This window comes from Epinephelus fuscoguttatus, linkage group LG18 (genome assembly GCF_011397635.1).
Source record: "Epinephelus fuscoguttatus linkage group LG18, E.fuscoguttatus.final_Chr_v1".
Taxonomy (NCBI): domain Eukaryota; kingdom Metazoa; phylum Chordata; class Actinopteri; order Perciformes; family Serranidae; genus Epinephelus; species Epinephelus fuscoguttatus.
This window is the reverse complement of record NC_064769.1, coordinates 12,270,135-12,412,206: the sequence shown is the minus strand read 5'-3', so window position 1 is coordinate 12,412,206 and position 142,072 is coordinate 12,270,135. Positions and strand designations below refer to the sequence as shown.

Here is a 142,072-nt window from a genome sequence, read left to right as displayed (position 1 = left end):
CAAAGAGAAATATTGCTTTAAGTCATGATATGACAGAGCCTATTAAAACTGTGAGCGGCTCAGTTTGACAAGTTAAGGAAAGATATCTATATACAGTAAGTATCCCCCCCTCTCACAAGACTACTGGACTGTGCATCCTGCTCAGAGCGAGGCAGGGGAATTGCAAACCAGAGACGATATCAAGCGTGCTGAAGAAGATGCAGAAACAGTCATTCATATTTCATAAGCGGAGCCCTATGCATACCCCCCCCCCAAATCCCCCCTCCCTCCTACCTTTAACGTTTGCTTATTAAATTCGCAGCTGTCAAAGCGTACCTCAAAGCCTTGGCGCACACACACAAGCGTACACACAAACACATGCAATTATTCTCAAAATCCTGGGTGTGCAGTAACACGCTCACACAAGGTGCAAGAAACACACACACACACACACACACACACACACACATTCTGTTTCTATTCCCACAGCTGAGACAGGTACCCCGACTTTAAACTCATTACTTTAGACAAGGTTTTTAATGGAGGCTAGGGCCAGGCACACCAAGGTACAGAAATGAATGAGATGGAGACAGAGAGAGGTGAGAGTAAACTCTTATTTTTAAGTCACACCACACCCTCACCCAACCTGACCATAGACTTGATTGTTGTGGTGAGGTAAAGCAAGCAGGCTGAAGAGAGCCGGAAGGCCACGATTGAACATGCAGCTTAACTCCATGGGCGGATTATGAGACGATGGGCCCCTGGGCACCGATATGAAGGACCCCAACACTTTTTTCCTACACAGGAGCAAGACAAACAGACTTTTTTAGCAGTTTTTGTGGTTGTTATGCATCTTTTTGTGGTGCTGTGTGTCTTTATGGTCATTTTGTGTCTCCTTGTGGTCGTTTTGTGTCTTTTTGAGGTAATTTGTTGTCTTTTTTGTCGTTATGTGTCTCTGTCTAGTCATTTTGTGGTTATTTTTCCTGTTTTTGTATTCGTTTTTGTGTGTCTGCAGTTCTTTCTCATCTCTGTGTAGTCATTTTGTATCTCTTTGTTGTTATTTTGTGTCTGTTGTTATTTTGTGGTTATTTTTCCTGTTTTGGTATTTATTTTTGTGTCTCCTTGTGGTTGTTTTGTCTCTTTGAGATCTTTTATTGTCTTTTTTGTCATTTTGTGTCTCTTTGTGGTTGTTTTGTGTATCTTTAAGGTCCTTTTGGTCTTTTTTATTGTTTTATGTCTCTTTGTGTTTGTGTCATTTTGTTGTAATTTGTGTCTCTTTGTTGTTATTTTGTGTATTTCTGCAGTCATTTTGTGGTTATTTTGCCTGTTTTTGTATTCATTTTTGTGTCTTTGTGGTTGTTTTGTGTAATTCTATTGTCTTTTAGGTCTCTCTTGTCATGTTATCTCTCTCTCTGCGGCTCTTTCATGTCTCTTTGAGGCATATATTTACTGTCTCTTTTTGTTGTTTTCTGTCTCTTTGTGGTTGTTTTGTATCTCTTTGTAGTCATTTTGTGGTTGTTTTGACAATTTTTGTAGTTATTTTGTGTCTCTTTGCAATTCCTTTGCATGTCTTTGTGGTCTTTTTGTGTCTCTTTGTGGTTATTTCTAGTTCTTTCCTGGACCCATGTGTTAATTTATACATTTGACATTTTGCAGGTGAAGACACTTTGGGCCCAGAGGCCTGTGTGTGATAGGCCCTTTCAGTAATCCATTCAGGCCTTACTCAGATACATTCTCTCCAGTTCTGTTTTCCTCTCTCCTCCCATGAAAATCAAACTTTGTCTGACCTACCGTTGCCTCTGTAACGCAGCAGACATTTGCCACCAGGGAGTCATTGAGCAACACCGACGCCTGGGGTGTCATAACGACAATATTGCACCAGCAAAGTGCTAAATGACAGTGAGCTCACAGACACAGTGGAAGAAGAGTGGCGGAGATGCACTGATCAATGAGCAATCAATACGACCCTGCCAGGTAATCACAAAGCGCGGTGATTAACAGCAAACAATCAATTGCCATTAACCCCTGCATGTACCAGTTAAGCGGACAATCAGCGTCGATGTTTGTGATGAACGCCAGAAATTATCAGAGGCTCTTGAACATCCGTCTGTCTCTGTAAATGTCAGCAAGCAGAAAGATTAGATCTGTGAGTCACTGTGTTTAACCCTACTCCCATGTCTGGCCTGACCAATAGCGCATAATGACACACACAAAACTTGGGCGCACTGGGTAAAACTCTCTCAAGTGTTTAAAAAAAGTCTCTCCTTGTTGAGCATGTTTTGCGTACATTTCACAATGACATTTCTGTCAGTCTGATTAAACAAAAAGAGACTGAAGAGAGGAGAGTTTCACAGAGAGATGAATATAAAGAAAGGAGTCAATTTGAAAGAAGACATAAAGAAACTGAATTTGAGATACTGCAGTTTCCACTGTTTCTTCCTTCACACCATCACACTCCCATACAGGCATGCAAGCACACACCCACACATGAACACACGCAGTCGCTGGATCATTCTCACACTCGTGGGTGTGACACAGCTACATGCAACACACCAACTCCATGTTTGCACGTATAGTTCAGCAGAATCGAGGCGCCGAGGATGAAATAAACCTTTACTTTTTCTTGACGGAGAAACTTTAGATCTTTGCCACAGATAAGAGACATTTGTGAACTGCTTCCTGCAATCACAGCCATCAGTCTGTTTTGGTGTTAAAATCCGAAATTCGCTCTGACAGCTGTTGTTAACAGGCAAAATGATGCATGAGCGTGTTCAGATGCAAGTAATTTGTAAAAAGCTCACTTTCATTGCAGCTAATGAGGAATGAAAACACTTAATAGAGATGGTGTTCTGGGTGTATTGCTTATTTTGTGCCAGAAGAGGGAGCTGCTACTGGGGCCAAGCAGCATCCAAACTCTTTAAAATAGGTCAGAGAAGTCTTTCTCTCCCTCGCACCTGGCTGTACCCTGCACTCACTTCCTCTTCACTTCCTTTAAAATCCAGTAACACAATAGCACCCTGTTCTTTCTCTTCTCCCTCTTTACCCCCCGCCACACCATCACACTGACTTTACCGAGCACTTTGGACGTGCTCCACCCCTCCCTCCCGCCCTCCCTCTCTTGCTCACACACCATTTTCCCCTTCCTCCACCTTCTTCTCTTCTTGTCTCTCCCGCCTGTTATTGCACGGCTCAGCACAACTCCCAAACTTCAGCCATCACAGAACTCTGACAAATATTCCACACCACGAAGGACTCCAACTCGCTGCTTACTTTGCTACTACGCTAACCTTGAGCTTGTGAAGGATGCACGAGGCAGGATGGATGTGTCTCCCCGTGTGTAAGTGTGCGTTTCATCAAATGCAGATCAATATCACTGCAAGGTCACTTTAAAATTCAATTAATAAGAAAGCGAACATCCCACGAGCCCTCGCCACCCCTGGGGGGCGAAACCCAACATGACCCAATCCCAGGGCACACAAGTGGAGAAATAGAGGAGAAGAGAGATAAATTCATATCTGTATTATTAAGCACAAAGCCTTGTTTGGAGATGGGTTTGTCTGGAATGAATGTCTCACCAACTCCATGTTTTATTAACGGTCGTGAAGCAAGCCAGCAAAAGCATATTGTGTCTTGCGCCACCATCTGTGTGTATTTTTCTTTGCATGTGTTTGTGTGCGGCCAAATGTGTCTTTTTGCGTGTGAGTGCCTATTCTGTCATGCGCGGTGCGATTGGCTCATTAAGGTCAGGTAAGTGCGTGCAATCCGACTGGTTCAGATCATGATAATTAAGTTGAAGTTTTGCTGTGTCGAATAACCAGTAATGTGCCACTTCATGCATCCACACAAGGGCAGCATTAAAATATGCATGTTGAGCCACCACTCACTCTTAATATTTAAACCAGCCTGGAGGTGAGGCCCACTATAACACAGCCTGACAGACCGTGTGTACAAAACACTGGCTGCCTCCCATATAAACTCGCTCAGCGCGTGCACACACATGCAGCCGAGCAGTGCTGAAGCAGCGACAAACAGACAAACACATACACAAGAAAATAAACACAAGCTGGTTTAGACAGAGCCATAGATAAATCCATAAAATGTGCGTCCCATATGGAGGGAATGCTTTTATTATCTAAGTCTGAGCCACAGGGGCTGCTGGGAGGTCTGCGGAGCTCGACCACAGGGATGCGACCGGCGCTCATTTGTAGCAAGGTGTGGATGAGGAGTGGCGGAGAGAGAGAATGTGACCCACAGAGGCCCAGGTGATCCAAGCGTTAATTACCGTCTGCTAATTACGAGAGAGACGCATCATTAAGCAGAGTGAGCCACCGGAGGGCTTGAGGACTCCCTGTCTCTCCTCCACTCCTCTTCCCTTCTCCTTCTTTCTTCCTGACCCCGATCTTCTGTCCCAATTAGCACTGCCCTGCTCCCCCCCCGCACCACCCTCCTCTTCTCCCTCCCCTGTGTGTTTCCATCAACACTGCTGCAGCCGCTGTCTAAACACAGGCAGCATTGGCGGGACGCACCATAGGCTGCAGGCACCGCACCTCCTCAAACACGCACACACAGCCATTAGAGGAGACAGCGCTAAAGAGGCAGTGTAGACACCTCTGTCTTCTTGCACAATGACTAATGTGGCGTCACAAGCTGTCATCCATGCCTCGCTGAGTCTTCCTTTCCATTCTCCCTCCCTCATTGTCTTGAATTTCTATCTGTAATATGATCTGTCTGCTTTTTCTTCTCTCAACTCCCTCCCTCTACTATTCAAGGGTTGTTTTTTTTTATTCGTTACACAGCACTTGAGTGATAGCAAAGTGTGTGTGCGCTTTTGCTTCAAACAACTCTGGAGTGCAGGCACTTTCAAAGAAAGAGCCTCAGATTGTTTGAGGATGAGATGCAGTAAATGACAGGTTCGGCTGTTACGCAATTTTCCCTCAGCCCCCGGTCCCTCTCCTGTCCTCTGCCTCTCATCTTGGTTGAGAATCGTGTTCCCTCCTGGACCCCCTGGGGGTTGGGGTAGGACAGGATCAGCTGCTGAGGGGTCAGTTCTGAACCTTCTGCCAGCCAGACCATCTGGAACCCCACGACCACAAGGTCTGGGGCCGCGGCTCCACCACCAGGAAGGCGGTGAGGAAATGAAGGTAGGGAGGAAAAGATGCAGATGAGTGAGAGAAGCAGAGAGGAGGGAGGGGGATAATGAAGATGAGGCAGTGAGGAAAGTGAGAGAGAAAGATGGTAATAGATGAGAAACGATGGAGATGAAGGGAAATAAGGGAGGAACAACTTTCTGTAACGAGGCTGAGCGTAGACTTTGTTGTGACATGAAGAGGATGGTCTTTGTCTAAATGCCACCAAACTCATACAGCTCAGCACTGATTACAAGTGCTGCACAAAGATGGAAAATTCAGAGGTCCACCATAGTGACAATACCTTGTTCTTGCAGTCGAGAGCAAAACAAAAACCAAACAACTGTTGACCCTAAATCAATGAAAGGAGCTGTATGCAACAGTCAGAGCATACTTGTGATTCACAGTCTGAGTCTGGATTGCATGCACTGAGCTCTTAACATGGAGGTGGCTGAGCCTGTGGCTAGCAGTGAACGGGGCTAACAGTGCTTAAAGTGCTAACAGTGCTAACAACAGCAACAGTGCTGACAGAGCTAACAGTGTTCATTTGAGGGCGGGGGTGTTAGACTCCTGAAACGACACCATTCCTCCACCGTTGGTCAAGTGCAGTGAAACAATCTCACATTGCTAACATGCCCCCCCTCCAACTTTTTTTATGGATGTCTATTTTTGAGCCACGGCAAAGGCCAAGTTGGGGCCTGCAGCACACAGGTAAGGCTCTCTGTTTTTAGTCAAGCTGATTTTTGGAAAACTTGTAGCCCCTGTCAGCCGGTTAAAAGGAGGGAAGAGTCAGCAGCCAGTGAGGGTATAAAACAGTCAATAAAAAATGTTTTTCAATTGTGAATCACTGAAACCACAAGACATTCTTGAGCATACAGTCATACATATGCGCACACAATATTAGGCTGATTGGTCCAGTAGTATTCAAGATAAGCTGCAGATGGATACACACATTCACACACAGACACACCACCAAACGCATGATCCCCTCCAGACTTATGCCTGGTGGAGAAAATGAATAATGAATAAAGAAACAGCCCTGTTTCTGAGGGAGGTGACAGACGGAGCATCTTTCAGCTTATTGTTTTGGTTTTTCAGGCCACAACTTTACAGTTTTGTTTGACTCTCACCACCTTCACCAGTATTGTTTATAGTAGCAGCTAAAGAGCTTGACAAACCACTGTACGTAAGGAGACTGACACAGTTAGCAGCTAGCTGGTGAACACAGTGCAGCATTTAGTAGCTAAAGAGTCAGGTAGCAAATTGGACTTACAGTTATCAGTTAGCCACAAACACGACTCCAAATGAGTGCTAATACTGTGACTGCTGCTGGATGTGTAAACAAAAATGACACATCAATGATGAGTTTAGAGCTTGTTTCCACTGACCCCCATTGCAAAAACAAAAACATAAACAGTTGATGTGTTTTTTAGTATGCAGTTTCCTCTCTAAAAAAAAAAATCTATGGACCAGAATTTGTCAGCAATTTAGACTTCCAGTAATGTCACTTTTTATTGGTTCCACCATGTGTCTCAGAAACATAAACATCCACTGTCACACAGAATGTACTAATTAGTCCACTGTGTCCCATGTAATGTGTTTATCTTGGCAACCCACCAAGGTACTGCCTGCCTCGTCTAGGTGAATGGATGTCATGTTTACAATGGCGAGACATGCAAATTATTTATGTGGGACTGGTTTGGTCAAACGACCAGGAACATGTCCACTCTCCTCTACACCTTTACTGGAGCGCTTTGTGGTAAGTTGTCATACTATCTGCAGTTTCAGACATTCAAAACACCTTCAAGCAGCTAAACTCTAATTTAATCAAACATTACTCGTTTTTTGTTTGTTTTTTTTTTAAAAATATACTCGTTTGACAGGTTGTTATTTACTGGCGCTTAGTTAAACCTTTTAGTTTTCTCCTCTGTGTACAAGAAGAAAAAACATCAAATCACCATGAGAATTGAAAAGCTTCCCAGAGAGACATTACAGCATTTTGCATGTGTGTGCAAGCTGCCAAAAATAAGATGAAGAACAAACTGGTCACCACTATGAAAAGCTAAAATGACTTACTGCCACACAAAAATTACTGTATAAAATATACTGTGTAAATTAATCATTGAAAAATTACTCATGGATTTGTGTGGTGTCCATTTGTCACACTAAGGAGAGAAAGACTGAAACTGAGGGAGGAACAGAGACAGAAATAGAAGTGACCGGTGTCCCTATCACAGCTGTGACTGCTGTCTTAAATAAGCCAGAGAACTGTTGGCTACACATATTCCCACTGATACAGAATCTGTTGGAGATGTAAAGAGCTTAACTCATACAATAAAGACTTTTGTTATGATACATTATCAGATACTTAATTTGGTGCTCAAAATGAAGAAGGTAATACCTCTGAATGACACCTGTGCACACTTCCTTCAGTGTGCAGACTCACTATGCTGCTGAATCTAATAGCCTAACGCACGTTTTTCTCTCTATTCTGGCCTTTTGTTCACACCATGATTGCAATTTTCACACCAAAAAATGTTAAAAACGTTCTCTAGTGTGGATAAATGCAAGAAAACGCCCACTCATTTCAATCCCTACGAGAAAATCTAAGCTTTTGGAAATATATGACCCACTCGCTCTTTGTTGGATGTTGCCACAATTTGTCACGTTTGCTGGCCAAATGAAGAGAAAAAAAAAAACTGAGATTTTGCTTTTTCCCTCTCATTTTTGTATTTGGACAAGGATGGAGATTTATACAGAATTATCTGAAACCTAATGTAACCTAATGTTTTAACACATAACCAGCGTTTTCAGAGTGGGCCATCTTAGTGTGGCCCTGACACACCGAGCCAAAGTTGGGCCGTCTGTGAGTGTCTGTCGCCCTAGTTTTGGCGGTGTGTCCCACACTGTTGGCACTAGTTTGCCCTTGTCTGTTTTTTTTTTTTGTTTGTTTTTTTGGCCAACTCAACATGTTAAACCAGCTTTGGAGACAGCAAAACCTGTTAGTGAGCTAAATCACTCTGATTGGCAGCCGAGAGGGCGTGAGATCAAAACAAACTTTGTTATTTTGGTTAAGATTATTATTTTTTTTAGCCATTGAACTCTTTAGCAAAAATGCTTTGTCATCGTTTGTGTTATTGTTTGCTAGCCCACAGTCAATTCAACATCTGGTTGTGTTGTTTATGTGCTAACTGGCTCAGTCTTCTGGTTTCCCTTTATCATGACGAATACAGACTATCACCACCTGCTGCTATGGAGCATTATTTCCTCTAACGCAGGTGCATAACGTAGGTCGCAGTTGGCTGTTGGCTGTAGTTTTTGCGGCGCCAGTGTTATATCCTGCCTTCCTATCCTGTTTTCACTTACAGATTTGTCACAAAACTTAAGCTAGATATTCTAAAATTCAATTTAATCTTGACTTTACGGTTGTCTCGCAAAAGGTGTTGACAGAAATCTTTAAGATTGACAGGAATACCATAAAACTTCAGTTAGAAGCCCGGGCTTTTATTTGCTTAAAACCACTGAACTCAACTGGCTTATATTTTGGACAGGCCTTTAATTCCTTTTGAACAAAAGTGTTTCTCAGCAAAGATGGGAAATACAACCAAATTCTTTATTTTAGCCAGTATTAATATTACTTGTATAAAAATTAGGCTTCAAATAATATATCAGTTAAATTAATTAAAATGATATAGCGCTGACAGTGCATCAGAGAGAGACCTTTATGACACTTGTTTTACAGCATCCGTCACACCGACACAACACCACTTTATCCTGTTTAAACAATATTCACAACTTGGGTAAATTTTTATGAAAAACCCTTTCCATTGTTTTGATTGGCGGATCCGTACAGACTAAAGGAATATGAATAACTTTCGTCATGCCCTTAAAGCTGAATGAATTACAGTCTTCTCTGGTGCTTATGGTTTCAGTAAAATAAACTGACTGATTGAATTGTGGAGAATCTAACCGAGCTAACAATATGTAGCATCTCCATATCAACCCAAATTTTAAACATTTAGATTGTACGCATGATTTAAACAGCTAAATGTTAGCTCAAGTAGGGAGCCACCAACCTGGTTTTATACATCCAAATAACTTCTATAAAAATGAACTGCTTGGCAACCAGACCAGGCCTCTATTTGAGACAGGCCTTTATTTGTCAAAATTTGTAGCCACACTAGGCTAGTCGTTTATTAAAAAGGACTGAGCTTTTAACTGGGACTTGGCTTTTAATTAAAGTTTTACAGTAATTTTGGAGAATACACTAGTTTGCTCCATTGATGAGAATTTTATGAGAAAACTGATATTGCGTCTGTGTCTGTATGGTAAATATGAAAGCACTACCCAGTTAGCTTAGCTTAGCACAAATACTGGAAATTGGGGTGGGGGGTGGGGGGGGGGGGGCTAGCCTGGCTCTGTCAAAAGACAATTAAGTCTTCCAACCAGCAACTCTAAATCACCAATTAAGTTATATCTTGATGGCTGAATCAGAACTAAAAAACCTCCTGGTCATTCAATATCAGTAGCATCAGTGCAGGGAATTCCTCTGAGAGATAATGACTGCTTTTCCTGCTTCAGTTATTCTACACTGTTGCCAGAGTTGTTTGTTTGATTCCGATTTATGTTTGCAATTTGTGCTTTTGTTGCACTTTCACAGTGGTGAACTTCAATAAATTTTTAAGAAAAGTTACCACGTGTTTATTGAAGGATTTGACATTAATAGGTAACTCTGTAGCTTTGGGATCATTTTGTGTAATTACAATCAAATTGAGCCAAACCTCAAACTTGATTAACATGGAGGTGAAAAGAAAATGAACTGTTCCTTAAATATTTATTGGCTGACTCACACAAGTAGTATTTCAATGTAGCACAAACTGATAAGTAAAATTTGCACACAGTAAAGGTGGATTTTACGAACCCAGGGGGGTGAGATATTTATTTTATTGATTCGTGTGGATGATGCCAAACTTTCAATGACAGGCGACTTTTAGTAGAGGACAGAGCAAACTCAGAGTTGTTTGTTTATCAGGGAACGAGTGAAGGGATTGGAGTGGCAGTGGGGGGGCAGGAGTAGCTGACCTGCTTGTCTCTGACTACCCATATTTTTATTTTTAAATGCATCAGCATCATATTATATTTGCAAAACTTTTTTTTTTTTATCTCTGTTCTAAGTAACAGGCAGGATGATGCAGATTTGTTCTCATACAAAATCATTTTTCCCGAGATGTATAGCACTGTGTTGACAGATGCTAATGGTTGTTCTGTACATCGCATGCTGATGCATAAATTAGACTACAGCTCGTGTGGATCAGGCTGAATCTGGGCTACACGAGAGCGAGGCGAGGACTTGGTCTGTTCATACTGCAGAGGCTCCCCGTCAGTACAGGTCAGTCAAGGATGGCTCGATAGCGGGCTTAATATTGCAACAGAGAACATGAATAAAACAAACCTGATACCGACAGTACCACTCCCTCCATCCATTACTTACAACGGCAGGATTTCAGAGCAGTCCTCTGTCTTTGGGAAACCAGACACCCTTACAGTTTGAGGCACTCGTTAGTCCCTGGAAGTTAGGATGCATGTCGTGTAAACACAATGACTTAATGCAGATCTAACTTAAACGGAGCTGTCAATCAGTGGCAGTCCTTGACCCCGCTTGGCTGATGAGGGTTCTCTTGAGGCCCGGGCTACCATAGTTGTTGGACAGTTGGCTGTCAGAGTTACGCTCATCAACAATGCAGCTCCATTACAATCACAGAACAGCTGGAACATCAGGAGAATGACATTGACAGATTAATGTGCGGAGGAGAACATTTATAAGTCGCCGCAATTACATCCAGATCAACTGTCAAAACAGTCAGAAGAGAGTCAGAAGAGATGACGAGAGGGCTCAAGTTCTTGCAAAGCCTGATCAGTGATTTTACAGTTATCATATACTCTATCTGTGTGTCGTGTGTGTGGGTAGACGGGTGGGAGCTCATGCACAAGGCCTGATGATATTTAAATGTTGACAGCATGCCTAGCACCGGTGTCCTCCGTCACTCTGTCTTCATTTCATTTCACTCCTCCGAACACGCTGCATGAAATCAATGTGCATCAAGCCTACTCATGCTAAATGACATAACTGTGCACCAGCAATACAATTTGTGTAATTACATTCTTCGAAAGATGCTCTCATTTGTGTAATTACAGTGTTCATCAGTACTCTATAATCACATTTTACTGGGATGGGAAGAAGTGGATAAATAACGGATCTGTGATGTGAATGGGGAGCTGCTTTTAAAAAACAGTCATGCCGACAGTTTCAGCTCCATTACAACCAAAATCACTAACCAGAACGCTATTATTAAACCATTATATCACAGCCTATCCCCCTTCTTGTCCTCTCACATGACTCACTTCCTTTCAATATGCAACTCCCCTTGTCACCAATGTCCTTGTTCGTGTGTGTGAGTGAGGTGTCAGCATTTTATCAGGAATCGTTCAGCTGATGGCCTGTCACCCCACCTTAAGGACGCGGTGAGGAGAGGCGAGGCTCACCTTTGCCACGGCTGACATTTTAATTTGTCACCGTTGGCCGTCCTGTTTCCGTCAATAGTACATCAATGCATCAGAACAAACGCCACGGCACACAAGGGGATTTCTGCATTCGATATTATTGATACGCACGTCTGATTAAGGCTTCACTGCTGCAGCTGCAGAGGTAGCCACTATAGGTGTGTCAGGAGAAGAGCGGAGAGAAGAATGGGAAGAGTGAGATGACAACAGATCACACCAGAGGAGATAACAGAAAGGTCAAATCTTCAAACATATAAATCTCCATTAAAGTACAGGAATGTAAGGTCATTAAGAGACCAGCGAGAGAATTACAACAGTTTCCCAAAGCAATGCTTCATTCTAGTGGAACATTTTTATATTTCAGCGTGCTCTACTCGTATAAATTCATGTACAGCCAATGCTGCATATCTTCACTGCAGTGACTCACCTGCAACCGTTTAACACGCTGTTCAAAAAGGCAGAGTTCAAATAATTTACTCTGATGACATGACTGAATATTTCTGTCTTCTGCGATTCAGTTTCCAGAATTATACTTGCTGTTACAAGAATAACTAAAACAATTGCCTGTACAGTAGGAGCAAGTTTCGATCGTTGGGCACCTCGGCCAAGAATTCAATTTCAAGTACCTATTTTAGATTTTGTGACTGTTCAACAAGACAAAGTGTCTACAGCCATGCTAGCAGTTCTGTGAGGCACAACGGTGCTTTGAGCTAAATGCTAACATCAGCACTTTTACATGCTCACAACAACAACATTGACATGCTGATGTTTTGCAGGTTTACCATGTTCACCATCTTCTGTATTGGTGCTAAACACAAAGTACAGTTCAGACTGATGAGAAGGAGATTCATTTACACATATTTGATCATAAACCAAATCATTTGACTAAAAGTTCAGATCAAATGTGAAGTGAATTTATACCAAGAGCCAACCTCTGGGGCTTAAAAATAAAGTCACTGCAATGGGCCAAACACTGCAGGTCACTGAATGTCCACTTGAGGCAAATCAATCCCCACAGAACCCTTACATCAAAAAATGCCAAACTTTACAGCAGAAAAAAAACATGTTTACAGCCTGGTTTAGGGCAGGGCTGCTTGAGTGACAGGCTGTCTGCGAGGTGTCACCACAGTCCATGAGTCAGATCCACTCCTCGCTCCTCCATCCTCTCCTCCAAATATGGTCACTTCTGGCTCCCAAAAACTAAGATGACGACAGCCGAAATGCCGACGTCACGGTGGCTACATCCATTTTTTACAGTCTATGGCAAATACGTGTCTGTGCTAGTTGGAATGTTTCAACTTGAGCAAAAAAATTGTGTGGTGTGAAAAAACCTATCAGAGTTGAGATTCTTTGATGTCACCAAGATTCAGGAATGGAGGATGAACTTTTTTTCATTGTTTGGGGACACCTGGAGCTCTAGGACCCAACCTTAACACTAGAGGTTGCCCAATTGTGGATTTTGAATGCAGATATATTAGCAATAGTTTGGAACAGGAAAAGCTTATAGCCGATTAATGTACATCCGTCCTGACCCCAACTGTGTTTTTTATGCATCACATTTGCATGGGATAAGCAGAGTTTACTTAAATGTGATTCATTTATAACTCCACTCCATCCAAACAAACAACCGATTCTGACACCCACTGTCAGACGTCATCCATCTCATCATCTTTTAAGGTTTTGCTCCTCTGATGGATTTGAGCTCACTCTTTTGCAAATGGGTCTCCAGGAGTCTACTGCATCCAAAGTGCTGTTAAAATTTTTAAGATTTTCATTTATAATTGCCAACACGACCACCATAATTCTTGACTGGAAAAGAGGCAAAAAAAAAGAGGTGCAGAGAAAACAGAAAACCTAAATACAACCCCAAATCACCAAGATGCCAGTTCATATGGGACTAATATTATCACTGGACATATGTGTTTAATGAAATATGGTAGGTAATATGTGGTGGAATTTTTATATAACAAATTACGGACATGGCAGATTTGCACTTGAGTAAGACCACAGATGACCTCCGCAATTATCACAAATTACTAGAGGTCCCCTGGTATCACCAGTCCTGTGCGAGCAGGGCTTTAGTCAAAGTAATATTAATAAAAATTGATTAGTTTAAGTCCAAGAATCAGCTGACTTGTACAGTGTATTTTCTAAATGTGGTATCATGCAGGTATCTATATTTGCTGGACAAAGTGTTGTTTCTAAAAAGTCCTAAATCACTTCTCTAACTCTCTTAACATGCACCACTCTACCTCACACACACACACACACACACACACACACATTTATACACCTTTTCCCTGGCTGGGACGGTCATTAAGCCCTCATAGTGGCGTCCGTCAGTGCGGCCGAGACACCTCTCCCAGACGTCAATACAGGTTTGGCACACCTTGGCCCATGGTGCCCTCTGAGACCCCACCAGTGTCCTGCACGTGTCAGCAGAAACAGAAGCCACTGTGTCAGGCTGCTGTTGCCTCCATCCCTCCCTTCCTCTAAAGCCCTCCATCCATCCCTCGCTCCGTCCAGTCCCAGGGGCAGCAGGTCAATCCTAATTGTATGCTAATCAGGGCATTGCGCGCGTCTCTCTAACTGCTGACAATCGATGGGTGACATCAAGGTATTGTAGCCAATGCAAAAGAGAGCCTCCGGAGTAAACAAGGAGGACAGGATGTGGATGCAGAAGAAGTGCCTGTCAGTCTGCCTTCACTGAATGGCCTTCTCTATATATACACACTATATCACCTCTTCTTTACTCCCATTTTATGGATATTTGCAAGAAGATATTAAAGACAAACTAAAGCAGGATTTTCTTGACGTATAGATTCATACAGAGGTGATCCCTCTCAATTGTCATTTATGACTCACTTGAAGTGTAATGCAGTGTATTTATCTACAAAGACCCTGCACTCTGCCTGTATTTTCTGATTATGCCTCCACACTGGCAACTGTCGTGGTCGGAGGCATTATGTTTTTGGGTTGTCTGTCCGTCTGTCCCACTCTCTTAACACCTCATGGGAATTTCCTTAAATTTGACATAAAAGTCCACCTGGACTTAAGCAATGAACTGATTAGATTTTGGTGGCCAAAGGTCAAGGTCACTGTGACCTTGCATCTGTCTCACTCTCATGAACACTTTGGGGAAATTTCTTCAAATTTGGCACAAACGTCCACCTGGACTCAAGAATGAGCTGGTTAGAATTTAATGGTCAAAGGTCAAGTTTGCTGTGCCCTCACAAAACATATTTTTCTCCATAACTCAGTATTTCATATGCTAATTATGGCAACATTTCAAACTAGTGTCTAATAAGAAAAAATCTAGTTCCGAGTGAAGCAGTTTGCGATCAAGACATGGTAAATGCTGGTATTATTATGGTTTTAGGCGCATTTTTTGAACATGTACACAATGCATTTGGAAAATCTGAGCTTTCTACCACAGTTTGTGACACACAGCCTCTTGCCTGTTTACATGAGCTCTGTGCGTTGTTATGGATGCACTGTACACAAACCAACTAGCCAAGAGATGCACCCCAAAAAGAGAAGCCCACATTTCTGGTCAGAAGGAGAAATACACCTGCCTTTAAACATTTGGAAAAACTTGGCTATCAACCAAGTGGCAACCTCTGGAGCCGAAAAATAGTGCCAACATGGAAGTGCCAACAAGTGAACTTCTTTGAACCCCCCCTTGAGGCTGGCTCCAGAAGCCAGTCGATCTCCATAGACCCCCATATTAAAATGCCGAACATTACAACAGAAATAAACATGTTTACTGCCAAGTACAACAAAACGGTTCTGGTCTCTGTAGCTAACAGTACAGGAGGTGAATTTTAAATAATTCACCTGTTATATCTCAAGAACACCTTGAGGGAATTTCCTCAAATTTGCCACAAACGCCTACTTGGACTCAAGGATGAACTGATTAGAATTTGGTGATAAAAGGTCACTGTGATCTCACAAAATAGCTTTGGGCCATAACTCAAAACAACATGCTAGTTATTACAAAATTTCAAACAAATGGCCACCTGGATATAATGATGCAGTGATGACATTTTATATCCAAAAGGTCAAAGTTCAACTTCACTGTGTCATAATGTTCTGCAAAAACTGTTTTGCTGGCCATTATTCAAGGCCATAAATCTGGAGCAAAAGGGGAGACATTTGATCAGATACTGAATTGGTGAGTTTCCACCCTGAAACTTTGCTGATTGTATAGATCCTCTGTGCTGTGCCAGGTTTAGGATGGTTTAGGTGTAGCCCGTTAACGTCGCCACCACCAACAGGGCTATAAAGCCGTGTTTGGCTTGATGACACTGTTTAGTCTCATTTAGCCACTTGTTAGCAACCCTCTTTTTTAAGACACGTAAGGTCTTCAAAATTTACAAGTGGGGTATCTACTGACGTATTTTATGTTGTAGAGTAAAACATGAAAGTCTCTGAAGCTTGTGTTAACCATAGACCTTATTTCAGACATTGAACCAAAAACGCACTGACTTTGAGACAAGCGGACTGGAAGTGCTAAAATGCTAACGTATTTCCAGGTTTTAGGACTTATTTCTGGAGCACTCTATAGTAGCTTGCAGTGTACATAAAAGCATTTTAGGGAGGAGGGACAAAGTTTGAATATTATGTTTAAAAGCAGTAACTGATGATTCCTGCATTGTGTACCTTTAACTTGCTCGGATGAAATATTTTGTCAGAGTATGAGTTTGACCTACAATAACAATCCACTGCACAAAACAAAATCATCAGATAGTTTTATGAATAGACTCTTACTCATTGTGAACACAGTGATTGTGGCATGATGCAGCAATTGTGAATAAATTATACTGCTGACTCAAGGTCTCCATCCACTGCCACAGTAGTGTCTCTCCATTTGCCTCTCACTTTCTCCCTCTCTCCATCCAAACACATTATAATGACTCTCCTCCATAGCTCCGATAAATCTGTTCCGACTCCCAGTTAAACCAAAACTGGCAGATCTAAATGAATGAAACATGGATAAGTAGCAATGACACAGAATGTGATGAATAAATCCCTCAATATGGGATGTGGGTTTGTAATAAGCCACTCTGTATGGGCGTATGTGTTTGTGTGTGTGTGTGCATGTAAGTGTCTGTGTATGTGTTATTGCTTACGCGAGAACGTGAAAGTGTGAATGCTTTTTTCCATGTGTGGTGACAAGAGCATGCACAAGTTCACCAGCTGCAGTGCAACTTCTAATTTGAACTGTATTAATGGCTTCTATCGTGTTCAGAACTTGGCAAAGTATTGTTATGGTACACCCTGTAAATTATGGAAAAACATTAACATGTTAATAAATAATTCAAACTAAAAGGATATATCTGGTTTATAACCTTGTTAGTGTCTTGTTTTTGTAGTTTTTGCTATCATATCTATTAGTTATCATAACACTGTACACAACAAAGCAACTGACCCTCTGTTTCGGCTCACCCTGTAGTTACTACAACTATGAATTTCTAATCACAGCACAAATGCAGTTTACAAGGATAATGGTGGCAGATTTGCACAGAAACAGACAAAAGCAGGATTCATAGTTTTTGTCAGTGGACTTCAGTTTTGAAAGCCGAAATGACATCTGTCTCAAGCTGATTTTATCTGCAGTGGCTAGTTGGCTAATCAATGTTGCCAGATGGTCAATAATTATAGTATCTTTGCAATAATTTTTCCCTCTGTACAATCACTAATATCAACCATAGCTGAATTTTTCATTTTATTTTGTTTTCTTTTATTTGCACACACACAAAACTGCATAAAATCATAAAAGGCTTGTACAAATGGACATCCCCTCAACTCAGGGGGAAAAACAACTAAGAGAGAAGAAAAGTAAAAAAGGACAAACAAACATTGTACAACAAAAAAAACCCATAAAAGATGAATGACAACAAGAAGCACACAGAGCAAAAAAGTAACCAATAAGTGAACAATAATCCAATTAAAGCCAATAAATAAATAGAACACAATGCACACACACACACAGACACAGACACACACACACATATAAATATAAGTCAAGAAATAGTCACCCATCATGAATTGAATTGAAATTAAATTAAATGATAATTTCCTTTAAAATGTTCTGAGGATAACGAGCTCTTGGTAACATGTATTCCATATTTGTACACAACAATATCTGAGGGAGTACTGGCCATGTTTTGTTTTGTTAAAAGAAAGGTGAAGCTGATCCACCTGTCTAGTATTACATTAATGGATTAAATTTAAAGAATAGATATTTGACAAATATTTCTGTCATATACTAAAAGAATGTTCAGTTTCCTCAACAGTGGCACAGAGGCCTTTGTTAGAGTTTGATAAAGTTGGCAATCTTGCAAATTGTTTTTGCAGCAAATAACGTTTATGAAGGTTGGCAAAATATGAATCTTACATCTGTGTAAGATCCATATTTTAGTTATGCTGTTTTGATGTACCAGTAAGTCCAGTTATTTATGTAATTAGCTCATCTTATGGCCTTAGCCTTAATGTTTCAATGCAGAATATGAACAGGCTTCTAATTGTGCTGTTCTGTGATTTAATTTTATAATTTTTTAAAAGTAGGCTATTACAAACAACATGGGTACATTTGTAGGCATGTCAGAAAGTAATTCAAATACATGTTTTGTAAATTATACGTTTATGCATTTGTTCTCATGGTTATGACTCAATCATTTTCCACAAAATACTGTAACTTTAAACTTCTGGTACCATAATTTAGCATTTCACACCTGGTAATGCTGTATCTAATTAAGCTGATGTTAACTATGTGTTGGTTGCAAGGGGTTAAGCCAATGCAGAAGTGTCTGGAACCTGCATTGTTTATAATGGGAGTGACTCCACTGGCTGCAAGAAGAATCTGTGAGAAAATGACCCTACTTCTTACTTGATTTATTACCTCAGTAAATGTTGTCCTAATGAGTTTATGGTTTCAACCGCAAGCTTCAAGTCTTGTTCAACACAGCATGATGGTTATTTTGTACATTATGGTCCCATTTAGAGTAAAATAGGGCGTGGCTGCCTTGTGACTGACAGGTAGTCAAAATGTCAGTGTGCTTGGTCTTAGTCAGATGTCATGTTCTGTCCTGAGCAAACAAAAAATATTCTCACCAGCTGACAAACCATGTTTATGATAAACATGTTTGCAGCTTTAATTATTATTTTTTTTTTTTTTTACATCTTTTGGTAGCAAAAATAAGCACACCTGTAATGTTGCCAATAACCCCTCAAGTCTGGGTCTTCCAAATAAGTTTGGCTAACATCAGGGTTGATCCATAACCTGAATGATCATCTGACTGCTCTTTTTTTTTTTTGCCCTGTTTAACGATTTTTTAGTGATGTTAATTTGGAGAATGTAATCCCACGAATTGGCAGGATGGCCATCAAAATAAGACCCAAGTTTTAATACACCTTCTTAAACCTTCTGTGCATGCTACACCTCTCAAAGAACACTTTTTGTCCTTTAATCTACCTCCGTTTCCCTTCTCATGCCTCCACCCGGTGAAATCTTTTACTCCGTTACCCCACCATCTTTTCTATTCCTCACACATCTCTGATCCCACACAATTATCTCTCAAATCCCTTCCCAACTCCCCCTCTCCTCTCCTCTTCCCTTCCATCTCTGCCTCTCGTCATTTATCCACCCTCATCTACCCCGACAGGTCCCATGGTTCTCTCCCTCCTCCACCTCCCTTTACTGCACCTCTTTCTCCCTCATCTCGTCCCAGAGGCCTCCTGATATCGGGGTCAGTGTAATCCCGCCATACGTAATCTCCAGTTTAATCCTCTCAATCTCCCACGATTAAACACAAAAAGATGTCCGAACAAGAGCTGGAAAAATTACGGCCCGTTGCGCAACAGGCTCCATGGTTGCACTGGGAGGAGAGTGAAGGGGTGAGGAAGAGGGGAGAGAGGTAATAAAACAGAACAAGGTTTTATTCACCCTGTGTGTAAAAACCTTCTCTGCTGCTTTCCCCCATTATTGGAGACTATATGAGTCTGCGTATTATTGGGGCAACAGAAGGTCATCTGAGGTAACAGGACTGAGTGGGAAGCAGCATGTCTGTATTCCAGCAGAGGAGAACAGGGTGCCTTGAGGTTAACAATGCAGAGATCTTCACCATCACTCACTAGTCTTTCATCTCTCTATCCCTTTAACCCCCCCTCCTTGCTTAAGGAGGCAGCGCAAAAATCAGTTCATCATGACACTCTGTGTTCAACATCTTTATCATTCTTTGTATAAAAGACCTCTGTGTTTTAAAAACAACAACCCTTGGTGCACAGATAGAATGGAAATCTTGTCCAAACTCAAATACTGCCCTTGAAGAATAAAGGGGGTAAACTTTTTGTCGCAAGTTGTGACAGAAAAGCTCCCCAATGTGAGGGCCTTCTGTCATCCCACAGGTAAAAAACAAGGTCATAAACTTCCGCTGCACAAATACACACACTGTCACACATAGTCAGACTCAGCTTCTGTGGTCATGTGTGTGCTGTGTTGGCAGTGTTCCAGACCACATGTGTTCTGGAGCTGGGGTGGATCTGGACCCCGAAGGGGAGCCGGGGCCATGTGACGTGCTCCTGTTAGGAACGCCTGGATTCCCTGCTGACAGGGGCACAGCAGAACCGACCCGACAATGCCACTCTGGATCGATCCCACAAGGACAAAGCAGCTGCTTTGAGAGAGAGATGAAAATGGCCCCGGTGATTGGCCCACTGGTGACTTCTCACCACACTACTGGGGAGAGAGGTGACCTTTTTGGCTCTGGATTTCAGCAGCTGCTGCTCTGATCTGAAATTTCTGCCTCCAACCCAACACAACGAAGGTGAATGGCATTTTGTTTGCTCACAGCCTTAAAAATATAACTAAAGGATAAGACTTTGATATTCTATATTTTTCTTATTGTCGCTAAATTATCCTGCTACCACGTATTGCTTACAAAGACCGTCATTATTGTTCAAAAACTATTAAAAACACATATGAGTGACACTACATGCACTATGTGACATGTTACTTTATCATCATAAACATGGGCACTGTAGTTTACTTTGCGACAATCCCATACACAACTAGCTTAATCACCATACCGAATCACAAATGCGCATTAGTCTGGAACCTCAGTTCATTTTCGATTTCCAAGGGGTGTCAAAATGACCTCTTGACACAACTAGATAGACCTAATACCAATCAGAGCAACAAAATGTGATGTTGCACAGAACATTGGACCAATGTAAACAGACTACTGCTGTGATGGTGCTGTGAACGAGTGTTGCCATTTTTGCTATCTAAATTCAAAGACAGTACAACATCAGTTGCAGCCATCTTGGTTTTTTGAAAATGCCTCAGTGGCGCTCTTCACTAAGCGAGGTTCATGCTCACCGTGGTGTGTGCAAGCCACAAATAAAATCATCACCTATTTTACGTGAAGCACAAAGGCTCCGCAATTTGTTATTGTCCAAAACTCGCCCCATCTTGGATAAACAATTGTGACTGGTCCAAAGTGGGCCAGGTTGATTGAAAATCTACCTGAACAAGAGGGGAACCAGAAGTATCTACCATTGCAGGTAAAAAATGACCTCCAAGATTCATCTGGTTCAGGCTATCATACACCATCCTGCTGCCTTAAATACTCTACTGCACTAAAAGTGTCTTAATCCCCAAGTTAAAATAGTCCCGAACAAACACACAATATACTCCTGTTTTCGACTGTTTTGCTCAGAGCTACAGTGCCCAGCTGTTTGTACCCACCAATGTTTACCACAGTGAAGCTGAATTAAGTATGTCATCACAACCACTGGTTTCTCCCTTATCCATGGTATCCACCCTCTCTCTTCTGATATCTGCCAATATATTCCTGTTTTTCTACTTAGTTGTAATCTCTGCTGTCTAAACGGGACAGTCCCTTTCAGCCCTCCAAGCAGACTCAGATCATTGACTCAGCATTTTTTTGCGCATATGTGAACACTCTAACAGAACTCAGACCCCTCTTAAATGAACTGTATTCAGACCTCATCAGGAGGAGGTCTGAGTGTGGTTTGCTTAATTTCTGCGTTGTGATTAGCTTAACCTGTGCACTGTGAACACAAAGTGCTCTAGGTTCGCTTTGCTCTATGCCATTGTATTTAGCTCTGTAGATCAGGTTACTGCACTGGGATGCCTGAACAAACAGACAAAACCATGTTGGCCTGTTACATTAGCAACGCAGGAAGAAGAGTAGTGTGGTCCATGGAAGATGTCTCTAGATATGGAATACAGACTACATCAAACAGCAACAGTCTGCAGCACACAGAAGTGCTAAGGTTTTTCTCCAATTTTAAGTTCTTCTGAAAGCAAAGGGCTTTATCACCGCACTGCAGTGCAAAATCAAAGTAAAACAAAACTATGTTAATATATATTAGGCAATGGTGTGAACAGAGAGAGGACTGAGACCCCGTCAGAGCTGAAGTTGACCAAGTCGTCTTTCAAATGAACTGACAATGTGAACACAAAATGAACTGAGTCCTTTTTCTGTTGGTCCACTTTCTGGTGCACTTTAAGAGGACTGAGTTTGGTTTGCTTTAAAAGGTATAAACGTGAAAACACCCTAAGAGTCTGCAGCCATGCTAACTGCTCTGTAAAGCTGTACATAGGCAAACCAATTCCTTGAGCTAAATGGTAGCTTCAGCATGCTAACATGCTCACACTGACAATGCTAACATGCACATGTTTAGCAGGTAAACCAAAGTGAGGGATAACTGACATGCTATGGGAAAAGTCAGTTCAACCTGAGGGGCACATGAATGTGTGTAACAAATTTTACAACGACCATCCAGTGGTCGTTGAGTTGTTCTGGACCAATGTGGTGGACCAACTAACGGACATTGTGATCCATTGTGCAACCCTGCTGTTGCTACAGCCATGTCTGGACAGACCATAGCCACTCAACTGCCTTCTTCCATTAAGCTGGTGACATTTAACCCTCAGAGATCCTGTGCTTCAGCTACATAAAATAAATAAAGCTGAACTGACAACACATCCTTACCCCCAACTCGTCAAATGTGGCAGCTTATTCAGTTGCCCTATGCTTCAAAATATGATGCTTTAGGTACCCCTCGAGCATCAGTTTTGGATGCATCGATAAAAGTGTCAATGTTCACTTGTTACATGCTATAGTGTCTTTCAAAGTAAATGTTTCCACCTTCACAGGAAATGTACGGTTTTGCAAAACCATTCATTGTTCAGCTAATCACCTAAAGAACCTTGCGTTTAGGCAACAAATCTCCTTTATTGGGTTTAGGAAAACGATCATGGTTTAGGTTTAGGTTAACTACATATCTTATAGTAAAAACTAGTGTGTCACTTGACAACTATGTATGTATGTTGACTTTTGGTTTCATACAAGAAACAACCGATCTCGTGGGTGAAAGTCTGGTGTGTGTTTGACCTGTCCACCACCACTCCGTCCTGCCCTACTCAGACTTCCTCCCTCTTTCTGCTATCTTATTGCCACGGACGGGATTACATTCAAGTTAGTTGTAGTAATAGTCAAAAAGCTACCATCCCTGTCAAAACAAATTGAGTTAACTGCAAATATGCGTTTGATAAATGCTATGTTTACAAGGCTGAAATTTTAGTGCTATGCATTATTACAAATGTTTATGTGATCCTGACTGAGGTTCTTTGTGGAAATTCCAGTTTCACTCCAGCTCTCTAATGAGTGATGTACAAACACATTGCTGGTTTTGGTCTTCTCATGGGATTTAGAAATATAGAACATTGAATAATGCCAAGCCTTCAAAAAAATTCAGCAGCAACATGTCTTTGTGTCCCTGTTATACTAGAAAATCCACACAACTGAGTGTGAACAGTTTTCTCAGTCACAATTGTTCACAGTGTAAATGTCCTTGTTACTCTGGTAACAGGGACATTGTTTCTGGAAGAAGATTTTTCTGTTGGATTTTTAAACATGTATTTCTTCAATGCTGTGACGGGTTAATCAACCCTTTAACACACACACACACACACACACACACACACATACACACACACACGCACATATAGAAACATGTACTGTAGCTGTTAAATAAGGTGTAAAAATCTAATTTCTCTCACCTTCTCTGTCGCCACACTGACACAAATACACACCACCTTCTTCACAAACAAACAAACATTGCACAATATGATGGTCGCTGATTCACCCTGGACATTTGTCACAGGCCTCTTTAATGGGGAAACTTGAGCCGCAGGGGGCCGATGACAAAGTGTAAGACTTCCGCTTCTCTTCTTTCACACACTTATGAGAATCTGATACGACTGGAGCAGCACTGGCCCTCTTCCCTTCCTCTGCTCAGCACTCCATCCATGTGGATAAGTGAGGAGAAATACAGAGATGGTGTGAGAGAGAAAGAGAGAGAGAAGAAAAGTACTGTGTGTGTGTGCAACTTCAAGACCAATATAAAGAGATGGAAAAAGGGTTAGTGAGTGCAGCAGAGAGCAGAAAAAGGAGAAGCGTGGGGAGCCCGGGGGGCAGCATGCAGGAGCAAAGAGGGAGACTTACAGTTTTTTGGGAGACATGATTTAAAGCAAAAAAGATAGAAGTGTTTGAGATGAGAAGATGAGTTTAAAAAGAGTGAAAGAGAGAGTGGGGGAAAGTCAGAGGAGAAAAAGAAAACAGCTGGCTTAGAGGAATGCGGCGAAGAAGGAGAAAAACCCCCCACATGTGAAGACGAACCTGCATAATTCATGTTCTGCTCCTTTTAGAAACAGCAGCTTCATCAGGACAGGGCCGCTTGACTGTAGCAATGCAGCGTGTGTGTGTGTGTGAGTAGGTGTGTGTGTGTGTGTGTGTGTCTGTGTCTGTGTGTTTGTGTGTGTGTGTCTCTGTGTGTGTGTGTGTGAGAGAGAGAGAGAGAGAGAGAGAGAGAGAGAGAGAGAGAAAGTGTGTGTTGGACTGAATTCTGCTTGTAGTGGCATGTTTGTTAGTTGTGCGCTTTCTCTGTGGTTGTACTTTTCACTGTGCTGGTGTAGATTGCGCCTAAGCACACAGATGTTCACGTGCGTGTGTGCGTGTGTGTGTGTGCATGTGTGTGTGTGTGTGTTTAACTGGAAGTGAAGCTGTGCGCCTTCACCTTGCTCTGCTCTTCACCCTCACTCTCCCTGACTGCACTCTACAAGGCCATTAGAGCTCCCAGAGGCCCGCGGAGGCTGCTCGTCTCTGTGTCTGCTTTCATGTGTCAGTGAGTGGGCTCAAATGTGTGTGTGTGTGTGTGTGCGTGCGTGTGTGTGTGTGTGTGTGTGTGTGTGTGTGTGTGTGTGTCAATCCACAAAGTGCATGGTAAAGTTGAATGGTAGTATGTTTTTCAAGCTACTATGAATGCATGCATGTGGGTGTGCAGGCCATGTGTACCTTCATGCTTCTGCTTTCATTATCAGAATGTGGACAAAGACATTTTTTTCTGTTTCTGCGTGAGAAATGTTAATGCACAGGTGTGTGTGTGTGTGTGTGTGTGTGTGTGTGTGTGTGTGTGTGTGAGAGCATACAGTATGAACCCCTGCTACTCCAACAGCGGCCACCCTGTGCATACAGTGTGTGCAGCTGCAAACAAGCTTCGGTAGGGTTGTGAAGGGAACTCAGCAGGCAGCGCTGGTCTGATCAAAAGATCCCCGGGTCTCTGAAATACACAACTCGGGCTTTACCACTGTTGACTGCTAGATTAGCATGCCGAGAACAAACATCACCATACAAATAGACGGATGAAAAAAAACATTCTTAAGAAGAGTCGGCGCTCCCACCCACTCTCCTCACAACCAATATGTTAAAATGTGACAAATGTTGTTACAGCTCTGCACAGAGAGACAAAAGGAGAGAAACAGAGGGAGAGAGAAAAAGAGACATCTTTTCTGCTGGAAAGAGCAATGTATTAGTCACAGTAGTTATCTCAGATACACAACAAATATCATCAGAGAGAATATTGGGCAAATGTTTCCAGTTTTATAAACTGATTACAGCAGCATCTCCTCCGCTGATCTGCGCAAGACCCCATAATACACACACAGTGAAATGTGTTTGCACTGCATAAACTGTAAATGAAACACACATGAAATTATAAAGCAGTGAAAAGTTCTTCAGTACTTTACCCTCGGAGGAAGCAAGTAAGAGACCTATTAACATTAATTTACTCACTTAATAATAAGCCATCAAGCCTGCAGTTGTGAATGTTAGTGAGCTGTTAATAAATTGATTTTGGCCCATAAAGCTCTGCAGCTCTTTGCCGTCTTGGTAAGATGTTGAACTGATGAATTGGAGGAAGATAATAGTCTCTTTCCTACTTCCTACCCCTCTGCCTCTGGAGCCCTTGCTCACACCACACCCATCTTGACCTTCATTTTGATCTTAACATGTCTACAGTTTCGTGACTACATCTTGCACTGTCATGACGTAATTGTGGTGTCCACAGACAGACATACCTGGAAGTGTGGTAGTTTCTGCTACAATAAGTGTCTCCAGGACCACATTTTGCCATGATGACACACACAAGACAAGCCCCGTTTCCCCCAAACACTTTAGGCATGGTACCTTTGGAACCAAAAGTACCCCTTCAGACATGGTACCTGGACTCTAGTGTTCTCCATGGGATGTTTAAAAATAGCAGGTTTGTGCATTTAGTCCTTTTAAGGCAAGCTCAGGGGTTTAGTGTTGCCGGAGGCTATAGGAACAACCCTCCCCGATGCGTTTTTTTTTTTTTCTCAGAGTAAGGATTGGGATATATGCAGTTCACATAACCAAGCCAAAATTGAAATATATAAACGCTTGAAGATTCTCTCATTACTAAAAGTGCCTATCACATAAAATCTAAAGTAATGGTCAAAGTTGTTAAAGTGAAACTTAAGGTGTGTTGATTGATTCATGTCGTCAACTCATGCATTGAGTAACATTACATGTTAACATTCCACCTTAAAAGTCGCCGGCAGTCGGCCCAGTAAATTAAGTCATTTTTACTCTGTCTACAGCCGCTGTGAGAGGCAGCAAAACATCCTTTCATTTTATAGTTACAGTCTACTAATAAAATACTCCATGGTTTTAACAGTTGTTACATGAGCTTCAAAACCAGCCACAACTCAGCCCTGAGTGACCCTCCGCTATTGATCAATCAATTGACTGCAGTGTTCACAGCTTCACCTTTTAGTACCAGATCTGTGTGCTAGGTACCCCAACAGAGGGGTACCAAAAATGGGAACAGTACACAACGGTTCCATTGGTACCATCCACAACTTTTCAGTGGAAATGGAAAAAAAAGCATCCCAAACTCAACTGTACCATACCGTACTGTTTGGTGGAAACGAGGATAGACATACAGACTGACAAAGTGAAAACAATACCAGCTGCCACTACAATGTTGTGGTCAATAAATACCAATATCATTTAAGTTAGCTCAAAAAGGGTTTGGAGAGCTTAAGCATGAAGACGGAAAAATATGCTATCTTTTTTATTACAATGATTGTCCACTGTTTATGTACATTGAAAGAATGATTGGTTGGTGTAATCATTCCTCCATGATTTCATGATGATGAGCCTGTAATGGTTTGTGTATTCGGGCAGTACGGGGGTCACACACAGCATGTGCACACAGCTGCATGCAGAATACAAAGTATGCAGACTGATGCACAAAAAGCTCAAGTTCACAAGAACTATTTCTGCCCCGAATCTTTTAGCTGTACTTTGTTAGCAACAGGTACTGCAGTTAGCACAACAGGCGGATTGTTGCATGAGCCAGTTTGCACGCGCAAATGGAATGGCAAAGCTGAAAGACCCACCTGCGGGTTCCTGATCAGCTAAAATAGCAAGGAGGAGAGAGTTGTGTATAGTCAAGGACGGCAAGTCTGCCCTGCTCCACCATTGTTGGGTATGTGAATGGAAACACATCCAACATGCCAACGCACGTTTGACGGAATCACCCAGGTGTGCTGATCACCAGGATGAGGAAAAACAAACCAGAGCCCAATTCCTTATCCCTGCTGCTTTCAAGCAGCCTCTGGGTTTCTATACATTTATTAATTTGTTGCCGCCCACCACATATCAATTTTGTACTTTTGGAGCTGGACTGTTAATTTAGAGTGCTGTTAGAATATATATACCATTCAGTTATTCTCTATACTCCCGCAGCACAGAGCTCCCCCCCTCATGTCGCCAGCTACCACCACAGATACACTGAGACGCAAAAGCAGAACAGGACAAAACAATACCTGAAGCAACTGGCATTTACACTGGCATATAGCCAAGGTGTAACTACTGTAAAACTGAAATTAATAGCCTGGGATATTATTTGCTTTAATCACTGAACTCAACAGGCTTATATTTGGGATAGGCCTTTAATTCCTTTTACACAAAACTGTTGTTTAGCGAAGTGTTTATTTGAACTAGTAGGGATAATAATTCCTTAGAAATTAGGCTTCCAATAACATATTAATGTATCATTCATTTGATCTGACGAGGCACCAGAGAGAGTCTTATGACACTCGTTTTACGGCACTCGGGGATTACAGCACCTAGCATGCCGACACAACACCACTTAATCCTGTTCTTAATCCTCATGAAAAATAATAATAATAATAATAACAATAATAATAATAATAATAATAATAATAATAATAATAACAATAATAATAATAATACATTTTATTTATAAAGCGCTTTCCAAAGTTCTCAAAGTCACTTTACAGGTTAAAAACACATCAAAAGCACAATGTTATGATTCTTTTGATCAGTGGACCCTTACGGACTAAAGAAATATTAGTAACTAATAATCGAGGAATAGACACAAATTCTGACTTTATGACTGCTTCAGAAGACTTCCTTCTTGTTTACCATGCTGGTAAATCCAAATGAATTACTCTGTGGTGCTCATGGTTTCAGAAAAGTGAACTGAATGATTTAATTGTGGAAAATCTAACGGAGCTAACGGTGTGTATCATGTCTTTACTGACAAAAGTTTAAACAATCATATTTGTATGTACGATCCATACGGCTAACTTTAGTTCAAGTGGGTAGCCAACAACATGGTTTTATACATCCAAAGAACTTCTATAAAAATGAACTGCTAAGCAACCAGACCAGGCGTCTAATTGAGACAGGCCTTTATTTGTCAAACTGTGTAGCAACACCAGGCTAACAAAAGGGACTAGGTGTTTAATTGGGACTACAGTAACTGAAACACTCCTCCTAGTGCATGTTTTATAGCACTGTTTGAATGTTTAGGAAGGAGGTGTGTTTGGATGGATATGGTGACACAGATGTGTCATGGGAATTTCAAAATAAAGGTGTATCTTGAAGCGTATGTATCGACGTTTTCATTTTGCATCAGTGACATTGGATTGCTAATCACTGAATCAATACATCAATGGATCGTTACACCCCTGGTAAAAAAACAAATTAATAACGTGTCCTTTAAGTTTGATTCCTACAGTTTGATCAACACCCTGCAACTATCCTGCTGCTTGCCGAAAAACTCCAATTTATATATCAGTGTGGTTAAATTTTCTTTCAGAATGCTGCCTGTGGGCATAGCCATGTGCTAAAGCTTACCTTAGGGTTTTAAATATGTAATTTGAAGGTTGTTTAGGTTTTAATGTTATTCAACAGAGTGACTTGATGAGCCAAGTGTTTGTCGGATCCCTTCCTATTACTTTGGATTATAGCTCGTCCAAACGCTTTCATTAGTGTGGACCTTTGAGTTTTGATCTGAACATGGATTATAGGATATTTACCTCGGTGCCCTCTAACCTATGTAACAGCCCTCACCTGCTTTCATGCTGGAATGATTGCAATGGAGGTCATGGGAGAACACAGGGAGGCCCTCTTCTCAGCGAGGATGCAACGCCCATAAAAATCAACTTAAGTCCGCCACTAAACAAGCAGCTTTTTGATTCTCACTAATTATGAAATGGTTAAACATTCTATGCGTGTTTCCCTCATGCGCTTGAGTTGACACACCCTACAGCCGCAGTCTTCCACCGGCCCTCAGATGCGGCTCGTCAATTAGAGCACAGGCCGAAGCGCGGCATGTTAATTCGCAGTAAAATATTCCTCCTCCAGCGCTAATTAGGTGCTAGCTGTGGTCGAGGAGCGCCGTTCGCCAAGCGAGAGCAGTCTGTGCTGCATAGCAGTCCCCCGGTATCGTTTGGCTGACCAAAGCAGCCACGATAACAGGGAATTATTTTAATTAACCGGTGCCGCCTTCTGCAGCTAATGAGCCTAGTTAAAATGAACCCAACATCTTGCTGCAGCATGCATGTTCTCGGCTCCAGATCCGCGGATCATATACTCAAAAAACAAAATGTGCGGATAAATAAATTACAAGGTGAATAAATAAGAAGAGGGCATACATAGATAAACAAGTGCTTTGAATACCGAGCGCACATCGGTCACACCGGCACTGATGCGTACAAGTCATCAGGGGAATGTCAAACAGTGTAAGTGCAAGTGTGAGTAAGCAAATGGTGAGATTTAGGGATGATGACCATGACATGCATGGAGTGACACCATACTGAGCAATGACAATAGTCTTTCGCTCCTGGGATCTTTTAGTCCGCATTCAGAAAACAGAATGATGAATTTCCTGTGTGAATGTGGGAGAAGGACAGTTTTTTTCCTTCTTTTCTCTCCTTCCGACTGAGTCAGAGTGAGAAAAGAGGAGGCTTTGAAACTCTGCCCAGTCTCCTGCACAGAGCAGCAGAGGAGGGAAAAAAAACGAGTTGGCCCTCATCGTGGTTATTACTCTTCAGTTGTGTAACAGCGACATTTGCCCCAGTCTGAAGCACATTCATCTCTACCTCCGAACCACCTGCATTCTCAGAACTGCTGGCTACGGATATCGCATCTTCACCTACAAAAATATCTCAGTCACACGCAGGTGACACTCGTTTTATTAGCGAGATGTACTGCATATGGATAGGGGAGTTAGTGTAGTACAGTAGGCAAAGATGTTAACAAAGCTGCCGAGCTGGCAGGAGCAAAGGCCTGCAGAATCGCACTGTGACAGCATGTTTTAGCATCTATGTATGTATCCAATGAGGTGACAGCACAAGTGCAAAGCAGCGTCTTTTTCTAATTCCATGTCTGGGGATGAGGCCTCTGCATCCTGGGAGCTGACACAGGAGACCAAATAGTGTCATGCTGACAAGGTAATCACCATCAGGGCCCGAGCGCGGTGAACTACACCGTTAACTAAGAGCTCTGAGACAACCTGCGTCACCCCTGTGTCCTCTCACGCACACTGCAGATGTCTAACCTCAAATCAGCGGCCCTGGACTGTGGCGTAAGGCTGCTCTAAGTGTGCAGCTGCTCTCATTACCTTTATGTGGAAGCCGAACTTTAAATTAGTCAGCGTGGCACATTCATTAGCCTGCCTGGATTTACCTCTTCAAACCCGCTAATGTGCAATACCATACTTCATCTGCACATCACACATCTTACTATCATACTTAGCCTCTCATCTAAAACCAAGCGATGCCGGCGGCGGCAGCAGCAGTCAAGGTCATTTGATGAGAGCTGGAGGTGTATGTGATGTGAATTCACTCACCGGATTGATTCCTCCTGTACGTCCTAATGATCAAGCCCTGGCGGATTTAGAGGATAGTCAGGCCCCTTCATGAGAGTGTGGAGGATACTGATGCACAGGGAAATGAGATACTGTAGGTACACACTGTTACAGTAGAGAGGGCCAAATGAGAGGCTGTTTCATGGTTTGAACTGCAGATCATGTTCGCAGCGAGAGAGGAATAACCCGGCTCGTCTTATTAATATGAATTTGACAAGCTTGCAGTAGAATGTCTACAGTATCGTACAGCTTTCTGTTTTTTAAGGCGTGTTGCATAAGCACTTTGCAAGGAATTCCTCGATATCTAAAACTGCGTGATGAGAAAAAAAGGGTGGAAAACAAATAAATAATACATTAAAATAAAATCTAGGGAGGAAGGTTCACCAGGTTCACCCACATTACAGCATATTTTCTCACTTTTGGTTTTATTTCTCAGGTTGATTGCTGTCTTTAATATTTTTACTGCCACTCCAATACAATTGAGGCAAATGTAATTTCATTTGTGGTGCTCAAAGCGCTAAAAAAATCAGCAGCAACATCTTGTTCCAGACAAAGTGTCCTGGTTACACTGGATAATGTACATGTCTCACTATGAACAGTTTTCATTACTTGTACTTTCTACCGGAGACAAAGTCCCTCGATAGAAAGCTGCAGGGAACCAGCCATATAAACGATTTTTTCATCAAGATCTTATTTATATTTTTCGTTCTCCTGCTTTATTCACCATGAAGTAAATGTTTTCTGTTTTATTGTTCTAAAGGTGCAGTAAAATGGTGGTAATAGCTTGGGAGGTAAGAGAGCAACTGAAAAGTAGCAGAAGATGAGAGACAGTAATCTGTAAAGGAGTTTTAGAAATAACAGAGAAAGAGTGGGGAACAGTGAGTCAGAAAAATAAGAGGAAGGTCACTGTAATAGGGTAAAAAAAAAAAAAACAATCTCTAAACATAAAGAATGGGGGTGATGAGACGGAGGTCTGTGGTATTTCCTGGGTCACACCTCCCATAAATCAGACTTTGTAGCCAGAAACTCATTTTGGATTTAAACACGTCTTTGCTGCCTATGATTGAGCAAGTGGACGCGTATGTGTGACAGTACAACACGGCACTAATGAGATCCCAAACCAGCACCAAGCGACGCCGGAATTAGTGCCTTTCACACCACCGCCCCCTCCTCCCCCGCATCCCCCCCCACCCACACCCAACAACCGCCTAATTCTCCCAACCCTTCGACTGGCTTTATTAAAACCTGGACATGAGGCAGAGTTGAAAAATGAGCTGAACTCAATCTCGGCTTTAGATGGGTATTGCTCTGAAGGAACGGAGGGAAATGACCTATGAAATACAGCCTTGTCTCTAAATACAACGCAGCCCTTGTTACACACATGTAGAGTTACAGTGTGGGCTGCACACACACACACACACACACACACATACACACTTGCGCTCATGCAATCCTACGCACACGCATGCACATGCCAAGCATCGGAGCAATTACATGAACAGTGTTTCATGTAAGAGATGGAAGTAGATGGAGCACTGCTTAAGAACTCATTCTTCGATCGAGACAAAGCCTGAGCAGCTCTGAATGCTCCGATTTACCAGATTACATCTAAACAGTAAACAGTTAGCCACGCATAAAATCACTGAGGTATGAAAATTATACATTTTGAGTAAGGTAAATCAACACAATCTCTCGGTGTGTGCAGCCAACTCACACAGTGGGCCTACCAGATGCCAGCGCTTAGAGAAGTAAAGCAAACACTGTGCTGCTTCTTATCAAAGGGCTCCTGCTGCCTCTGACTGGTTTTAATGAGGAATTAGCAGTAAAAGATAAACAAATTCTGATTTTACGATTCACTCTCGTCTTGCAAAGCTCCACCGTGATCCTCGCCCCCCTCCTCCTCCTGCCCATCAAAGACCCGAACAGATCTGAGTGATGGCAGATTTCTTCACTCAACGCCAGAGCTGTGAAATCTTATTGGCTCGTTGCAGCTCATGCTTCTTCTGTGTTCTTGTTGATTTCTTTTTTGTTTTTTAAAAGGGTTACAATACTTTCTGTGTCTGACTGACCAAACTTATTAGTTGTGGCTCACAGAACAGCAGGGAGTATGTGTTCCTTGTCATTAAGGTGCTTTGCTGGGTCATTAGCAGTGGAGCAGGACTGCAGCAAGGGGGAGCATTGCATAAAGACACACACACACACACACACACACACACACACACACATTGAATAAGCGTGGGTGGGTCACCACTGACTTCTGCCCATGGCCTCGCTCTACAGATGATTAAAGCCAGTGGTGACAGAGAGAAACATGCGAGCGTGTGTGTGTGTTTGTGTGTCCAAATGCAGAGACAAACATACAAGTGAGCACCAACGCACACACAAAGATGAAGATGAAATCTGCACAGTGCTGCCGCAACACACCCCGGCGAATAAACAGCTTTTGATCAGCTTTCAGGAGAAAGCTGGTCCACAAAAAAAAAAAAAAAAAAAAAAAGCAGCGACAGTGGCAGAACATGTTGTGCTGCTCAGTAATACAGAAAGATCATTGGTACTCTGCCACAAACTGTACAACACGGAGTTCAACTTTAGACGACAGATTAACATTTTAAATCGAAATGTGAAGCTAATCTGCTGGCTGCTTTTTTCCCTTGCCCTCTCCCTGTTTTACTCTCTCTCATTAGTCAGGCACATTAGCTCTCCTGCAACTCTTAGAGCCAAAGAAAGAAAAAGAGAGCCTGCGGCAAAGTGACCTTCTGGGGATGGAGGGAGGCCAGGGGAATTCTCTGACACCACTGATCTCCACCAAGTTCAGTCTCGGCTCAGACAAAACTCTGATCTGATGCAGCCATCACTGATTGACAAGGGAGATGGAGTGAATTTTAAGCACCGTTTCTGTGCAAGGGGGATCATTTGACTACAGACTGACACATCTGGTGATGGCTGTCGGCAAATTAACCCTTGAAGAAATGTCATGAGGAGAGATCTGAGGTGAAGAGAGATCTTAGGTTTGATTAAAGCAAGAGGATGCACACGGGAGAGGGCTGATCAAAAACTCCGCTCCCAGTTCCTCGTAGAATTAACCTGATAAATGAACTCCTGAAAGTCTTGTGTACAAAATGATGAGATTAACTGACCTCGAGACTTGGCTCTCTGAGAAGTAGTCGGGGCAGCATAATTAAAGGTTGCTGTTTGTGTTTTTCTTCGTTCCCACCACTGCAGCTATATCAAATTATGTGGCCATAGCTCTAGGCGACACTTGAGAGACCTCCAGTGCCCGAGTATCACCGCTAGACCCTGTCACTGTCAGCGCTTCTGCACAGAGCTCTGCTCAGCATGACACATAACCTGCAGTTCACCAATTTTGTTTGTGCAGTCTCACACATCTGCGCACCAAAAATAAACAGAGATGGATAAATAGATAGAAGTCTAAAAAAAAAGATAAGGCGATACATTTCACTTTGAGGAAAGGTTAAAAAAGTCTTTATTTATTATAATTGATATGATACGGCCAATATTATCACCTGCTCATATATTACAGTCATTTTGGGCACTCACTGGGAGTATAAAACCTTGGTTATAGCACCTTTAACACTATAAAGTAAAATGAAAGTCTTCCCAGAACAGAGCCTTGTAGTAGTAGAGCTAATGTACTATTTATGCTCTTTAGAGTACAAATGTGGCAATGGTATTAAAGGTTCAGTGTGTAGGATTAAAGCGTATATATTGGCAGATATTTAATTAAAAAAATAATTATGTTTTCACCTGAAAATAAGAGTCATCTTGATTTTGTCACCTTAGAATGACACGTTTTTATCTACACAGGGAACAGGTCCTCGTCCAAGGAGCCCGCCATGTTGAACTGCCATGTTTCTACTGTAGCCCTGAACGGACAAAGCAAACACTGGCTCTAGAGAGGACCATTTGCGCTTTCCCGTCAGACATCTTTAGCAGCCCCTCCGCAATAAGCCAAACAGCATTAGAAAAACACAGATTTCTAACATGACACTGGTTTATTCAGTGTTACTACCTGTTTAAATAGTTGGATCTGTTTATTTTGGAGAGGAAGAGACCTCTGTGGATAATTCGTCTCAGGGTGATAAACTCCTGAATGTCTGGATCTTCAGTAATCACGGAAAAAAGGTGAGCACTGATTAGCAGGTGCTGGGCCATAAGTGATGAACTGAACAGCGTAGGAGTAACACTGATTTGTAAAAGTGTAAGTGTTTTTTTTTTAACCATTTTTAATCACAGAGTCTGTTTTTCAGGGACGGTTTTTGCTATTGGCAATGTGGGCGCCAAGGGATGGTTCGCCCAGGGCGTAAAACTAGCCACAACAATGAACACTGAATGAATCCTAACCAGGAGTTCATGCTTGGGGCATAGCTGGTCCTCACTGCTTGATGCCACTAACTCCTACACAGAGCTACTTCCAACTTTCTCATCCGACTCTCAGCATAAAAAAGAATAAGTATATTTTCCAAAATGTTGAACTATTCCTTTAAGCGCCCTCAATAACATTATGAGCCCAGGTTCTTGCAGCAAATAGGATATTCAAGTACTGTTGATATCATTCATCATTCATTCCTATCAAATGTATGAAAGTTTCTTGTTTGTTCTCTGAGTGAGGTTATCTGTTAAAACATATACTGCAATCATACTATACACAATGACTGATTTATGTTTCAAATAGGTTGTCTGCCTGTGGTGCGACAGTCTTAAATTGCATGCAGGTAAAGCTACAAGCCTCCACAATCCATTTAGAGTATTTGCTGCAGCCCAGGCACCAGATGTTACCACAGCCTCACTGGCCTTGTGAGACAATAAGGCCACAACTGAGGGTCGGAGGGCTTCTGAAGGCGGCTTGGCAGATGATAAGCTGACTGAAAGGGAGGAGGACACCATTTATAAGTGAATAAAAGTCTTGTGGTTCAAACCATGACAACATGAAGGTATTCAATCTAAGAAAAGATAAAAAATAATCAATGCAAAGTAAAAAAGTAACTGCAGTACAGGTGTATGAGCAAATGTCTAAAATCAAATACACTGTGTTACAAGTGTGCATAATAGGTGTGACTATCAAAATAAAGTAAAACCATATTTAACAAATAGCATTCAGGCAGCCTGCAGATGAAAAACTAAATTAAATGACTGCTACACTACAAAGCTTGTCTACTGGGTGAGTGGTGAGTGCAGTGTGCAGACCCTACAGTCATCTGTGTATAAGAATTTGCATTACACAGGGATCTGGCCCCAAGGAGCAGAGTCCAGTGAATCACAATCGGACCAATCAGATCAGTCTATCTGACAGAGGCGGGCTCTGGGCGGGCGTGACATGATGAGGACAACGCTGCGCTATAGGAGTCGAAAAGCCAAGACGGCAGCTGCCAAAGGACCACATCCATTCAATTTAGCTTTGGAAGAAATGCTAAGCCAACTACACTTATCTTACTATATAATGCAAAAAACTCTGTCTGTGGGTGTATCTGTTCCACGTTTTTCTCCTCACTGACTTGGTCAATCCATGTGAAATTTGGCACAGTGGTAGAGGGTCATGGGAGGATGCGAATGAAGCAATATTATATCAATTGGCCAAAGGGGGGCACTATAGCAACCGATTGAAATTCATGCCCCATATGTCGTAGAGACATGAAACTTTGCACAGAGATGCCTCTCCTCATGAGGAACAAATTTGCCTCAAGAACTTCCGGTTATATAGATTTTCCGCCATTTTGAATTTTATGAAAAACACTTAAAATCGGTCACTTCCTAGGAAGTTTGACCGATCTGCATGAAACTCGGTGAACATAATCTAGGGACCAATATCTAAAGTTCCCTCTTGGCAAAAGTTGGAAAACTTACTAAAACTGAGCTTCTATAAGGCAATGAATATTGCGGAGAGCGTGGCTCATCACATAAAGGTGTATAACATCTCAAGGGTTTCACCGATCACCACGCAACTTTGTAGGCATATGACCACACGTAATCTGAGGGGACCCCTCCATTATTGACCCCATCAAACAAATGGGGGCCCTAGAAAGCTAATTACTTATCTAGGCCTAACTGCCATAATGATTTTTACTAAACTTGGTAGATATGTAGAACAGGACGCCTCAAGGTGACTGCAGAAATTTAACTCTAATTGGCAACTGGGTGGCGCTGTAACAAACAGAAAAATGCTTAAAAATGTCTAAAATGCGACCGATCGCTGTGGCTCCCCCTGCGGCCAAATGTTGTTGTTTTTTTCTAATTTTTGGTATGACTAAGTCATGGTATAGTATGCTGTACATAATCACGGAAACTGTCACTGTGTCATTCTGTCTGTCCCACATTTATCTACTCACTGACGTGGTCAATCTATGTTTAACTGCACATAGGTATTGAGGACTGGCATAGGTAGAAGGTGACAAAGCTACCAATGGGTATGGACTAGTCTTTTTCCTTAAGAGAGGAACAGAAGACTGCCCTAGAAGCCTTCGTTTCCAGGAAGGACGTTTTTGCCATTTTGCAGACGGGATACGGCAAAAGCATAATATATCAGTTAGCCCCACTGGTCAGCAAACAAATGGGGCTTAGTGCAATGAATACACCACCTTGTTTTTTGCTCTGATTGGCTATCGTGCTATCCAATTGTGTGTGACGGCATTAATATACCTCAGTTAGTGCTGCCCCTTGGGTAGGAAGGGTGTATGGGTGAGGACAAGACTCAAAATTTGAGTCTGGATTTCCAGGCTAATAATCTTGTACACCAGTCTAAACTTGTCACAGTCCAGACAAATCAAATTTTGATGTAAACTGGATACTCTTGATGACACATCAATAACAGTTATAGTCCAGATCCCTCATTGCCGTTCTAGAAACTACCTTGGCAATGTCAGTGATTAGGAAGATGTCATCTGCAAAATTAAAAGTGGCAATGGCAATAATTGCAATTATGGGTGTAAATCATGGTTTCATCACGATACGATATATCAATTCTTTGGACAATATTTTTCAAAATTACAAAGTCTGCCATGATACAATTTTGATACAGTGAGATTTAGGGGCCTGCAATCAATATGAGATGACATCATCTGCCCATTTTACACAATCGATTACAGAATAGGCTGCCATCCATTTTGTCTGTGCTTTTGGCCATAAAACATAAAAACAACACAATAATAATGAAAATAACTGTAACCAGTTAAGTGCAGTAAAATTTACTTTATACTGACTCCTATAACACACATTGCACAGCACATGGAATAAGAAGGCCTTCAGGGCTTTCTGACAGAAAGTCCTTTCTGGAAGAAATGTTTTCATTTTAACCCAAACCATCATCTTTTTCATAAAACTTCCAGGAATATCTGGCTTATAACCCTGAAGGCAAACAGCCAGAAAACATGAACTAACAACAACATTATAATAGTGTTATCCTCATCATCTTTCTCTTGGCTGCTTGCCGTCTGCCTGCCACTGTTTGACGGTGACACAGACTTTCAAAATAAAAGCATTGCCTGAAGATGATGAAAAAGGTCAATGTTTTCATTTTGTATCAATGATTATGGATCGTTGATTACTGAATTGATATAACAATCCAGACTGATGGATTGTTACACTTCTAACTGCAATGTGATTTTCTTTTTTTCTTTTTTTTTTATTTCACGCATCCCTGGGCGAAGTGGAGGAAGTAAACTCCAAAAAATAAAAAATAGAAAGCATCACTATGGAGAAACCTCAGCTTAAAGGTAGGTTAGAACTGTGTCAGTATTCCCCTTTACTACGGGTTTTACTAGTCCATAAACAACAGATGTATTTGGTCTTTAAGGAAACTCGTCAAAAAGAGATGCACATATAACTCCAGCAATGGTTTTAACACCTTGTAGCTACTGTGGTGAGCGATGTCAAGCATTCAGACAGAACACCTCAGAAGGTTTAGGCTTGGATGACATATCTCTCTTGTATTGACTTTTTGTCTAGTGGCCCCCTTCGCCTCAACTTAAAACTTTTACTTGACCTAAACTTTTACCCATATTCCCCATTTTCAGAGAAGTCTCCTGGTCAGATTAAAGGGAAAAATAAAAACAAGCTGCCAGTCAGTAGCAATATCGGCACTGAATAACACGCTCCTGCACCCCACTCCCCCACAGCTTCCCCTCTCTCTTACTCCACCTCTTTCTTTTGAGTCGGTATGAGGCATCCCTACTGGATTTCTGTGTTTTCTTCTCAGCTTGTTTTGTTTGATTCAAACTCTCATTCCTTAAAACACACTGCCAGACTCTACATGACAAGCCAAAGGATTCAGGCACTGTGAAGTCTGCTGGCTGGGTCCAAGGACAAGTGTCAGGCAGAGCCGGAACAGAGTCGACCATAGATCTGAATAATGGCGCATTTAAGGTGGTAGAAAAGTTCCGTTCCAGCAAAACTCAGCCAGCAGTGGAGGTCATGTTTTGGAAAGATGGTGCAGACACAGGTCCAATATGGTGCTCTGGGTTGGCAGAGACTCAGCTTGAATACAGCTCATACATAAACCTCGGTGTGTGTGTATATTTGTGTGTGTATATATGTGAGTGTGTGAAGGAGAAGGGGGAGAGGCGGAAGAGGGGGGTGCAGGGGTGCGCTTGATGTCTTTATTCTGTCGTCTCACTGGGGGGGAATAAAGCAGGTGCTTACACGGCTCAGCACTTCCCTATGACTGTGCCAGCGCCGGGAGCAACCACACATCCAGTGTTAATCACTGTGTTCCCTGCCATTCCACTCACAAGCATGCCTGTGCGCATACGCACACAGATACACACACAGTGAAAAATACAGACACACTTGGGGCACCCCAAACGCCTGGAGGGAAATAGGGGGCTAATCCGACAGTGATCTAGTGACTCTGGAGAGAAACCCCATGCACAGAAGAATGTCACTGGCTTAGTGAAGGGGGAGTGTGTGTGTGCGCTTTTTTCTGTCTAAGACTGCAACTGGGGACAAATTTTGGACTGGAAACCAGTTGACTGGGGGAGGCCTTCCCCTCCGTGAATAAAACTGGTGTCCCAAATGTTCCAAAACTGCAGTTAAAATGGATTCTTACTGGGGTTATGTTTTGGTATGGTTAGGGGTATGTTTGGTGGATAAAATAACAAAAAATTAATCAAAAAGGTTTATTAATAACAAGACTAAGACTCCATGGCCAGTGTTGGACCGTGTGTTACAGTAATAATATTACTTTTTCCAGTAAAGAGTAGTGTAACTAATTTCAATAATAACATTACAGTTACCCCAAAATCAAACAACTTGTTACAACTTTACTTTTGTTATCACAACACTAGAGACTTGAAATAAAACAGCACTGTGCACGCATGTTACAATGCAGCAAGCTACTTTTTAAAATGGAAACTTTTACCTTAGTGACTGGAAATATTGTCATTACTTTGATTTTGTCAGGTGGAAAGATGACAGGAACACTGTTTCTGCAGGTAGTTGGACTAAAACTCTTTCCACAGTGAAAAACACGTCCTCAAACCTCCGGTCAGAAACACCTTCTACGACCGACAACACAGCAACGTGAAAAGGAAATACACCCCACCAAAGGTGAGCCCTCCTTGGCTGTGGGCATCGGCTGTAGCCCTACACTGGCTAAACATCCAAACTTGGATTTTAATTGTGGACAGCTACAGGCTACAAAGATGCAATGAAGCTTGTGGGTGGATACGATATGGATTAAATGTTGCTTCACCAGTGACTAATTGGGAAAATCCAGCCTTAGCTACACTTACTGACAATTACCCTGACATTGTCACAGAGGCACACATCTGAATTTTGAGAAGATACGCAATTACAAATTTTAAAGGAATTGGCCACTTTAGAATGAAAATACTTCTAGACGTAATTTACTCCACTTTTATAGCATAATTTCTCACCATGGTCAGTTAGCCTGCAGGCGTACTGTGTGGCAACTAGCTGATGGCTAGTGCTAGTGCTAGTTCTCGAGTCTCGCACGAGTTCCCATGTAAACACAGCACTCCTGCAGGGCAGGCTAACTGACCACAGGGAGAAATTATACTATAAAAGTGGAGTAAATTACGTCTTTTCAAGTCAATTTTGCATACCACAGCTTCAGGGCACTTGGATTATGACGGACGAGCTGTTCTGATGTTTTTGAAATGCATTAGAGTTTTATTACATTTTCAAAATGTGGGTTCCATGCATTTGAAGTGTAGCTTTGTGGATTTAAAAACTACACTGGACTTCTTGTTGGCATGAGGGTCAGCAAGTACTGTCTGTATTTTCATTCTAAAGTGGCCATTTTCTTTAAGGGGTGTAACAGAAAAGTCCTATAACAAGTAGTGTAATGTATTACTGTTGGCAGGAAGTTTTTGTAATGAAATGAATAGGTATCATGCAGATGACTCCTTATTTCAACTTCATGAATGATCCATACCTTGCCCATTGCGGCACACTTTTAAAGAGAGCAACAGCAATAAATAGAAACAAGGCATCCAACAAAACTTCAGCTGAAAAGGGCACACAATGTCACTCAGGACCAGTTAGGACAACTCTTTCATCAGCCATCAGCCTTTGGTTTACTTAACTCTGCCATGCCTCTTCTCCTCAGCCTGAAAACACATGAACTTTCTAGTAAACAAACACAACGTGCTCCACTCATCCTCTGCTCACCTCTACTGAAGTTTGATCTCCTTCATGTTGCTGGTGCTCAGCTTGGCAGTGAATTGCGGATAACATGTGCTGCTTATTACAAGTGCAATACAAATTGGAATTTAAAATTGTGATGCTGTCAGCACAGGTTGGTGATGTAGGCAACTTTTTAATTTTTAAATTCAAATGGCTCATTCAGATCCAGTTGGTCAAAAACGGGTAAAAATTCAGCCATGACTACTCCAAACAGAGTAATTCCTGGCGTAACTGGGAGTAACTTCCTGCAACAACTCAAATCTTGTGAGACGTGAGATTTCAGAGCCAGACTTTCACTCTCTCAGTGAGTGTTTTGAACTTGCCACAACAAACATGTCCAAATTTTTACCCAATTTTGACCAACTGGATCTGGATGAGCCATTTGAATTTGATGACCGCCCGTATTTAGGAGAGACAGGGAGCAGCAACAGGCAGAGGAACATGTCCGAATCCAGCTAAAGGTAAACACAGACGTTCATTTTTCCTTTCCGTTATGTTGTCGGATAATTATACTGACAATCCAAGCCTATCTGTGTTAAAAAAATGCACTTTTAGTGGATGTATTTTGACGCTGTTTGACATTGTCTGAGTGCCCTATTATTTAATATAGCGTGCGCTCACGGGCTGCAGGCAGGTCAGCCCGAGCTTCGTACTGGAGAAATGTCAAATATTGAACATCCTATCACTCATTTAGACAAAAGTAGATCGGAAAATAGGGCCCAGGTTGAAAAAAACATTAGTTCCCCTTTAATGCAAATATCTGATTTGGGACACAGCAAATGTTGACATGTTGATGTTTAGCAGGTAACAATGACGTCTGGGAAACATGAATATCTGTAAAAATGTGCCAATCCAGTAGATGTCAAGCTATTTAGGAATAAGAGAAAACTTTGACCTGTAGGTGGCACTAAAGTAAAAGTCAGGAGATCAGCAAAGACATTAGGGTTTATTATCTGAGGACCATGAATGTATGAAACAAATTTCATGGCAATCCATCCAGTAGCTTTTAAGATATTTCAGCCTGTACCAAAGTGGCGGATGGACCAACCAACCAACCAACCAACCAACATTATCATCCTTAAAGACTGCTGGCATGGCTGAATATTATTCCAGATTTCAGCTTTTCCAGCTTCATACAAGTTACTTTGAAAAGCAGGCTTACAATAACACATATTGTAACACTCCTAATAACATGAGATGTAAGGAGAGTCAAGAAAAGAAGGGAAAAAAGGCAAAATCAAACAAAATAAAAATGGACAAAGATTATAAAAATCTACTAGATACAGAAGACTAAGATGGTTGGCAAGAGAGACAAAAGGATGGCACGATGAAGCAGGATGAAGCAGATAAATGGAGAGAGTTGAAGCAAGCAAACAGTTTGGACTCTCCTGGGAAGGATCTGTTCATCCCACACATATCGAGGGATGAAGGAGAACAAATGTTCCCGGGCCCACAAGTCACATAACAAAGATCGGACCGTGCCACAGCTCCATCAGATTCCTCTGAGCTTCTATTGTTAGAGCACAATCCCCACAAGACGCCATGAGAGCGAGCGTGGATAAGCAGCTCAACCTTTAGAAAAATATGTCTCCTTTTTTCTCAGACTAATGATCAGAGGTTGTGGTGGGACGCTGGGACACTGTGTGCACACTGAGGGTGAGATCTGACCGGAGTCCAGAGCTAAAATTTACAGGAAGGAGACATTTTGACTTATTTGTTACAGTAAGCCATGCCAGTGAGCCAGCATGGACAATACAAGGGCATTGACACTGTCCAAACTAAATGGGAGAGAGTCCTTAAATTTAGTTTTTAATAAAGCTATTAATTACACTGTCAGTGTGCTGTTAAAAACAACTTACTTAGGAATCCATCACAGGAAACTTTAAATTTAAAATTATGGCTGTGACAACACAAAAATACATTCACACTGTATGCAGCAAAGCCAAGCAGAGATTGTTTCTACAGGAATTTAGTGCACACAGCAGTCAACCGATTTACATGATATTGCTTTTGTCACTGTCTGCAGACAAGTGGCAGGAAGACAACAGGTAGCACACGTCAGGAAACAGATTTCAGGCAGGATGGAGGCAACAGGAGCACTAATTGGAGATGAGGAGCAGCTGGGAAGGCAGGCAGCAGATCACCCCTGATTAGGGATGAGTCACAGGTGTGAAGGACAGGGGAGCACACCGAGGGCATCTGGTGGACAGGTGAGGAATGGCCCAGGCAGAAAAAAACAGAGACAGCAGGAAAGAAGACAGAAAGGACAGACCAGTTGTGCCTTAACAACCACACATAGGAAACACATTCAGTCCACAGTACTGACAACCATTTGACAAAATTACACATAGAAGGGATTTAATTCTTTTAAGAAAGTCATTATTAAAAGGCAAAAAAACCCCTCTTTCCTATGCGCCTGCCACCATACAACCACAGGCATATGTAGATACTTTATAAAGTAACCCAGTGTTTTCCAAACTTTGATTTACTTAATCGCATGTTGCAGTTGCATGCAGCACATTCACCCAGACCTTTGTTGCCCCACTTTTTCTCTGTTTATCAGACCACAAATGTGACAAGAATTAGCTAGCAAGCCAATTCCCTCTGCCTCGCCCTCCGACGCTGAGGACTGCTTTGTAGGGAGGAGAGCAGGCAGCAGCTCGGGAGACAAACCCTCAGTTGGCAGCTGTAGCAGCTCAAATTCATCCAGCGCCAACCCCCCAGTGGGTGTCAAAGTGGGCTGGTGGCCAGCAGCAGCGCCAGGTCTAACATGTGCAATGGCAGCAACAGAAAGTTTGCTGATGTGGCAGAGAGTCGGGGCTGTTGATTTCCTGGAACTGGGGTTTGTGCTGGCTGGATTCAGGTTGCTGCAACAGCTGAGTGGTGGCCTGTCTTCAGAGCGGCAAGAAGTGAGGCAGAGGACACAATGTGATTCATGGCTCTGGCTAACATTAGCTACATACATGTGAACATGAAGCCACAGCTGTTAGCTATTGGTTCTGGTCAGCCAAAGGCTAAACGAAATGCAACATTTTTTCTACTTCTCACTTTGCTGATACTGACATGTTTTATTTTGTTCATTGACAGACTCTCTTTTAGACTCTCTTTTTAATAAGTCCGTCTTCCTTTATTGGGTTGCTTTGCAGTGTCGGCAGTTGCCAATACTGAAACAGCAACTTACTCTGTAGGACTTTCTGCCATTGAACCAGGGTTTCATCAAAATGCACATGCATTTACGTGTATAGAACAGCCAAGAGCAATGCCCTCTCTCTGAACTGATCTCTGATTGGCCAAAATCTCTCATCATGGGCTAGACTTTCTAAAGACTGGAAGCAAAGCCAAAAGGGTGCAGAGGTCTAGTTTTCTCACACATGTTAAGTTTATAATTGTATTTTTGCCCAGTAATGCCAAAATGGAACTGCCTACCCCTGATTTAAGATGTCGAGTTCTTGCTGTGGAGCAAACAATAGCTGCACCCAACCAATGTACTTTTCAAAATAAATAAATAAAAAATAACTGTCCTCAAAAGCTCGCAGAGGTCACCAAAAACAGAAAAGATGAAACATTGTCAGAAAATGTGTCAGCTTTTATTATTATTATTTTGAGAACAGACAGAATATTAATACTCACATACAGAAACTGGCGCACTGGATGAATAATAACCAACCTAACCTTGTTGAGAATTATATGCTCCTAACCTTCAAAAGCAGATTTTTCTCTGGGTAAAAAGCCTGTGAACTTAAGCACAGAGCCACAGAAGTGACACAACAATGGCACACTTATCAAATATGAATTATGGTCTCCCTTGACAACCAAAAACCATGCCATTTAAAAAATCTTTCTGGGTGAGAGGTGATCAGAAATACATGTGGAATAGAAGAGTGCAGCAGCTGTCCTTTTCTGTCGAGGGGTGGCTGTTAGCTCAGACATGTCAGACATGACGGAGACGGACTGAATGGTGTGGACATTTTTAGACAGCAGAGATTACTGACCTAAAAAGTTGGGAAAAAACGCTTTTAGAGAGTGAAACTACATTGACAATGACATAAGTACTTGTGCTGCCACACTGATCAATCTTCTCGGGGGCTGTCGTTTTTTCTGTGCTCACAAAACTGTTTAACTTGGATTCACAAAAGTTTCAATTCCTTTTAGGAAGTGCTGCACTGGATGCCAGTCAGTGGTTCCCAACTGGTGGGTCGTGGTCCAAAAGTGGCTTGCGGGTCCACCCTGAATGGACGGCAAGTGACTCACGAACATGTCAAGTTTGTAAAAAACACACTTCATTTTTCAGTACAGTAGACTTCTGGCACAGAGTTTTTATTTTGTAATGCTGTGTCCAGCTGTAGAGTGAGTGACTAATGGACAGCTATTTGACAGAGACAGCAAACCAGCTGGACGACACGGACAAACACAAGTGTGATGCTGAATGTATTAAACTGTGAAGACCTTGACCTAATGACTAAGGAGAAATCTGGACCCCATGTCAGGACCAGATGGGAACCACTGCACTAGGTCATGAATTCAGCTCTCTATAGCTAACTTAGCTTATCCTAACTCTAGCAAGCATATGCTTATGAATGATATAATATTCCCTGCATTAGAGGTCAAACAAATAAGATATTTGAGGACTAATTCCTGTTGATATTGATGTCACAGATTTAGAGGGTTTTTGTTTCAAATTTAATACAGTTGAAGTTCTTCAAACTAGAGTTCCTACCCTGTGGTTGTTTGCTTCAGTGAACCAGTCAAGTTGCAGACACAGCTTAAATTTATGTCCATCCAGACTCATATGTAGCCATGACCTCTGACAATGCTTCAAATATTAATGTTGTGGCAAACAAGCTACAAATGCTAAAACATGGATGCTTCTCACACATCTTCATCTCAGCAGCAAAGAAGATCTATACAATCAGCACAGTTTCAAGTTGGACACCCAAGATTAGTGTAGTCAAATGTCTCCCCTTCTGGTGTTAATGGCCAGAAAAGTCTTTTTGCAGAACATTAGGATGTCACAATGAAACTGAACTTTGAACTTATAGATATAAATTGTCATTACTTCACTATTTTATTCTATTAGACATTTCTGTGAAATGATGTCATAATTTGTGTATGAATTCTTGAGTTATGACCAAAACATGCTTTGTGAGGTCACAGTGACCTAGACCTTTGACCACCAAATTCTAATCAGTTCATCGTTGAGTCTAAGTAAACCTTTGTGCCAAATTTCAGGAAATTCCTTCAAGGTGTTCTTGAGATATCAGGTTAACGTGAATAAGACGGACACAAAGTCACAGTGCTTTGACCTTTAACCACGAAATTCGAATCAGTTCATCCCTGAGTCCAAGTGGATGTTTGCGCCAAATTTAAAGAAATTATCTCAAGACATTATTGAGATATCTTTTTTATGAAGATGGAATGGATGGACAGACAACCCAAACAAATAATGCCTCGAGCCATGGCTATCATCAGCATGGAAGCATAAAAAGCATTGCGCATCGATTGGGAGAAAGTGGACTTCATGTACTTCTGCATTGCTTCAAAACTCAGCTGTATTGGTTGCTGCTCGGGAGCCAGGCGATGCACTTAAATGTGTTTAAATGGAATAATTTAGACACCCAGAGTATACAATATGGTACAGTAAGTACCTTCAAAAGGAAAAGGACATGGAGATGTGATTCCCACCTCACGGTTCAGCGGTTTCATTCTCTGCTTTTAGTTGTGCAGGTCTCACAACAAACATATTGATCGTGTTTACATTAATGGGTACGTGAGGAGCTGCAGAGGAGAGGCCCGCCCTGCCTTTGCTGCAGTCCTGGGATCACTCAGACAGAGGCGGGCTAATCTCTTGGCCAGACCTCCACCCACTACCTGCTTCATTCCCACCCTAAATGGACAGAGGAGGTACTCCTACTAACACCCACCACCTCTGCCCCATCATTCTAAGTCTGCATGCTGTGGGAAAATACTCAAACACTGGTTAGCCTGCGACTGATCAAAGCACACGTACATATACACAGACTGAACCTATATAATAAGCACAAAAAGTGAAAAACACAGAAAAGTACAGAGCTATATGTATAGGGAGGTGTACATGCTGTATAAAGGAAGGAAACAAACAACACACACACCCTTTGAGGAGCCACGACCCCAGCAGACAGACTTAAAAGCATGAAGGAAATCATCCAGTTGTGGTGGGGCAGAAAAAATAATTGCACGAGGATCAATGTTCTTTGTCTGTGTCTAATAAGGGAGATATCAGAGAGTGGCAAAAGAAATGCTTTTAAATCTTGCAACCTTTGGTCTGCACTGAAGTCATACATTGAACCCCGGCAGTGTGCAGCTACTGTAGGGTGCTGGGTCTCATGGTAATTAGCAGAGGTTCCATCTCAGACTGTCACTGGTGGCACTGGGTCCTGATGAGCTGCTGTTGATGTATGTTCACAGGCATGTTTAAAGGCTTTTGATGCAAGGGGAGAAAGAAAAGGCAAAAGGCCACAAAACACTGCACGGTCAGGACTGATGTTTGGCAGCGACCACAGAAACAATTTGTGTATGAAATCAAATGGAAAGTCAAACTGAGCATTGCCTTTAGATGTATGATACTTGTTTTCAGAGCACAAATACTATGTTCTAACCTAAATGAATAATTTTTAAAATACATGTGTTACCATAATTAGGAAGCACCAATTAGGACCTCAATGTGTTTAATAGGCTTGCATTATCAAACTGTGGCATTAACTTAAATGTATTGTGACAATTAATTTAGAAAAGCAAAAAATAAATGAAAAAATAAATAATAAAATATTAAATAAAACTTCTTACTGTATATTCAACTTCATCTATAGTTTTTTAAATTAGCCTGAAACGTAGAATAGTACAGAAAATTTACTCACAAAACTACAATTAGATTTATTTGCTGATGTGTTAATTAATTTGTCATTTTGAGTTTTGTTGGTTTGTATTCCAACATTTCATTGTGTTCGTTTTGTTATTTTGTTTTATGAGTGTCATTTGGTGCAGTCATTATGATAATGATGGGCATGGATACTATTACAGAACATAGTGCAAACACACACACACACACACACTCACCCAGAAACATAATATAATATAAATAGATTCCTCCAATCTCATATCCATTTCCCCCGTATCCCCTGAAGTTGACCCATGACCTGTTGGATGTAGAGCTTCCAAAGACACAAGCCTCATTACCCAGGCTCCTCTCTGGCAGAGCGGGGTCTTATTTACCCCCGAGGAAGGACAGAAATAAACAAAGACCACCGCTGATCGAGTGATGGAAACAAAACACCGCTGCAGTTAAAGGTCAGAGTGGCCGTCTTCCTGTTTAGAGCCCACTGGCTTTCAATCATAACAAAAAAACCTCAGAGCGACGCTCATCTGTGACATTGTCTTGGTAATGAAAGAAATGTCACAGCATTTACATGTCAGTTATATCACATTGAATGCTTTCAGTCTGAAACTGGCATTACTGACATGTTACAGACAGTCTGCTGTCAACAGTAAAACTCACATTTTACACAATATAAAAAGTTCTGGTTAAGAATACGTGTTGTACTACATCATTAGAGAGTAACAGATTACACAGTAAACATTTCAAAAGTCTCAAATTCACAGGATATACAACAGGATTTCTGAGACTGCTGGCCCAAGAAAAAAACACAGCACTCATTTTAACAAAAGCATGAAAACAATGAAAGCTGAGTGACAAACCCTCTTGTGGCTGTAGGAAACTCTTGTCCATTGGGAGCAAAAGAAGAAGTAGTGTAAAGTTATTATAGAGCCACAAAGTCCACAGAGGGAGGAGGTGTAGGTCAGAAATGTTGGACTTTAACGAGAGAGACTGCTACTCGTTTCCCGTTTCTTACAGACAGCCAGCGTGAGTTTCTTTTAAAGGTACAGTTTGACCCCAATTCAAATATATATTTAACCTGTAGAGCTATTTGTCAGTCTAAATTGTTTTGGTGTGACCTGCAGAGTGTTGCAGATATTGGCCTGGAGATGTCTCCCTTCGGTATCAGTTGTGGTAGCGCGAGATGTAAACATTAATGGTATGCTCCTACGCTAAGCTATTACGTTAGTTAGCTCAGTAGTGCTAGGTGAGCTAGCAGTAGATGCACGCTTCCTCAAATGTGGTGACACGGATGGTGCGTGCAGTTCAGCAGAAATTAAGTAGTTCCTACATGAAACTGTGCACAACAAGATCTGTGGATTATCTTGAGTAACCAGATCATGATTTCTGGAAAGAGACATTGCTGTTGAGTTTTTTTGAAAGTATTTTTTTGGCACTTTGATCACCACAAGCCGAGTGCCATCTAGTTCCATTATATATGATATAAGGCAGACATCTTTACAGCCAATATCTCCAACACTTAGCAACTCACGGCAAAACAATCTAGATTGATACAAAGTGCTGCAGGTAAGAGGAGGATTTGAGGGAAAACTCTCCCTTTAACGACGAACGTGGTCATTTCCCAACCTTCCGAAAGTGGTTATGATTGTAAATATACCGATGAAAGTCCGCTAACCTTAATGAAGTGATAATTTTAGCCAAACTCAAATGATCTTTCCTGGCCCTTGTTTTGGTGAGAAACAATGGTGTCTTGATGATCGGGTATCAGATCAGAAAATACTCAAACTGCATCTGTCACTCTGAAGAGCAAAGACAAATGACAGCGAGTCTTGTGAGGTAAGTTTTAGCTCTTTGATGACAAGGGCTGGTGAAAAGCTCTTTGCCCTTACAAATATCAACTGCACTGTTCATACATACAGATAAACAAAGTAGATAAAACTTCAACAATCACTTCTGACTTATTCCTCCATCCCCCGTATTAAAACATGACATAATAAGACCTCTAAGAGCTGCATGCTCTCACTGCCCAATGTCACTGCCTCCAGCTGGTGAAATGGATAGGCACTGTATGTAGATAGACGGATGAATGGTGTTCACAGGTGACGGAGAGGGGTCAGCGTGGCGGAAGAACCTCTGGGTGGGACGAGGGAGAGGTTGTATGAGCAAATCAATGAGACGAAAAGCTGGTATTGATCCTGCTGGATTTATCCCCCCCAATGTCAACACGGAGCGTCAGTCTGAAGAAGAGATTGTGCCCTGTTTGCCCTGAGAGCAGCAGGATAAATCTTATTCTCTTCTCTACAGCTCATTTAATGAAGGATATAATGGTGTGAGTAGGCTGAACGACTGTTAGCAGACCATTCTGGTGAATAGACTGTAAATCTTTTATCCTCCTCTAGACCTGACTTTAATTTGCTGCTAAGCCCAAGTTATAAATCTGAAATGGCATATAAGTGGCTACGCAGCCACATGGCAAATAATGTGTTCATCTTTAGTTACATGAACTTTTGAGATTCAATATTCCCAATGCAGTGTTGAATAGTAACTACTGCCAGAGCAAAAGCACTTAATTCATGCTGATGTAATGACTGCTAAAATAAATCAATAAACACCACCATAAAAAGGGAAGAGTCAATAAAAGCTGAAAGTGTTAAATCAGGATATCTCGGGCCTCTCTCACCTACAATGCCATTTTGAGGTCCTTCCGACTTTCATATTTTATCTTCAAGAGCACAGACAGAGGAAATTATACAGAAATTATGATAGCATTCCACACCTAATTAATTAATTTCCAGTTTAAAATATATCAAATAAACATCAGTTTCTGAGTAGATAAAATCTTCCTTGACTTAGTCTGCATATCAAAAGAATCAGGTGGTGACCCCTAAGTTGAGATAGCTGTATTAAAGGGACACTCCACTGATTTTATATGTCAACGTCACCTTACTGCTCATAGGAAATACTAACTTGTGAAAAAAGTTGTATTGTCTTCTGTGGCTCTGGAGGGGCTTTTCAACTAAAAAAAAAAAAATAAAAAAACCCTTTATGTTGTGGTTGCATCATGGGAATTATAGGATCTAGTTTTTTGAATCATGGCTTCAAAGATGTACAAGTAAGACACAATATCAGGTCGCTCCTGCTGTGTGACTGTGTGTGTACTGTTTTTCATTCCAACATAAAGTTTCTGGCCAGACCGCAACAGCTGTGACTGAGTGAATGCCAACACTTCCTGTTTCAAATTAAAAGCCCTCCAGCATTTCATAAACAGTCCAGCCATATACTTGGTTTTGACCTAGAGTTGTTTTTTTTTTATGTTTTATGAATCATGGAGAAAGTACTTTAAGTATATTGAAAATAAAAATTGCTCCATTCAAACGTATCTTGTTTCAAATTACATTTGAATTTTCACAGGTCTATTAAATACCTGTTGCAAGATACTCTAAAATAATTGAAATACACATTTGAAACAAAATTAATACAAGTATCAGAAACACTGCCCAACTCTGATCACTGTTTTGCATTGAGGCTCCATACATGAAGTCAAGGTAATGTTATCGTGATTGAGAATCTCTGGTTGACTTTGAGAGAAAACAAAAAATCACACCTAGATTTTTTACAGTTAGTTTGATGTTCAGTTACAGATTTATTTAATTACTTGAAGTTTGATATTTAGTTTAGAATTTATATATTTATTACTACTTTGTTTGATATTCAGTTATCGATTGTTCATTTCCAACACTGTCAAATATCGGCCTTTACAAATCCACTATCAGTCAGCCTCTAGTCAGGATATCTTGGTCTCTACTACTGTAAAGACTTTTCAACCTTCCCTTTTTAGTCTCTCAACTTTATGGTAGTGCAGTATTAAATCTCTGCAGTAGTCTTTTGGATGAAGGTTTGATATTGCTCTGTCTTTACTAACCTGTCCTTTTCAATTTGATGATTTACCTTTCCACTTAAGTGTAAGAGAGCAAGTCAGTAAGTAGAAGACAAAGATCAAGAAAGTGAGTTAGTGAATAAGCAAGTCTGTCTACATACTGTTTCTTCACAGGGTTTTGCTGCGTATGTCCACACAGCAAAAGAGGTAGAATAAAGTATGCTCAAAAAGGTCAGACTGTATACCAAAAAAAAACCAAACATTTGATTTCTGAGTGGTCTTTCCCCATGATGCACTGCACAAAAGAAATGGAGGGGCTGCTAACAGCTGGCAACAAAATCAAAATGTACATGGTGTAGAAACAGCTTCAGGAACCTGTCAAAAAACAACTAGAATTACCACCCTGCGGTTGTTTGCCTCTGTGAACCAGTCCAGTTGCAGCAACAGTTTACATCCATGCCTGTCCAGACTCATATGTAGCCATGACAGTTAACAGTGCTTCAAATCTGGATGTTGCTGCAAAGAAGCTACAATTTCTTAAACCCCCAGCAGCACAAATAATGTTTACAATCTCCACAGTTTCAAGGTGAATTCAGGATTAGTGTCACTAATTTAATATCTGATCAAATGTCTCCCCTTCTGTTCTTGAGATATGGTATTAAGTAATGGCCTTTCTTTTTGCAGAACATTATGATGTCACAGTGAAGCTCAATTTTGACCTTTTAAATATAAAAAATCATCACTTCATCATTTTATCCTATTAGACACTTGTGTAAAATATTTGTCATAATTAGCAAATTAATTCCTAAATTATGGACAAAAATATGTTTTGTGGGGTCACAGTGACCTTGACCGCCAAACTTGAATCAGTTCATTCTTGAGTCCATGTGGATGTTTGTGCCAAATTTGAGGAAATTCCCTCAAGGCTTTCTTGAGATATCATGTTCACGAGAATGAGTCAGGCACAAGGTCACAGTGCCTTGACCTTTGACCACCAAACTTGAATCAGTTCATTGTACGAGTCCAAGTGGATGTTTGTGCCAAATTTGAGGAAATTCCTTCAAGGCTTTCTTGAGATATCGTGTTCAACACAATGAGACAGACACACAGTCACAGTGCCTTGACCTTTGATCACCAAATGTGAATCAGTTCATTGTATGAGTCTAGGCGGACATATGTGGACATATGAGTGAGGTGAACGAGATTGTGTACAGCGAGTGCATGAATGGCATGTTTCATGCTTGTGAAAGCACATCTTTGTTGTATCCATACTATTTCAGCAGTACAACCATCATCATATGTAAACCAGACCTTAAATCACACGGGCAATTAACTACTGTAGGAGCAAGAGTGAATGAGTGAGTGAGTCAGTGAACAATGAGCTCACTCATTCACTCAACGCATGAATGACTAAGTGAGCAGTGCGACCGTTTGAGCAACTGCATCAGTCATGTCGACGGTGAGCACAGCTTCACATCTGGTGACGTGATAGATGAGCAAGTGAGGAGAAATGAGGAAGTGAATGACTAATTGATTGATCCGTTGAGTAAGAGGGTGAGCGAGAGGCTGGGTTTGTTACCGTAACCTTCAGTGGCGACAGACACTTTACAGCGTTGGAGAGCAGAGACAAGTGTGTGCGTGTGTATGTGTGTGTGCGTGTCTGAAAGGCACCTCCAGAGGTTTGCATCGATCACTGGATCACACGGGGACACTGAGGAGGTTCAGTCACACCGCGGCTGACAAGCAGAAAAGAGGCCACGGCACACATACTGTACAGCACCTGCACACACACAAATGTGTACCTCACACATGGATTCACCTTTCACACCCCGGCAACGCTGCACACACACGCTCAAAACAAGTATAAACAATGCCTCTTTTGTATGCTCAACCCCTCTTGCACACAAACACACACACCACAGTAGATTAGTGTTTCTGCTGCTGGCCCAGTGTGGGACAGGACACCAACTGGGCCCTCCGCAGATGCTGTTAAATCTCAGAGTCGACGGCTTGTCATCCCTCCTTATAAAGTGACTGCTATGCGATGTAGAAGGATGAGCCCTCAGGTGTTATTTCTGCTCATTACAGCTCACTTCTTTTGGCTGCTTAACGGCTGCATCCACTCCCGACCCATAAGCCTTCTCAGGACAAAAACCACCAGGGAGGTGAACCTAAAACTCTATTAACATAGTGAAAGGAGGAGAAAAAAGGAGGAAAAACTGCTGGTGGTGTTAATATTTTTGGGGCTTGACTGGGTAAAAGGATTAGATGTGGTTTGTGGGATCGAGGTGAAATGTGCTTGTGTTTCAGGGTCACTCCAAGGTTATTTCTGGTTTCCCTGGTGGGCAAACACCTGATGTAAGTGAAAAGAGCATCACTCCCAAGGTAGGACCACTAATTAGGAGTTGCTAGGAGACCATGATTGGTGTATGTGTGCGTGTACACGTGTGCACGTGCTTGTGTATGTCTCTCTCTCTCTCTCTCTCTCTCTAGCTCTCTGTCTCTCTCTGTGTCTCTATTCCTTTTCTGGAGGACCCATCTGGTTGTATAATAAACATCATATGTATGTTCATAGTGACAGGTGTTCTGATGTCTGTGAGGCCCACATAAGGCTTACTGACCAAAAAGGAAAAACATGAAATGTTGGTAATTAAACCAATCAAAACTTAGGGGAAAAAAAACAAAAACATGAAAGATGAGCAAATATTGACACACAGCTTGATCTAAGTATTTCTTCATCAGATGAACTATTAAAGATAGAAAAAAAAATCTAATTTATTCAACTGAATCTCCCAGGAAATTGGGGAATATCTGAAATAAACAAACTAGAAAGTGATTCGTCTGACAAGAGCACTCCAACAATTTAGCATTTCACTCCTACAACATTTATTGTCATGATCAACAGTCAAAACTAGACTGTCCTGACTGCCATGACAGATGACACTGCTTAAAATATGGATGCTGCCGCAAGGAAGCTAGAAATTCTAAAATGTGGATGCTTCACACACATTCTCAGCACATAAGCTCTGCACAATCACCAATATTAGTGTCAGTAATTTAGTTTCTGACCAAATGTCTCCCCTTCTGTTCCTGAGTTATGATGCTGAGTTATGACCAGCAAAGTGTTTCTGCAGAACATTATGTTGTCAAAGTGAAGCTGACCTTTGACCTTTTGGATGTAAAATGTCATCACTTCATCATTTTTATTCCATTAGACATTTGTGTGATTTTCATTTTTACAATTTGCCTATGAATTGTTGAGAAATTCCCATCAGAAGAGAAGATCAAGCTGTTTGTGCCAAATTTGAGAAAATTCTCTCTAGGCCTTCTCAAGATATCTCATTTACAAGAATGAGACAGACGTAAGGTCACAGTGACCCTTGACCTTGGACCACCAAAATCTAATCAGTTTATCGTAGAGATTTGTTTCAAATTTGAGGAAATTCCCTCAAGGCGTTTTTGATATAGCACATTTACGAGACTGGGAAAAATGGACTGATGGACAGACACCTCAAACGCCTCAGGCCACAGTGGTCATCAGAGGCATAAAACAAGCGTAAACATTGATGAAGCAGCAGAAGCAGAGATATTGTCCTTTATTCAGCACAATTTTCTTCCTTGTCAAAATCTGGCAGCTACATTACCCACCATGCTCTCAACCGCAGACAATTTGGTCTGAAATTCAGGTGCATTATTCAGGGTTTCCTTAACATTCATTTATTTGTGGCGGCCTACCATAACACCAGCATTTGCCATCACATGGCATTCTGGACCGGTAATTCGTAACGCTGATGGAATATATATTCTATTCACTTATTCACGAACCACACTCTCGGAGCGCAGCGTGAACTCTGGCTGCAGAACATCAGCTTAATCGTTCATTAATTTGTATAGAAATATAACTCCCTATTTCTTAGAACAACACCCACAAACTGATCGATCAGTGCTCTACCCCGCGACTCAAAATCAACAAACTGCTGCTGCCTCCTCGTCAACAACTATATACACTGTTATGTTAGCCTCAGGCTGCTAGCCTCAAGCATGGGGAGTGGGCTACAGAGATCTGCCAGCCTCACCTCTAACACCACACCCTCCAATTTCTTTTTGTTGCACTTTCAAACTTGTGGTCTTCCGCCGCAACTGACGCTTTATCGATGTTTATCAAATTTTGTGCAGTCACAAAAGACTTGTACAACTTTTTTCACATATGCAGACCTGGAAACACACTGATGTTTAAAACCAGTGTATTTCCCCTTTAAATATATCTTCTTGTAGATATATGGCGCTGTGAGCTGATGGGACTCTTCTGGAGTTTTTTAAAAACATTAGCCTGTGTATACTGTACTGTATGTGTGTGTGTGTGTGTGTGTGTGTGTGTGTGTGTGTGTGTGTGTGTGCGCGCACGCGCGTGTCTGTGTGTGAGTGTGTGCGCGCGAGCGTCTGTGTGCGTGATTACATTCTGGCCATCTGGTCAATGGATAGATAAATTATTTCTGATCATGCACAACTTGTTTGGGGGCCTTCCCAAAGTTCCAAACTGATTTATGTGAGAGCGTGACTCCCGCAGAAGTTGACTTTTGCGTCATCCTTTCGACAAAGCGAGAGAGAGAGGAGAGAGAGAGAGACAGAGGGTGAGAGAGAGGGAGGGCGGGATGAGGCTCGTCCTGAACCTTGTCCAAACTCTGCAGGCTGCCACGATGAAGGGTATATTTTTTATCAAGGTCTGCCAGCCAGGCTACTCTGACAGTTCTATCCTCTGCCAAAACACAACACGGAGAGAGTGAGAGTGAAAGAGAGGGAGAGTATAGAGAAAGATGGAGAGTGACAAAAAAAACCGAGAAAAAACAAGAGGACGATCTTGTCATCTGATTTTTGCCACTCACTGACACTCAGCGTTTGACACAACTTTTCAGATTTGGTGAACACACTGCAGGGAGCCCAATGATTCACAGAGCAGATTTCTATATAAACTGTTCAATCAATCACAGAAATTACATAATACTCACATGCAGCCAATTCAGCCAATAAAATCCGTTTTCCAAAAAGGATGTCTAATTTTACACTGCCTACTTTGAACACAGCATGGTTGACTCCCTAACTCTGTTGCAGGAAATGAATGCAGCAATGCCCTGTTGTGCTACATAGTGTAGTGTGTACAGGTCTATTAGCCAGGACAGCCTGTTCTATTGTTATTGATGCTCTTATTTAGTTAGACATAATTGAATTCCAAAATACAATATCACTCATTCATCATGTTGAGGGTTGACATTTCTATCAGGTTATTGATGCACATTCAAGTGAATTTAGTTAAAGTGTCAAAGCTTACATAGATGTGGAAAATGTGTCGTTGGCTAAATATGATCATGATTTTGGTTAGAGGCACAGAGAGAGGAGTAAAGCATAGAGGCTGCACAAAATGCTATCAGCATCACTGCCTACACGTGTAATCCTTATCCATTTGTGAAATAAACGTTTGGAGCTTAATCATACTAAGTCACGTTTCAAGCGCGGCTGACGCTCTCTGACCGTCGCTGAATCAGTGATGAACCTCTGCTTTAAATCACTCACACTAAGCAAGCGAGAGGAAGAATAGGCAGGAGAGTTTGTTGCACAAGGTCTCAATTTTTGTGAAATCAGAAGAGTTTTGATAGTGAAATGTAAGCTCTTTTTGAAGTTTTCCTCCACCTCTAACAAATGCCATGTAGTTCACGTTTCATCTTTATCTCAGAGGCCGAATTCAGCGGGCCTCTTTTCTCCCATCGCCCTGGTGCAGTGTCAATTAAAGGCCTGTGTTATTCTATATCAAGAGCCTGTAATCGCAGCAAATGCCATATTTGTGATGTTCAATTGATCCTCGAGGGGGGAATTTGTCTTTCAGTCTGGCCCCATTCACACTGCAGTGGCGAGGGGGGGGGGGGGGGGGGTCCCCTCCTCTAAAAACCCCTCAGCAGTACAAAAGGGGTTAAGTCTCATCTCAAAGATGCGAAAGGAGAGGGAAGGCCCTGCAAGGACAAACTATCGATCCTCTCCTGGGTGTACTGCCAGTGTTTCATACAGAGGTTCATAATTTCCACTGAATCATACCTCTCTTTCTCCCTCTGTCCCCCTTGTCTTTTGGCCTCTCTCCTCTTCTGTTGCCCTAAAATGTGACCAGAGGTGTGAATTATGTAAGCCCAAATGCATGTCATTCACCTCTGAAGTGTGAATTACAGTGTCCTGGCTCGCTATGAACTGATTATACACATCTGCTCCTGTGCTGGCAGTACAATGATATTAGTTACTTCAGTGGTTTCAAAAATGAGCTGCAGGGACCTCTGGGGTTCTTGAGGATGATGCGGCAGGTTCCCAGCAGAATGAGGGATTGTTAAAATTCACATCTGTGTCATTTCATATTAACTGCCAAAAAGAGAGGGTTCAGATAACTGGTTTAAGTGTCTACTGGTGGGACCTGCACACAAATCACACAAATAAATACCCTCATAAAATAGCACTATAGGAAAAGTAGCGGTCCTCCATTCAGAATTCAGTTTAAGTAGAAAAGTATCGGACATTTAATCGACTTAAGTGTAAAAAGTAAAAGTACTCATTATGTTGCTCTTGTATTTCAATGCTCAGGAGCATTTAATACTCAATGCATTGACCTCTAAGCATTACATCATTTTAAAATGGTAGGTGATCCAGTTATACTGGCTCCTATTACTTTCAGTTACAGTTGTCCATCTTTAAATTTAAAATCATTTTCATTAACTTCTTATTTGCTTTGTATTAAAAAAAAAAGAATATTGCTAGATTTTTCAGGGTACATTGTGATACAAAATATATCTCTTGATACTTTGAAATCTCTAAACTATTGTAAACTACTAAAATAAAAAAATATTAAATGAACTACAGTTACAATAAAAATAAATAAAGTAGCTACTGTCATAATAAAGTTAAATAAAATACTGTTATGATGAAGTTCAATAAAAATACTGTTCTAATAAATAAAAAAAAAGTATTGTTATACTAAAGTTTAATAAAGTATTGTTATAATTAAATAAGTCAAAGTGGAACCTCTGGTGCTTTTATTTTGAAGCACCTGACTCATCTCGGGACGGAAATGTTGGTGTTTTTGCTGTGAACTTGAACATTTCGGTCAACAGTTAGATGGTAGCAGTTTGCAGAAAGTTAAACTGTTGCCGCTGCACCTTTAAACATGAGGATTTATTTACTGTGAGGTCCAAGCACACTAATAACTCTCAAGTTCATATATGAATTTTATTTGCAAGTTACACTGGTGCTCCATGGTCACAAAATGTAACTAAGTAGTCACAGTCTGGAGTCCTGCAGGTAAAAAAACACACAGCTCATCTGTTTACACTATCGTTAAACTCATAAAGTTAAACTGTTACCATGGCAACGTTAAATGTGATGATTTATTTACTGTAAGCTCAAAACAAACTAACAGCTCTCCAGTCCATATAGCAATAATATTTGCAAGTCATGGTGGTGCTCTATGGTCACAGAATACAATTAAATAGTAGCAGTCTGGAGCCCTGCAGATGAGACACACGCTTCACCCACTCACACACTATCACTCAGGAGAAAGTGATTTGGATGGGCGGAGGAGTGTGTGTGACCTATCATGTTTGTAAGTCTTCCTTTGTGTGTGTGTGTATCTGTGAGAGGGAGAGAGCGACAAACGAAACACTGAAGCACGTCTCATACCGGTGGATTAGAAAAACAATGACACAATTTATACTCAGTGTTTGAGATAAAGTCATAGTCAGTCGCAATACATGAAGTATCTTCCATACATTGCTCACCCCCGCTTCAAGTAACTAGTACGAGGGTTCAAATAAATGTAGTGGATTAAAAAGTACAATATTTCCAATGAAATGAAGTGGGATAAAGGGACAAAGTTCTTGAAAATGAAAGTACTCAAGATGAGCACAAGTACCTTCGAATTGTACTTAAGAGTAGTACTTGAGTAAAAATACTTTTACTTTCCACCTCTGGTATCCACCAATTACCATTGTGAATACCACCACCCTTCAAATAATGAAATGTCTACCAATGACTCATCTTTACCAGCTACACCTTTTCAATAGGTTGATGTCTTTTTTTCTTGATTCATTCATACATTTTTAGACATCAGATTATCCAGGAATCATTAAGTAAAAACTCAAGATTAAAAGGGTACTTCAGGGGCGTAGGTGGCGTGGTGAGTGGTGCCGGCGCCCAATGTGCAGAGGCGATGCGTCGCTGCAGCGGTTGCGGGTTCGACTCCAGCTTGCGACCATTGCATGTCGTGCATTGCCTAACGGTGATGTCACGGTGTGCAGACACATCCTGGAGTACACGTCTACGTCACTACAGCATGGTAAGATGATAAACCGCCAGACAAAACAAGATGTTCATGGGGTGGTAAGTTGCTCCAAATCGAAGCAGCAGAGACCATGATATTATATATCTAGTCTTTAGTATGTGTCTCGTTCCACCTGTGCTCAAACCTACATTTCCCATAATACAATTCAATAGTGTCTTTCATAAGAGACACTCCGCCTCAGACTGCAGGTAAGAGTGGCCCCAATCTGATTTTCTTCTCCTGACAGTGTGAACAGCACAAATCACATGATATCTGATCTTTCAAGTCCAATTTGGGCCACTTTCATTTGTGCTCCTACATCAGATACAGGTTGGAATTTTTTGCAGTGTGACCTCAGTTTGAACAGTCATATCGAAATTGATGCACCTTTTACCTCACTCACTGATGGGTCGCCTGAACTGAGTGTCTTGCCACAAGAGTCCTTTAGAGAGTCGCTGACAGATGTAGTTAAAAGCAGAAAATTTGGATGAAGTGTGTTTCAGTGATGTCATTCACATCACCATCCTGCCACTCCTGGCTCTGACTTTGCATCCACACACACCTCTGTCTTTCTCTTTGTTATTATTTGTTCACGGACTTGCTGGCTTCTACTGCAGATCAACCTATAAATGAAACCCAGTGTATTACATACATTTATTTATTTGTGGCAGTTCGCCACAATATCAACAATGAGCACTGCCAAGAGACTACTGTTGTGGGAGAGTGAGCTCGCACCCGGGGACAGTTGGTGAGAGTCCGCCTGCACACTCAGTGGCAGGGTTAACTGCTAGCATCACATGGCTAACATTATGCTTCATAAAAGAATCAATTTAACAACAGAGTCAAGCCGTTCCTGTGTCTGTGTGAGTTTGTTGGGATCGACTGCCGGCCCATTTAGCCGCTGCTACTACGTTAGCATGGGAGGAGAGTGGCTTTGGAGACAGTGTTTTAGTGCTGCATCTAATGCCTGGTATGCATTACACGATATCAGCCCGATTCTGACCCGACGCAGCGACGTATGGTGTCAGCATGAGTGTCGTACACAATAATCCATCGTTTCATCTCGTGTAGTGTGTCATAGTTAACGACACCTGACACAACGTCTAGGACACCTCATGACGTTCCAACAGAAAGTCTAGCTTGTTTGCAAGTTTGATTTTCTTTTTGTCGTTTATGACTGCTTCCATCACAGCCGTCACTTTGACCAATAGGAACACAGAGAGATTTCCTGCTGTAGACAACTGTACATCAATAACAGGGGCAAAAAAGGGAAAAATGATGGTGTGAAACAGCAGAAGTACTTTAGCATCCTGCTGAGTACTGCCATTACCATCAATCTAGCAAACAATGTTATTTCTTCATAATGGAGGACATAAAGTAGGGAATTTAATAAATAGTGGCTTTTGCTTACCACAACTGCACAGACTACCAGCTTCATTTGAAACAGACTACATAATAAACAGTCGGTTATTTATTATTCCCTCTGTATTTTTATATTTCCACTTTTTATTTGCTCCCGTTGCCTTGAAAAATTATTGCATCATGCCATCAGTTCAAACTCAACACATCCTGTATCTGTTTCAAATTAAAGGACCCATATAACTTCAGTTGAGAGAATCCCTTCATTTTTTAAAAAAGACTTTTATTGTGAAATTTTCAGAACGGGCAGATAAGTCGTGTAGTGTGCATCAGGCATAACCTGTGTAACGGCAGCAACAGAGTTTGCTGATGTGGCAGGGAGTTGGGGCGGACCCCCAGGTCAGCTACCACCACGAATGCAATCAAATTTTGTGGGAAACACTGAAACGTAAACACTGACTTCAGTGGCCTCCATGTTTACTTCTGTATGTCAGCGTGCTGCATGATGTCTCTGTAACTGTTAAGCACAAAGATTTGCAGTGTAAACGTAGTCCTAAATATCTACTTTGTTTGATAGTCACAACTCCAGTTCGTTGAGAGGTTTCTGTTGGGCTGATGACATCATCAGGGTCACTTTCTCAAACTTTTTGAAAGGTCCCTCCAGACCTAAATTAGATATTACACAACTAATTTACAGACTGGGTAGTACTACTCCTTATGAGTAAACTGAAGTATGTGTGAAAAATCAGTGGAGTGTCCCTTTAAACAAACATAAACATAACCCTGCTTAGCTGCACCCCCAAGTTGGGAAACACTGATTACCCTAAACCATAAATAGTTTTTAACTCCATGGACTATTAAACAATGGAAAACAACAACAACAAACAGCTGAATCTGACTGTCAGTTTCAGCTATGTGGGGAGATTTAAGGAATACGTCACCCACAAAATGACCCTTTGTACATCAGTTACTGCCGTGCCGTGCCACCGATGCCGTGTTACTTTAAATACGTAAAGAAAACTTTGATTTTCTCACATACCTCCTTGGAAAACAGCAAATACATTGATTTATTAGTTGACTATAAACCAAACTTGGATAATACTGCAGCAGTTGTGTGAGAGTTTGATATGGGACCACGTTTAACAACAGCAGAACTGTATCAAAACATCAATTCACAATCAATAAATCAATATGTTCACTATTTTCCATGGAGGCTTGCAAGAAAAAGTTTTCACGGTAGGACCAAATGTCATGTTGTGGGTGAAGTGCTCCTTTAATGTGAGTCCTCTGCATGTGGAGCTAAAAACCCCATATCAGCACCATGGACAGTGCACCGCTCTGCAGCAGGATGGAACTGTTACACAGGTCTGCACCTGACCTGTGTAAATTTGAAGTATAACATCAGATCCACTGATAATCCTGTTTAATAACCCTATCGATACTTAATATTAATGCAGGCTGAAAAAAACACAGCAAAAGTTAATATCTATAAGATCTTATGGGGAAGTTGTACAGCAGCATTATAGGAGATAAATAATAGACTAAAGTAAGAAAAGGTCAGATTACAAGTCCCACATGGAGCATTAGAGAAGCATCTATTCTGATGCAGGGACAGCTGTGAGTTCACCCTGCAAGTAAACAGTGCGTACAGTACTGTGGGGTTTTTTTTATTTTTTTTTACACATCTGGACAGATTAAGGGCAAGAGTACAGTAACACCGGGTCCCCCCTTCTCCCACTGGTTCTTTAAGCCGAGCAGGGTGCAGACCGGACCTGCTGGGGAACAGTTTGGAGCAGCAGCAGCAGCAGAAAGGGGAAGTTGCACCGCCCCGGTTCAGGCAGCAGGGCTGATAAAAGCTCAGATAGTGATTGAAAGTGATGGTAAAAGGATTTAGCCTGGGCATTAACAGAGAGAGAGAGAGAGAGAGAGAGAGAGAGAGAGAGAGAGAGAGAGAGAGAGGGAGGGAGAAGGAGGGAGGGTGATATTTTCCATAAAGCCTTTTTTTTCTCTCTTTCTTTCTGCCCTTGAGCATCCCGGGTAAACCCGAGCTTGTAAAGTGGGAAGAGGAGGAGGAGAGGGGGGAAGAAGGGCGGGCACAAGCCTTTCCTCAAAGTCAATATTTTATACTTTTGATACTCCTTGACGCTGGATTTCAGTCCTCTTTTCCCAGCCGTTTCCAGATCTAGGACACCGATCTACCGGGCGCAGCCATCTACGGTGTGATAAAAAAGTATCCGGCAGAAGGCAAAAACAAACAGCGAGCCGGGGCAGGCAGATAACGGGAGTACAGTGAGGACCGCGGCGGGGAGCGAGTACAGTGGATGATCGGGGGGGGATCTTTTTTTTTTTGAAACCCAAAGAGGGAGACGTACACCAACGCCACACAAAGTGCTGACCTGTCTTGCGGATGCATGTTAGAAGTAAGTGCTTTATCTGATTTGCTAAAAACATCTCGCAACACGATGCAGTTAGCTAAAGCTCTTTGAAGTCTGCACCGAGAAGCTGCTCTGAGTGCTCTGACAATATCCGGACCACTCCGGGATAATCAGAGTGCTGGGGGGACTTTCGGCTTAATTTACACCGTTTCAGACAAACGCATTAATGCATCTGTTTCTAAATATACTCCCTGCATATAATGTGAGCGATGCTGCGCAGTGGGGTGCACTATACTGTAGAAAAACTGACACACCCCTACAACACTGTCAGAGCCGGGAAATAGCTTTGGCGACTTCACTTGTCAGCTGAACTAAGTCAGAGTCCACAGGGCTGTGTGGGATAGGTTGTGCAAGGACCCGGCTGCTGTCAGTGTGGGATGACAGTCGGATTATGATCAACGAGGGCACGGTGCAAAAAAAAAAAAAATGTCAACCATATTTATTCATCTATTCATGTATTCAGTTGAAAATCGAATTACAATTAAATTAAGTGAATAAATCCGGCATTAATGCTACTTCCAGTTCAGTTTTTTTTTGCTTAAAGTTTATTATTAAATGAAAGACAGTGTGCTGAAGTAAGTCAGCGTAGTGAATAGGCCTGCTATCAATAAACTCCCAAGGAAATTACACTTGATTAAAGAGAATGAAGTTGGTTTGTGCGTAAAATTCTCTCTCCTTTTTGGCACATTTTCTCATATTCTAAGAACATGTTTAATAAAGGCTGTTAAATGTCTTCATCATATTGATATTTTGTTTCAGTGCAATTATTAAGAAAACATCTGTAGCCCACTCTTCACCTCCAGCACAGGAGAGCTCTAGGAGCAATTACAACTCTGGCAAGCACAGGCGGCACCCGGCAGCAGCACGTGTTTTTACGCACAAGGTTATCCACACAATGCGGCGCTTTTTAGTGTCTATTAAATGTGCAACTCTTCCTGTTAAATATCACCGAATTGCACAGCATGTTAGAGGCGGGTTTAACCAAACTTGCCCTCCTCAACTTGCTGTGCCACACATTCGCATAAAAGTTCTCCCCCTGTAGTCTGAAGATAACTGTGATGTTTTTTTTCTCTCACTTTCCAAGATTAATTACCGCAAGTTACTACATAATAATTAAGGAGTTAATTATGCCACAAAATAAGAACGCAACCCACTCATCCTGCATGTATTTCAAAGACCCGACATTAAACTTTTATTCATGCGAAAGAGAAATACCGTGCAGGATACATTTCATCTCAAGCCGAGCACTGAAAAATTATATCCCTGCATTTACAGTAAGACTCAGGATGTGCTGAATTGATGAGGATACATTACTCATCACACTAACTCCCTACTTCGCTCACATTTGTCCTCATTTCGCCCCCAGGACAATCAGGAGGAGCTCGGCCAGTGTGAAACGTCCAATGGATATACCTGAAGACGCAGCGACTTCTCCTTCATCCTCCCCGACCAGCTCCACTGTCTCCCAGCAGGACACCGCTCTCTGAGCCATGGATCCGCGTTAACATCTCCCACCCAACTCCCTGCAACACTATGGTTAAAGTGTATGCCGAGATCAATCTCTGTAACATTATCTGCCTCTCCACCCACTGCCCATCTTCCTCAGGAAGTCAGCCGTCAAAACAAGAAAGCGTCCCTCTCTCGGCTGTCTGGGGGCCGTCAATATCTGTGAAGAGACACTGAGCGAAAGTTGCCGATACAGTGTTCTCCTGTCATCTGGGAAATTTATCAGCCTGGAGGCGAGTAGTGTCAATTTACCTCCACCTCTCCATTCGCAGTACAGCAGTATGGTGATGGGGTTGTCCACTGTTTCCTTATGATCACCGCTCCATGCGCGTCACCTCTCCTCTGAGCTCCGTGGCCCCCTCACCCTGCGCCGGACCCCGCTCCAAACACCCCCCCAGCCTGCCATGCTCCTCCAGGCCGTGTTTCTGCTGCTGCTGCACTGCTTGGCCTCCACTCTGGGCCAGTACGAACTGTGCAAGTCCCTGTTGAGCACGGATGAGGGCTCGGTGTGGGAGCATCACGCGTGCCAGCCAAAACCCGCGTCCATGAAAGACTACATGCGGATCAAGGTGGATCCGCCCGGAATCACTTGTGGAAACCCGCCCGAGAGGTTCTGCACTCTGGTGAGTTCATGTCCTGACTTATACAGCATATTTTATACATTCAATAAAAACTTGAAATGTATAGAAATACTAATATTTAAAAGTGGTAAGCCTGCACACAACGCAAACATGCTCTACACTTGCAGAAAACCTTGGTTAGTATTCAGTAAAATATAGTGTAAAAAGTTGAAAACTATTATGTTTTAAAATCAGCAAGGTCACAGGGTCATGCAATTGAGCTGAATAGTGACAACAGGGAAAAGTAATGACAGGGGGAAAAGGTCTAATTAAAGTCAGAGCAGGATTCACACTACAAAAGCTATAGGGAGCTAAAAGGGATGACATAAGTGCAATGACTTGGCAGGGCTCAACCTCTCTCGCAGAGGTCCGGAGGTGTTGTTTACATTAGTATGGACTTGGCAGCCTGGGATCCGGTTTGATTTGGGCTTCTAGAGGACCTCACATTTCCTCTGGTAAAATGCATATAGCGGGACCTTTTTAGTTCCAAGGACACTGAAGGGTGAGCTGCAGGAAAACTCGTTAAAATGTCTGCTACAGCAATATTTAACACACTTTAGCCTGCAGGCTAGTTCCCATCCCAGCTAATGTAAGTGTAATAATTTGAAATAAGGGTTATAAAATCATTGTAATCCTAAGAAGACTGCAATTAAACTTCCCCCTGCCTCTTCAGAGGAAAGTTTTATATTTGAGGTTTGACTCATAAAGATTTGACTCAGTGTGTGTGTGTGTGTGTGTGTGTGTGTGTGTGAGAGAGAGAGAGACTTCAAGTTCGTCCTCTTGATGATTGCCAATGACTGTCCACTCACTGAGCTGGCCAGTATTGAAGGTGCCAGACCTGTCTCAACAGCCATGAGTAAAGATCTCACAACAAGTGTTTCTGGAGAGTGTTTAAGCTTGTCTACGTCACATTGTACAACCATGTCATGTTGTTAATTAGGTGTTTGTATGCCATGTGACTGGAGATCTGTTACCTTTAGACAGATTTTGCAAACAAGCAACCTCCCCCCTGTCTCCCTCCCTTCCTCTCACTGAGACTAATAACAGTACTTGGGTCATTTGACAGGAGCAGGAAAGGATATTGTGCACCTTGGATACCTAATGGTTAATGATTTGTTTAATGTAGAAGGAGCGGAAACCACTGTCGTCTTGAGAAAGCCTCTCCGATGACTTTCTCTTGAGACGGGAGACGGACGGAGGCGGGGGGGGTGAAGAGAGATGCTCGCTGCCATAACGTATTGACGTCTGCCCCCTAATGGCCCCAGCCTGGAAACTTCTATAACTATGTTTCTGAGTGAGCAATGATGAAATATTGATGGGCTCCTTAATGGGCTTCCTTACAAGGGTTGGCCAGCGTTGCTCCATCCCAAGGATCCAGAGTGCGCTGCTAGGCTGATGAGAGAGAACGAAAGAGGGCGGGACAGGAAGGAGGCCGGTCTTAGTCAGCACTTTTGCATCGGACGGGGTCTTTATAGTGGAAAGTTCTGGTTCCTCTCAGGTCATTTGTGGCTGTGGGGATTGAACCAGGCCCCCTAGTGCACCAGCTGGGGATTTAGGGAGCGAAGAAGCTGTGGGATGAAAGTTTACTTAAGAAGTGAGGGATGTCAGACTCAAGTCCTACATAATGAGGGAGCAGAGCGGGTTTAATGCTGTCACTAGATAATTATTTGACAAATTTTGGGCTATTTAGGATCCTATTAAGCAAAAAGTTGCTTTTCCGGCATGTTACAAGCCATATTTTTGTATTTAACTAACAGAAAATCTCAGCATTTTGGGTTAAAAAACACTACATATTATTTTCTCCTAACAGAGGACACCTCAGCAAGGCCATTACACCGCTTCCGTCTTTTTTTGGACCCACCGACGGCGTATTACTTGAGGGTTATTGGTATACAGATCATTTATTTTCAGGCAAGCAGCATTTTTCCCCCCTCCTCATGCCCCTGGATTTGGCAGCTTTACAGAAAAGCTGGTTTCTTATCTAATTGGTGTACATTTACATTCACTCATTCAGCAATCCCACAAGTCAAGGGAAAGTCGGGGCACTGGAAAAAAAAAAAAAAAGACTGCATCACCCAATGCGCAGAGCTGCTCATCCTTAATAAGACTTGAGACATACTGCGGAAGATGCAAAATAATTTTTTTCCCCTCTTCTTTCACCCTATGAGTGCTACCGTGTGTTCCTAAAAACTATGGGAGAATTCACTTATTTGGGGGGAGTTTGATGTTTGAGGCATACTGTAGCTTTCCCTGCTTGCATAGGTTTACAGTAGCTTTTGGTCCCTCCATCTCCACGGGGACGCATTTTTTCCTCACTCAATTTATCTCTCTCATTCCCTGGAAATGCAGCATCCTTCCTCCTCAGCCAAAAAGGCCAGCATGTTGGCTTCTTTCAACATGACAGGCTTCCAGCACTTTGACAAAGATGCTACTGTAACTAGTGCCGTGTTAGGAGCTTCAGTAGTTGCTTTGTAGTTTCTCTGTATGATAGCTACTATAGAGTCTTAGCTTGCAGTTGGGGATGATGGAGTAAGGAGGTATGAGGGGGGTGAGGCAGTGTGTTGCAGAGGGGGATAGCTAATGATGAGGGAGAGGTGAGGAAGATCCAAGCTTAGCTAAGCAGAAAGATGAAATCAGACCACAGTTCCACAGTAGTACACACAGTGTCGATATAAAAATGCATTCAAAAAGGTCTCGCTGTGCTGTTGTTTGTTATTTCGCTTTTTGGTTTTGAACCGAAACCTTCAATCAACCGTCTCCCTTGGGTACCGAGAACAGAGAGCAGCCGAATGCAAATGGGATGCGTGCATGTGTACGGGAATGTACAGTGTGCTGTGACGTTAGCGGGACCAGCAGGGGTGTGTGAAACATGTGCACGGGTTGGCCGACAGCGCACGGTAGTATGTCTAAGAAAGACAAAAAAAACACACACACCTTCCTGTTCCACAACACATTTGCCCGTTTTAGAAGGTAGAAATCAGCCAGCTCTAAAAATAGACATGAGAAGAGAGAGAAGCCGCGCAGCAGCGGAAGGGGAGCATGCAGGAAGGGGAGGAAGATGGCAGCTGGTAGCGTGGATCAGTGCTTCCCAGACTGGGCCTATGGCCATACTTCATACTCCCTGCCCAGTGTAGACCTGCCAGGCCCGGCCTGGCCTGCCCTGCCCAGCAGTGGGCCATCGAGGCCATGCAAAAGGGCCACTCACACCCAGCAACGGGCCATCCCTGATGCCCTTCTCTGGAGTAAAAGCCAGCCCAGGTGGCCTGTGTCCTAATAATACACCCACAGAGGGGGATCTGGGCGCAGCACGAGCAGGTTTGACAGTACAGAGTGTAATTAACGAAGGGAACAGAGAGAAAGAAACAGATAGCTAAAGAGAGCGACAGAGAGAGTGACTGTATGAACAAGGGAGGTGGGGGAGGGTGTAGTGATGTAATGGCATGGCTTGCTTCCCCATTAGGACACAGTTGAAAGTGATCAGAGAGTGTTTAGATGTGTTGGCAGAACAGGAGGATAGTTATAAGTGAGATTTATCCCTGACTAAGGTGATACTAAGAGGGATTGGCCGCAGGGGCTTAGACAGCCTGAGGTGAACTTAGCAAACTGCCTTGTCTCGCCCATCAGGATCTCAGGACTGATGGCTGTTTGGAGAGGAGAGACCACAAGGACAGAAGCTACAGAGCCAGTAATTGTGTGTTTGTGCATGTGTGAGAGATGGACTGGCAATAACATTTGAGTGATAATTCAAAGGGAAATTTGTACCTGGTTGTTATTATCATATCTGTGTCCCTCATGACTACTATTCATGATGAAATTCTACTCACCACCTCCACTGTGAAGATTTGGGAAATACAGACAGGTGTGAGGAAACGTGAGCATATTACAGTAGCTCTCCAACAAAACGTCAATGCAACAGAATCCGTCTCAAAAATACAGACAGAAAGCAGTCCCCTGGAAATACCTGCAGACAAGTATTTGAGGTCATTTCTGTTATTTAAAATGTTTGGAAAGCTGCTGGAGATTCACAGTCTTTGCCACAATTAAGGCCCTGTCTACATGGATACAGACATATTGTAAAACTGATAAGGTCCTCGATGCTGTAGCCTTTCGTCCACATGCAAAAGGAGTTTAAGGTCACTATAGCAAAGTAAAACTCTTGTTACTGTGTATTCATGTGGGCATGTAAGACATACTGTTTGGGAAACAATGATGTCAACTCCTTAACTGGTACATGCCCATTGTTGCTTTGCATAATGAGCATGTACCAGAAACAGCACACATTAATGGCAGACTACTGGTTTGTTTCCGTTTTATTAACACTGCTTGGTCTAACAACTACTTTATAATGGAACTTAGTATTGCTGCACCACTTCACAGACGAACGGAGGCGTCTGCTGTACTCAGTGTTATTTGGTCCACCTCAGCATCATGGGTGGATTACTGAACGAGCCAGGACATGGGGCCCAAAGTTTCAGGGGATGCCCTGGCCTTCACCTGCAAAATGTCACTTAAATTAATACTTAGATCGGGCCCAAAAAATCCAGCTCGACTACACCCGAGCCCGTGCATGTTCTGTTCGAGCCCGGCCTGGCCCGTCCCTTTAGCTGTAATTATGAGCCCGAGCCCAGTTTAAACCGGACATTTTTTTTAAGGATACAAACATGGACACTGAAGGCTGATTCTCATCTTTCTTTCCATGGCAAGCCTTCGTCATGTGCCTCTTAAGTGTCAAGGTTCCCATCTTTTTGCTGTCATATACCAGCATCATGCTGCACATGGTACACTCGACGAAGCTGCCACACACGTTGTGACCGTCAACAATTCACATGTGCATGGCCAGTGGCGCTGTCAAAGGCGTGCCACCATAGCGTAGGTCTATTATGAGGAGCCTGACCTGTCTGAACCCGAGGATTGTGGCGGGAAATTACGGCCTGACCCGGCCCACGGGTGCAAAACAGCCACAATTGACCAAAAACAACATTAACTGATGTCAATGAGACATAAAATGACTTTAAAGATACACAATATGACCTCCAGGAGACAATGCAACTACAATGAGACACAAAATAGCCACAAGGAGACACAAAATGACTTCAAAGAGACAGAAAAAAAAGAGGCAAAACCACCACAAAGGCTGTGCCTCTGTCACAAAAGTAGAGGTGTCGAGGCCTTTGCCATATCTGTGCCCAGGGGCCCATCGTCTCATAACCTGCACACACTAATTGTCCACTGTTTAAAATCTGCCAGATGGATCAGTGGATAATCCAGAACCAGACGACTGATCTAGAGATCATCTCCACCTACTAGTTTTTGTGTTCCAGTGTGGACGGAGATATTTTGTAAAACGAAAGTCATGTGGACAGTTTTTTTTTTTAATGGAAGGGGAAAATATCCGTACACATGTAGACAGGGCCCAAGATTGTTCCTTGAGTTGTCAACATTCCCCAAAGTTGTACAAGTAGAAATGTGGGCTCTAAGAAGAACTATCAGCGAGGAGCATCAGTCTCTACGGGGATACACTGTGTGTTTAAGTCAGACTCAAGGTGTTTAAGATGATTGCTATTGATTTAAAACCCTCTGAAAATCTACAGCAGACACATGCGCTCATTGCACCCACTAACAGCGTTCTTCCTGTAGTCTGTATTTTACAAAAGCCTGTACAATAGAAGTGGTGAGAAAACGCTGTCATAACCAAGAAACGTGATAACACTGAGGTTGAGAAATACCATAGTTTCCCTTTAACACCTCTAACACAGCTCCTCAATTAAAGGGGAAGTCTGCTGATGTTACACGTCACAGTCTTTTTAGGTGTTGGGAAGTACGACTGCATATGTGAAAAAAAAAGTTGTACAAAACCTGTTGTGTCTGCATAGGGAACTGTGCAAAGTCTGATAGGTTGCCTCAAGTGATGTCACATGAGTCAGTGTCAGTCAGGGCTGAAGACTACAAGTGTGAGAATAAAAAAAAAAAAAATCTATTGGTGTGGAGTCAGAAAAGAGCAAACCTCTCTGATTTCTGTAGGCCCCTCCCCATCGCTTTTAAAGGCTCGGGGCTCGACGCTACATTAGCCACTACTAGCATAAAACACCTGCATCTCTGATTGAACTGTTGGTGCTTGAGTTGTATTGTAGGTTATGAAGGTACCAGGTTTTGACAAAGAACAAGAATACATTGAATAAAATAAGAGGATATCTCTGGTTCTGTTGCTGCAGGATGTTGATCCTTCCTTTCTCTTCTGTTTTTAAAACTGCCCATTGTAAGTCTGAGAATGTTCCGGGAGTTCAATGCTAAATCAGTGCAGTACTTTTTAAGAAACACATGAAGTATAATATAAAGATCTCTGTTGCACAATTCACGTCATCCGTCTCAAAGCTTAAAATCCTTTCCCAGCTCGTCTGCCTCCCTTTATCTACATCTCCTTTGTGTTTGGTTTAGATTTAATAACAGACATCAATAAAAGATAATAGCTTTTACCTGAATTCACCTCATCAGTGCAGGGAAAAAAAGCATCTCTTCCTGATATTTTGTTCTGTCAGTGCTCTGTCTCTGTTGTAAGCATTACCTGAATTCTAAGATAAGTTCTTAATATAACTCGTCCTGGTCCGACTGTGGTGATCTGAGCAGGACAAGCTCTGCTGCTGCTTTGGAGCAGCATGGTGTCCCTGCTCTGTCCTTCTTCTCTCCTCCTCCAGCACAGTCACACATTGCCTACAGTAAACATTTACTTTTGCTTGCACGCACGCACACACACACACACAGACACACATAGACATAAACAACACCCGCCCACGCAAACACACACCTAAGACACATTTACACTTGCCGACTGCTGTTTTGTGAGACATTTTTACAGCAAGCGAATAATCGCTGTTTCAGGTAATCAAAGTAAAAAGGATCTGTAATTCGATACATCACTTATACACACTTATGTTCAGTATGTACATTTTATTGGCAACACGCGCGCGCGCACGCACACACACACACACACACACACACACACACACACACACACACACACACACACACACACACACACACACCATCTTCACTCAGGGTAACATACCTCCAGTATGATGGAAAAACCTCCAACAAAATAAAAGATTAACGTTATAAGTGAAAAAGCAATATCCCTTTCTCTTCCCCTCTGTGGCCTTTTTAATGGGAGGGTCATTTCATTCGATATTTCTCCAAAACAAAATAAATTGTGCTCTCTGAGTGTGTGTCCCTACCTTTATTCCCCTTGCTAGCAATATAACTTAGAAACTTCTATAAGTGGAGGAAGAAATAAAGAGGCGAGAGAGGGCACGGCAGTGACAGAAAATATTTTGGGTGAATGCTTGTAAAAGCGATGAAAGAGACGGGAAAGGACAGGCAGAGCACAATTTTTTTTCATGCCTTATTTTCATGTGAATGCATAACGGCAGCTTGTTATTTCTGCAGGCAACCACTAATGTTTTATTACCGCTGTTGTGTTTAAACACTGAAATAACTGGCTTATAAACTGATGTTTGTGTAAGATGATTTCTTAGGAGGTCAGGGAGCTCACTCACAATCAGTCCTCGTAGCCGTAGCGCGAGGCCAACTTTCGCACTTGAGGAGTTATTAATGACTGTTTGGAATCCCATTGTTATCCCGCGAGGGAAAACAAGGAAGTCACTCATCACAGAGGCATCATGGCGGCTGTTGTCGTGGAGACAGGATCCCAGTGAGGATAATTGCTGGAGGGGCTTAGCAGTGCGGGCCACCTGCCGCAGCAGTTGGCCGGGATCTGTGTGTGTATATGTATGTGTGTGGGAGAGTGTGTTTGCGGGCGTGTGTGTATCCTGGCATAGATATAGTGGGCCGGGGCAGAGTAGTGGCAGGAGGCAGAGTGGGATAAGGAGGACAGGGCACACAAAGGGCTTAAACATAACCTCGCGCGTAAGTCTCTCATGGGGGATAAAAATCTTGCAGCCTATATTACAATACATATCACCTCTACTGTAGATAATCCTAATGGGCTCCGAGAGGTCAGAGCAGACTGGTGAACAGCAACATGCAGCTTTTTGACCCAACGCTCAAATCCAACAAAGAGACGAACAAGATGTATAAAAATATATAATATTGTATTGATCTTTGCCTTTATGTTTCAGATCTGCCTGCACACAAACACACTTTCTCTCAGACAAATACACACTGTCACAAACACACTTCCGCAGCTAACCTATATGGAGTATCTGGGACAGTGTGACAGTGCGATCATTTTCAATAGGATTTGTAGGTCGAGGGTCATCCCCAGAACAACAGCCTACTAATCCAGTCCCGTGTGTGTAAACGTGTGTCTGGACTAAGGTCAGGGGATGCACTAATGGAGGGAACAAAAGCAGCAAGGCCGCTACGGTACAGAGCTGCTTTCCTCTAACAGCAACAAGTAAAACTACCCTTCATCTCATTCTCATTACCTGTTCCGGTTGCAGTTGTTTATGAGCATTGTAGATTATCATCCTAAATGCGTTTGCACCGACAGTGATCTCTATCTGAGTCAGTGCAAGGGACATAATTGGGTTATCAGATAGAGGACAATGCTACTATGTCGTTCCGGTGAGGAGAGAGAGATAGATTATCTGCAGGTTTTGGTGTAGAGATACTGTTGTTGCGCTGCTGTGTCTTCACATGCATTATGATCCTGTATAGTGTCTTCTGTGCTGTACAGCTTCCCTCAGCACCGGCCCAGCGTTTGCTTATGTTTGGAGTTTTCCCACTCTGCGTTGTCACCATAAATCAGATGATTTATAATCTCAGCCTCGCAGAATTGTAACTTTTGCTTTTGTTATTAGACCACTAGAGTGGGTTTGACTGACTGCTCACTTTCCCCTCAGTACAGTCCAATGACTTTATTCAGAAGGCAGAACCGTCTGCTGCTTCTTGGCAATAGACGAGAGAAAGTGAGCGTCTGAAAAGAAGCAGGGACACATGATCTGTTCCTTCATTGTACGTCGATACTATGCAGTATTGCTATTAAAAAGGCCTGCTATTTCATGGTCAGACTATAATTATGTTTAGGCTGTAGCTAAGCGCCCCCTACTGGACATTTGGGCATTTATATTTAGGCAGACTCATGGTCACCCAAATTAGTGGGATTTTCATGATGTGGTGTGCTGCTGGTTTCACTCCATGTCCCCGTGGTTATACCCTGTTTAGCCACATCTACTGTCAAGAGTGTTGTCTGTTTGTGCAGTTAAAGGCTGATTTACAGTTGTGTGTAAGTTCTATGCAGAGCCTACGCTGTAGCCTATAGAGAGGCCTATGCCGTTGTCAGTATATGTGCAGCAGTGTGCCTGCGTCACTCTACAATCACACAAGTTGGTGATGGGGTTTCCATGCCACTGTGTTGAGTTTCCGTGATGTGCACTAAGGTTTGATTGATTCAACTAACACATCTAAAACACACATTAAACATGGCTTAATAGTGACAATATTCAACAAAAATACAAAATTTGGCTCCATTATAATTTACAAGTTTCACTGATGAAACAGTTGTCTTGTGCCAGACATATTCTCCCCACATATACAACATGCTAACAATGTTAGCATAAGCCTATGACATTTTCCATTGCAAAAATTAGCCTAGTGGCTAGCGGACTAGTCTTCGACTCATGTGAAGCCAGGATAAATCACACACAAGACCTTAATGTTATTTTGTGAGGGCTTTATTGTCTTCACAATAAAAATAAAAGCTTTGTCTGCTGAGAAAAAGGTTTTCATTTTACAAAAATAAACAGGAAGTCTGCATCACCACAAAGTATAGTTAAATATCTGGGGAGGTATATTCAGGATGCAAAGAGCCTACGCAGACCTAACCTGAGTAACAGCAGCAACAGAAAGTTTGCTGATCCGACGGGAAGTTGGGCGGTCCAACTGGTTCGTAAACTGTAGTTCTGGCACAATGTTGCTTTAAAGTCTTCAGTGAGTGTTTAATACTTCAAAGATATATAGATTTGGAACGTAATATCACTTGACAGACATTATGCAATCTAATTCTGCTGGGCTGAACTGAAAGCAGTTGTACCATGACATTATATTAGTGTTCCATTAATTATATAATTTGTGTTCTCAGTATATTTTCAGGATCTTTGTCAAAGCTAAATGATAAATGGCTAAGTAGGCGAGTTAATGTTATGCATCACTCTAATCAGAGTAAGCTTGAATCTGCATAAAACCTTTCTCTCTATATTGCCAGAATTTTCGCCCACTGCGACGTGTCTTTCTGTAAATTTAATAATTTTCTAAGTTTAATGTTTTATAAGGTTTAGAAATCTCTGGCCATCATCAAGGAAAAGGCACATTAATATAAAGTGTATTATCATTAGGGCCTGCGTTCATCTTTAACTGCTAAATATCAAACTTGGGAATTAGGAGAAAGATTAAAGTGACTTTATGCAGTGTTAGAACTTTTTATCAAACTTCTTTGGGTTTTAAAACGCTGTTAAATTCAAGTGAGATTCATGTGTGACTTACAATTGGGTACTTTCAGCCTAGTATTTGCTTTTGATTTAAACATTTCATATCACTTATTTTTCTCTATGTTCCGCAGCTATGTAGCAGCTGAGCTGTGCCTGATCAACACGGCTAGCGCACACAGTGAGGCTGTTTTGGGCTGGGACACATGCCGCGTCTCTAACCAACCCAAAAAATGCAACGTTGAGTGCTGGTTGCTACTTGTTCCTACTCTGTGCTAACTTTTAAGGGCGTGGAGGTAGGCTGCGTCTTAAGTAGTGAAGCAACCATGTGTATTAGGCCTGAAATGTTGTCCGTGGGACAGGTGTAAAGCTCTGGGTAGCCCTGCACTAAAACAATCAATTTCTTTTCAATATTTATCATGGACTCATATTTACAGGAGAAGGGCAAGATATTTACCAGCTGTGATTGGTTCTCCTTGTATCCAGAAGTTCAACTTTGTTAAAATCAGTTTGCAGCCGTCACGCCCTGAAAACAGACAGTTGGGCCTGCTTACATGTCGGGATGGCGTCGCTCTCGCTGTCTTTCAGTGTCTGTCGACATTGACAATGTGGTTCAATGGTTCAGGTTCCGCAACACACACTCATGCAGGCAGTGTGGCGCAGGTGTAAGGGGCAGATGTAAAGTAATTCCTTGTCTTTGTTTGGCTCTTTGTGCTCTGAGTGTACATGTTACCAATCATATGATCACTTGAGAGTCATTCTGAAAGGTGACTACTGCTCTTTGCTCTAAGTACGAGTAAGTTGTTTTATAAGTGCCTCTTTTTATTCACTTTTGTACTCCAAAGTTGTTTCAAGCATTATTGACTGTAATTCTGAAACATCTTTACAAAATCAGTGACACACCAAACTGACTACAGGGTTAAAAACACACAGTAGAAAGTTTTTATTAGACCAACATTAAAAGGATGAAACTGGTATGTAAACAGTTTGAATTGTAAACAAGCTACTGTTATTCATTCCTTTGTCACGTGCAGGTCAAATGTTAAAGCTGCAAATATTTGATGTCACTGGAGCTTAGATTTGCCTGCTTTTCCTCTTACTACTGCTTGTCATTTCTGCTGTCATATTATATTTAAATATCTAAAAATATTCCAAAACTAATTAAAGTAAATCTGCTTTTTTTCTGTAGTTGTTGTTGCTAACATAATCTCCATTACCTTACCAAACAGCATTTCAAGATGAGCTGGTCGCAGTCTTAAACACTACAATTAGAAGTAGTAATAACACCAACAGCAAAAATAATAAAAGGAACAAAACAAAGAAGAAAGGGGAGGAAGGAGGAGGTGGAGGTGGAGGTGGGAGAAAAAAGAGGATATTTTAAGACATACTCTGTACTCCATCAAGAGCTTGTTAGGAATGCAGTAAAATTTAGAAAGACTATTGGATTCCCAATAAATAAAAGAAGAAGGATAACATCAGCTATAAAATGTAATCAGTTCGTGCAGAAAACAAGGAGGAGGTTGGAAACACAGTCGAATGGAAATTTAACAGGCATCAGCAGCTAATTCTTAACCTAAATAAAATTGATGTGTTGTATTTAGAGCAGAAAACTGTGGAGGATTTTTTTTTTGGACAATGAAACGTATCAGTCAATAACACAACAGCATGATGGCAGAGATGGAAATGACAATTTTAGGGGTTGGAATTATCAAGAAATGCTACAAATGTGCAGTATAATGAAGTAAACCAGTGCCTGTGTGTGATAAAGTAGACAAGTAATACAAATAATGACCCCTTTGATACAATGAATGACTGTGACTAAATATCGGAGAAAATAATAACCCCTTCTCAGTCTAATTAGTACATCCTGGGGGCACGATGAGCCTTCTGAATGTGATAGAATCCAAACAGCGTCAGTGCTGCGTTTTGCAAATTAAGCACCAGGAGAGATGACTGTGAGGATCTCTGGGATTTCTTTGTGTAAATATTTAACTTCTGTGGTGATGTGGATGTCAGACAACTGGCTTACAACAGTAAGCTACATCAATTTTACTGAAATGTCTGCAAATGTCTCAATATGACGAGCCAGCAATTGTGGAATTAGGGATTCTGGGGAAACTTATCTGAGGGGAAGGGTTTTAAATTTCAAAGTTTGGTGAGAACTCTCAGTAAAAGGTCATGGGAGGTACGGGACCTGACATTTTTTGGAACATGGAAATGTAGGAATCTGAATGTGCTGACAATAAATTTGTCTTGTCTTGACGACAAGCGGCATGAGATGTCCTTACGGAGAGTGAAAGGCATTTTGTGGTGCAGGTAGAAAGAGGCTCTGTGTGTGAGGAGTGTGAATAATCCCGTTGACTTCTGAGTTGTGTAGAGGGGCCGCGGCTTGAAAGTCTTGGCATCACTAGAAGAGAAAGATCAATTCTCTGGAGTTAAAAGTGCAGCAGCACTCTGCTGTCTATGCAAAGACAGTGATGATGCACGATCCTCTTGACCTTCACACTTCCTGTTGTGTTGTTTGGCAAGTTTACTTTTAAGCTCTCTGTCCCTCAGTGCCTTGGCGAGGAGTTGAAGGCATTCCTCATTTAGACACACGCAATGCTTTGCGGGAACAATATGGGCGTTTTTGTGGAGAGTCATAGACGCAGCAGAAAAAGCACACATGATATGAATCAGTACTGATATATAATCACATTCAGGGGAACATTCATACTTTATCTGGAAGACTGTGGGAAGAAAATGTAATTCCTTGCCTTAACCAAGACCACAAATACTCCGTGAGCTGCACATCCACTCAAACCACAGCATTTTTAAAACAATGAGCTAACAACTTTTGTTCTTTCATCAAGTGAGACATTTTAGCTGAAATTACACCTTGAAAATGTCTCTGTGAGGTTGGATTACCAAATAGACAAAGCAGGGAGCTGCCCCAGGGACACCAAAGGCCCCATGTTCACTGTGAGGCAATTACATTGTAGTAATTTGATTAATTGCAATTTTGGTAGGGAGATATGCACAATCAAAGGACATAATGAATTGAAATAGCGAGGGTATTAAGACCTTTATTATATTAGTTCATGTTTATAGAATATGATGTTTACTAAAATTACCACTAATTAACAACAAGCCAAACTGGGGCCACTTTATATTCCAGCATTGTAGTACTTGTTGGTTTTTAGGGTTCTGGGCAAAACATAATGAAACTTTCCTGTGAAGTCTGCAGTGTGCTTTGTGCCTGATGGGTACTTACAGGCAATGGACACCTGTACAAATAGTCAGGGGGAAGCTGGGAGTTGAGTTTAACTTGCCACAGGACACCTTAGTAGTTTAATGTCCCAGAGTCCGCGGCTTGTTTAAATATACATGTGGTTTTGCTGTTATTTTTTTGCAGGTTTAAATTAAAGATCTAAGACTTTTTAATGCATTCAATAGATACAATTCTTTTAAATTTTGGTTGTAAATTTGATAAAAATCTGTGTCAGTAAGCACTTCTCCTTTTTCCAAGATAATCCAACTACAAACCTGACAGGCATGGCATATCAAAATGCTGATTAAACAGCATCATTACCACACAGGTGTGCCATGGGATGGTCACAGTGAAAGGCAACTTTAAAATGTGCAGTTTTATCACACAACATAAGGCCGCAGATGTCCCAAGTTTTGAGGGAGTGGGCCGTTGGCATACTGACTGGAGGAATGTTCACCAGAGCTGTTGCCCATGAACTGAATGTTCTTTTACTGCCATAAGCCGTCTCCAATGTCTCTAGTGTCCGTGAAATTGGTGGTGCATCCAACTGGCCTCACAACCGCAAACCACATGTAACCACACCAGCTCAGATCCTCTACATCCAGTGTCCTCATCTGCAAGACTGACTGATACTAGCTACGAAAACAGCTGATGCAACATCTGGTTTGCATTAGCAAAGAATTTCTGCACAATTTGTAAAAACAGTTCATCATTGTAACTGACCTTTGAGGCTGGTTGGATGTACTGCCAAATTCACAACTATTGGTATTGGCTGATACTGGCTTTAAAGTTGGAATCTGCAAACATGCCTTTTGTTATTTTGCGCAATGAATGTATATTACATACATTTAATAGCATTCTATTTCACGTCTCCATCTGCTGGTGGGCCATCACGATAAGAGTATGCATGCATAATATGATGTTGATTCCACTACACAAGAGACTTGATGATCATTAAATTAGGTGGGGAAAATAGTGGATATATCTAGCTGTATCGGTTATCCGCCCAGTAAGTCGTTATATATCGGATATCAGCAAAAAATTCAATATTGTGCATCTCTAATAAATATAGATATACATTCTACCCAACTACAATCAGAAATACACTGATGTAATTCTCAAACCCTGACTGATGTATTTCTGCTCTGTCATCATCTTTTAGGAGAACCCATACCTGTGCAGTGACGAGTGTGATGCCTCTAATCCAGACTTGGCCCACCCTCCTCAGCTGATGCAGGACAAAGAACGCAACGGTCTAATCACCTACTGGCAGACAGTCACATGGAGACGCCACCCAGAGCCACTGCTGGCCAACATCACCATGTCCTGGAACAAGAGTCTGGAGCTCACAGACGACATCCAGATCACCTTTGAGTACGGCCGACCTACTATCATGGTACTGGATAAGTCCATGGACCACGGACGCTCCTGGCAGCCCTACCAGTTCTACGCTGACGACTGCATGGATGCCTTCAACATGCCACCCAAACGTGTGCGTGACCTCTCGCCCGCAAACATCACGCGGGTCATCTGCACCGAGCAGTACTCACGCTGGGTTGGCTCCAAGAACGACAAGAATGTGAAGTTGGAGGTGCGGGCGCGCTTTGCTGTGTTTGCAGGACCGCGGCTACAGAACATGGACAGCCTGTACACTCGCATGGAAAGTATGAAGGGATTGAGGGACTTCTTCACCTTCACCAACCTTAGGATGAGGCTTCTCAGGCCTGCCCTTGGAGGCACCTATGTCCAGAGAGACAACCTGCTGAAGTACTTCTATGCCATCTCCAACATCGAGGTACCTGCCAGGTGAGGGTCAATGCTGACTTGATAAGGGATGCACATGTTCATTCCTTTTAACATAATAACAGAATTAACTTGGAAACAAATGGAAAACTGCAGTATACTCTCAAATAAGATTTCTGTTTGTTACTATTACCAAAATTGTTTTTACTAATTAAGAAAAAGGGAGCTTCATTATTCACTTCACATGAGCTAACACTGCAGCAGTGGCTAACATCCGACACCAAGCCGTTAAACGGTACCAAACTCACACCGACGCCAAAATGGCTCAACTCTGAAGTTAGGTAAAGTTAGCCATGTGATGCTAACAGTTAGCTCCGTCTCTAGCTCTGTGTGTGTGCGGGCGGACCCTCACCAACTGTCTCTGGTGCAGAGCAGAGCTCTCATGATAAACAAAGAGAAAGAGAGTGAGGCAACCCCCCACCCCCACCCCAAAAACCCAAATATCCAAAACCCAAATTGAAAACCAAATTCCTACCCAACAAGCTAATATCAAAATAGTCAAATATGCGGGTCCAGCCCTACTATCTGCATGGCTACAGTAGGTGTCACTAGGTGTATGTGGAAAACATAACTAAAACTAAACTAAACTAAAACTAAACTAAAATAATAAAGATTTACATATCAAAGACAGAACGCTGCCAGATTGTTCAAATGGCCAAGCACCATTCATGTGTATCTGCTGAAATGACACTGGCTAAAACTAATCAATAACAAAGGATACGTTTAGTAGATTATAATCATAAAGCAAACTGTATATCATTGAATGTCTTTTCTAGACCATGACATGTAGAGAAAAAACATTTGGTGATGAACAAACCCTCTGATCTCACACTCATGCATGCACACACACACACACACACACACACACACTCTCACATGGCCTTTCTGATCTGAGGGCGTTAAAAATGACCCCCTCTCTCTCTCAACATGAATCCTGGCCTGCCTGTCACTGGCCCGTGAGGACAATGATTAATGACAGAAACATACGGCCTCGGTGGTCTAACGTAAACCGCTATCCACATTCTGCCAGCAGAGCCGGGAACCCTTACATGGCAACTTTGTGACAGTGAAGGATGCTCGGGGCCGTCACGCGCCTGCTTAGCATCAACAAGCCATCTCTCCTACCTTTCAGAATTATCATTCCAATCAATACGGGAGGCTGACATTTGAATGGTATTTAACATCCGTGTTGGGATGGCTTGGAATGGGAGGGGGAGGTGTGAATCTGTGTGTGTGTCTGTGTGAGAGATGGGGATTGTGGGTGAGAAGGGGAAAGTGAAAATGAGTGACTGTTTGAGAGGGGTGTTGGCCGATGGGGGCGTCGTGTGTTTATGTGTGTGTGTGGAGTCGACGTACAGGGCTTGTTTGATAAAGTCCTGAGTGGATGCTGACACAGCACACACACACACACACACACACATGCGTGCACACACACACACATAAACAGCCCTCTGGCACTGTGGAAAGGGCCTGCAGGTATTGATCACAGCCACTTTTCAGGCTCAGCACAGAATCACAGAGAGAAGGAGAGCTCAGCCCAATACCCTGGGGGTGAAACAGTCCATCACCACGCCACAACCTCCACCACAGCCGGCAAATTTAATAATCAACCATGCCTGTTTTGAAATATTTGTGCTCATTTCTTTATTTAGTAGTCCGCAAGTGCACCACAGCTAAGAATTTATCATCCATCTCGTATTCCCTGCTGAGCAGCTTTGCTTGAAACAACCCCCTGCACTGTGAGCTCTCAAAGGTTTCTCTTCATATTTATACTTCCAGAAAACTTTCTTAATTTCTCTCCTCATCCAGAGAGCAGGGCTGATGGCTGGTGGCAGCTGGAGATAGTGTCAGTGTGCGCTGGATCTGGTAACAGATCCAAATTTAGCCCTGTGGAGATGACTGAGGCCAGTCCGTCTTCCGCCCCGGCCACCCACACCTCCCGTAACATAATCACTAATCAATAAGTTATTCTGGGCAGCCAGCAGGAGTATTAGGTGATAGTGGTGGGGGGTCTTCAACAGTACAGTACAATCAAGAGTGTCTGATGCTTACGGCTGGGAAATTGATTTTGGGGAGCGAGACGATTAGTCAATGTTCCCTGGACAAAAGGCTAAGCTATTTCATCTCATCTCATCTGGCCTTAGTAACATATTGGGATTTCCAATGCTTAAAATTTGAATAATGAATATTCCACTCTGCTGGTGCTCCGGCGGGGACGGCACACTGAAATGGGTTTTATATGATCAAGACCGAATGGCAGTGTACCGCAGGTCGCCACAGTAATGAGATATGCTGGTGTTATCGATGGAGAGAGGGTTGTAGTTACTTCCTGGCTGTATTGTATGTCCCCAGGCCTCTATCTGTGGCTCTCTGGATGAATCCAGTTAAAAGTAATTATTATTAGTTAACTCTTCTTAATGACCTGGGTTGAGCCTGGACAGAGACAGCAAAACAAGCCCTTTTCCCATCAACCAGTGTAAGATGCTACCTCTATGGGACGTGTTTTATCTGACGCTGCATTGTCAGAGTGACTGGCCAAGCTCTAAAGAGCTGGCGCAGGTATGCGGGAAGCCAGGTACTCAGGGCTAAATAGTGCTGCTTTATCAATAAAAAGGTAACCGGATAGGCCATTAAGTGCAAACGCAGGGAAGCTAGCTTTGATAGAAGGGGGGTTGTAAATTTAGATTTGTGGACGCGTTGAAAACACTCAGCAAACTGGATCTTGAGCAAGTTGTGAGAGGGTATTTAGGGTAGAGGGCAGCCAGAGGTGGAGCAGGGATTTTGAAGGGAGAAGAAGGTCAAACAGAGGCAAAGTCGAATTGGATAGAGTTGATAGAATATTATATGATTCAGCATCACTCACTTTGTGTCACAAAGTTCTCCCAAGGTTAACTGTAATGAGCTACAGTACTGACTACAATATAAACTCTAAGCCAAGGTGTTTGGGGTTTTGAAAGCCTCAGGCCTCATGCTCATTTTACAGGCTATATTCAACCCTTAGATGTGGCCATTTCCATATCACTGATGGGCCATGTGAAAGCTATCTCCAACCATCAAAGATAGCGGAGCAAAGCCTCAACTCTATCATCATTTACATCAGTGAAATCATATTCACCGGGAAGCTTTACTCATAAGCGGAGCTCTCAAATTCCCCCTCATTCATTGGACCTCCATCTCTCCATCCCTGTTCAGTCTTCTCTCTGTCACATCTGTCAGCCGCCCCGCTGGACTGTGGTGTGGACTATAGGCTAGCCTGTAGTCTGCATTATGGATTAGACGTGGGGTCACGGATTGGGCCTTTTTAATGAAATAAGCAGCAGGTCGTACGGTGGGTCTTTATAATGGAATAAAGGAAAGGCTGTAAGCTCAGGAAGAGCCAACTAAGTGGATTAGGGCCAGGACGGGGAGAAGGAGATGGAGCAGAATGAGGGGGAAGGCGAAGTCTGCATCGTTTTTCTCTCCTGGCTGGTAATCGCTGCAACATCAGGTCTTCTTCTCCCCGACTTCTGAATTTAATTTGATTGGATGACGGGGGAAGAATGACATTTAAGAGAAGCCAAGTATGCAGTCCAAGTATCTTATTCCCTGATGTCTTTCGGCTGAGCAAGAAAACACTCAGCACATGTTGTGAATGTATAGCACTGTTGTGGTTGATGTCAACACAGTTTATCATTTTTCCATTGTAATTTACATTTTGACTGATAATTGTGCCCACAGACTTCATTAAATCCTTTCAAACTGAATTAAAAGATGAACCCACTATTGGCAAATCAATGTTTTAATTTTAAATATTTTCTTTTTCAAAAGTTTACAGTACCACTGTAAGTATTTTATAATTTATTTATTTTAGGTTGTCCTAATTGGCCTCTGCAAACTGCTAAACAAATAGTGAAGAAAGAAAAAATCTTTGTTTTGCCACAATATATACAGCTATACAGCAGCAAAGTTGTATGGCCTGAAGGAATTTATTTGTTTACAGTGACATTAACATTATTTTGCTGACTGTCCTCATATTTCTTGTGAAATAATAAACTAACATATAGAATTTCTATCATGTACAATATCTATTGTAAATTGTAACAAGACGAAGGGTGCTTTCACACCTAAACAGGTTTAGTTCAGTTAAAACAAACTCAAGTCTGTTTGCCCAGTTAATGCAGCTCATTTAGACTGGTACAAAAGCTATCAATCAAACAAGATTCAAGAGTCAATACTTTATTGCCATGTCGACATGTTGAACTGTCAAAGAACCACTCACTAAATATGTTACACAATAAAATAAATACATAAAAATAAGATAAAATCCAAACCATAAAAGGGAATAAATACTAAAATAATAAAATAATACTAAGGCACCTGTAGAGGGAATAGCAGCATCAATACAGTATAAAGTGCACAATAAAAATGAGTTAAAAAAAAAAAAAAATTGAAAATATAGTCATTGCACATAAAGCAGTTTCGACTGTGTTGCTAGTGGAGACAAAAAAACTGAACTGAGACCACTTTAAAGGGGGGTCTTGGTCAGCTATCAAGCGGACTGTGGTGCAGTTTATTGTATGAAAGCAGACGAACCAGCCACAAGATTTTATCATAGCATATTATGATGATTTTATCAAAAGCTAAATTAAAAAATACATCTACTGATTGTGAAATCTGTCCGCGATCTCATAACTTATCTCTATGAGGCCATGTATATAACCTATTTATATAAATACTTTGATAACTATGGTAAGATTTATGCACGTCAGTGCAGGTAACGTCCTTGATTAACATGACAAAAGCTGTTAAAACTGCTGTTCTTGTATCCAACTGTGTACTTTTTTTTTAATTTTAAGTCCACTAAAAATATATTATTACATATACTTATTATAATATTAATAATGCTTATAATGCTTAGAAATTATACTGAACTACAGGTGTGAAAGCACAGCACTAGTGGCTCTGTAGGCTGTATACTGTACAGAGCAGTGCTGTACAGAGGGTATGTGAGCTAAATGCTAACATCCGCATGCTAACATGCTCACAATGACAACGCTAACTGATGTTTAGCAGGAACAATGTTTACCATGATCTTTGTTTAGTGTGTTAGCATGCTAATATTTGCGAATCAGCACTAAAGAATAAGTAGCCTACAGCTGAGGTTGATGGAAATTTCATTAGTTTTGCAGATATTTGGTCATAAACCAAAAGCATTTGTCATTAAAATTCTGATCTGATGATGAAGTTATTACAATTCACCCTGAATACAGTACAATAACTTTATACACATTTCAAACGAAACCACAAATACCACAAACATCATGGTGGCACCAGAGGACAGTCAGGGGATCACCAAAGTCATTCAGATTAATCACCTGGGGAGTCTGATAATCTGAACCAGATTTTAAGACAATCCATTTAAGTGTTGATACATTTCAGTGTGGACCAAAGTGGTGGACCAACTAACTGAAAAACTGACACTGTCTAAACATAAGTAAAGAGTATTAATAACATTAATACCACCACTACTTCTTCTGCTACTAGCAATCGGCTACAGAACAATGAAGTAATATAGGTCTGTGGGCTTTAACCACTAATTGCATCTGAAAGGCCCGGTCTTGTCTGAAGGCCTTAACTTTCATCAACAACTAATTATTTTCCAGTAGTGAAAATTAGTTAAGAGCAAGCCTGCCAGAAAACAAGCCGTATAAATGCTAATGATATTCAGAGTGTTTTTACATGGTCATGTTGTTTCATGCCTGCTTGACTCATTTACTGGTCATGTGTCTGCGTTTCTCTCAGTGCCATCCTGGCCCCCTGCTGACAGAGCTAATGTGCTGAGAGGTTTAAGCTCTCCATCTCCTCACAGACTGGAACAGACTGCAACATGTTAATGAACACCAGTAAAGTTTTCTGTGCCAGAGAGTAGAGAAAGGACAGTCGAAGCAGTTTTCAGGACGATGACTTTCATTTTTTCTGTTGGTTTTTTTTATTTGTCTGTTTGTGGTTATATCATGACAGCCGGAGCAGCAGAAGTCTTTTGTAAAAATATGAAAACTAAAACACACACACACACACACACAAAATTTGCAACTGTAGTCATGAATGTTGACGAAACCTGAGACTTATTTCTGTATTAAGAAAAAAAGAAAAACAAAAAAGCAAAGTTATGCAAGCATTTGAAATTACTTCAGCATGTTTTAGGAATCATTCTGTGCAGCCAAAGTTCTTGGGTCCCATTTTCCTGTGGTATGAACATGTGACCATGTCTAGATACAGCACCTGGATAACATCTGATCTGATCTCAGAGCTTTTGAATTTACACCTGGTATTAATAAAATGTTCTCATGATCTCAGCTGCGCTTGCATTTTGGTCGGATCTCAATATGGAAATTATTAAGGTGTAGCTGGTGGACTTTTGCGCGGGAGGTCTTTATAATTATGTAAGGAAAATGCTCAACTTCAGCAAACACTGAAATGAATACACTCAGTAACACAGGTTGAGAACACAGCAGGAAACTGCAGAAAACAGCCCCGCTTATCCAACTTTCAAATGCCTTTATACTATTTGGGTGAGTGGGCGTCTGTTCGTTTGTATGTGTGTGTGTGTGTGTGTGTGTGTGTGTGTGCACAGACAGGTCTGGGCTTATCACATAATTGTCCCAATAGGTTTGATTTCTTGGGAAACCTAAGTGTTCTCTGCTCCGTTTGATTTCCAAGAATTGGAACTGCGCAAGAACCTCAGATTACCAAAACAACTCCTTTAACGGAAATTCCCCGGTCTTCCAAAGTTCACCAACTCAAAAACATAACTTCTTATAAGGATTCTTTCCTTTTGCGAAATCTGACATCTGGTCCACTGTTTCTAAGAACTCTTGCAACTGACATTATTTTCACCTTTGATATGGAGTAATACATTATCTACCTCTACAATTACCGCCCAGCAGGAAGAAGCAGAGTTAAGTGATCTATCACTTTGCAGGTTCCGGGTTTTTCTCAGGGATGTTTCATACAAGAATTTTGTTATATGTGAAAACAATACTGTGCGTGTGGGCCACAAATGCTCAGCACATCTATGATCAGATAGGCTCTTTTTTTAAATCACACTGCTGAAAAATGAAAACTGAAAATTCTGATACCTGATTTTGAGGAAATGACATTGAAGTGACCAGAAAACTACGAGATCCGGCCCCATTTACACCTGATATTAACTTGTGATGTATATGTGGATACACTGACAGGATTATGATCCACAGATCTTTGCAGTTACACCTGGTAATAGCAAATGTTTCTGCTATTTTGATACTGCACATGTTGTCATTGGATATGATTGCGCAAGTTCAGATGTGGTCTAGCTGATCTGAGTGCAGTCTGATCACAGTGCAACCTGTATGCAGTTGCACTTTGCATTTACATGGATTTTCTACAGATCCAAATAGGATATCCAGATACAAATGCAAACAGGGTAAAAGAGTTACTTGTTCTTGGCCCACGTGGAGCCACATCTAAATCATGTTTATTATGATTAAAACCTAAACCCAAATCTACAAGACAATTATTATATTTAAGCAAATATTTGGAAAATAAAATAGAAACTTTAGTAAAGTAAGTCAATGTTAAGAGAAAGGTGCTGTGTAACCTGTTTCACCCACATCAACTCAATCAGTGGGTGGGTCGGAACCCCTTCAAGGGATCCTAAGATAAATCTAAAAGGTCACAAGATGCTTAGAAGGGGACTTGCCAAGTTTTTACACATCGTCGAGTTAACTTTTTAGAGCTGTAAAATCCGGTTAGTGAGTACTACAAACTGCCGTTCAGTGTTTTGGCGTCTGATAAGCCTTTAAACGCATTAATCTGTTACTCCACCTGGAACTCACGGATCTTGTTCCATTGTCTCACCGGTGCCGTAAACACACCCTCACCAATGCAGCCCTCCCCCCTACTGAAACCCTGCCTGGAGTTGCATTGTGGGTAATGAAGGCACCAGGTTTTGACAAGAATGTGTAGGATAAAAAAGATAAACTCTCTACCGCATGATCCTTTTGATCCTTTTTCTAAAAACTGACAGTGAAGTGGAGTGCAAAGCCAGGTACTGAAGTAGTTTTAACAAAACAGGGAAGAAGAAGAAAACAAACCACACCAGCTGAAACACTCTACTGATCATTTATGCAACAGAAACAATAACAAACCTAATTTAAATTGTAACTGCGACATACTCAATTAAGCTTGGAAATCAGAAATCTCTAGCGAACCCTGATCTGTACTTTGGCAGTCATGCTGCCTCCTGAAGGATGGACTAATTAGACTGAGTTGTGGATAAAAATCTGACTGTTACAAAGGCTTTTGTTGTACTGGAAGCATGAAGCTCTGTGGCCTCGAGGCTTGTCCATCATCTCCACTGGAGAACAAGGAAGAACAGATGCTTCTCCTCTGCTCCCTTTTTGGAGCCTCCATCTTTTTGTGTCTTGGTTATCCATGTAGGGTGACTTTGACTTTGGAGACTGTCACCACTACTTTTGAATTACACTAAAGTTTTCTTTCGTGTCCTTTGCCGAGTGAAGGTGAGAGCATGGTAGGTATAAGCCTGGATCAGGGGGAGAGGGAGAGAAAGAAAAGAGGGAGGCAGATGATGGATTAACTCCTAGTTTCATGGGACTAGCTGGGGTGTGTGATTCTGTGATGAATGATGTGAGGTGTGATGCTCTGTAAATATTATTCTCCAGTTCACACGATCACCACAGAGCAGAGTCTCTGCACATATTCTCCGTATTTTCCACCCTTGGTTGAAAACTTTAGCCGTCTATTCCATTTCATGAGGAAAGCGCTTTGCACTTGAATACTGCCACCTTCTCCCTCATGAATGAAATATACGATCCGTACTTGATGTGTGATGAAGAGTGTGTTCTTGCCAGAGACAGGAAGCCTTCATGCATGGTCCCTCCCACCCTGCTCAGACTCCTCCCCTCTGAGCTCCTCTTCCTCTGAGGCAGCCGAGGCTCAGAAACAGATCACTTTTTAAATCATTCATGAGCACTCCACAGAAAAGAAAGGCATGCAGAAAGCTGAGGGACCGCAATGAGGAATGTGTCATTGTTCCCCTCATATGCGATGATTTATGACACAATGGTTGTAACTGATTTGATAATCACAGTTTATTTCCCCTCAGAAGGGAAGAAAGTTAAAGTCAGCGTTTTCTCCTGTTTTCCTTTCATTCCCCGTCTTTTGTTTCACAGATGAACGTCTCTTTTTTCATCCCCTCCCTCTTCAATAGATTTTTCTTTTCTTCCTCCACCTTCCCACCCCTCCTCTTTACTCATCCCATAAATATCCTTTTAAATTCACAAATACAATAAAGAATTCTCCCCACTAGCGCCTGCACTGTGCCTTACCCAGCATCTGGTGAGAGGGGAATCTCTTGATACCGCAAGCGTGCTTTAAAGCTGAAAAGCATGCTGGGAATTGTAAGTGGGAGAACATGAGGTAGAGGGAGGGTGTCCTTGGAAAGATGGTTTGTTCTCAGTCAGCCACATTAATTAGCATAGCATTATTACAGGCATGGTGTGTTCAAAAAACACACAGAGTCTTTACTGTCACTGTCATTACGAGCATGTAGACGGGCACGGATAAACAACTCATCAGTTTGGAGAGACAGAAAAGGAGCCCATGTGCTTGTCAATGAGAAACACCCCAGCTCATACTGTGATCAGTTGGTTTTTTGATGTCAGGAGATTTTCACTTCAGTGTTGTCCCATCATGGGCCATGGAGGGACAAGAGTCTGCAAGTTTTCAGTCCTGCTTAACAAGTCAGCAGGTGATATGATGAATGTTGTTTAGTTTGGAATAAAACAAAAAAAAATCTAGGGTTGTAACAAACTACGAATTAATTAACAACTTAAAAGTAGAGAACTTGCAAAGGATTATTTAGTTGATAATTATTACTTGATTGCTTGAGGACTGACTGGATGTACTATGATACTATTATTGATAAAACAATTTCAACTCGAGGTCCAATAACTTGCTTGTTCTGGAGCTTTTGATTGTATCCCAAGTTCTGCATCAGTGGGTGGGGTTTGCTCAGTTGTCACTGAACCTCTTGTGAACGCTGTCCTAAAAGTTGGGCTTCATCTGCCAGGCCATGTAGTTTAATCAAAACCTCTGTAACAAGTGAGTAAGTGGAGTTTGGGGTGAGATTATTTTGTAAGCTTCTATTTCCAAGGTCAAGAATGTAATGTCAGGGTCGCACGATGATAATGTACCACTGTGATTATTAGTTTCTGAGAATCTACATGCTGACTACTTTCAATTAATAATTATTATTACTCTTATCAGCTGGTAAATTGCATATAACCTACAAGTAATCATTCCTTTCTTTTAATGTACATGTAAGGGGCTTTTTTTATCCTGTCAAATACTTCACCCCTCACTTGTATATTAATTACTCACCCAATATTACATTGAAATCTTCATTATCAATAAACAGGAATGCAGTGTATTAGATTTAAACCTTCGACAACAGAACGTATTTTGCAGGGGCAAAAAGCTAGGAAAAAAAAATGGATTTAATAATGCAACAATGAACTACTGCTTTGTGTTTAATTACAATTAGTAGTCAATCAACAACTGTGGAGACAAGCAAACATTTAGTAAATGTACTGAGTAGAAATGCCAAATATTCCCCTGTTCCATATTCTCAATTGTGAGCATTTGCATTGTCTTGTGTGAGAGTAATATGGGTAATAGGGTAATGGGTTGGGTAATATATCAATATTATATCAATATCATGATATGAGATTAGATCTATTTTAGATTTTAGATATCGTAATATAAGTTCAGTCTTTTCCTGGTTTTAAAGGCTGCATAACAGTAAAGTGATGTAATTCTCTTAATTTTCCAGACTGTCCTAGCCGTTTTACCCAATTAGTCATTATATCCACATTACTGATCATTTATCAAAAATTCAGTGAAAGCACCAGTAGTCAACAATGAAAAAATGTTGGGATATTTGATTTTGTCCATATCACCCAGACCGATGCAATCGTAGACTTAGCTACTTCTTTCTGGCATTTTCTAAACAAAAAAACGATTGCCAGATTAGTAGATAATGAAAATCATCGGCTGTAGTGGCAGCCCTCGTTTGATTTCTATTCATGGGGTCAAATTGATGCTGCATCTCTATCAGCAGGTTCCCCACACCTTCAGCTTCTTAAACATCAAAGGATATTCAAGGACTTTTCAAGGACTTTCCAGCCCAATTCCTTCAAATTCAAAAACCCAACATGGCATAGTTTGAGAGACAGATCAAGGTTAATTAATGATAACTTGCAGTGTGCCATCCTGTGTGATGCCTCGTCAGCATGCGCCAAAGCTGCTTCGCCCATGGCGTAAAATTCTATTGATTTGCTGCAGACTCTGCATCGGGCATACGGATGTCCTGATCTTTAACAAAGCAGCAGAACGTAGCTTATTTACTGACATGAAGTAAACAGAAAATCAAAAGAACTTTCTATTCTTGCACTACATATATAGATTTAAGCACTTTAAATTACCCATGTCTAGTTATATCAACTTTCAAGGCGTTGATTTCCTCCCCTCAAATGCAGAAACTTTCAAGGATTTCAAGGATCTATGGGAACCTTGTGTTAGTCAGTCATATTTATGTCATACAAAGTCACTAAAATCCCCCCCAAAAAATCTAGTACAGAGTGAAGAGATAGAAATAGATGCATATAGTTTTCTCACCTTCCTCATGGATTTGAACTTTAGTGTAATTGATCAGTGTATTGGCCCTAAAAGGCACATGTTTGAAGATCTGCCCTTTAATATCTATCTGTCTATTTGCTGGCCTCTAAGCACACTCACAGAAAATACTGAGTCCTTCAGTTACTACAGCTTCGTAACAAATCTGCACAAACCAGAGGTCATTTCATTAATTACTAAATAATGCTGAGCTTTGGCTACACAAGAGTATCATTATCGGTTCAGTTCAGATACGAATCAGATTGCTAAACCATTTCACCAAAAGTAATTCAATTATATAGAGATTATTAAGCAAAATATCATAATTACTGAATAAGCACAGCAGTTTTTGCAACAGCTCCGAGCGCTGGTAAACACTGTCCTCCCTGTTTTTTTCTTTTGACAAAGACCCCCAAGTTTTAGTCCTTGTACTAATTGTCTTGCTAACTGCACTGGTGTGTTTTGAAGCTCTCCCCTCGTTCTCCCCCTCCTTCTTCTCCTCTGTTCCTCTGTCCTCACCTCCTCTCCTCCTCTGGCCCGCGGCTCGGGCGACTCTCTTCTCTCTATGACTAATGATGTTCTTTCAGTCTCAAGGTTTTAGCAGGATAATTATATTAACCCCTGTCCTCTGGCTGATCCCAGCTCAGCTTCTCTTCCCCAGGCATCCTCCCCTGCGCGGTCTCAATGGAATTAGAAACTAATACACACATGGCTATACAGGAATGCACATTATGTGAGTTTTATGTGTGTTTTGTATTAGGTTTTGTCTGCAGGTGTGTGTGTTTGTGTGTAAGTTTTAGTGACTTTTCGGAGACTTTCTCCAAATGAATTCACATTTAAATTAGAGGAAATGCAACTGAGGAAAAATAAAGTAAAGTAAAAATTAGGTGCACGGGTGAAGATGGGTGAAGGCCTGCGGGTTTGTGTGTGTTGGTGCGCCAATTTATAATAACATGCCTTCACACATTAGAGGTTCAAAAGTGCGTCTCTAAAGTTCGTGAGGCGGGCATATTGTCTCAGAGATAAGGCGCTGAGTGTATTCTGTTCTCCGCTCCAAAGTTTTTCATATACACACATAACAAACATAAAGATCCTACAAAGATCCATATCGCCCCTGGGGGTCTGCAGACTCTGTGGGGGACTGCACAACAGGAAGAACCTCCCACCAAACCTCCATGTAGTTTCTGTCTCTTCATCACTTTTTCATTCCTCCCATCGCCTCTCAACTCCCTTTACTTCTTCTTCCTCGTTCATATCTTAAATAAGAGGAGGATGTATAATAATGCCCCCCCCCCCCCCCCCCAACTCACGCCCAATTTCCTCTCTCCCCAGGTGTTACTCTTTGCTGTAGTGTTCATTAAAACACATTCAGCAGCAGTAAGGACTCTGCAGGGAGGTTACACTCTAATATCCAGCACTGTTATGCAGTGATCTCAGGACGATCGGGGCCGAATGGAGCAAGGCCAAACTGTCTTCAGAAGAAGAAGCCTTACGATGCGGTGACATGGCTGCATCAGGAAGAACAGTGTCAGCCATTCTGCATCATTCATGCTGCATCATGCTGCATGAATATTACAATGCAGGCATGCAGTGTCTTAAATTACCACCCACCAAGTGCCAAATGCCAGTAACATATGTCTTGAGTGGACGAATTAATGAGGGTCACCCACCACAGTGGTCAATAAGTTTTGAGAGTGGATCGTTTTATAGGTGCTAACATTCAGCATATGTTATTCATAGGACAATAACTTTTTATTAGTGTCACGTAGAGACAAGCAGAGGAAACCTGTATAGGTGAAATTGCTGATGTGAGGCTTTAACTCAGTATTTTATTTACATCTGCATACTAAGCACAGATATAAACTTTATTACTGGATTCTTATTTATTTTGTGCAAGAAAGACACGCTTTGTTTTTCTTTATGTTTTAGTTTTTGGATTTGTGACTGAGTTTGTTCTGGCTTAAACTCTGATGACAGTAACATTCGACTGAGTGGGTGTTCAGATCAAAAATAGCCCTGCTTTAAAAACATGCAAGGGGTTGGGGGGGCGTGTTTATTGGGGCTCCAGTGAGACAATAAAATACGACCCAGGTAGTCCAAGTTGAGTAATAGATCCAGGAGACTGAAGGCTTGTCAGACACCAAAACACTGCACTCTTATAACACTCTGACACAGAATTGTGCAACTCCGGATGTTATCAATCATTTTAACTTTTGTTTTGACAGTAGAAATACAAAGTAATCTACCAGGAATGTGCACTTTGATTGGCCAGCGTCTTCCTGGATGATATCCCTGTGTGTTGAAGTTGAGTGAAGTTCAACTTTTTTTCTGGGTGACATTTTTTTTTTGCATTGAGTCAGAGGGCTGCATTTTTCTTACACAGCTAAAGTTGGTCTGAACATGTTCTAATGTAGTCTTTGGTCTACTGTATACAGGGCCTAACTCCCACTTTTTTTTCTAGAAGAAGATTTTGCAAAAACAAACAAGTAAGGCTGTCCAAGACCTTTTTTTTCCCCGCTCCGCAGCATCAGTAGTAATCAACAGCAAATACTCAAAACTTTGGCCAGGGAGTGGGAGGGGTGGCTGAACATTAGTGCTCATAATAAAAGGCTCCAAATTCAAGGCAACACCTGACAAAGCTGTGAAACAGAAGCGCCGAAACAGCCTACTACCTCCAACAAATTTGAGATTCGAGATTTATATTTATAAGATTCAGTGTTTCTGTGAACACAGGTTAGATATAGTACTGGAGCCATTCTCCTTCTGGCCAACGGTCAGTTCACCATCTGCCTGGTTAACATAGCAGCAGCTAACATACAACACCAAGCCACTTAACAGTCCCAACACTCTGAAACTGGCACAGAAATGCCTCAACTTTTATTGTCAGACCCATTAATAACCAAGAGGCAACGTTAGCTGTATGAGGCTAACAGTTAGCTCTGTTACTGTGTGTTCGGGTGGACTCAACAACTGTCCTCAGCGTGAAGTGGAGCTCTCATGAAAAACAATTTAATTTAATTTCTTAAATTTCATTTCTCAGAATAAAAAGATAAAACAAACAAGAAAACCCCAAAATGAATAACCAAATCCCCAAATTAAAAACCAAATACCTACTCAATAAATAAATCTGAATAGCTGAATTTTCTGGTCCAAACAAGAGACAATTAGACACTGACCCAAAACAAAAAAGGTAGTAAATAATTGTCCATGCATGCCTAAATATGCTCTGCTGTCCAAAGCCACGTGACGTAAATCTACACACAGCCTAGATTATGATATTATATTAAGCTATTCTCAAGTGACGCACATACTTCAACATATACTACTTAGTTGCAGCTGAGTCCATCTGCTCTCTACCCCAAATTTTAACAACATTTACAGTATGAGTACCTGATACTCTTTGAATAAAGACTGAAAACCAGGAACTTCTTGAAACAAGAGTTACACCAACTGATGAAGTGGCTGAGAAAGTTATTTACAAATTGTATTTCATGCTCATACACAATGTATCACTGGAAACAGCCAGGGTGACAAAAATCTTTGAAAGCTGCATATTAATTACCCCTGCAGTTTGAAAGGCCAGCAAAAACAGTACATTTTACACAGCTGGCATGTAACCCACACCTGAACTGTTCCAGTATCTCTCTCTCTCTAACTCACACACACAAACACACACACACACAGAGTCTCTGCTGTGCTCATGAGAGCGGTCCTCTGAGGTCTGGACTGGAGAACAGGATGTGCCCAGGCTCCATTATTTAGTTATTTGGTCCTGTGCATACAGTACATACTTCAGAGAGCAGGTAGCTCAAAGTGGGCCTGACTCTGCCTGCTGCTCTTTACACGACCAAAACCAACCAATCAGGGAGATGCTCTCAGGACTGGGTACGCACGCAATAGTCATTTACTGTATCCTGTGTAAATAATTTACTCGTATGCTTAGTCACACACAATATCTCCCTCTCCTTCTCTCTCTGTGTCCCTCTATCTAGTGCATCACTAACTAAAAGACACACTTTTTAACTCAGAGCAAACTGTGCTAATATAATGAATCCTCCCACATACACACCAGGGAGGTCACACATCCCCCTACACTGCATAGTAGGCACACACACACACTACAAACACACACAGGGTGTGGATTGCAAAGACAATCAAGGTCATTCCTGCGCTTTGAATAATTTAAGATGTCTTTTTGCTGGACAATTTCACTCTTCTTTTTTTTCCCCACAGGCCAAAAACATCCAGTGACCTCTCAACACTGAACATACAGTATATAATGATTGCAGGCATGTGTGTGTTGTGGAGACCTCAAACACACAGTCCCTTTGGCTGCCTTAGATGCTCCAGTGGGAAGTGTTTTCTCTCTTTTGCATAAAAAAAAGATAGAAAACTGAGAAACTAAAGAGATGGAGGGAGAGTGAAACAACATGAAAGGCAGAAAATCTATCTAAAACATTTGTGGTCTTTTGCTCTCAACAGCTTTCATTAGATAATGACAGATAATGATCTCGGTTGGAATGATTTGTTTAAAAGTGGCATCAGTTCTGCTATTGATGAATGAGAGTGAGATGGCTTGATAGAAACGTATGAAAGAACTGTTGTGGTTATGAAAAGCGGAATGGTGTAATCCCTTCTCACCACATGATTGCAGGGGAGGTCAGTTATAGATTACCTGTTTAGTCTAGAGGGAGAGAGAAGAGAGCACACGTGAGAGAAAGGAGGGATGGTTGAGAGCGGAGTAAAAAGGTGGAGCGGAGAGGGAAGGTTTGAAGAGACTTATGCTGCTCCCCTGCTACAGAAGGCTGCACTCGAGGAAAATCGATCCTCTCCCTTCAGAGAAAGAAATTTATGAAGCTGGAACATAAACGCAGTCATGTCCAATTAGCTGCTCTGAATTTACGAGGCAAGGCGAGGAAGGAAGTGGGAGGGGACGTGGTGATAAAGACTTCAGCAGAAGCCAATAAGGCGTGCTGCTGATCAATGAGCCCAGCTTTATGCAACACCCACTCCTCGCTTGATCGCTTCCCACCGCGCTCGGCATACACTGTGTCCGAGGGCTCGGCTTTTCTGCGGGGCTGCCCTCCAGCAATCAGATTTGAATTTGTGGACATGCTTAGATATCGCCTCCAGACATGTTATCTCTTATATGTTCTTTCACAAAAAAGTTTATTTGCCTTTTTAAAATGACATCTAATCTTTCTCCTCCATTGAAAGTTTTAAGTCTGGACACAACATGTCTCCTACTTAACGTGAAAGTCCATTCTAAGTGTATGTGCAGTGGACGCTTAAAGTTTGTCATACTTAGGGGGGACAAAGTATGACGTAAGGTTGACATATTTCATTTGGTTGGTCAATTAGTTGGCCGACATGCTCTTGTCCAACCAAATTGTCCCTGGTTGGACAACTGCTCGTGTTCCTTTGTGTCCACCACAATGTTTTTTTTCCCTCCTGAAAACACCAGGTGCTCCATTTTTGAAAACGCCCAGCAGCATTTTTTTCAGCTTAGATGCTTTGGTTGCATCCGGTTGCCATTAGGGCTGATCCAAATGCTTCAAAGCTTCTTTGCCATGGTAATAAACGTCTAGACCAGTATCTGAATGCTTCAGTTTTTGTTTTGTTCTGTCACCACTTGGCTGGTGGTAAAAAATTTAAAGGAGGTGGGAGGTGTCAGACACAAATGAGACAAGTGTTCTGAGCACAGTCATTGCCCCTGCTTCAAGCATTAAATTGGCAGTCTGATGAGGTAAAAAACAGGTGAGATGAACTGCAGATGGTTATCCGCAGCTGCAAGCGCTAGAAAAGCACTTGCTTTGCATCTAGTGACAAGGCCCGACCCACAGTTATTGATAATTTATAGAAACACTGATCGCAATAGTCCACCTTCCACCTTCCTCTCTCTATCACTCCCTCTCTAACACACACACACACACACACACACACACACACACACACACAGAGCAGTGCTTAGTCATACTAAAGTCGGCTCAGGTGCTGGTGGTTGATCAGCATTTTATAAATCTGATTAATTACTATTACCCCCACCTCCAGATCCCATTGCATCCTGTCAAAGCTTCGAATATTCCCTGGAAATTTTCACTGAAATTTCAAAGCTCCTAAACAGGTATTCGGGACAGCCCTAGTTGCTTTGATATGAAATATTTGTGGAGGTCAAATATTGTCACAAGGTAGAGTACTTGGCTCACCGGTCTATGTGGACAGCACTGTTAATTGCTGTATTTCTACGTATGACATGTGGCAATTGGTCTTTGTGGTATTTGTCCCATCTTTCCTCTACTGTGACTGGACAGCTGAGTAGAGTAGTAGTAGTGACGAGCACAGCACTTTAATGAAAGTTAAACATTTTTCAACATTTTGCAACCAGAAACAACACAAGAATCAATATAATGACGTGAAACGCTAAGTGAATACACGCTCAGCGCCTTGTCATGCTGCTGCTGTTTGTAGCATAGCGTAAATACATGACATTCCCATTAGAAAGAATATTTTTTAAAAATCATGTTTTTCTTTGGTTGACTATGGCCCTGTTGCATACTGGACCATGACTGGCTTTCAAGATGAGGTGTCACAAAAAGGTGTCGTGCTTGTAAAAACACGTCTTAAACTCAGATTTCAGGTGAGCATAAAGAAGGTTTTCCCCTTCATCAGATCAATGCGTATTAACAGTCTTCTGGTGTCAAACTCTGCATCATTCTGCACAGTGAAGGTCGAACATCCAAGCAAAGTAACAAACACATTTTTTATTGGAGAGGGACTTTAATCTTCAGATACAAAAGGACATAAGAGTGAAATTGAGGAAAAAAGTATCCATACAAAGTACAACCCTCAAAACTTAGAACACGAGTTGAATCAAGTTCTCTGTTTATTGAAAATCAGATATTGTACTTTTGACAAGAGTTGGGCTAACTGTAGTGTTATTGTGTTTGATTGTATTATTTTGTCACTTCTGGCCCATTTTCCTGCTATTTTATTCATCCCCTGCATTTGTACAAAGACCTCCGTGTCATCAGTCAGCCCTGGTTTGGGTGTTAAGTCTCTCTCTGACAAAAGCACTGACACTCATTGCCCATTAGGCTCTCACTCTACTATTTACTCCAACAGGTTGTGTAGCCGGTTGTGTATTTTGTGGTATCAGGGGAGAGAGCTGTTGTGAATAGCGAGTGGGCCTTCTCAGTGACGGCTGATCGAACACAGAGTAGAAGAGGAGGGAGATCTCCTGCTGGGTCAGAGCCGCATCGATGCAGTCTGTCATCACAGGTTAGAGCACGTCAATGCGGACCCTCCTCCTGCTCCTCCTCCGAGTCTCACCACTGTAGTCGGGGAGGGAGGCAGACTGTCAGGGCTTTGACACAACTGCCCTACTCCCTGCTGTACCGACTGCTCAGCCCTCCGCACTGTCTATACCCCCCTATTTTCTCCTCCGCCCACTCCTCTCAAACACATGTCCACAACCCAATTTACCCAACGCTCTCGTCAGTGAGCACTGGTGCAACCGGCAGTAGCAAAAGCTAAAGGGGTAAGGGCTACATAGTCAGACAGACAGGAGAGGAAAAAGAAAAAATAAAGAATGAACAAACAAAAAAGATGTGGGATAATATGGTAGATCAAAGAGGGAGAGCAAAAGAAAAGACTGGAGCACTGGAACGGTCACAGTGGATGGAATTTGGGAGCAAAAGTAAAGAATACAGTGGGAGGAGAGAGCAAAACCGAAAATAAGAGAGCAGGAGTGATAGCTGTGTCCCCGGAGGGAAATAGAGGAATAGGCGTCGACTTCAGTAAAGAGACAGATAAAGCCCCATTAACTGCTGCTTCCAGCTGCTTTCTCAGGCTCTGCCACCACATGACTCCCCCTTGATGTTTGTTTATCTTTCTTATTATTTATTCCCCTAATTGCTGCGTCTCTGCCGTCTAAAACAGGCAGTCGTCGCATCATTAAATACACAGGGCCGACATGACTTCGCAGCGACAGACTGCACTGTGAATGGACACAGAAACACATGACACACATAGGCTGACAACGAGTGGATCTGTCTCTTACTGGATCATTATTGGTTAGTGTGAGCATGCAGATATGTAGATAATGCATTACACGTGTACCAATCACGTCGCAAAAGAATTTTGTTTATATCTTACTAAATAGTGTTGCCTTGTATGTTTAGGAGGAAACGTAAATGCTGGCTGGATTATGTTCACTGGAAACATCTGTCCTCAAAGTGTGACTTCTTGTACCACACAGACATCACAGGGAGATGGTCTGGGTACATAGTCCAGGCCTTTAACGCCAGGATCCACATTCTGCACAAGGTTAGGTTTAGGTTACAAAAACACTCTGGTGAGGAAAGGTAGCTTTGGTTAAATACAGAAAACACTCTCATATCCTGTCTGTATCACTGTTGAACTTTTTTATAAAGTTTACTGCAACCACACATTTTATCTAATGTAAAGTGCATTGAGTTGCCTAAACAATCAATAAAGAAACATATTGTAGGAAAAATAATTACATATGATGAGTATTCTGCAGTTATGTTCACAACATTTTGCAACTTTAGAGTTATATTCATTAAACAGTTAATAATTCTGTTCCTACAAATCATAATCCAGCATTATATTTCTGTTGAAACACATGCTGTGCACATTAGAAATATTTATTTGTAATTTTTAAGAAACAGAGATGCCAAGCTACAGTATTCAATGAGTAATGCTTTCATCCGTAGGTTGGACCACTTTACTTGAGGGGGGCACAAAAAAGTGACTAATATGTATGTTATGGCATTTAGAAGCTGATTCAGAGTTGATCAGGGATGATCTACTGAGGAATTGGTCAGAAAGTAGTTACTTACTGGTTCATTAATATTCAACAGTCTTTTCTACTTTATACTCCTTGACTTCTTTCAGCATTTTGCGACTTTGCAAATACGTTTATTTCTAGCCAGCTTCTTCTTCTTTTTTTTAATTTTTTTATTTTTTGTATTCTGCCTCTAAATATACTACATTTCATTATCCGTGACAAAGTCCGCCTTTCCCGCATGGGATTTAAACTGTCTACCCACAAATGAATCCACAGGAGACAGTGAATGCACGCATTGGAAGTGATACAGAAGACAAAAGCAAGTATACGCCTGTATTTCACATAATGGGGGAAGACAACATTCAGTGTGGGACGACACTACTGAGTGCCTTCTGCAGTCATCTTTAGTAAAGCAGCGTGATGCAGTGAATTCTCTCAGTCTGTGTGTTACTGTTTGGCTGCATTGTAAACGGAGCCACTCAATGTATGTTTACTGTCCCCAGTGGTTGATACACATCAGCATTTTTGAACTAAGATCTGGGCCAACCCGTCCTAATTCCCAACACGTCAAATCTGATGCTTGGTCGGTGGCCCTTGTCATCGGTTACCAAAATACAGAGGCACCCTCTGTGTCTGTATGCCACGCAGCGGGCCTCATCATTATCTGAGGCTCTGGGCAACTGCTCTAGTATATAGAGTGAGAAAGTCAAAGTAGGGTGGGTGGGAGTTGTGAGGGACGGGTTAAACAAACAGCAGACTTTCACCCAGGAGACCACTGTTTGTGTCCTGTGGGAAACTAAAATTGAACAGTGAGTTATTTCGGCAATGTAGCGATGCATGTCATGCCACAGATGTGACGTATGTCACGTGACATACATGATGTTATATTTAGTTAGTGAGATGTACTTATTTTAACCCAAACCATGATCTTTTTCTAAACCTAACCATGTCCTTTTGTTGCCTAAGAAAGTTAAATACCCACGTGAAAGTTTATTTTTCAACAAGACTGTATTCATTTAACACATCGAAACTGTACATTTCCTGTGAACATGAAAGTTTATTTTGAGAAGACAATGTATGTAACTTGACACAAAGTCCCTGAGCATCAAAAAGTGACGCTGGAGGTATAGCTAGAGCGTCATCGTTTGATGTGTAGGGCCACTGACTGAACATATTATGGAAATGTCCTAGCTAGCTATTACCACCAGCAATCACAGGTGTCACCAGAACAACCAGGACTGAAATCCTCAGGATTCTAATTTGAAGGCAACATAGCCAACAGCCCAGGATTTCCCCTAAATTAAACGACAAAATACACTGTTGGTCCAATTCCTCCAGAACAACACAATTTCTTATCTAACAACACTATCACTGGATGACATCACTATTTCAAAAGTAAAATAGCAGCTGTTACATTGCTATGGTGGTGGTGGGGGTGGAGGTGTTGGGGAAAAGTCATGGTTTGGGATGGTGAAGGTTAGGGAATGACTGCGGTCATGGTTAAAAGGCTTTCAGTAGGAACAATAAAACAAACTGCAGTCTCCAGCAGTAAAGTCTTATATTTTGCTGGCCCATCCATCCACCCCAACTTCCTTCCTCTGCAGACTTTGTGGCTCTATAATAACATCACCCAACTTCCTCCTTTGCTACCAGCAGATGAGTTGTAGTGTGCGTGGCTGCTAGAGGCTTTGTTGCTTAAATGTAAATATAAGCCATTTCTGCCCATTTGCTGAAACCAGTGATACTCTCATTTTTCTTCAGAGAACAGTCTCCAACAGACTGATAAACAGAGGTATTGACCCATAATTACACCAGCTAATTAAAACACCACCTTGTGTGTGTGGTTTCTAATGTAGACTGGAATACATTTGAATCACTTATTTCCTTCTGCTCCTAGACTCTTTCTCACCCAGCTTTCTCTTGCCCTTCTTTGTCTTTTCCTCCACTCACCTTCTCTAATTTCATCTCTCCTCTCTCTCTCTCTCTCTCTCTCTCTCTCTAAGTAAATAGACAGGGTTGTGATGGATCCAGCTGTCCTGTCTTAACTTCCTTCAGCTCAGAGCTGCTACTCCCACTTTGATGACTTTGCAGTGAAGGCAGACATCTTGCACATTAACATATGATTGTGCCCATGTATTATTTCTGTGTGGAGGGACCGAAGAAGGGGGATCGAGAGAAATCCCAGTGCAAGCTGTCATCCGAAAGAGAGAGAGCTAAAGAGACACAGCACTTGAAAAAGTCGGAGTGTCACATCAGTCATGCGGAAGGAGTGCAACGCAAGAAGTACTCCTGGTCTTCCTGGGCTGTGCTATGTGGCAGGAGTCAGAAAAGCAGGTCAAGGGGATGGAGTGTCAAAGTCGTGAAAGTTTCAACCTGCAAGCAATTTTTTCCTTTAACAATTAAATTAGTTAATATTTAGTTAATATTATGACGCAGTGACGCAGTTTCGTCAGGGGACATTCATGGATCCAGACTCATCTGCTCATGCAGGCTTTAACCTCAACTATATGTCAACTGTCCAGATAATTGACAAGAGTGAAGCCATTTCCTCTAATACGCTGCAGCCATTAGGCCTGAGAGACACCAACTGCACAGAGCATACCTCGAAAATCACTCTGTTCTTCAGTATTGATTTTAAGTTACAACTTCTAGTTCCTGCACTCAGTGGCGCTTCCACTTTTAAGATGAGACAGATGAGATTTATCACCGACAACGCAGGAGATGAGAAGCGGTGATATGTTCGGCGCTGTCAGTCACTCAATCCAGGCATTAGTCACTGCGCCTCTGCTTCTCTGATCAGTTGTCTGTCATCGCCGCTCTCAGACAAATGCATCACAATCACACAAAGCAGGAACACACACACGCGCGCCCGCATGCACACACACCTGTCTCATTTCACACACACTCGCTCTCCCTCTATTTCCTCCATGAAAAAGAGATGTTCAATTTCCCGCTTTGCTAAGTGGACAGCTCGTGTCCTTCAGAAAGCGTGCAGGAAACAAGGCCTTGTCGTAGGATGGATTCTCCCTGGCATGTCCTGTCAGCTCGTCCAGGTGATCAGAGAGAAACGTGGGTAATTTATAGGACTGCGAGCAACAATGTGATGCGAGACACAACTCACCATGATCGACTGTCTCCATTTCTTTTTCCGTGAAGCTTACTGTGCGTCTCTAAGTTTCAGTCATCGTTATTCTGCATGTAAAGTACTGTCGTGAAACTAGGATTGAGGTTGGTGGGCCGACAGCATGAACCACAAAAAAAAAAAAAAAAAAAAAAGGAAAAAGAAAAACTGATGAGAAAGCGCAGATTAGTGTGAGGAAGGAAGATTGAAGTAGTCATCTCACCAGAATACAGGGGCCATTCTTTGAATATTTGATGCAGACGGATAGCTGTTCACTCCAGTGGAACAAACTGGATTGGAGTCCAGTCGTTCATCTGGAAAAGGCTGTAATTTAAAGTCGTAGCTGCCGAATGTCCTTAAGATCCTCATTTCCTTCCCAGCAGAACTTCGACCTCTGGATCAGCCCACCTGGGCCCTGCCCTCTGCCGAGGTTGCACTGTGCACACGCGTATGCACACTTTGTTTATGCATGCATGCACACAAATACATTCGAGATACTTGAATTTCACAGGCAGTAATTGTAAACAACAATTTGCTCCTAAATGGCAGTCTTGGATAGACAGAGGGAAAACAGATTACCAACTTGAACCCACAATAATGCATTCAACTTTTCAAAAGTGTATAATATTTTTCCACTTTACATATTGCTGTTTGTTTACCTGTGCTCCAGAATTATTTACAAAGAAAAATGCAACAAGCAATACTTACATGACATTTATGTTCTGTATGAAATTGAAATTTCTCTTTAAAATAGTGAAATAAATGGAAAAAATACCGCAAAACTACTAGTTTTAGTTTTTTTACTGCTACTACTACTAGTGTGAAGATACAGGAATAAAGCTTCTGATGAAATCAAATGAAACTGAATCAGGTAAACTGGCAACTGTACAAACTGCACAAGCAAACATCAACATAGAAATGGATGTTGTAGCTCTGCCAGTGGCTTCTGAGAGAAAACTGAATTTGAGACCAAAACATTAACACTTAACATAGTAACTGTGATATTTGTCTTTATATAAATGTACTGTTTTAGCCCATTAATCTTGATGGCATTGCATATTGAGATTTCTGAGTCTGTTTTAACTCTCGTTTATGCTTTCTGAAACATTTTCTGACTGCATATGTGTACAGTATGCACACTCATACCACCACAAACAGTATAGTCTGACTCAGCAGATGTAGACTGTCGATGTAAGCCTGCCATTGGGCCGCTGATTTCAACCGGCATAGTCCCTTCCTTACACTATCTGCATGTTACTGTTTCTAAATCCCCTTTGCCATGGGAAACAACACCACAAACCTCCGAGCTAACAAGTTACACACTGAAAATGGCAGGTTTTGACAAAGATTTGGATCATGCAAAAAGGCATGCCTGCTTTGTCCTTTGGGTGAATTGTTGTAAAGATCCACAACAAATAAATAAACTCGTGAATGTGCTTTGGAAAAGCCCGGACTCCGTCTCTCAGGACTCTCATGCCTGATGTTGCATGATCCATTTTGTGACTCGGCCAGAGTTGATTTGCCACATCTTTTAACTCTGGCAGTGGCATGCACCAGTGAAAGTGACTTCACTAATGTACCGATGCGCATCACTTCACACAAGCTTCTGTGAACTGTCATAATAATGTTTTGCTAGAGCCACATACAGCCAGCAAATCTTCTGCAGATCCAATAAGCCCCTTCAGAGCTAAAATATAGTCAAGCTTCACCTTGAGTGCACAGATTATCAAGTTACATTTGTCTTTTTTATCAGTAAATGTTGAATCATAAAATCATAAAGTGACATGCGACTGTTTAACTTCTGTGGGGCCATTTTGACCTCCCACGTGCAAATGTTTCACCAAAGAAGTTCTCTTTAGAAACTATTTAGCAAGAGCCACGTTGCTGCATCCTGGGCTCAGAATTGCCCCAAGGCAACTGATTGGTTTAAAGAAACAAAAACAACCTAAAGCGTTTTTCCCCCTATAGCAGAAAGATACTCTGTGATTCCAGACCTTTCTCTAGCGCTGACACAGCGCTGTGGAGATAGGTCTGGCTAAGCGAGTCTACACAAAGTATAAATGCATGCACACACACAGAAAGTTACTTTTGATCATGAGTTTCTCTTACTTTTTACTGTTTGTCAGGTGTACAGTGTGATTTCCAGTGTTCACTCAGTAAACAACAAATTACGTAAAACCTTGCGTACCTTAATCCTACAATCTTAATCTTGTTTAATCCTGTTTTACATTAATTACTGTAATGCAATTCACCCATAATAGATTTGTGTTCCGTCTCTGCTGCACATCTCTAACACTCAGTACTTGCACTTTTTTTTTCCCTTGGTGTAAAAGTCCTATAATATCTGACATAATTAACACTTACAGCCAGTGTGTCATTACAACTTTCACTTTCTGTCTCATGTCATGTCATCTCACCTTTGTCATCTGTATGTTCTCCTTTGTTTTAAAGGTGTAAGTGTAACCTCCATGCCTCCCAGTGCCTGCTGCAGGATGGGAACCTCCAGTGCCAGTGTGAACACAACACCACCGGCCAGGACTGCCAGCGCTGCAGGAAGGGCTTCAAAGCCAAATCCTGGAAGGCTGGTTCCTACCTGCCAACACCCAATGGAACCCCCAACTCCTGTACGTACATTAAACATGTTTATCTGTTCCAATTCAGCTGATCCAACTCATCAATCTGGCACTCAGTTAGATACAATACTGCTGAGTCTTTACATGTGCTCTAGCTGTCTGGCAGCTTGCTTTACTGTATTATGTATGGATACGACTATTACCAGTAATTGATTTCAGTTGCCACACTCACAGTAAATATGCAGCAATACAATACTACAGAAAGGGATTGTGACCTGTAAGGAACCTAAACACTGCTGCAGAATTAGGAAGATTTATTCTGCTTTTAGAAGCCTGTTTACACCTGGTATTCACACTGGTATTCATGTCTCGGGTGATCTAATCACAAATGGTCTGCTCACACCAAAAATGCTTTTCCACATGTGATCAGATCTCACTTCGCTGCTCTGTATGCATCACATGTATACACACATACATCATTTCGTTCACCACCATTAGGAGACTACTCCTGTGGCAGTGTGAGCTCCAAGCTGGGGATAGTTAGTGAGAGTCCACACACACGCACACGCACGCACACACACACACACACACACAGCTAATGTTAACGGTTATTAACTGGTTAAAAGACAGAGTCAAGCTGTTTTGGTGTCAATGTGAGTTTACTGGTACAGTTTAACAGCCGCTGCTGCTGCTCTGTTAGCTCTTGCTAACCGGGCAGACTTGAACTAACCATTCACCACAAGGAAAGAGGTTGCTGAGACGGTCTCTCAGCGCTGCATCTAACCTGTGTAACGGCAGCAACAGAAGGTTTGCTTGTCCAGTAGGGCAAGGACATCAGATGAGTAGCTGGTCCTTCAGTGTGGTCCAGGACACATTAGCATACACACTGTTAAGGGAATGTTGTCATACTGCATGCGGCTCAGACCACCTCCGAGTATGGTCTGAGCAGTGCATTTGGGTGCATTTACACCTGTATTAGAGCTATCCACTTGTGTTCCAATCACCCATCATGCATGTTAATACCAGGTGTAAACGAGGCCTAATACTCTGCTTTCTTAACAAGAACTAGATAAGAAGATAGATATAAAATAATAAATAAATAAGACGCTTAGATCCATGAAATAGTCAACCACAAAGCCCTGCATAAAACGGCAAATTGTCATCTTTACACTCATACACTCTGTCAGTCTATGCTAAGCTAAGATAACCACCTGCTCGCTGTAGCTAATTTACCTCACATACATGATCATCAGTCTTCTCATCTAACTCACAATAAGAAAGCAACTATGTTTTTTTCACTGAAGATGAAATAAGGCCAATGAAAGCAGTGAAAATGAACCAAAACAGTAAAGCTGAAAGATGCTGAAGCGCTTTGTATCGCTGATGGGAACTGCAAAGTCAGGTGAAATGTGCCTTTGACTACAGAAAAACTGTGATGGTCACAATATATTAGCAAAGATTCCTCTACACCAAAGGGAACATTTTAATCCAACAGCAAAAATGTTGTTCTTTAATTGTTAATATTTAACTTGAAGTGTTTATTCTCTTTTCTTATCCTACTCTCATTTTTACTACTACAATTATCCCAGATTCCCCCGCAGCATCACTACAATTCATTTCAGTCTTTCAAAACGAATATACATGCAGTTATTTAAAATTCTCCAGCAATCTCTATTGATGGATATATAGGTTTTGTCATCACTCTGAGGTCCTGAATGAAAAGCAGGATCAAGGGAACAAGTTGAAAAGAAAGGAGAAGTGGAGAGAAGACAATGGAGAGGCTGAGCTCTCTGAGTTGTAGTCACCTCAGTGCAGAGAGCAGATCAGAGCTGTGGAACAACGTGGGAGTGCGTGGGGGGAAATCCTCTTGGAGAGTGTAGCCAGCTACAGTAGCTAGCTATGATAAAATAATAATCTAGGGCAGCCCCTCCCTACTTTTCTCCTTTCAAACAAGCATTCACACACTCATATGAGCAGAGAGAGAAACACAAGCAGAGACACACTCACATACACCTGTACCTGCACTCACTGCAGAGAATGACTATTGTCATTTGTGTTTGTTTTTTTTTTTTTACATCATACTCTTGTTTCCAACCCAGTTCTAATGGCACTGACACACACCTTCAGAGCCCATCACCACCCTTTTAAACTCCTGAATCCCATTAGTGGAATTTAAAAATTAAAATGTTTGCAACTTGCTCGGCTGAAATGCAACACAGAATGGCTCACGAAACAGTTTGGTCTATGCAGTTGCATTATGCATGCCAAGCTAAGCTAACTATAAATACAATCTCGGAAAACATGCAAGAGAGGCAAAAAGTTTTGATTCGAGCGTAGCGGAGTGGTAGCGCTCTCTTAAAACATACATATATGATGAGGCCCTCTGCATTTGAGGATTTGGGGGAAGTGTAACAGGTTAAATAAGGGGGGACGGAGGGAGACGGCGCAGACCCAGTAATGACTCCAAGACATTGAGAGGTGGTCTACAACAAACCCTTATTTTGCAGAACAGCTCTCAAGCTCTCTCTGCCACCTGAGTCTGATGAATGAGGCAGAGTCAAGTCTTTAGGCAAATTGAATGCATAAATAAACAAGCTCTCATCTCCTCTCCCTTTTCTTATTCTCTTTCAGGTACAATTGCTGGTTCCCCCTCCGGTTCTAGTAAGTAATAATGCAAAGCAAAGCAGAGGAGTTGGTATTCCACTCTCTCTCTTTTCCTCTCTCTCTTCCTGTATCGTCTCTCCACCTTTTTGTTGCATTGTTTTTAAAATGTAAGTTTTAACCCCATACCTCGCTTCCTGCATGTCTCCTAAACTGTGCCTCTCCCCTGTGATGTTCAGCTGGCTCTCTAGTCACTCATTTCTCTTTTTCCTGCGTCTCCTCTCTCAGTGCTGCAGCTTGGGCCCTGTGTGCTTCATTATTAATAGGCCTCTCTGTCGCCATGTCCTTTCATCACAGCACATCACACTAACCTGCACAGGAGGAATTCTTCCACAGTTCTGCTTTTCTTATTTCGACTAAAGACAGTGTTGTGGATGGATTGAAGAAAGGGGGGATGAGAGAGAGAGGGCTGGGTGCGAATGGGCGGTGGATTGGAGCAGCAAAGGGAGCTGAGAGAGAAAAGACAGACAGAGAGAGAAATGGTAGAGAAGGATGTGGGCATATGTTAGTGTGTTGTAATGCAGTGTGATTCCGGGTGAGGAGCTCGGGGAGGCAGGAATAAAAGGGAATTTGATTAGGGATTCTCTCTGTGGAGAGGCTCTCAGCCTCCGAGCTGTTAGACAGAAACGATCGGCAAAGTGGCAACATCAACCCTGACAGCACTGGGCTGTTCTCCACATGGCCGGACAGTAAAAGGCTGATGCATGGATAGACTGAGCAATTGGACTGCACTGCAGAAGTCTGCTTTTAAAAGGGCTCCTCTCACGATTAGATACAAAATAATGGGAATGATTTATCAAAGAGAAGAATGATGCTTGCTAATGGGCGGATAATGAGTTTAGTGGTTCAGTTTCAGGTTGCCACAGATTCAGTTCCCCTATGTTAATTACCATTTTTTACCTGTGCTGCTGACTAGCCACAACGTCAACTTCATCTAAGATGTTTACTGCTCCAGGAGCTGAAGATGAGACAGAGGGTGAAGCTGAGGGTAAAACTGAAGGTGAAGCTGAAGGTGATACACAGGGGGAACCCAACGGTGAGGGTGGACCCAAGGGCAAAGCAGAGAACACCATAACCATCTCGCAAGCTGAGCGGCCCCCGGCTTTTACCCATGAGCCCCATGGAGCCCCTCGGGAAGGTGCGGAAAAGTACATTAGCCGTAGCTAGAAGTATTTGACAGCTGTAGTTACTAGTTACTTGGTAGATATGCATTATCCATACTGCACACACTGCAGTCCTGAAAGTTTTATTTTCTTCAAACCAGTGGAAATATCTGCCGTTGCAGACATTTCAATAGAATTCAATTGGTTTTATTAAATTTCTAGAGTAAGGTGTCATTTTTCCATTATTCGACTTCCTTCAGGATTCTCACACTTGTTCAAGGAACAGTTTGACTTGGCGGGAAATACACTTGTTCGCTTCTCTGATGAGAGTCAGATGAGAAGATAGATACCACTCTCCTGTCTGTCCGTCAGCTATGAAGCTACAGCAAGCAGCTGTTTAGCACGAAAAAATGGAAACTTCCTATTTGACGGACAGATATGAAAGTGGTACCAATCCTCTCTGGTGGCAGCTACCTCTCTGCCAAAAGAATAAGTTTATTTCCCAAAATGTCAAACTTTTTATTTATAGTTGATCTGAAATAATCTATCTAAATTGTTGTTGCCTTGAAATGAAATATGACTATTGGTTTTTTAAGAGGATATTGTTTTGCAAATTATGAAATTGTTACACCTTGATCAGAAAACTTTAATATCCATGTTATAGGTGAATACATGCATAATAATAATCCAAATATATACTATCAAAACACTACAAAAGGGGCCATTCTGCGATTTTGGTGACAGTATTCATTTACTTTTACTACATTTTTTACTTGTACTGGTGTATTTTTACAGTGCAGTATTGTTACTATTACTTGAGTAAAGTCTCTAAGTACTTGGTCCACAGCTGGTCCGATGATATTGTAGACTTATACGCTTGTGACAAAGCAAAGATGTGTGCCTATGACTTTGCTTATAGATGCTGAAAAGTGGTGTGTTTGTGTCTGAGTATATATCATCCATAATTCATCCTGCAACTTACATCGACTGTTTCCCTGGTTGTATATATCTCAGATGACGTTAATGTCAGACGTGGATTGTCCCGTCTTGAGAGCGAGGGCATCAAACTGTATGGACATTTAGACTTTATTTGTTCTGACTGACTGATTTTAAGCAGCGCAGGATGGATGTGAACAGATTCTGTCAGCCGCCTGAATGTACAGTAAAGTGGACCTCAAAGCCCGGCTCGCCCTCATGCTAAATTTAAACCTGCCATCTTGGTAGGCAGCAGACCTCTCATGTTCCAACAGAAAAGCACTTAGGACGTGGGAGGCGAAGGGATTTCGGCATCGCTGTGATGTCGTCAGACTTTTCTTTTTTGTCTGAAGGAAATCCATTAAGAGCGTTTGTTGAACAGCACAGCACTTTTGTTGTTTGGCTGACATCAGTAGGGAAGTCAAAGAATTCACTGATTAGCTGTGAATTAGGAGGGGCTGACAGAAGCTGCAACTTAGAATAGCGTTACAGTCTTTTGTAAGCTTTGTAAAGCCCCGCTGTGAAGGACACAGAAAATCACATATAGACACAACGCATGTTGTTTACAGTCATATTGTGATCATTTGAGCTTTATTTAACCTCCATAATAGAGCAGCAACTAACTACTGTTTTTACTGCCAATTAATCTACAGTTTATTTTGTAGAAACAGTGAAAAATGCCCATCATAAGGTTTTGTTTTGTCTGACCAACAGTCCAAAGCCCAAATATATTCAATCAACCATTGGACAGAACTAATACTGACATTAATGGTTTGTAAAGAACATAGGATTTCCCAAACTGAATATGTACCATACACAAACACAAAACTGCCATGCTAAGTCGAATTTGTTGTAACTGAAAAAACAAATCTATGGAGTTACTACTAGCTACTACTTTCACAAACGTCACATCCACACTTTAAGATATCACAGTGTCATCAACAAACTGACACAGCTGATGTTATCCAACAAATTACCAAAAAAGTAACTCCAGAGCACTGTAAAGTCCAAAAGTCAATAAACGTCCAAAATAGACACGTTATCTAAGAAAATATTCTGCTTAAATCAATATATGTTGGCGTTTAGCCTTTAAAAAACATTTTCACAAAACTACTAAAGTGCACCATAAGGGATATATTTATAAAGAAAATTGATTCAATCAAACTTGACAACAAATCGATCCATATTGTAACAATACTGTAGCCTGCTGATTTTTGATTCAGCTCTGGAAGTTACATGGAAATGGCAGAGTAATATTTTATTGATGAGGAGGGTGTGCTGTCATGTTGATTTGATCATGTTCTAAATGTCTAGCTGATCAATCAGGTTGCCTGGTTGAATATACTTGTTGTACAATCGATTATCAGATACGTTGCAGATTGATTTTCAGTCGCTCGGGATTCATCGAATCATCATTGCAGCGTCAATGCATCTATTTAAAATGTAATCAGATATGAGCTGTGTCTTTTTTGAAAACTATGAACTACATTTTATTCCTAAAATCACTTTCTATTAAATTATGAGTGTAAAAATATATACAACTAATTCATGTTATTTATAATATATCATACTTAAAGTACAGACAGTACAGTTCAGACAGAACTATTCAGTTACACTTCTGGGACACCAGAAAGGAAGATCATAGTGTATTCCTGCCTTTTTTTTTATCCCAGGTTTAGAAGTGTATTTGGTTTGAACCTGACCCTGATGTGAGCAAACCCTGTGTGTGTGTGTGTGTGTGTGTGTGTGTGTGTGTGTGTGTGTGTGTGTGTGCGTGCGCACGCTTGCTTGTAGAGTTATGGCGGGCATATGGCGCAGTTCAGTGAAAACCATAAATCATCTTCATCCCCTTCTTTTCCTCCCGGGGATCTGAGGTCTTAGGTTCCATTCTCACAGAGCGGCCGCCACTACTGTTTGTACATGCACACTCTGACGCACATACCCACACACAGGTTTTATTGTACCGTGTGTGGATAAAGGTCCTGTGACATTTATAACTACAGCGCATAACAACATCAGTGAATAATATCAGCTGTAATCTCAGTTATCTTCTCTGGCTCTCAGCTTGTAGGTTATTTTCTAATATTAATAACTGTAATACTTGTGCAGAAAATGTTGACTTTATCTCTGAACTGAACGAAAAGTGTAAAAGCTGCCTGGGATTTTATTTTTTAAATTTTCATCCACATAAAAGTCGGTTATATAAATCATGTTTTCAGTATTATTACTTTTCCCTGCAATCTGAAAATGCACATCCCAGTTTAGGTTTTGTACTGTGGGATTTTACAGGATATCAATGATAAGATTTCGACTGTGGTTTGTGCTGCTGAAGCAAATGCATCCTTATACACAGTACAGCAGGACTTATGGGTTGGACAGCATGTCATAGCAGTTGCACCCTTTGTCATGTCCCTGTCCCAGTTCAGTCACTGAGCATGCTCAGATGAGGATTAGCGATGTATTGGCAAGAAAATCTGATCCACAGAGCCCACAGCCCATTGGTCTGCTGGACAGATGGGTGTTTGGAGAAGGGGGAGGGGAGGTCAGACAAACCAAATCCTAAAACCCAGTCATACTTCTACCTATCCAGCCACCATGACTCCACATGACTTCATCGTACCAGAGCTATAGCGTAGCCTGTATAAAGTACAAGCAGACACATGCAGATGGAGAAGTGTATGCAACCTCACACGCAATGGGGATGCACAACTAGATCAACCACTCGCCCGACCACAATTCTCTTTGTCCATCATCCTCGTCTACTGAAATCCTTGCATTTTTATAAAGATTGAACTTGGCCTCAGACTGAGAGAGATTAGATCATGTCTGGAAAATCATGTGACATATTAATAACACCCATGCTGTCACTCCGTCCGCCACCATTAGGTGTTCTGGCAAAACGTTAACTGGCCCTGAATCACAATGTCTTCATTAGTGTGGAGCTAAATCAATGTCCAGCACTCCCGTAATAAATGATGAGAATGCTAAGACTGACAGGTGGCATTAAACATTATTGTTATCATTTCTCAGGCTACATTAATACGAGTGACAAATGATCTCATTATATGCAAATGCATTTGTGCAGAAGACACCTAAAAATGTGTCCGAGCAGAGACTGCACACTGTATACTCGCTAAAGTGTGTGTGTGTGTGTGTGTGTGTGTGCCAGAGAGAGTGTCATGGGACAGTTAGTGAGTCCATCTGTACAGACAGACAGGCACATGTCACAGGATTACGTAATGTATCAGATTAGATAGTTGGTGCATTGCGTGAGAGAGTGATGGCGCTGTTGCATGGCTGAAAATGACACTAAGACCTTGCCCCCATTTTTTTTTTTTTTTTTATCTTTTGCTTTTACATACAGAGTCCACTGTCTCCAGTAACTCTATTTCTGGAGTTGGAAACTCCCATTTCAGCTCTTCAAACTCTCATCATTCTCATCTAAGTGAAGGTAGGCACTTAGAAAGTAGGTAGTATGAGACTTGTGCGTCCTATTTAGTCATGATTGTAGTGTGATTGTATTAGAATAGCGAGCTATGATGGTTTGAAGTTAGGTAAACTCCTGCTTTTATTGATGATGTAGATCTTACAAATCCCTGCTAGCCCGAGATTAAAGCCTGTCAGATCCCTCATTCCTGTGCTGGTTGACGTGTTATCAATCTCTGCTTTCCAGCTGCCTAGTTTAAATACAAAATATATACTTGAAGATGGACAACCACTGTCCTCCAGGGAACAGAACAGTTTGAGCAACATCATGTAGAAAAAAAGTGTGTATAACGATGCCTGGTGTAAGCATCTTTGTGGCAAAGTAGAGCAGCGCCTATGTTCAGTTGAATGAACGAACCAGTCTTTGCAGGGCACTTGCAGTCCTGTTCAGTCCTATTTCCAAACCAGGAAGTGTTGTTCTCCATCAGGATGCTCTTAATTATGCAGGAAGAGAACTTTCCTTAGTATTTGAGAGGATACCCAGAATTTACTCAGGTATCTCAGATAAAACAGTCTCTGCCTTGCCTTTCTCACCACTGAGTCAGTATGCAGCGCCCAGGTCAGGCTCTCAGTGACGTGGGCACCAAAGAACTTGAAGCTGTCCACCCTCTCCACCAAGGAGCCATTGATATCAAGGGGGATATAGTTCTTTCCCTGCTTCTTCCCAATGTCCACCATCATCTCCATCATCCATGATCAGGCCCACCATAGTTGTGTCATCAGCACACTTGATGACTGTGTTAGAGTTAGAATTGGCTACTTTGTTGTATGTGTCCAGGGAGTAGAGCAGGGGACTCAAAACGCAGCCCTGGGGTGCTCTAGTGTTAAGGATAAGGATGGCAGAAGTGTGTCCACCCACTCTCACCACCTTGGGTCTGCCTGTCAGGGAAGTCGAGGATCACATGCATATTGAGGTGTTTAATCCCAGCTCCTTGAGCTTGTGGCCAGCCTGGAGGGAACTATGGTGTTAAACGCTGGACTGTAGTCAGTGAACAGCAATCTCACATTGCTCCCTTTCTTTTCCAGGGGAGACAGGGTGGTGTGTAGGATGTGTGCTATGGTTTCTTCTGTTGATTGGTTGGGATGGTAGGCAAACTGTAGTGGGTCCAATGTGCTGGGTAGTGAGGAGCAGATGCAATCCTTAACCATCGCTACAGAAGTGAGTGCCACTGGTGCCACAGGCAGGATGATTTTGTTTTCTTAGGCACAGGAATGATGGTAGACTTCTTGAAGCACATGGGTATGACAGACTGAGCCTGACCTGGTTAAATATCATTGTGAACACCAGCGCTAGTTGGGCAGCACATTGTTTAATGACCCGGCCACTGATACCTTCTAGTTTTGCTGCTTTCCTGAGGTTCGCACGCTTGAAAGCCCTCCTGACATCATGCTCAGGGTTGATAGGTATGAAAGGTGCACCCACCCATTCATTAACCTTTTTTTATCTGTTATTGCTAGTTGGCCACCTATGGCCTCAAAGCAAGCAAAAACGTTGTTTAGCTCTCTTGTTGTAGACGCATCAGCACGCACTTGACAAGCTTCTGGGATTGCCCTCCTGGAACTGTAGTTATGCTTTCTTCCCATAGTCCATTTTTGCCTCCTTTACTGCTCTTCTTACATAGTTGTTGGCTGCAGTGTGTGTGTTTATGGCTTCCCAGATGGTTCTGGTAATCCATGCATTTTTGAATTGAAATGTCAAAATTCTCTGTACATTGTACATGTATTATTGGCGCAACAGACTGTTTTGTGCAGTGCATGAAAAATCGGTATTGCAGCCTGAAGTCTGAATATCTAGCAGCACAATTATGCTATTTTCTGTCATTAACTAACTTCTGAAGAAAAATGTGGCCACCAAACTACTTTAGATTCACATTAGTGGAAAATAGTGTGATGATTAGCCAGGACATCAGAGCAGTTTAAACAGGGATACTTATACCAGTACTTTTACATATTCATATTATGTAGTTGATATATTGCAGCAATGTACAGTGCTATATTTATAGATCAGTAATTAAGTCATTGCTGTTGTGAAGGTGAAAGATGAACACTTCCATTATTTTTCATCTCTCAGATTTGGATATGACAAAACTGAGTGTGTGCAAACACATATGCACACATCCATACACAACATTGTAAGTGTAAAACAGAGTAATACACTTTGACAAACACTGTGTGATTTTATTTTACAACCATATTAACAATAGTCACACCTTTAACAGTCACTGTGTTTTGCAGAAACAACACAATTTTCCAGCACTAAAAGGGTTGTGGAACAGCTTTTGAGTTTAGCCTATCTCAGCAGTGTGAAATCACACTATCATTGTGTGTTCTCACTTCTCTGTGTGTGAACGTGGATGTTTGTGTGTGTGTGTGTGTGTATACGTGCACATTTGAAGAGGAAAAAAGGGAAGCTAGGCTTTCTTTGGAAAAACAATCTGAGGCTGCATCTCTTATGCTAATGTCTCAGCCTGCTCATTCCTCACTGCATTTACATTTTCCGTCCTCATGCAACTGATGGAACAGACACGAGAGTTCCAGCAGCAAAATCCCGAGTTACAGACAGCTCAACCCCACTAACAGACAATGTGTTACACACCAGGCCTTTGTCTGAGCCTCCAATGGTACCCATGGGAGAATCTGACACACTTCCTGTTACAGCACAGGTTCACCCTCCTTCAGCATCCTCTCCATCAGAGGAGCACCGAGTTTCCCTGACACCAGAGGAGATCACACCTTCAGAGACAATCCCTGAACATTCACATCTGTCTCACCCAGTCCCAAAGGAGTCCACACATCATACGGTCGTTGATCATCATCATCATCATCAACACCATCCAATCACAATAGAGTCTGTACTCACTCATCTTCACCATCATACAAGCCTACATGAAACTGAGGGAAAACACTCAGAGCCAAGGCATAGTGAGAACAGAGGTAAGGCACACCCATAGCTCTAGATGACAGTAGATATAGAGTAGAGTAGAGTAGAGGCTGCCAGAAAATAGAATAATCTAATTTAAAATTAGGAGATCATTTTCATTTCCAGCCGGTGTGATTTTTATGGTGTGGAACCGTTCTGAAATGGGCAATTTTCCGGAGGTGAAAGTCACTAACATGCTCGTATACACAAGCTTTTATAATCCTGTGTTGTCCAGCATCATATCGCATGTCAATTGTTATTCAATTTAGGTAGTGGCAGTGAAATCTAGTTAACATGGGTGAGTGAGTGAGAGGCAGTATGAGCACTGCCAGTGGAAGTTTTGCAAAAAAGTCTGAGTTCAGTTGACATTGTCTTTGCATCATTCAGAGGATTGTGGAGCATCAGCCACTGGATCAGAGTGACGGAAAGATGTGAAAAGGGTAACAGGCGAGACAGAATCAGGACTAAGCCCAAAACATTCCCCTTAACATTAACCTCAGCTTACTGCGGTAGATTACAAAATACTATGTCATGGGGTGGGGGCATTAATATATGAAGTGTCAAGATATAAATAAAACAACCACGTGGTCTTTGAGGTCCCTTCTGTCACTCAGCGTAGAGGAAGCGGGAACTCCGAATGCTCTGGCTGCCAGTGTCTGATGTGAGACAGTTCAGGCTGAGCTGATTGAGATTAATGCCAAGAACTGTTCGAATCACTGCTACCCCCAAGGCAGCATGGGTTACTGAGATTAAATGCATTTATGCTCACTGCTGTGCTACATCAGCCTTTTGAAACAACTGTGATTTAGAATCATGCTTCCCACAAGAGCTTTTTTTTTTTTTTTTTTTACTGTTTGCACGTGTGTGTGCAGCCGTGACAGATGCGTTAGAGAGTAGGTCCAGTGGGGCCAGACTCGGACATGAGTAGAGGTAGGCAGGGGTTACTTTGATGAGATGTAATGATGGCATGATGCCAGTTGTGTGAAATGGTCCAGGGTGCTGTGAGAACAGCTGCTGGCATCCTGTCTCACTGGAGCCCCAGGGAGGGGGAGGGATGAAGGGGAGAGAGTGGGCGGGAGACAGCCTGAAGGGGGACGCTCCGCAGGGGAGCAGGATGCTTGCAGGATGCCCCCCCTCCGAAGAAGAACTGAAGACGTACATTGCCTGTACAAAAACACCTCAAGGGGAAACACAGATGGATGCATGAAGCATTGTATTCCCTGGTGGTCTAGTGATCATTAGTCCCTCAATGACGTGCATGGTGTGGTCGCTTCATGTGATTGGTTATTTGTATTTTTAGTCTTAATCACCTCTGTGAGGACTGTGGTGTTTTGATTTATTGAATTGTGCCTGTGTTGCAGTAAATGGAAAGGTAAAAGGAAGAGGAGGCTTGATCCATAAACTGAACTAGTTTCACATCTCTTCTTTCATTTGTAGCCCTAAAAACTTGAAGCAAAGGACCCTGGGAATGGCATAAAGCCCTCTGGGAAAGTGGAACACACAGAGAAAAAGGGAAAACTTGAGCAAGAGACAATTAAAAATGCAGTAAAAATGGGATGTGTGTGCGAGGTTGTCTCTAGTATTGATTTGAGATATTTTGTGTGAGTGCACCACAGAGAACATTAAATCTCAACATATGGTGGTACATCCATGAGAAGATGTTACTGTAATACAATACAGTATATTGCATCCTCTGAATATTCAAATTAGGGTAAATACAGTAACAGAAATAAGAACAGAGTTCGCTCTGAACAAAGAAACAAGCACATACGGAGAGTTAGAACAAGAACCAGCCAGAAGATTTCATGACATTCAGATAAAAGGAAGTGCATGTCATTTCTTTCACACCCAGAGTGAAAGTGTAGTGATGAAGGAGTTTCTCAAGCCTCTCTGATTCTCACAGCTTTTTCCCAAGCCCAGGGCTGAGGCCCCTGATGGGGCAATCCACTATCTGACAGAGAGAGAAAGAGAGAGAAAAGGAAAACAAGGTCTCGGAGGAAGAAGGGAAGGGAGAGAAAGGCAGAAGATATCAGTAATCTTTACCCAGTGCAGTATCAGCCTAATTATAGAGTTCTTATTGTTTGGACTGCTTCAGAAAGAGCATGTAAAACACTTTATACAATGTCTGTTCTTGTTTTGTCAATAACAATCGTGGTGTGTCAGTCTCCCACAAGTCTGAGGGGCACGTACATGAGACTCATGGCCACAAAACAACATCCTTATCTGAGCACGGGGAGGAAGGGAAGGCAGAGGAGAAAGAAAGAATAACTGAAAAGACAGGTATTATTATTTCATATGTAGTAGTGGCAATGTTCTTGTAGATTTATATACTGTAGTTTACTTTTGGGCGCAGTAAATATGCAGTAGATAAACTTTTTTATGAGTTAAACTTGACAGCTCACAGTGAAAACTGGGACCCTAAAAACTGAAAACAGCAGGAACATATCTAAATTCATCTCTTCACTGACATGATAGTCTGTCACTCATATAAACATTAGAGCTAAATCATAATTTTGGCACAAATAGTGGTGTTATATTTTTATCTGACTGACAGGATGAAGTAGAAATGGATAAAGAATTTATTTATTGTTCAGTGTGCGTTGCTGGGAAAAGTGCATAGAAAATTTATGCCACTGCATGCTTTTGCTTGTTATGTCAATGACAACTGTGGTGTGTCAGTCCCCCACGAGCCTGAGGAACATGAGGCTCATGGACATAAAACAACAACCTCAGCTGGGCACGGGGAGGAGAGAAAAGCTGAAAGGAAAGGTATCTCTTTTCTTATGTAGTTGTAGCAATGTTCTTGTAGTTGTAGCGGTAGAAGTGCAGCAGATACACTTTCACTACAAGTTCAACTTTGCAACCCACATAAAACATGGCCCCCTAAATAATTGTAAACAGGAAATACATCTAGATTTTTGCTTGTTATTTTGTGGTGTTTCAGTCTCCCACAATCCTGAGGAACACGTACATGAGACTCATGGCCACAAAAAAACCAACTCATCTGGGCATGGAGAAGGTACGGCATTCTTTTGGAGGTACTGTAGTGGTTGTGGCTACAGTAGTTAATTGTTGTGGTGGAAATACTTTGACAACAAGTTAAACTTGGCGACTTATAGCAAAATCTCTGTCTATCTCTAGAAATGTGTCTTTTTCTGTTAATTATGGTTGTGGTGTTTCAGTCTCTCACAAGTCTGAGGGACACATGCATGAGACTCATGGCCACTAAACCACCCTCTCATCTGGGCATGGGGAGAAAAGGAGGTGGAGATTATATAAATCTACTGCAGCATATGTAGATTTATATACTGTAGTTCACCCATTGTGCAGATGTGCAGCAGACTAAAATTAAACTTGGCAACTCACAACAAAACATGGGCCCTTAAAAATTTGGAAAGAAAATATATGTAGATTTTTGTTTGTTATTTTTATGACTGTTGTGGTGTTTTAGTCTCCCACAAGTCTGAGGGACACCTACATGAGACTCATGGCCACAAAACAACAACCTCACCTGGGCACGGAGAGGAAAGCAAGCGTGAGGTGCATAAAGAAATAGAAGCTGAAAGAAAAGCTATCTCTTTTATATGTAGTGGAGACAATGTTCTCCAAGATTTACATACTGTAGTTTATTGTGGTGCAGTAAATATGCAGTAGATAAACTTTCCTCACAAGCTTAACTTGGGAACTCACTGTGTAAAATGGGCCCCTGAAAACAGGAAACAACAGAAATATGTCAAAATTTCCGCTTGTTAATGTTAAGGTAGGCTCTGGTGTGTCAGCTCCCCACATGTCTGAGGAACATGGACATGAGACTCACAGCCACAAAACAACAAGCTCATCTGAGCGCAGAGAGGAAAGGCAGGAAGAGGAAAGAAAAGCAATGATCTCTTTTATATGTACTGTAGTTGTAGCTAACATATGCAGCACACCACCGTGAGTTATACTTAGAGACTCACAACAAAAATGGGGCCCTGAAAATTAAAAACAGCAGAAATTTATTAAACTTTATGCTTGTTATGTAATGAAAAATGTTTTGTGTCCTACAAGCCTGAGGGGCATGCACCTGAGACTCTTGGTCACAAAACAACCTCATCTAAACATGGAGAAAAGGAGCATAAAATACTTACTAACTTAACTTGCTGAACCTTTACTGTGGTTAACATTTTTACTAGATACTAAAAACATCAGATAGGCATCTAAATTTGTCTTTTCAGTAACATGTTCACATCAGTGAAACCATGTTATACAGCTGGATCTAAATTTGGTATAGAGTGACTGGAAGAAAAGAAAAAGATGGGAGAGATGGGTTTTAAAAACATAATGGTTTATTGGTCGTTTAGGTTGCAAAGAATAAAATTAACCTTAGATCTTTTTGCTTGTTATTTCTATCCCAATTATGGTGTTTCAGTTCTCCACACATCTGAGGGACACGTACAAGAGAGTCACGGCCACATACAAGAGAGTCGCGGCCACGTAAAAGAGAGTCATGGCCATGTACAAGAGGGTCATGGTCATGTAAAAGGGAGCAACGGCCACGTACAAGAGGGTCACGGCCACTTAAGAGAGAGTCATGGCCACAAACAGGAGAGTCACGGCCACGTACAAGAGAGTCACGGCCATGTACAAGAAAGTCACAGCCACGTAAAAGAGAGTCACGGCAATGCACCTGATACTCACTCACAAAAGGGTCATGGTGACACACAGGAGGCTCATGGCCATGTTCAAGAAACTCATGGCCACTCACAAAAGGCTCATGGCCATGCACAAGAGACTCATGGCCATGTTCAAGAGACTCATGGCCACTCACAAAAGGCTTATGGCCATGTACAAGTTACTCATGACCACACACAAGAGACTCATGGCCTTGTTCATCATGGCCACGTAAAAGAGACTCATGGCCATGTACAAGCACCTCATGGCCATGTACAAGAGACTCATGGCCACGTACAAGAGATTCATGGCCACGCACAAGAGACTCATGGCCACACTCAAAAGAATCATGGCCACGTTCAAGAGACTCATGGCCACGTACAAGAGACTCATGGTCACGTACAAGAGACTCATGGCCACGTACAAGAGACTCATGGCCACACTCAAAAGAATCATGGCCACATTCAAGAGACTCATGGCCACGTACAAGAGACTCATGGCCACACTCAAAAGAATCATGGCCACGTTCAAGAGACTCATGGCCACGTTCAAGAGACCCATGGCCATGTACAAGAGACTCATGGCCACGTTCAAGAGACCCATGGCCACATACAAGAGACTCATGGCCATGTACATGAGACCCATGGCCACATACAAGAGACCCACGGCCATGTACATGAGACCCATGGCCATGTACAAGAGACTCATGGCCACATACAAGAGACTCATGGGCACATACGTGAGACCCATGGCCATGTACAAGAGACTCATGGCCACAAAACAACCACTTCATCTGTGCACGGAGAGAAAAGGGAGGAGCATAAAGAAAGAAAAGCTGAGACAACAGGTATTTTTTGCATGTAGCAGTAGTAAATCTCCTATAGGTTGCCTGTAGTAATGAAACTTTGCTTTTTATATTGCATAAATTAGCCTAGCAGGTAGCTGACTTTTCCTCTACTCAAAGCTTCAGAAATTGCATGTATTATTGATACTTTTTCTTACTGACTGTTGGTTTATGCCACTGCATCTCCAGACAGAACAACACAGTTGAATTTCAATCTGCATGCCTGATTTGTCAGCCTAACATTGATAAAACAGAGTAGCTTAGCAAGTAGCAGTAGAAAGAGCAACAAGTTAGCAGAGTGAGATGCCCAGCCAGATTTGACATGTTTCCTGAGTATTTTATCTTGTACCAGCATTGTTTGTTTATGGCATGTGTTTTATCTGTGGACTCATCTTTATCTAAAATCCAAAATCTTTCTACAATGTTGACTTATCCCAAAAAGGAGAGTAATTATCCGTAGCGTCTTTTTCTTGGGTATTTGCCATTATCTGCCTGGTGCTAGCACTGTTTTCAGTGACCCAAATGTGCCATTGGAATTTCAAAATAAAGGTGTATCTTAAAGATGATATGGATTGTTGATCATTTGATCGATACATCGATCCAGATTAATGGATCATTACACTCCTAGTAGCAATGTTCTCATATATACTCGCGTACGTGTATTCATGGAAATATGCAGGAGACAAATGTGCATCATGAGTTAACTTGGCAACTTTATGGATCCTTGAAAAAAAGAAACAACAAAGAACATATCTAGATTTTTGTTTGTTATTCTAATGACAACTGTGGTGTTTCAGTTTCCCACACATCTGAGGGACACGGGCATGAGACTCATGGCCACAAAACAGCCACCTCATCTGAGCATGTGCAAAAAAGGGAGCAGCATACAGGTATATACTTATATATACTGTAGTGGTAACAGTGGCTAACTGGAGTTAACCTGTAGCAGTGTTGTCTCAATACTGGAATTCCTAACTTTGAAACAAAACCTTGAAAAATACTGGTATTTGATACAATTTTTGATAACACGGATAAAACTGACATTGTAGGCATAAAATTAAATTTTTGTTAAAGATAAATATAACAAGGCTATAACATGACAAGAGCAACTGTTCTTTTCTTGGTCAGTAGCAGAAAACAGCAGAATGACAACAGTATGCATTGACAACAAGTGAGAGCTGGAAAACACAGCTGGTACTGGAGTATTGATACTTTAGAATGAGTACTGAAACCATTTCAAATATTCATAATCAATATGGATTGATAAATCAATATTTTTGAGAACACTAACCTGTGGAGATTTTAATATGCAGTATATAAACTTTCATCATGAGAAAATTAGACAGCATAAATTTATCAATCTTTGTGCTTGCTATGTGAATGATGAATGTTGTGTGTCAGTCTCCCACAAGGCTGAAGGGCACATACATGAGTCTCATGGTCATGCAAAAGAGACTCATGGCCACGCACAAGGGACTCATGGCCACATTCAAGAGACTCATGGACATGTACAAGAGACCCATGGCCACATACACCTTGGCCATGTTCAAAAGACTCATAGCCATGTACAAGACAATCATGGCCACATACAAGAGACCCATGGCAATGATCATCATGGCCACATTCAAGAGATTCATGGCCACGTACAAGAGACTCATGGCCATGATCATCATAGCCATGTTCAAGAGACTCATAGGCACATCCAAGAGACCCATGGCCACAACCATCATGACCACATTCAAGAGACTCATGGCCATATTCAAGAGACCCATGGCCACGATCATCATAGCCATGTTCGAGAGACTCAAGGCCACATTCAAGAGACCCATGGCCGTGTACAAGAGACCCATGGCCACGACCATCACGGCCACATTCAAGAGACTCATGGCCATGCACAAGAGACCCATGGCCACGATCATCATGGCCACGTACAAAAGACTGATGGTCACGTACAAGAGACCCATGGCCACGATCATCATGGCCACATTCAAGAGACTCATGGCCATGTACAAGAGACCCATGGCCACGATCATCATGGCCACGTACAAAAGACTGATGGTCACGTACAAGAGACTCATGGCCATGATCATCATGGCCACATTCAAGAGACTCATGGCCAAGCTCATCATGGCCACATTCAAGAGACTCATGGCCACGTTCATCATGGCCACATACAAGAGACTCATGGCCATGCTCAAGAGACTCATGGCCACGCTCAAGAGACTCATGGCCAAGTTCATCATGGCCACGTTCAGGAGACTCATGGTCATGCACATGCGACTCATGGACATGTACAAGAGACTCATGGCCACAAAGCAACTTTATCTGGGCATGGAAAAGGTATCTCTTTTATATGTAGTGGTAGCAATGTTCTTGTAGTTTTATATTCTGTAGTGTACCCTTAGAGATGGATATATGCAGTCAATAAACTTTAACCACAAGTTAAACTTGGCAACTTGGCCCTTAAAAATCAGATGTTTTTCTATGTTTTTTGATGTTATGTAAATGACTATTGTGGTGTTTCAGTCTCCCACAAGTCTGAAGGACACGTGAATGAGGCCCATGGCCATAAAACAGCAACTTCATCTGGGCACGGGGCAGGTATCTCTTTTGTATGTAGTATTAGCACTTTTTGTTAGATGCTGTAGTTTACCTGTAGTGCAGTAAAAATGTAGCAGATAAACTTTCCTCATGGGCTAGATACATTATAAAAAGCAGAAATATAAACAGATTCATGTATCTGTTCAACAACATAAACTTACCCCATGGAGTAAATTTCGCACCAACATTAGCAACATATTTTTTTTCTGAGACTCAAGATAAGAGCAAGAAAAGAAAAGGACAGGAGAACCAAGCAAAACACAGAAATAGAGAATGTTTAATTATTTAAATTGCATAGAAAAAGAGCACATCTTTTTTTTTCTTGTAATGGTTTTGCTTGTTATGTCAATGATGACTGTGGTGTGACAGTCTCCCATAATTTTGAGGGACACGGACATGAAGCTCATGGCCACAAAACATCACTTTCATCTGGGCATGGAGAGGAAAGAGAAGGTATCTCTTTTATGTGCAGTGGCGATAATCTTCTCATAAAAATTTGATTTACCTAATTTTTGCTTGTTATATCAGTAACAATTGTACCATTTCAGTCTCCCATAATTTTGGAGGACATGTACATGAGACTCATGGCCACGGTATGTACTGCAGAGATTGAGGCAAACTGTAGATAACTGTAGTGGTTGCAACGTCCTTGTAGATTTATAGTAGCTATATGCGGTACAGATTATTATATTTGTGGTGCAGTAAATATAGTAGTAGTAATAGTAGAAACTTTCACCACCAGATTAACTTGGCAGCTCACATTCGGGAAAAAAAATGGAAATTGGAAACAACAGATGTATCTAAATTTATCTCCAACAACATGATAGCCTGTCAGTCAACATACGCTATAAAGCAAAAATCTTAATTTGGTACCAACTGAAGTGCCATATTTTTCATATGAGAATAAGACAGACACTGCAGGGCAAGAAATAAAAAGCAGACAGAAGAATGAAGTGGGAAACAAATCGGTAGACTACAATAGGAAGATGAATTTGACATTGAAAATGTTCTTTAAAAATTAAATGTTTCTGCGATCTGAATAATATGTTTAATTCTTGATGTCTTGTCTGATCAACTGATTATAGGCAGTAATAAGATTGGATGGCACTTTAAAAAAAAACACTGCAATTTAATGTTCTAAATACTCATAAGCATCTTACCTTATTTCTGAAGTCAATAACATTATATGTGAAAAGGATCTATATTAGCAAAGGTTTCTCACGAATCATTGGATGTTGTTGTCTTGTCCATACTTGTTCTTTCTAGTTTGGTAATACAGCCTGAGATAATCTGTGCTGCATCAATACAGATTGATTTGCAAGTTGTTGCTCCTTTGTAGTGCACCACAAACCTGAGTGGGAAAGATGGAGTCATGTGACCCCAAAACACACTTCTGGGAGAGAGGATGAAGACAGAGAAGAGAGAGAAAGAGAAAAAAGGAAAGGTAGAATCTGAACATGTGTTATAATAGTAGCACAGTGATTCATAACTGGTTGCACATTAGGACCTAAAATGTATTATGATGAGGTTAATAGGTGACACAGTATTGCATTTATAGCTTCATTACAGGCGGTCATTTGAGCCCACAGTTGATCATTATTTTCCCGATTGAATCTTTAAACTGACATATTTTATTCCCCTTATTCACCTTGGGCCGCATAATTTAATCGCTCTATATGCTTTGTTTAACAAATGAGAGCGTTTAAAAAGTCTGATCCACTTGGAGTATCTTTGAGATAAACCATGCCCAATGTTTCCCACAGCAGTTTTTGATTTCGGTTCTTAAAATACTTTAGAATTTGTAATCTGTGTAATCGGTGACACCAGTGTTGTCACAAGTTTATTAACCAATGGGAAAGTTTCCTCACTGTGGCATGAATCAGATTTGACTTGAAAACTTGTCATGGGCAGCACTACAGTTGTTCCCTGCATATAGATTCTTTTAAAATCTTGAGGATGAGTTTTGGGTTCTGTCCAACCAGTTAAGAAACACTGCACTGGGTAAAGATTATGTCAGCTTTATAGAACAAAGCAACCCCTTCTTTAAAGGTAGAATCCAGCGGGAATCCCATCCACCTAATCCACGCTACCTCTCTGTGGTACTGATGCTCATCTATACCTGCTTATTCTGTGTGAAGGTATAGGGCTGTAGATGACGGTAGCATGGTGAATAATGTGGAGGCAAATCTTAAACAAAGATTCCTTCATCCCTCAAGGGCTTCTGAAACTCTTGATCTCAGGAGAGCCGCAGGCCAGACAGTTGTTTGGGATCATATACGATGATTTCAGAGGTAAGAGACCAACATGAGCTACAGCTGGTCTGAAGATACAGACAGGAGACTCGAGCTTGGTTGAATCCTCTGGATTCTTTGGCTCAGATCAGTGGATTAGAAACTCTTTCTGTCACCTGACATAAGTGTGCATGCTGTTTTTCCAAACAGAAAACCTGTGGAAAAATTCCTTTTATTGTATGGTTTATGTTTTTCATTTTGCTCATTCTTTCCCTATGCAACTCCCTCTTGGTTGTGTTTGCTTTATGTGCATGATCAAGGTAAGTGTTTGGACTTTAAACTCATATTAAACCATCAAACAGCTGCAGACACTGACATTCCCATTTATTGATTTTAGAAAGGATGCTTGTTAGCAAAATATACCGTCATTCCCTCAACCTCAGAGACTCTTTGATGCTTCCTTTTCTCAATGTAATTGTCTTTCACCGTTTACAATTCAAAATTGATAAACACCAATAAAGCAACATCTTGACTCGTAACGTTAATTTGTGGAACAATGTCCCATTGCCTCTGTAGTCTGTGGAGTAATTGGCCATTTATATTTAATTAGGCAGTTCTTCCCCCACCGCTAGCATGGTTTCCTCAGTGCTGAGAGAGGCACTTTATGGCACTGCTCTCGCTGGCTTCCTTTTAAACCAGCTCATTAATATTTCAGCTGGCATCATCAACCAAACAATAATAAAATAATAATGTGACGGCTGATTAAACAGCTAAACTCCGACTTTTTAATGTGCATTTAAATGTGTATTTGCATAAACATGCCTGGTAAACGCCTCTTTAGAGGACAGTGATGCCTTGCAGCACACTATTGCAGCCAACTTCTAAAGCTTAATAAAACCTTAATTAGGTACCAGCCTCAGCCAAGATAATCGTAGCGAGAATGTAGAGCAACACTTGCTGCACCCCTCTGCACAATGCAGATCCTACCATAAATGATATCAGGCTTTCATTTCTCCCTCTGTGGAAAAATTATACAAAAGGTCTTACACCATTCTCCACAGCATCTTTTTTTAAGCTTTGGTTTTAGGGTGTGAAATATGGAAGAAGTCTTAATTTATCAAGCGTACAAGCCTGTAGAGTAAAACCTGCAATCAAATCCTCTCAGATAATTCATGAATTACAAAGAGAAAATTTAATTAAGAACCCTGATTGTGCAGCGCTTTTTGAAAGAGAATTTAAGACTGTGGAAATGAAGAACAAACAGTGAAAAGAGAGGAGAGGCAGGGAAGGTTTTCTATCAGGTTAAGTGGTGTCAGACCGATTTCATGGTGTCAGGTGCAGTCTGAAAACAGCTACTGTATCACTCACCTCAAACTCCCTTGGTTATGATTCTGTAGCTTATAATCTACTCATCCAGTAATGCAATTAAATTCCCAGACACAATTAACATGCCTGTATTCACATGCCTGAACACAAATACACAAACAAGCATGCACACACCAACACACTCACACAGGATAGTGGAATTCCCATCAGTAATCAGTGCAGCCCAGTGAAGCAGACTCAGCAAACCTGTGAGTGTAGTAATGGAGAGGGAGTGGTCTGTCTTTATTGAACCAATATAGAGTCAGAAAAGCAAGTCATAAAACACACTCAGAGTCATTCATTTGTTCACTGACGTCTAAAACTAAAACCGTCAGGCGTATCTGTTAGTGCAAGTAATTTATCATTTCCCACTGTCACAGAGGAATCCCAGGAGAATGCTTAAAAAGATACTACTCTATCCCGAGTATTGACTTTAACATCATGAACATGTTTAACAGTCCTCTAGTAAAAGAAGCTTAAAGATGTCGCTTTTCTTTCAGACTGTGAGTGCTACGGCCACTCCAACCGCTGCAGCTACATCGACTACCTGAACATTGTCACATGCGTCAGCTGCAAGCACAACACCAGGGGCCAGAACTGCCAACACTGCAGACTGGGATACTTCCGCAACGCCTCTGCCGAACTGGATGATGAGAGCGTCTGCATCGGTCAGTCTGCAGGGGGGACAGAGGGAGTGTGTGGAGGGGGACGGTGTGAGTGTGCTGTGTGTGACTGACAAGGAGATGATATGATTGTTACTGCTTTTAAAATTAAAGCAATTACTCAGATATTTTTTAAAGTGAAGATGACACATCAAGGTCTAGTAGTGAAAAAATCAAATATTATAAGATATTCTTTTCAATTATACAGCTGCTTTTCTGACATGAAATTGTACATAGTTTTGATTTTAAAGTCCGCAACTTTTCTCCACCGTTTTGGTTCATTCTCAGCACCCTCATCAGCATAGTTTTCAGAAACAGTGGGAAGCTGTTTTCAACGAAAAAGCTCTAAACACAACCCACTGTACCAACCTTTCTTTCTCCTAACTCGTCCAATAACGACACTTGGTCAGTGGCTTTCTGCATCAGATAAACAACGCACCAAGGCAACCTTTAGCAGCGGCGTGACACACACAGGGCGGGGCATTTCTTGAAACTCCAAGCAACTGCCATAGTATAAAGAATGAGAAAGTCTGCATAGGGTGGGCGGGAGTTGAGGTGGATGGCTCAAACAAACTCTGGACTTTCACCCCAGGAGACTGCTGTTTGTTTCCATGTGAAAGTCAGTCAAGTTATTTTAAGAACACTGTTGTGTACTAGTATGTGTAGCACGCTACCGTGATAAGGTATGTCCCGGGACGTTACATTACATTAGTAACAAAAACACATATTTTAAACAAAACCATCATGTTTTTTTTCTCTATACCTAACCACATGCTATGCTATGTTCTAAGTTTATTTTAAAAATAGACTGTATGAATTAAATAAGCAAAAACTGTTTATTTCCTGTGAAAATATAAGTTCATTTTGAAAAGACACTACTTGAAAAACTGACACTGGAGGTGTACCTAGAACCTCATAGTCTGACATGTAGGGCCCCTGAACAAGCGTCAATATTGGACGAGTTGGGAGTGAGAAAATGTTGACTGTACACTACCTGTCCAGCTGGTGGAGCCCAAACTAGAGCTAAAATGAGGGTGAATATTAGACTTAATACTGCCAGGTGGCAAGAAACATCACTTGCAATGTTGCTCCATAACTGTTGAATGTGTGAATGGGCAACTGTTTGCTAAAATGTTCACCATGGCAACTTACATACTATACTACTATAAGGTGACAATATTTCAATTTTGTGTTTACAGCTTGTTGCACTGCCGAATGCCCCATCCACCACCACCACCACCACCACCACACACACACACACACACACACACACACACAAACAACAAAGAAAATCCATAAATGCAGATTTAAATGAAGTCATGCAATTTTATATTTACTTGCAAATCCTTTGCTATCAGCTATTGATTACAGCCCACAGACATCAGCAGGTATTCTCCTTGCAGATTCTTTACCAGATTCACCTGCTTCAGTCTAACAAGAACTTTCCAATATTTGTACATAAAAACATTTTGAGTTATTAGGCTGACTACCCTGCCGTGTTGTCTTTAAGAGGTACTACTCTATGTAAGTCAAACAATGATCGACTAATACTGATACACCCTCAGGCATCCCTAAAGCTGAAAGTCAACACTTGAATCTAATTTCAAGTCCAACGTGCTGAAGAGCCAAAACAATGAAAAACATATATTCTGACTGTGCTGTAGACAAATACATCTCAAGTAACGGTGATACACACTATATGTATGCATGTACAGAATATTTACTCCTTTTAAATTCAGTCTTTTTAAGGGTATGTCCTAACTCCTAATAAGAGGTCACTGTGTTTGCATCGCTGTGGAGAGAAATCTGGTGTTGATTTGGATCCATCTGTAGGTGGACTGCAGGGGGTTGGAGGGTAAACTTGTGGCGGTTGGGGCACACACAGGGCCAGGCCTTGGAGTCAGCACAAATAAGGCCCCATTAGCTCATCTGCCAGCACACTGGCACACCAAGCGTGGCAACAGAAATCAGTTCACCATGCGTCTCTAGAGCAAGACACTATGCCCTCCCAAACACTAATGCATTTGCACACACATTTTCCACAGAACGTGTTCACTCTCAGTGGCTCACATACAATCATCATATTAATGCACATGACCCACACAGACACAGATACCAACCGCACTGCTGTGGTTGTACAATTTGTTTCACGTTTATGAATATTTTACAATACATTTTATTATAAATGAGTTAATGTGATCTTGGGTTTAAGTGAAAGACAAACTATTGGCTTACATCAAATCAAATGGAAGAATAAAAAATATACATAACCAACAGTGCAAATATGCAGCTCTGCAGTTTTTTTTAATCTCTGATCTGCTACCACTGATCTGTATATCAGTCACATTCTATAAATATATGCATTTGTAATGGTAATTACTTGCAGAAATAAGTGGAATTTATGTGGGGAGAAAAAACATCAAATTCAATGTCATCCCATGTTAAAGAGGTAAACTGTCTCGGACTGATTTGATATGTATCTCAGTAAGTAGTTAGCATATCAAGACAACAAAAATAAGTTATTGTGATTGGTAGGAAGTATAGTAAATGGGAGTTTGCGGTGCTTTATGGGCCGTTTGAATCCTAAGATGTTCAACAGACGGAACTTAAGTTTGTTTAATTATGCAGCACAACAAATAGACTTCTGCATCTCCTCGACTGTTCAAAACACCACAATGTTCCCTTCACTTCTTCTACCTGCTTTTGAAAGCAGATATCATGTGATAAAAAGAACTCGCAGTTCTGTTTAGATGGAATTAGCTTCCAAACAGCATGTGATATATACAGTACTTTCTGACATCTGTCATTTCATTCTTCTTTTTAGAAGGGACAGGAGTCGCTGTAGTCTTTTCCCAGCATTGCAGGCTGTATGATAGATGTTGTTTTTAGGAAACCAATGCCAAGTGTTAACCTCTAAAGGCTCATTTATACTACCTTTACATACAAAATAGATATGTCCATTTCAAATATTGCAAACATCACTGCTCTCATACTTCCATGCGTCCTTTATGATGGCAGAGGTAAAGAAAATGAATGGTACTAAAGGGCAGAGTCAAAAGTTACACACAACAACAAACGAGGTGACGATGTAGGACTTCATAATAATGTATCTTTAAACGAAGGCAACATCGTAGATGGCGCATGTCTGTGAGGCCATTATATACATCCCAACCTGTGGACGGAGAATTCTTTTCACCATTTTCACATATATTTCCGAATAGTGTGTTCTGCCATCTTTTCAATTTCTTTATTGTTTCTTCCAGTGGTAACTAGTAGGGTTGGGTCGGTTCTCGGTAATACCAATTCGGTCCAGTACTCCGTCTTGGACCGGGTTTTATTTTTTGAGACCAACTGGACCGCATACTCGGGCATAACATACGTGGAGCGGACGCCGTGGAGGTCCGCCAGGTAAAAGTGGACGTCCACAAGCCCTGTGCGCGCAAAGCACAACCGCGCGGACTTCGCTCCGTGCACCAGTGTCACACAAAAGACTGTTCGGCATGTATTTTTCACATCGCGGACATTTTTACACGTAGTCCGCTCCGCTTATAGTAAGCCCGAGTCTGTGAGCACCTGTGTCTGCCTTTTCACCAAGCGCATAGCAAGCAGGAGACAGAGGGGGGTGGGGTGGGGACTGAGCTAAGAGGTGCGAGTGCACATGCGCCTCTACTGTAGACTGGAGTTTGTTTAATAGTGACGGGGAGTCGATAATGGCGGACAATTTAGTCTCGACGAAATCAAGGAATGCGCCACTACGGCAACACTTTCGCTTTGAGCCAGACGAAGGAGGTAACCCTTGTTTGCACTGATTGAGTAAGCTGCAAAATTTATTTGTAAGGAATAAAAGAAACAACTTGTCACTGTCACTCTGTTGTCCTAAGGTCATTTTTTATTTTAAATGAGTCAATTGCGCCCCCAAGTGGCAAAAATCCGGTATTACCGACTTGATGCGTTTTTTTTTTTGTTTGTTTGTTTTGTTTTGTTTTTTACAAAAACCGGACCGTTTTTTTTTTTCTCATACCGACCCAACCCTAGTATCTAGCTTGAACAACGTCAAACTGCTTCCACGGTCTCTGATGGTACTGCTCCTTTTCATCCACATCCGTTAGCATTCAGAAAATGTCCACAAATACAGACAAAATAAACACAGAATATAGACAGAAGTTTCCGTCCATCTCCGATTCTAATGTTGAGCATAAATGAGCCCTTAGAGACCTTGGGAAAGTTTGGCTCTGTAGGATTATATAACAGTTATAACATGCAAAAGGTAATGTGCTTTAAATCACAGTAGTTATTAGTCCAGAGAGCATTGTATCACTTTATCTGTTAGTTTTATGTGAAAATTACTAGACAGGGCCTTTGCATCTAAATTTTTAGCAAGGCGTGATATGGTGTGAAAATAAATTGTGTAAAAATAATTCTGTTTGAAAAGGGCCTAAATTTCAGGTCTGAATCTCTGCAGCATCTTGGGACATCTCTGTAGTTTGGAGAAACTCCCCCTTACATGCACAGCACCGCAGCCCTGAAAGGCATCAATACCAAAGACGAGTCCGTGGTCAGAATACAAATGTGCACATTTTTTTGGCTGAACTTAATTCAACTCTCAGTCCAATCCCATTTCTAGTTCTAATTTCTAAATGACTCTCATTTCTGGTTTCTCCACCACTCTCTTCTTTCAGAGTGTAACTGCAATCAGATGGGTTCTGTTCATGACCGGTGTAACGGCACAGGGTTCTGCCAGTGTAAAGACGGTGCCACGGGAGCCAAGTGTGACGACTGTCTGCCGGGATACTACTGGAAACAAGGCTGTTACCGTGAGTATACGGAGGCTGATTTTTGGGGGTTTGTGTCTAAATATCATGGACAAATGTTCCTTTGTCGGTGCGCTGTGCCACTTACTGTAGCTTGTGCATCTCCCAATGTTTTCTTTACTCCCGGGGGAATAGATCATGTAGCTCATTAGCAGCATCAGCTGGCTCTTTAATTGATGACCCTGTCACTCCTTAACCCCATTACAGGAAATCGCCTTCCTCTACCATCTACCATCTAGTGAGGTCTCACATAGATCTCACATAGACGCTCCACACCTACTGTACACACACACACACACACACACACACACACACACACATTAAACCTCCACAGGCATAGATGCCATTTGACTGGGTTTATTTACAACAATATGAGACATATTGCAGTAAATAGTAGGGCAGTATGTTTTGACATCTTACTCCAAATACTTCAGTGCAGCAGAGCCAATTATCTTTGGTGTAATAAAACACGTTAGCACATGTAATTATTTCCTGTCATGGACGCCTGATCCTCTCTGTTTTCTCTCAGTACATTTTTAGGTCAAGTATCTTGTTCAGTACAACTACCTCTGTGCTTTTCCTAATGCCTTTTATAGCATTTTAATGATGCTATTTGTTCCTCCGACCATTACTTAACAATTATCACAGATGCAGTGTGTTGTCCTAGGTTTGAAACAATGATTTTTACTTGACCCTAAGAAAGTGCAGCCTCAAGAAAAAAAAAGAGAAAAGGACTGCAAAAACACAAAAAAGGCAGGTGTTACCTGTTGTCGTCCCTGAGGCAAAGACTGGAGAATTTATCTTGCCTCTTTCCTTCCTCCTGCTTTCCTTTCTGCTTTGTTCTTTCTGCCCTGAATTCTTCTCCTCCCCCTTTATCTGTTTCTCATCATGCTTTTTCCAACTTTGCCCCGCCTTATCTTCCCTCACCTGTCTCTCTTTGCCATACATCTTTCTTTCGTCTTTGTGCTCTTTACTCCCCCACTATCCTTTCACTGCCTGTCACTCTGTCACTTTGCCTTACTCTCTTTATTCCTAACTTCTCTTTCTCTCTCATTCTCCTTACCTCCGCAATTCCATCACTCTCCCTCTTTTTCTCTGCTGCTCTTTCTGTCTGCCATTCGTCTCACAGCTAACGTTTGCGACGAGGAGATGCTCCTGTGCCAGAACGGAGGAACATGCTACCAGAGCCAGAAGTGCATCTGTCCTCCAGAATTTAAGGGGGTACTGTGCCAACACTCCCGCTGCGAGGCGGGCAAGGACTGCAACGCCGCCTCTTCTCTGCACCTTACCACGGCCACCCTGCTGCTCTGCACTCTGCTAGCCCACCTGCTGGCCACGTTAACTCCCCACTGAGCCAAGAAAAAGAAAAAACCCTCAGACCAAGGAGTGTGTGTATATGTGTGTGTGCACGCGAGGCGAGGAGTGACCCCGAGCGGGTAGGGTCCAGTTGTGGACCCGACGAACACGCACTGCAGCACTCGCAAAAGCGCACACACTCACACGACACTAACTCGTCCCAGTCTCCTTTCAAACACACATATATACACACACACACGCACAGACACACACTTCACAGGACTGTTATGATACGGAGTGTGTGCTCAGGTGTGAGAAGGACAAAGAGAAAAAAGGGGAGCGACCTCAGAGAAAAAAGATGCAGACGAAGGGGGGGGGAAATCATACCAACCACTGTTCCCTTTATTCCTGAGCTGGAGCAATGTGCATCAAACCAAAAAGCATAAAAAAAAAAACACTTAAATCACCACTGTTTCACTTCAAAGGGAATGGCTGTTTTACCCATGAGGACCTTTTCTTTTTTTGTTTTTTTCTTGGTTGAGTTAAGGATCTCACCTCCGTTTGACTGACGGCCAGCGTGCGTGTGGTCAGACTCGGTAAGAGTACAAGACATGTCGACACGACGGACGGGTCGGGAGGCGAGGTGCGCGTTTGATCCTGCTGCTGAGGCCTACATAGTATATTAACCAGGTTTCATTTCTTCTCAAAAAGATGAGACTTGATTTTACATTTATTCTATTTCTGCTGCATTTTTTTAAAGAATTATATCTTCAGTCATTGTATCTAATGTGCCCACTAACAGTCGCTGAGATTATACATATTATATAATATCCAGGGGGTTACCAATTATAAAAATTTAGTCACTATTATGGTTGTTATAGGAATGAGTGATTGTTGCCACACTTAGCGAGATTTAATCTTCACACAGTATTCAGGAAGCAGAATTTAACAGAATTTAACAGAAGTCTAAAAGAGAGAGAAAAGATATCGACCACGTATCAATATTATATGACATTATTTGAATATTTTTTGTAGAAATTATTTTTGTTTGGAGTTACAATAAATTATAAAAAATGACATTTACAACTATTCCAAATGAGCATTTTATTACACTGAGTGTAAACCTTGCAGTAAATATGACTGTTATTTGCCTTCTTGCTTGTACTTTTTTTCATTCAATCAATCAAGTTTCCACGATTACATGCTGTTAACATCTTTTTGTTCCGGTGAGGTGAAAAAAGAAAATAGAGCAAGTTGAGACAAGCGAGACATCACTCCAAGTCATCCATTTGATCTATTTCATTCACTTTGGACATGGTGTTGAATGCTCATCATTATAAACAGATTATTTCAGTCTGAAATCCAACAGTCTGTCTGACAATCACAAAAAAACTGCTTTCCTGTCAAGAGAATATAAATTATTTTTATCCTGATAAAAGTTGCAAAGAGCTTTAATATGTGAAAATGTGTCTGCAGATACACAAAAAAAGTGATGGGCTGATTAAAAATATATTCCATTGTACAAACAGTGGAGATATACTGATTTCTGACGGTCCTGGGAGATAGAGTGACTGACCCCGAGGCCACACTTTCTATGCTTTGCTTCTCCTTGAGATCGCCGATCACTATTTGCAAGGCTGTTTCACTGACGTGTTGTGTCTAGAAAAAAAATGTCCTTCAGGTTTTTTTCTCCTTAGCAAAACTACAACATCATTTCACTGAGAACTGTTCAATTGCTGAGTCAGCCCAGGTACACAGTGGATAAAGAGATGTGAATGCTGCATTACACCAGGATACATCAAAGATAAAAGCGAGACTAAGCCTGTGAGAAATGACAAGACAGGGATTCTGGTATTACTCCTCTATTTTCTGAGCCGGTGGTAGCTGTATTAGCTATTTTGTGTGTAAGGCTCATCCCCTCTGAGCCTGAATGGTGTCAAGAACTGAGACTTGGGAGGGAATAGTTGGTGAATGCAGAACATTGAGAAATAATGTACAAGAAAACATTTCATTGTGGAACAAAGAGCAGATAGAGCTCGTATGCCAGGAGAAAACATTATGCTGTTTACTGTAGGCATTAATGACTGACTGTAGAGTACAAAACTTCACACCTATGACCAGGGGATTTTAAGATCTATGGTAGAAGAAGCACTCATATTTTTTTTACTTATTTAACACTCTGTTACCAGTAAAAGTCATGCATTGAAAAATTTGCTTTATCAAAATGTACCTAAAGTAAAAGTACTCATTATACAGAATTGCCCATTTCAGATAAACAGCCTATTAAATAATTGTAATTATTGATTATTATGATGGTTAATATCATTTTAGGTATACTATGCAGGGTTTTCCTTGTACAAAAATAATCCCTCTCAATCATCCCTAGCACAGAACCACTAGAAGTGTGTCGCGATGTATTAATTTTGACAGACTCTGCCCTCTGCCTGTATTTTCTTCTTATTTTGCTGTGTTTGAGACCTATCTGGACACAGTGCACAGGTGAGGTCAGGACTTAAGAAAAAGGTAGCAACCGGACTGTAAGCAGTACGCATCCAGGAGGAAGCTATGAAGTTTGCAGACACAGAGCTGAGAAAAATGAAAATATAACAAGACAAAATGCCAAGCGGACAAAGCTTGTTCCAATACGGGAGTGAATCCTGGCTTTCACTTCGCTGTTAATGCCGTTAACAAACAGTAAGTGGCAATTCCTGCATAGTACATTAATATGTAAGCATCACAATAATGTTGCAGTTGGTAAAAGTGAGGATCTTTGTTTTTTAATAATCAGAACTTGCAAAGTAACTGGCAACTAATGTTATCTAATAAATTTTGTGGAGTAAACAGTACAATATTTTCCTGAGGAATATAGTAGAGGAGATGTATAAAGTTGCATGTAACAGAAATACTTAAAAGGGGCAATAAGCGAAATTCATCATTTCTAGATTGAAGAAATTAAAAAATCGCTATGTGAAGAACATACACAAGAGGTGTAATTTCATCTGGAGTATAACATGTCCTCACACCCTCCCTCTGTGTTGATCTCAAGCCCCTTGTTTACAAGCCGGTCCGGCTGCGCGTTCATGTACGTTCATGTAAATTATTATTTCCTCGCCCCTGTGGCGAGTGAATTTGCCTGTAGTGAAAGGCAGGCTCCACTTCACTCAGCTGCCAGCACAACCAGTTAGCCTCCCCTAGCCTCCCAGCTAGTCCCGGCTCTCCGTTTGGATCCAACCAGAGCACCAAGCCCTGGTATTCAGGTTAACATGGGAAGAAGCAGCAGGTATATTGGGCAGCTGAGTGAAGCTGAGTGAAGCAGAGCCTGCGGAAGACACACCGTGACCGTCTGGATGTAATAGTCCGAGGAGGTGCTGCGGTGCTCGGCTACACAGACGAGGCGAGTGGGGTGGAGGTGGGGCAGTGCAGAGCAGAGGTAGAGGGAGGTGTGGCTCATGACACATTTTGTTTTGCTCTACAGGCAGTGCACAATGGCAAACCTAGCGGTGAAACGATTTTGCTTTTTGCCCCTTTAAAAGTATGAGTATGTCAAAGTTGTACTTAAGTCAAGTACTTGAGTAAATGTACTACATGCCACTGGATCTATCACACATAATATGAGAGATGGATTGAAATAGGCTAACATTTATGAAGTTGTGTTGCTTTGTTGTGTGGCTTTCTTGCCAAAGACTCGATAAGAGGACTGATACTACTCTCATGTCTGTACAGAAAATATCAAGCTACAGCCAGCAGTGGTTTATCTTGGCTTAGCAAAAAGACTGGGAGCTGGGGCAAAGAGCTCACCTGGCTCTGTCCAAAGTTTAAAAAAAAAAATACACCTACAA

The 142,072-nt window shown here is 41.7% G+C and overlaps 2 protein-coding genes across 2 annotated transcripts; both read left to right on the top strand.

The window, feature by feature from the left end:
* Positions 1-64,366: 64,366 nt before the first annotated feature.
* ntng2b (netrin g2b) lies at positions 64,367-139,635 on the top strand. Its single transcript, XM_049604549.1, is given in 10 exon segments — positions 64,367-64,777; positions 66,159-66,651; positions 66,653-66,689; positions 66,691-66,921; positions 81,770-82,413; positions 108,507-108,679; positions 111,260-111,289; positions 131,965-132,132; positions 136,806-136,940; positions 138,067-139,635. Coding segments are annotated over 9 exon segments (1,671 nt in total). The 5' UTR covers positions 64,367-64,777; positions 66,159-66,622; the 3' UTR covers positions 138,291-139,635.
* LOC125906123 (uncharacterized) lies at positions 124,569-127,918 on the top strand. Its single transcript, XM_049604550.1, has 4 exons — positions 124,569-125,270; positions 126,065-126,157; positions 126,669-127,607; positions 127,794-127,918. The coding sequence occupies exons 1-4, from the start codon at positions 124,668-124,670 to the stop codon at positions 127,818-127,820; spliced, it is 1,662 nt and encodes a 553-aa protein (XP_049460507.1). The 5' UTR covers positions 124,569-124,667; the 3' UTR covers positions 127,821-127,918.
* Positions 139,636-142,072: the final 2,437 nt, after the last annotated feature.

What these genes read in the sequence shown, in the direction of transcription:
- LOC125906123 (XM_049604550.1), top strand. Translation starts at nt 124,668, where the DNA reads ATGGCCATGTACAAGCACCTCATGGCCATGTACAAGAGACTCATGGCC. An exon ending in AAGAAAAGCTGAGACAACAG is followed by an intron (nt 125,271 to 126,064) that starts GTATTTTTTGCA and finishes GTGGTGTTTCAG; the next exon opens with TTTCCCACACATCTGAGGGA. An exon ending in TTTATCTGGGCATGGAAAAG is followed by an intron (nt 127,608 to 127,793) that starts GTATCTCTTTTA and finishes GTGGTGTTTCAG; the next exon opens with TCTCCCACAAGTCTGAAGGA.